The following is a 144,179-nucleotide window of genomic DNA, read 5'->3' as shown; positions in this document are numbered from 1 at the left end:
ATTTACACCTAGTGTCAGAGCATGTTCTATTTTATATTTAAAAAATAGACCTCAATGAAAAATATACTTCAGTGCAATAACAGTAGAAGGTTTCAATGCTTCATACTCATGGATAGATCATGACAGAAAAAAGTCAACAAAGAAATGTTGAAATTAAACTACTTGACACAGTTTTCCAGAACATTCAATCCATAAGCTGCACAGTATGTTCCTTTCATTTGCAAATGGAATTTTCTTTAGAGTAGACTACATGTTAGGCCACAAGCTACTCTTTACAATTCTAAAATTTGAAATCATATTATGAATCATTTTATGAACACATGGAAAGAAAGCTGAAAGAAACAGTAGAAGAAACATGGGAAACTGAATGAGAACACAGAAACTCAAGATGCTTGTGAATGAATAATGATCAGTGATGCCGTCAGAAGGAAAGTTTAAAAAATATGTGAAATATAACATATCAAAAAGCAAAGTATGTTTATATTAATGAGTGTCTACACCATAAAAAGTTTTGTTTTTTAATTTAATATTTATTGTCAAGGTGATGTACAGAAGGGTTACAGTTATATGTAAGGTAGAGAGTACATTTCTTGTCAAACTTGTTATAAAAATATTTAAAATAAGTAATGTTATGATGCACCTCAAAGCATTTGAAAAATAAAACAAATAATAACCAAAAATAGTAAAATGAAAAAATTATAGATCAAAGGAGAAATAAATTAGAGTCTCAAATAAAAATACATGAAATAAACAAGTTGTTCTTTGGAAAGATAAAATTAACAAACCCTTCAGGAAACTAATGCGACTGAGAGTGAATACAAGAAGAGTAGAGGGAGGAGGAAGACAAGGAGGAGGAAGAAGAGAAGGAGGAGTATATTGAAAGAAATTAAATTAAAGATGAAAAAGGAGACATTAACAATGACAGCAGAAATTCCAGTTGTTTTGGACAGCCATATAATAACAAATTAGAAATAAAATAGAAAATTTCTTGATATATGATCTACTAAAACTTCAGCAAGAGGGTATATACTTTTTAAACCCTGACTAGACCAATAGCAAGCAATAAGACTAAATCAGTTATAAAAAATGTTCCTAAGAAAGAAAAGTCTAGAACTGAATTGATTCACTGATAAACTTAAAAGAAGAATTAATACTAATGTTTCTCAAATGATTCCCTAGAAATGAATGTGAGAGAACCCTTTCAAGCACATTCTATAAGCCAGAAATACCTTGTTACCAAAACTAGATAAGAACACAATGATCAAAAGAAAACCATGGACCTGGCACAGGTGGTTCAGACCTGTAATCTTAGCTACTCAGGAGACAGAAATCTGAGGATTGCAGTTCAAAATCAATCTAGGTAAGGAAAAACGTCCTTGAGACTCTTACCTCCAATTAAGCACCAAGAAAAGAAAAGGCCAGAATTGGAGCTGTGACTCAAGTCGTAGAATACTAGCCTTGAGAGGGGAGGGAAGGATGCTCCGGGACTACACCTAAGCTCTAAGTTCAAGCCCTAGGATTCTTTCCCTCCCCTCTCCCCCTCCCTCCCTCTCTCTTCTCTTCTCTCCTCCTCTCCCCTCTCCTCCTCTCCACCTCTCCATTTCTCCTTCCCTCCTCCCTTCTTCCCCTCCTCTCTCTCTCTCTCTCTCTCTCTCTCTCACACACACACACACACACACACACACACACACACACAACTCCTATGGACCAATATCCCCTGATGAATTGAATATAGACGCAAAAATTCTTGCGAGTATTTTGTTGGTGGAAATGTTGATGATTATAGCCACTATGAAAAACTGTGTGTAGATTCCACAATAAATTAAAAATTAGATCTATAATATATCCAGAAATTCTACTCCTGTATATAAATACAAAGGAAATGAAATAAACTCTATAAGTGCTCTCTCCATACTCAGTTGTACTGCATCCCTAGTCACAATAATGCTGACATATGCAGTCAGCTATGGTGCCTACCAACAAATGAACAGATAAAGAAAACATTCTGTAAGTACATAATAACGTATCATACAGCTATGGAACAACATGATATTATGGGAATCTATACCTACAACTGATGTGGCAGGAGTGTGTTATGTAACCAACCTTGTTTTAGGGGCCAGTATCAACTTTGCCCACAATTTCCCCCTGCACAGGAAATATATGGACTATGCTGACATCTTTATGATTAGTTATTGATGGTCTGACTTCTTTAAAGCTACTGTTTTGTTTAGAAACAACCTACTTAAAGATTAAAATAATCTTTATTACAAAAAGTAATCAATACCCTAATGCAATACTAATACAATTATGTTACCAGAACTAGTTCTGTAACTAATATGCATAATCAACACACCAACTGTCAATTGAATCAGAATTAAGATTTGATTATTTCATGATATTAAGATTCAGATCCATTTTTGAAATCTAATTGTGGTGTTTTGTGTTTGCTTTAGAGCAAATGAGTATGGATTAAATAAATGGACTGTTTTGCATGGTCACTTTTAAACAAGATCATAAATTCTCATAAAAGCCGAGTAAGGAATTGATAATCATAGCTCTTGGTCGCCACCTAAAGGTTTCTTTTTTGTTTTATTATTACATGAGACCTACTGTGTATTCCTTGCACAACAAAATTTCTGTCTGTCTCATCACAGGTTTCTATGTAAGTATAGGATAAAGAGACTTGTAGGATAAAAAGTGTAGGATAAAAAGATTTGGTCTTTTGCTTTTATGAATTTGAGTGTGCAGAATATGTCTACTTTGAAAAGCACTTACTTTTTAATATATTCATTGTTAAAAAGCAATTTTAACTAGGACTTCTTTGTGGCTCTGGAATTCCCTATTCATTCAAGAAATAACTAGTGTCTCCTCATTTTGTACTATCTTACCCGTAGGCCAACTTTGAAAACCAAAATATATTTAAGTCAAGATATTTAACTGCAGGAAGCATGCACAAGTTACTGATATAAGAGAATAGCTCCCCCTCTGTCATGTTCTGCATTAAAATTACCATTAATTGGATGCTTCTGAGAAAATCTAGAAGCAGCTTAGCAAAGTACTTCTTATTTCCAATTTCCTAAGGTAAACTCATATTTATTCTGTTGTTGCTGAAAGTAATGTACTTGGTAAACTTCTCATATTCCATGTAGAGAATTTGATGTTTCTTTTGATTGTGATCACAAATACAAATGTCAAAATTATTTTCTATATTCTAATTTCATTCCTCTTATTCTCCTTCTAGGAACATGATTGATCAAATCAAGTATCTCAAACCTTCTTACACCATGAAAAAGTCATTATGATACTAAAATAAGCAGTCTTATGAATTCTGTACATTTTTATAATGGTTAGAACATCTAACTACCTTTATTCTTAGTATGCATGTAGGTGGGATATATTGCCACAATATACTTGCCAGTATCGGTTTTATATGTTTAGTCTTTTAATTATAGAACACCATATATAGGTACCTACCTTATGCCAATCATCCACCACTGTCAGTAATGAATAAAGCAGGGTAGTATTCACAAGAATATGCTTGTGAAGAAAACTGAAAACAAATAAGCAATCAATCGCTCTATGATATGGCTCAAAGGAACTGAATATTGCACTGTGATAAGAATTGTGAGGTGAGAAGACCTACATTAGATAAAGAAGTCAAGAACATCTCTTGAAGAAGATAATATTTAACCTGAGACCTGAAGAATAAGAAATTTTCTTTTTTTTTTTTTTTGGCCAGTCCTGGGCCTTGGACTCAGGGCCTGAGCACTGTCCCTGGCTTCCTTTTTTTTTTTTTTTTTTTTTTTTTGCTCAAGGCTAGCACTCTGCCACTTGAGCCACAGCGCCACTTCTGGCCGTTTTCTGTATATGTGGTGCTGGGGAATCGAACCCAGGGCGTCATGTATATGAGGCAAGCTCTCTCACCACTAGGCCATATCCCCAGCCCAGAATAAGAAATTTTCTATCCACTGCCGAGACAGAGAGACAGAGAGAGAGAGCTTGTTAGCATTTGTTGATGTCACCATCACTTTGAAATGGTGATGTATTTTTCCACACTCAATTTAGTTTTCTACATTAGACTTTATGTCACACATAAAACTCTTAATTTAGTTGAAGGCTTTGCGGCATTGTGGAGAAATGTCTTAATTGAATGAAAATTTTCATATCAAGAAACAGAAATATCTTCTACAAATGAAACGCCTACAAAAATAATTTTGCAGACAATGGAAGATTATTTTCTGGGTTTGTATATACATATGTATATGTGTATATATATGTGTATAGATTATATATGTGTATACACACATATATCTTTAAGTAGGTGTACAAAGGAGTTACCATTCTACAAAGCAGTTTATGAATACAATGCAACCTGATTGATGTTTGGTTTGGACTTCACTTTTTCATTTTCATCAGCCACTGTTAACTGTAAAAGTCGATTTCATTTTGACATACAAGCCACTGTCCCTCATTCTCCCTTCCCCCTTTCCAAACCAATCTCCACAAGATTTCTTGTTCCATTTATCACACATGAATGTAAAGTATTTTGGTTGTATTCACGCATCCTCCTTAACCCTCCCATTGGAGATACCAAGGTTTATTTTATTTTACATATTCAAATAATTTTTCTAAAAATTTTCAACATATCCCTAATCTCTTCAATAGAATATTTTTATTTTATTTTCTTCTATTATCCTTAAGTAGTTGTACACTAGGTTTTCAATTGAATGTATCAATTTATGAGTGCAATGCATCTTGATCAATATCATCTCTTAGTTCGTCTTTTTAAAAATTCAGATTTATCATGCTACTAATACAGATAACAAACTGCTCTAACATACTGCTTTGAAGTAATGTAGCTTCCCTTCTTTAGCCATAATGGTTGTAAATTCTCATTGTGCCTAGCAGTCACCATGGACTGACCCACTCAACATGCTGTGTTTCCTTTGCTAGAAGCTGAGAACTTAATTGTCATATGTTCATGCAAGCTAGTAGTAATGAGGTTCCAAGTGAAGAGTATGAATTTTTGCTTCCTATTTTGATTGTTTTTTTTCAAATTTTTATTATCAAACTGATGTACAGAGAGGTTACAGTTTCATACGTTAGGCATTGGATACATTTCTTGTACTGTTTGTTACCTTGCCCCTCATACCCCTATCCCTCCTCCCCTTTTCCCTTTCGCCCCCTGAGGTGTTCAGTTCACTTACACCAAACAGTTTTGCAAGTATTGCTTTTGTATTTGTTTGTCTTTTTTTTTTACCCTGTGTCTCTCAATTTTGGTATTCCCTTTCAATTTCCTAGTTCCAATACCAGTATTCACAGTTTCCAATATACTCAGATAAGATTTCAGAGATAGTGTAGGTACCACCACAGGAAGGTGATACAAGAACATCGTCAATAATAGAAGCTACAGATACACATGGGACGTTGAAAGTAGTTACAACTGTGATATAACAATTGTTTCCATAACATGGAGTTCATTTCACTTAGCATCATCTTATGTGATCATAAGGGTATAGCTATTGGGCCTTGTGAGGCTCTGCTATGACTTGCCTAAACCTGTACTAATAATTCCCAATAAGGGAGACCATAGAGTCCATGTTTCTTTGGGTCTGGCTCACTTCACTTAGTATAATTTTTTCCAAGTCCTTCCATTTCCTTACAAATGGGGCAGTGTCATTCTTTCTGATAGAGGCATAAAATTTCATTGTGTATATGTACCACATTTTCCTGATCCATTCGTCTACTGAGGGGCATCTGGGTTGGTTCCAGATTCTCGCTATGACAAATTGTGCTGCAGTGAACATTGTTGTGCTGGTGGCATTACTGTGATTTTGTTTGTGGTCTTTTGGATAGATACCCAAAAGTGGGGCTGCTTTTTTGATTGTTCAAAGGCCTTTTTTTGTTACTCCTGCTGATTTATCAAGTATTTTTGTTCATTGGAATTTCTTGGTCAGCCACATTCATGTCAAAGAAATGGGTTTTAGTAGTATTTTATTTCCTACATCTTCATAACACTTTTTGGAAAGGGAATTCACATTGCCATGTATATTATCATTTCAAATTTCTATAAAGGCTCCTTTTTATCTTTCTATTATTTTATTTATTTTTTTCAAACTTTTATTATCAAACTGATGTGCAGAGAGGTTACAGTTTCATACGTTAGGCATTGGATACATTTCTTGTACTGTTTGTTACCTCGTCTCTCATTCCCCCCACCCTCCTCCCCCTTTCCCTTTCCCCCCATGAGGTGTTCAGTTCACTTACACCAAACAGTTTTGCAAGTATTTCTTTTGTAGTTGTTTGTCTTGTTTTACCCTGTGTCTCTCGATTTTGGTATTCCCTTTCAATTTCTAAAGGCTCCTTCTTTATGACACATTTTAACATGATTGTGAACAATGCTTTTAATTAGATGCCTAAAATATAATTTTCAAATATAAAAAAATGTAAAATTTGACATAAATATAGATTCAAAAGATAATTCCAAATATCATGACTGGGATTATAATGTCATCTCTTGCTTCTCTTTCTTCATTTAAAAATTTTTTTTTGATATGGCACAAAAATTCAATCAACTCAAATGTCCATGAAACTTCAATCTGCAACACAATTTTCAAAGTTTCTTTTGACAACTAACATGTATTTTAAAACAAAAGAAAGAAGTGACTCTTCAAAATAGCTACATTCAGTTGGGTAACAATGGCCCAACTGTGTTAATTCTCCCTACTCATGAGGCTGAAATCTGAGGATTGATGTTCAAAGCCAGCCAAGGCAGAAAAATCCAAGAGACTCTTATTGTCAATTAGCTAACAAAAAGTCAGACGTAGCGATGTGGCTCAAGTGGTAGAGCACCAGACTTGAGTGAAAAAGCTAAGCAAGAGCATGAGGCCTGAATTCACTCCCCAGTAACAACACAAAAACTTTACAAAGCTACAATCCTTAAAGCTGTCTCCATATCACTAACACTACCTTGTCTTGTGAAAGAAAAATAGTAAATATATCATTGAAATGTGTAAATGATTGAAACATTAGTATAAACAAAGAACATTCTTAACACACATAAACATTATTTGGGAAATCTACTGAAAAACCAGTTCCCAGGTGCTTGTGGCTGATCTTAACTGTGCCAAATAAAAATCTATGAGGTTTACAAATATAAGCTTTTGAAACAGGCATGCCAAAGCTAACTGTTCTAAGTGTTTCTTAAAACAATCTATAGATAGCACTGTGAAGACGTTGGGTAAGAAATCTACAGTGATTTGGTTTTGTAACATTGTCTATTTTCCAAAGGTAGCTGTACCAGTATATAACAAGCCATCCTAAAATGGATGCCTCTCAATGAAATGGTGTAATTTATATTAGCTCTGCTTTAATCTAGGCAGACTTTGGACTGGAGTAAAAATGATGCTATGTGACTTTGTAGACCAATTATGCAATCAAACTCCAGCATGCTGCTCTTGGGATCCTGGCTGCAGGAGTTTAGTCACCATATTGTGACTGAAGAAAGCCATGTGACTTTCTGCCATAGTTCCTCCTGAAATTTTCATCAACAACCAATCATCAACCACCAGGCATGTGAATGAGTCAGCCGATGTCCATTCCACAGTTTTAGGTCACTTGCCAGTACATTGCAGATACGTTCTCTCACCTAGCCCTGGTCAAATTCCAGGTTTGTAAATAAAACTAATGTTGCCACTGAACTAAGCTAAAGTTTTATGGTGGCTTGGTATTCAGCAATTGAGAAACCAGAACAACTTTAAACACATCAGCAACTTCTTTAGATAAAATGTTAAGGCCTGGATAAATCTTTAAGCATTCCAGTTTACTTTTTTAAGGATTTTTTTCTATCTAAACCTGTAGATCCAATGTCAGCCAAGATTAAATCCCTGGATGTTGCTTTAAGAAATTTCCTAGATCCATAATTCTCATCCAGAAATGATTGAGTTCCCCCACAAGCTATCTGGGAATTCCTAAGGACATTCAAAGATACTCATAGGTGTCAATTGTGACAGAATTAAAAAGATGCAGAGTGTCAGTGTTGGGAAACTCTAACCTGGATGTGGTCTATAACTATGGGCAACTCTGCTCTTATCCAAGACTTTCTTCCCCATCATGTATGTCTGGTCTCAAACCAGGAATTAAAGGAATTATCAGTACATATTTGGGATGGAGGAGGATTACCCATGAGGATTTTTAACTTGTAAAGCACTACTTTCTAAAGGTCTGTGACCTTTCAAAATGCCTGTGTTGAAACCTCATCCCCACTGTGATGGTATTGAGAGCTGAGACCTTAGGGAAATGATATGATTATGAAGGTGCTCATGAATGAGTTCTCTCTAGGAGGTCATGTATTAAGTTACCATTCTCACTGTGGTCGAAATACCTTATGTAAACAACTTGAAGATTGGTTCATTTTGGTTCACAGGTTTATGGTCAGTTCACGGTCACTTGACATCATATGCTTGGGCAGGATGGCTTGGCTGGTGGGAGCATGTGGTTCTGGAGGCTATTTCCCTCTTGGTGATGGGAAGCAGAGAGATAGGACAAAGCCTGGGGCATAACACTTGACCAGGACTCACCTTTTGTGACTCATTGCCTTCAGTTAGGTTTCTACCCAGAACCTCCCAAAACTGCACCACCATCTGGGGATTGAGCCCCCACACATGAGCCTGTGGAGGCCAGTTCATCTTCAAACCATTACAGGCTGCTCAACATGAAACTGGTTGATTTGTTTTATCTTATCCTTCCAAGACTCCAGAACTGTTAGCAGTGAATTCATGCTCTTTCTGAATTACTCAGTGTAAAGATTTTTTTTTTAAGCAGGAATAGACTAAATCAAAGAAGTACATGATGCTCAACCATGGTTACAAACAAGGATAACCTTTTCTAATTATAAATGCTCAGCTCCTAATTTTCAAGATTCTAACCTTGAAATCAGTAGCTGTTATTCTTTGAATGCATCTTATAGTACTCTAATAAGTACCTAAGCATGGGAACTACAAGGCTTGCTTCCTTTGCCTCCAGATTATGTCTCCTAAATTAGAAAGGAGTATTGGAGAAGCCTAGAAGGCAAAACTATAGAATCCCAGTGGAAACTTCTAAACCTTCTCTCATTCCTTTACTCAGGGCCTTTGATCCCACATGTTCCTCTATGCTTGTCATCTTCTGGCCAAACTTGTCCTTTGGGGGAGGGATTGTTTGTTTTTTCTTTTTTCTGAGCTTACTTCAGATGGAAGCAGTTTTGTGTTAGTTAATTCTTGATAAACCTACAGACAGCACCATTTAGTAAATGCTGAACAGCTAATTCTAGTACAATGTGTTCCATCAGCTATGTACCTTTCATCCATGAATGCTATTATTTGTGGTAAACTGTCTATTAATTTCCTAAGAAATATGTAAGAATAACTGTTTTCTGTATACCATGCTTCAATTATATTCATGGTAAAAATAAGTTACTATAATTTTAATTTTAGTTGAAAGCTAAATCCAATCATTTACATGACTTACATTCCCCAGGATAATGACAGAAGTCACTGGTAAAATACTCCACTACCAGCAAGAAGGCTGGAGGCTCAGTTCATCTCTTTCTAAAAGGACATACCATGTTTCTCCCAGAATAAATGAATTGCCATCTGCCTCAGATGCAAAGCAGATAAAACTCAGCTCATTCACAAAATAAATATGGTGTGTATAATTATTACCACAGCAAAATATGTTATTTTTATCTCAACAATGGACTTTTCTAGTATATTGCTATATTATACTTGTAGTAATAAAACCCAACTATGTTTTTCTTTTTCAAAAATGTATTAGTCAAAGGAAAACAACACTTTAGTAGATTTCTCAACGATTATTAGGTTGTAACTTCTGTTTTTTCTTCTCCATTGAAGCCAAAATTGGAATCTCTCATGTCAGGTTTATGCTCACTGAATATCTGGAATAACTGAGTACTTTAGCTGTGCAGTATGCCTGTCATATCTTAGTCATGATCAGTGAGGATTAAGGGTTTTTATGTGAAGATAATGCTTACATTTAAATCCTAACTTCACATTTATGAGGTGATTTGGAGCAGTTATTTTATCTCTTGTGACTCAGTTTCCTCTTCTGAAAACAGTGGTAATAGGCCTGACGAAATGAATGGTGTCTGTTAACATAGTTGCTGGCACATAAGATATATTTAATGAATGAAATTATTTCCATTCCCTGATCTGTAAAATCTTTTTATACTTCACCTTTAAACTTCAGAATTGTGTTTCCAATTGCTTCTATTTCTCTATCTGTATTTCCTTAGACGCTACTGAGTTATCATCCCTCATTCGCAGATCTGTTTTCCTCCTATCACCCTTAACTTATGCCATTTTACTAAGATAGAGTAAGGTGTTTAGAATTGTTTTCATGCTAGACAATCCCAAGGAAGGTCATGGTAATTACACTTTGAGTTGTTAGTTTTCTCTCTTCTCTAGAAAACTGGATTTGAAATCTGGAGGACCAAATTTTGGATCCAGCCAAGGCAGAAATGTTTGCTGGCTCCATCTTTAAAATAACAAGCAGATTGCTGGGCTGGAGACATAGCTCAAGTGGTAGGATACCAGCTTAGAAACAGTAGCCCAGAATTCAAACCTTGGTATAGGTTAAAAAAAAAATCAGAAAAACCTGACCTACAGATATTAGAATACCAGCTTGATTTTTTTCTTTCTGTTTCCTGCTTGCAGCTTAGCTGAAAACGCCACTTCAAAGTATAAAATATTTTCCCAGGTTTGGAATCTTATGAGGGCAAAACTTCCCATAAAACCCTAAGTTCTTTCTGTGGGTCATTTGGTGTCCTAGTCTTCTGATTTTAAACCTGCAAGTCCCCTCCTAACCAAAACATCCCTATATACTTTCTCATTAATTATCAGACATTTTGTTCTTCACAAGCTTGGGGCTTAGGATATAAGGCCACAGGGGCTTTTGTGCTTTCCTGAATGAAGGATGAATTTGTTAGAAACTGTGGGAAAACATAAAGCTTTTTGGTATTAAATATTGGGGGCTTTGAGAAAGTTCCTAATCTTTGACTTGGTTGTATAACCTTCAAAAGTGTTCCAAAGTAAAGATTTGTAAATATGCAGAGATTTGAATATAGATATTTGCAAAGATGTTGTGTTTGCACTAGTTATTATTAACACAGCCAAAATCTATAAAGAAGCATATGAATTCCATCACATGAGAAAGCCAGGTGACTTCTGTTTGCCCTGCTGGCTTCCATCACCAATTACTGTTTGCCCTGGAAAGCCAGCCTTCTTCATACTCAGGCTTTGAGTCTACTACCCCATCTGGCTTTAGGATAAACTTTACCAATGATGAATTTTAATAGGAAATTTGAGAAGGGCAAAAGAACAAAGTGGGGGTAGTTATTCTCCCTCTCTCATCCCTCCCTGCAGATGACCTCAAGTTCTCGTGACTCAGGAACTAAATTGAAACAGTTTATCAGGTCACCAGCTCCACAATCTAGTCTGTATAAAATGCAGCACGAATATATTATCTATTATGCACTAATTCATAGCATAAGAAGATATTTATTAGAAATATAACAAAAACAACAAATTCAGTATGAACACAGTTGCATAAAAATAAAACAAAAGTTACGAAGAAAATGCAATCATACTTCCAAATTTCCTATAATTAAAAGAAATTACGTGTGTGTGTGTGTGTGTGTGTGTGTGTGTGTGTGTGTGTGTGTGTGTGTGTGTGTTCTTCTCCTGGGTCTTAAACTCGGGGCCTGAACAGTGTCCCTGAGCTGTTCTGCCTAATGCTGGCACTGTATCACTTGAGCCACAGCTCCATTCACTTCTGGCTTTTGGGGGGTTAATTGAAGTTAAGAGTCTCATGGACTTTGCTGGCAGGCAGGTTTCAAACCATTATCATCAGATCTCAGCTTTCTGAGTAGCTAGGCTTACAGGTATGAGCCACTGACACCCAGCTAAAAACTAAAAATGCATCACTTTTTTAATGAAAACAATAATGACTCAAAAGTTGAAGAACATTATAAGATCAGAATTTAGAAAGACTTTGTGGCATTAGAAATAATTCTTGGCAAAAATTATACTAAGTGAAGTGAGCCAGACCCAAAGAAACATGGACTCTATGGTCTGCCTTATTGGGAATAATTAGCACAGGTTTAGGCAAGTCACAGCAGAGGATCACAAGAGCCCAGTAGCTATACCCTTATGATCACATAAGATGATGCTAAGTGAAATGAACTCCATGTTATGGAAACAATTGTTATATCACAGTTGTAACTACTTTCAACGTCCCATGTGTATCTGTAGCTTCTATTATTGATGATGTTCTTGTATCACCTTCCTGTGGTTGTATCTACACTATGTCTGTAATCTTATCTGAGTATATTGGAAACCGTCTATACAAGTATTAGAACTAGGAAATTGAAAGGGAATACCAAAATTGAGAGACACAGGGTAAAACAAGACAAACAACTACAAAAGTAATACTTGCAAAACTGTTTTGTGTAAGTGAACTGAACACCTCATTGGGGGAAAGGGAAAGGGGGAGGAGGGAGGAGGGAATGAGGGACGAGGTAACAAACTGTGCAAGAAATGTATCCAGTGCCTAATGTATGAAACTGTAACCTCTCTGTACATCAGTTTGATAATAAAAATTTGAAAAAAAATAATTCTTGGCTAGGCTGTGCACTAAAATGCAGTATAAAAGTGTTCCCTTAATATGATTAAGGGTTTGGGTTTGATCCACTGTACTGCAAAAGTAAATGCAAATGTAAGTATGAATCAATAATTCATGATGATCAAGCAGGACAGCAAAGAAAAAAGGAGGGGAGCCTATCTGGTTGAGAATGAAGCCTAGAAAAGGCAAGTGAAAGTGTTAGCAGAAAGCCAGAATTCCAGTCTACATAGCCTTGAGTAGGTATTGGTAAGTAGGGGAATTTCAGAGAAAAGGGCACTGGGAATGTGATTTGGGGCCAGAATGTCCAGGGTTTCAGTGTTGCCTCTGAAATGTCCCTTTCCTGGCCTGGAGAGAGTTTGGGTGATAGCAAGAAGTGAACAGCAGAAAGGTTTTGAAAAAGGGTAACAATTTGGATTTACATTTCATAAGGAAAACTCTTCAAGCACTGTGGGAAAAGGATGGAGTAAAGTTTCAATGGTAAGTAATAAAGCCCATACTAAGAAGTAAGTACCTTAAAACAATTGCAGGCCAGGTGCTAGTGGCTCACACCTGCAATCCTAGCTGCTCAGGAGGCTGAGATCTGAGGATCAAGGTTCAGTGCCAGCCCAGGAAGGAAAATCCATGAAGCTATTATCTCCAATTGACCACAGAAAACCAGAAGTAGATCTGTGATACAAAGTGGTAGATCACTAATCTTGAGAGAAAAAGCTCAGAGGCAGTGCCCACGCCCTGAGTTCAAGCTCCACAACCACCACTACTACCGCCACCACCACCACCAACAAAAACAACTCACAATTGTAGATATCTCCCTAAAACAGGATCTTGTTGGTGGTGATAGTGGTTTTATATATATATATATATATATATATATATATATATATATATATATATATATCTTTAAATAGTTAAAAAAAAAAAAGGTTTTCAATTTAACATGTCAGTGAATAAATACAATGTGTAATGGCGTCTGAGGGAGGGGGTGATTCCCCCATCCCTCCAAGAGTCGACCACTCAGAGACAGTCTCAAGTAAGAAGATCCGGGTGGGGGCTGGGGATATGGCCTAGTGGCAAGAGAGCTTGCCTCGTATACCTGAGGCCCTGGGTTCAATTCCCCAGCACCACATATACAGAAAACGGCCAGAAGCGGCGCTGTGGCTCAAGTGGCAGAGTGCTAGCCTTGAGCAAAAAGAAGCCAGGGACAGTGCTCAGGCCCTGAGTCCAAGGCCCAGGACTGGCCAAAAAAAAAAAAAAAAAAAAAAAAAAAAAAAAAAAAAAAAGATCCGGGTGGACCGGTACCAGGTTTCAGAAAAACATAGAACAGAACAGGACAGCGGCACAGAGACTTCCGGAGGATTTCCAAGTATCAACAAACCAATTCAGCTCCAATGCTGAATTGGGATGCCATGGAATGACAGGCACAAAACTCGAACATGTGGCATGGGGTAATGTCACCTGAGCTGGCCTGCCCCTAAATAGGGTCAGGTCAGGGGGCAGGGTCACAGGAAGCTCCCAGTTCCAAGCACTTAACAGACAGGTTCAGTAACCTATAGGCCATATGCCCACCCCTGTCTCTAGGGGTTCAGGCACTCCCATTACCTGGGGATGGGGCTTCCCTTCCTGTAGGAATCCAGGCACACCCACAAAAAATTGGTGTGCAGATTCGGGGGGTCATGAGGCACTATTGTTTACAGGAAGATGGAATCTTCCAGGGCCTCTGAGCAGAGGGGGCTGAGGAGATAATGGAGATAGAGTCAGCTTCTGCCCTCTTTCCCTAGCCAGATCTGACCTCCATATTACACAATGCATCTGGACCAATGTCACCCCTTCCTTCCTTCTCTCCCATCTCTCCCAACCCCGTCCATCTCCTTCAATCATCTAGTTCCATTTTCACAGATATATATTGAATATTATGACAGTATTCACTCACCGTTTCACCAAATAGGATATGTATAATCTGCAACCTAGTAATCTCAAAAGCACTGAAAACAAATGAACACTTGAGAAAAAAAACAACCCACAAAAACAAAAATAAACCCATGGCATACTTCTGATATGCCACAGTGGTCTAGAAGGAGGAGAAACACAATCTAAAGAAAGTTGATCCAAGATTCCCAATTTCTCTGTGCATTATAGAGACAGTTATAGATCTCAAACTGCTTTGTCTCTCTGAAGGGTCCAGCTGCTTCCTCTCCTCTCTGCTGAAGTCCAAGGTCATGTCCTCAAATGACATCTTCTCTGTAACAAAATAGCTGGGCTTGCTGAAATGACTCATCATTGCTGAAGTGGAAACACATATAGGAATGTGTTTTTAATGATTTTTTTTTCACCAGGATGTCTCATTAAGCTTCCCATCAAATACCTTTATAATTGAGGGAATAAAATCACATGAATCTCCTGCTATCCATCAGATACGACATTCGTTCATTCGTTTTTTCAAATTTTTCTTTCATAAAAGGTCCGAAATGGATTCTCAACCAAGAACAATGAGCATGACATTTTTAAAGCAAGTATATGCAAGATTCGAGTTGTCATGGGTTCTGGAGACTTAGCACAGAATTAAATAACCTTCTATGCTTGTAGCAACTCAGAGAACGGAAAGGAAAAAAGTTATTCTTAACTATGCACTTAAAAGGGAAACAAGAAGTAAAGAGTAAGTGGTAGAACATGAGTCTTGAACAGAAAAAGCCAACAGAGAGTTTGAGGCCGTGAGTTCAAGCAGAATAGGCAGACAGACAGACAGACAGACAGACACACACACACACACACACACACACAGAAACATGGCAGAAATATACACAGAACACACTGTTGGAAAGGACAATTTAAGAACAGGTAAATAGAGAGAGAGTGGCGGCTATGCTACTTAACGTTGATGGTGTCTATATTAGAAATGAAAATTTGCTTGCAAGATGTGGAGAAAATCTTTTCTCCATATCAATGTGAATAACAGGGAAATGATAGGAAAATTCATGAATTCAAGGAGCAGCATGACCCAAGTTACAAGGAGATGGGGACTCTTTGAGGAATTTTTACTGTGACCAGTGGATTGTCATTTATATTCTAATGCAGGGGAAAAGATGTCATGCTTACAGTTTAAAAAGATGATCATCTCTTTAAGAACCAATATTAAATCAATTTAAGAGTTGACAATAGAAAGATCTTCAAAATCTTGGAGTATCCAACACCTACAAACATGATATTTTTCTCATGGCCCTGATAAAGGTAACTTTGCCATTCCTTAAGAATAACTTCATACATCAGCTTCAGAGGAATCTTGAGGATGCCTCAAATTGGTGTGTTAGCCATGAGTATGTGATGACTGCTATTTCATCTCCTCCAGTCTCTCACTGGGAATGCCTTTATGGTTAAATACACATATTTCTTTGACTAATTGTCTCTATTCTCATAATAGGAACATTTTTGCTTCGAAATTTAATTTGAAATAGGTCAGATATTAGAAGTTAAAAAAGAAAACAAAAACTTGGGATACACTTGAAAACTATATATTTTGGCTACTTTAACTTAAAAAATTCTCTTTATTTGGTGTGTGTGTGTGTGTGTGTGTGTGTGTGTGTGTGTGTGTGCATGCCAGTTCTGGGCTTGAACTCACAGTCTATGTGCTGTTCCTGAGATTTTCTGCTCAAGGCTAGCATTCTACTAATTGAGCCACAGCGCCACTTCCAGCATTTTTGTGATTAATTGAAAATGAAAGTATCACAGACTTTCCTGCTGGCTTTGAACCAGAATCCTTAGATCTTAGCCTCCTGAGTAACTGTGATTACAAATATGAGCCACCAGTGCCCAGTGAAAAATACTTTAATAACAACAATATTGGTTCCATATTTTGTTGCAATTTTATGTCACATTGAAATGCACTTTCTTTGGTGTTAAATTTCTTATATTACTTAATTATTTGAAGATTGACTTTTCAGACTTGAGATTCATGTTTCAAATGTTTTAAAGCTTTTATTATATCTCCCCACCAGATTGCAGTAATGTTAGTGATTATACCAACAATTAATTCTCACTTCAATCACCTATTGTTAGTGTTACATACTGTCATTTTGAAAGTCTGAACGTTTGCTGCATACAAATGGCACTAGTGACTCATGCCTGCAATCCTAGCTACTTGAGAGATTGAGATCAGAGGATTATGGTTCGAAGCCAGCTTTAATAAAGAAGGCCAAGACTTTGAAATAACCAGAAGAACACTAGCTGGAGCCTGAAATGGTAGAGTGCCAGCCAAGTGAACATATGCAAGTCTCTTTCTGCCTTGAGAGCTGGCCACAGAACTCTTTCTTATTCCCTTTTTCTTTCTCTCCTTCCACCTCTCTCTTCCCTTTCTTCATATATATATACAGACCTGTATACAGTGTGCCAGTCTACTTGTATGAATGTAATATATGTTTTCATTTCACCCTTTTCTCTAATATTTGTAAACACATAGCTTACAAAACATAAAATTTGTTCATTTGTTTTTAAATTGAATAAATTCTATTTGAGTTTTATTACCTGTAGCAGTAAAGTAATCTATATGGTCTCATCACTTTATATAGTCATTTAATCCATCATAAATGTATTTTGGTATAAGGAAAAATTCTAGATTATCTGTCTAAGGTATATTTTACATTATATTAAAGAATTGCTGATATTACAGCCTATTCCTGAGCAACCTTATTTACCAGTTTAGCAACTGAGTCATCTTTTTTCCAAGTTAAATTCTAACATCTTAGAGGAAAAGGATTAGATTTCATTGATGCTTTTATTATCCATAAGGACTATCACTTTACACATAGTAAATGTTCAATAAATATTTATATGTTTATTATGTGAATGCTTAAATTGAATATTCCGTGCCTAATTTATAAAGTATTTCCTTGCTATGTCAAGAGGTCACATTCTTCAAGGTGAAACATGAAGTAATGTTGAAATTAGAGAAAGGGGCTGAGAATGGCACTGTTCCAAGTATAAAAATTCCATGTGAATTTGATTACAATAATTTAAATTTCGTGGTGACTTCACTCTCCAGAGGCCATGTGATCATGAGAAAACGCTGAGGAGAGATTTAGTCACAGGCTCACTGAGTCATTGAGTTTCAGAACGGCCATTAGCTACGGAATGATGTACAAAATCAGCCTACATACCACTGTGTCTCCACAGATCAAGCATGTCAAAGGTGAGGTGTCTTTAGAAAGCCTGCAGAAACTTCTCTATGGGAGAATCAGGTGTAAGTCCCTCAAGCTATCATACATTTAAAGTGATAACATTTAATATTTATTACATATCTGTTTTCATTCTTAACTATGTGTAAGTTTAAACATCTTAAATTGTAATCAAAGCAATATTTACCTAATCCCTGTTATGATCATATGTGAAGCTATCCAATATTTGTATATCACACTATTACAAAATGACTTCAGATTGAAAAGATTGCACAATAATTTTGCTTGACTACGAAACTTCAAAATCTGATTGTTATTAAGGATCCTAGAGGTGAAGGGTTCTATATAAAGACATGTTACTATATCTACAAATGTGACATCTAAAGGATTATATCATTGCCAGAAAAGAAAAGGTATGTTCTCAATAATCCTATGAAGAGCTAGGAGTTTTTTTGCTTTTAATGATTATGTAAGACTGGAAATAAGTGTTATATGTGTTGTGAAATGAAATAACCCTAGTCATCATAGTAAAAAAATTCTTGGGAATATATAGTAAATCTTGACATGTTTTGTCAATAATCTTTCTTGATTTTCACAATAGTCTTACTGAGAAGGGTGTGTGTGTATGTGTGTGTGTGTGGGTGTGTGTGCATGCATGTGTGCACACTGGTCCAGGGACTTGGACTCAGGGCCTGGGCTCTGTCTAGAGAGCTTCTTTTGCTCAAGACTAACACTCTACCATTTGAACCACAGCTCTATTTTTGACTTTTTTTTAGTAGTTTTTTTCGAAACTGTATATCCATTAAACTTCTCACAGACTTTCCTGCCAAGGCTGGCTTCAAAAATCCTCAAATCTCTGCCTTCTGAGCTAGGACTATAGACATGAGCCATTGATGCTGGGCTGTAGACTGTTTTGAGAGCAGCCTTAGGTTCACACAAAATCAAGGAGAATGCAGAATTCCTAAGTAACTACTCCTATGTGTGTAGATCTTCCCCTGCTGTCAACAACTAGCACGGCAGTGCTATGGTTGTAGTGGGTGAAGCTGTCTACTGTATCATTAAGCACAGTTGATACCAGGACTCACTCTCGCTGTTGTACATTCTGTGGGTATAGACAACCATATAATGGCAAGTAGTATTGTACAGGTTATTTTTCCTGCACTAACACTACTATCTCTTCTGCCTGTTTATATCTGCAGCTTGCTTAACAGCTACAAATCACTAATCTTTCTATGGTCTCCATAGTTTTGCCTTGTCGTCTTTGCCTTTACCAACTTAGTTGGTCTCATACAGTATGTATTTCATTCACATTCCCTGCTTCCACTTAATTATATACATTTAAGCTTCCTTGCTGTCTTCATATGGTTCATTTCTTTTTAGTTCTGGGGCACTCTCCATTGTTTGAAAACTAGTTTCTGTATTAAATGATTTTAAAAACCAACTTTATATGATATTCATTAATAGCACAAGAGGGTTTCATTGTGGTAATTCCATAGGTATGTATGTTCATTCTACTGTCAACAAGTTCACTTTATCTATTATATACCTAATCTCCTTCCAATTTCTTCCTTTTTCAAATAGTATTTGGTGAGACTTATGTTATCTTCATACATGTAATGAAAACATTGTCCTTGTAATATCTGTGTAAGTGTAACACATTCCAGGTGCTTCCACTTTTAGGCAATCATGATTTAACCTGGTATTAAGTATCCATGTACAAATTGTGTGTGGATATAGTTTTCAATAGCTTTTGAATAAATTCTAAACAGTGTGATTGCTGAAGCATTCAGTTGTTTAGCATAATTTTATTGGTATTATTAAGGTGTTACACAAAGGGGTGACGATTTCATAAGTTGGGTAATGAGTATGTTTCGTTTTTGGACAATGCCACCCTTTCCCAGAGTTGACCCTTCAAAACACTGAGTTATTTTAGGACACTACTAAAGAGTCCTCCACAGAGGCCCTCAACTTTATTGACATTCTCACTAGTCCCTGTCTATGTTTTGCCCATTCTAAAAATATAACAGTTTCTCATCTGAATACTCAATTTTTCTATATAGCATCAGTGATCATTTTATAAGTGAATAAACTGAGGCCTAGAGAAATTACACAACTTGACCGACAAATCTGTAGTTGGTAGGGAGAAGATTCAAACTTAGATCACACACACACACACACACACACACACACACACACACACACACACACACTCCAAAGGCCCTATACTACCTGAGAGCTAGACAAAGTAAAATTTAAATTTGCATATGCAGGACACCAGTTACTTCCTAGTCTCACTTGTTACTTGCCCTAGTTTTTGGTTCCTCCAGAAGACCCACAGACAAGGAAATACCAGGGAGCAGGGAAAAATGGAGAAGAGAAAGGCAGCCAACAAGATACATTAGGAACTAGTTATTATATGCAACTAGAACTTGTTCCTATAGGGGAATTTGAGGGAAAGGGTTCAATTTTGTTCAAAATATTTGAAACAGGATCATTTCTTCTACTGTTTAAGATTGGTCCAGGAAGAGAATTCTTTGTGGCTCAGGAGGAAAGTGTAAAGTCTGAAAGTATAGCAACCTGACATTTTGGATACTTTCACCTTTTTTCTGTTATTTTTAATAGAGCAGTCTATGATGTAAGGTTCAAAGTTAATTCCATACAAGAAGCAAAGAAAATGGGTCATTCTACCCCCTTCCCCTCCAATTGAGCATCATTTCAGAAAAAATAAAATTATTTTTCTGCCATCAAGGAACTTTAGTTCTGTAGCATTTCAAGCTAGTGCAATAATATGAACTGAGTAAAACAGGAGAAGACCTTTTAATCATATCTGCTAGAGACTGGAGTAAAAAAATATTCACAAAGCTGAGAAATGATTTCAATATCATTGTATCTTTACAATTACTGTCAAGACTACTACAGAAAGTCTGCCTTCATCCCGGATTTATTACAGATAGTTTTGTCCAAATGAAGTAAAAAAGTACATAAGTAAATAACAAAACAAACATCGAATCTCTATGCCCAAATTATGCAGTGCAGTTGATGCAGAGTAGCTCTTAGTCAGTTCTATAATTGCTGCATTTTCAAATCATTGTGTGACTGGCTAAGTGTTTCTGTAGCCTTAATTTCCTGAAAGTATACGCTCTAAAAAAGCAAATGGTGTCAAAAAAAAGCAAGGTAAAATATAATGTGAATAACTTAAGTGACAAAGTGAAATTTTTTGATCTGTTGAAAAGAGACATGTCTTTAGTGAGAGTCAAGCAGCATATTGAGAAAAATGCATCAAGTGTTTTCAAACAATAGTAATGTAATACAATTCATCCTAAGCATTGGTGGGGTTTCTCAATGGCAATTCCCTGGAGCAATATACCTGTGGATACCAAATATCTACTACAGCATGGTACATACTATCAAAGGATAAGAGAAAGCTAAGCTTAGATTATGAATACATAAATATTTCACGCAGAAATATACCCATGCTTTTTTTCAGTAGAAATTGAGGACAAGAGCTCCTCCTCCCTTTCCTCTACCTCCAATGAACTAGGACACTAACAAGGAACCAAGGTTCTGAACATTAGATTTTTTTAACCGGGATTCTGAATCTTAAGCAAGTAGTTCAAAGATCAAGGAATGACTGGAACTCTTGTGAGTTAGATACTTCCTGCTGGGGTTTATGCCTACTTTCTTTTCAGTCCTTATTCAATCCTGAGCTCCCAGCCTCTTGCTGGCACTTTTGGGTCCTGGTGACTTTCTTTTTACATACAACAGCTACATTATGACTTTATTATTTGAAACCTAAAGTTATGCCTGATATATGTGGTGGGAGAAAAGCTCTGATTCATGCTGCTTAGGAATTCTCCTGAAGAAGTAAAACTATTTTCTCTGTCAATCTGCATCTCAGTTTCCCATTTGTAAAATGGGACTATCTCGGCATTGCGATTCATACAAAATGAAGTCAGAGAGATGTTGCATGAGCAATATCTAATGTATGGTGGCCTGCTTGAGTTTCTGGAAATTTCTCCAGGAAAGAATTTTATTTAGCTTTAACGCATAATCACCCAAGCCTCAAAAAACATTAACATCTACACTCATTCATCCGTAGACGTTCTTGGCAAGAGTAATAGCTCGAGCAGTTCATTTTTCTTAATGCACCTGATACTGAACTTTGTCAGAAAACTCATGAAGATTTTGTTTTAACCCAGATATGGTAGAGGGTTTCTTATTCTTTTGTGTATATAAGAAGTATTCAAGGAGATTGCTGTAATGCAGGTTGCTGAGCTCTGTACAAGGCCTGCTAATTCAGACTCTCATTGAATAAAGATGAGTCACTAGAGCTCAGAATCCACGGCAGGTGTTTACATTGTAGACAGACATCAGTCCACAGAATGAAGAGAAACAAACTCATCTGTGTTGAAGTATGATTCCATGGTGTTAGTTTTTTTATAAATACAAGAAGCTTAAATACACATACATAATTGCACCGGTCAGACATTCATTGTCTCTCATGAGCTCTAGTATGAAGTAATTAGGCAAGCTCAGAGATAACATGTGATGATCCACTGTGAAGCTGCCAGGTAGCTCTGATATAAACTTCAGAAGATATAATGTTAGAATAAGAATATGGCTGTGGGTGTAACTATGAGGTTGATAATTTGAGCAAAATCAGGTTAAATTTGCATTCTTGATAAAAGAAATAGTGTCTCATGAGTCACTTCAGCTACCCACCAGGGACCTGCTTATTCATTCTCCTCCTATCTGAATTAATGAAAACTCAAGATTAAAGGAGTAGAGAAGGAACAAGTCATGTAATTTTATGACTGATTAACAACCCATGAAAAATCTGATAACAGAAAGGCTGGAATGAATAGCTAAACTGTTATTTTTAAACATACGGTGTTAATTTCATTTTCTTTCATTACCACAAATCATAAAACATTAGCTGTCAGAAACTTCAAAGGAAGATACCAAAACAATAGAAAAACAGAAATTAGTCAAGTCATCATCTTCTTGAAGATATTTTTCCCCCTCTGGCAAATTCTTTGGGTCATATCATGAACATAATACTGTCATTCATCACAACATTCTTTGCACTTTTTACAGAAAAAACTATGGGTTTTGATGATGAGTGACATTTATTAGAAGCAAGCAGAATTCTGTTTTTATTTTATTTTATTTTTTTTCTTTGTTTCTTTTTTTTTTTCTCAAATTTTTATTATCAAAGTGATGTACAGAGAGGTTACAGTTTCATATGTTGGGCATTGGGTACATTTCTTGTACTGTTTGTTACCTTGTCCCTCATGCCCCCCTCCCTCCCCCCCCTTTCCCTCCCCCCCCCAGGTGTTCAGATCACTTACACCACACAGTTTTGCAAGTATTGCTTTTGTAGTTATTTCTCTTTCTTTAGGTCACTAGTTACATTTATTGTAAGGCAATCACAAATACTTTGCAGGATTTCAGAATTTACCTTTATATTTATAGACTCAACTGTACCAATAACCTTTTATAAGTAAGTTATAGGATCAAAGCCAAATATATGAGACATTGTGTCATACTTCTTTTTGATGACTCGCGTTACAACCTATATACTAGCTTGCTCACATTTTACTATTTCACTATCATTTTGCATGTGGCTTTTGGTCTTTCTGAAGGGCTTCAAATATTCCTGAAGTAAATGTGTGCACTTCAATTTATTGTTCTCCCAATGCAGTTACCTTGTTATTTAGAATATATTAATATCTAACAATATAGAATGATAAAAGTTAATACAGGCCTCACTGATGACTTGGTTGCATACATTTATATTTCTACAAGCCTATGCTTTGTTTAATATTTAAATTGCCATTTACAATCAGGTTCAAGAGTTAGATTTTAAAAATATGTCATGAAATTTTTATGTGATGGTCATTTTATAATGTAGGGTACACAGTGATGCATATTCTTAGGGGAATAAGAGATCTGATTTCCTTTTCTCTTCCTTCCTTTTTTCTTTCCTTCCTTCCTTCCTTTTCTCCTTCTTTCATTCTTGTTTTTGTGTCAGTCTTGGGGCTTGAACTCAGGGCCTGGGATCTGTCCTTTACCTTTTTCACCGAAGGATGATTTCCTATCACTTGAGCCACACCTCTACTTCCAGCTTTTTGGTGGTTAAATGCAGACATGACCCACCATAGCCCGGCTTTGATTTCTTTTCTTAATTGAAACACTGCAGTCTCAACAAGGGTAGCTGCTCTCCTTAGGCCTGAGTGACTTATTTTCTGGGGGAAAAAAATGACAAACTGCTCAAATGAAGCATCACTAATCATATCTCGAACTGGAGGACAATTTGGATCTTCAAATTCTTATCCCAGCTAGTTTCCAAGCCCTCCCTTTTAAACTTCCTAAAACCAAGCTTGTAGATGTTGAAACTTTAACCAAGGACAGAAAATGAGAAGGAGTTGGATGTAGTGGCTATTTATTTAGAGTGCGATACTTATGGTAGAAATATTTTCCAAGAATCAGTCTTTAAGGTATGAAGCATGCCTTTCACTTCTCAAATGTACCATGTTTGTTGGACATCTAGTGGTGTCTCACACCTATAATTCAACTACTCAGGAAGCTGAGATCTGATTATCAATATCAGTGAGACTCCTGTCTCCATTTAGCCATCAAAAGGCTGGCAGTGGAGGTGTGGTTCAAGTGATAGAACACTATTCTTCAGTGAAAAAGCTACAGGATAGAGCCTAGGCCCTGCATTCAAGCCCTAGTACACACACACGTACATACACATTACTTTATAGACCCCTTATTCCTGACTTGTTTACCTCATTCTATGCACCCCAGTGTGTGTGTGTGTGTGTGTGTGTGTGTGTGTGTGTGTGTGTGTGTTCTACACCTGAAATGGGGGAGTTTTCCATGTTGTGATTTATTAACCAGGTACTTTCCATTCACTTGGTTAACAATTAGAAAACAGAAAGAAGGGGAAAAGAGTCTACCACTTGCTTTTGTTTCTTAAACTCAGTGAGAAGACTGAAACCATTAAATAGGGAGGGAAAGTCCTGCCTATTTCACCTTGACCTGGTCTGATACCAGCAAGAGGCCAGTGCTCTGTAACAGACATCGCTAGGTACAAGTGGAAAAATAAGAAGTCTGACTTCACGACTGGGAAAACACCCAGCCCTGAGTGCAAAAGGGAACCATCATCACCCTGTCTCAAATTGGAAAGGATCCTTTGGTTCCAATCTTGGGACCTGGATTTCCTCTCTCCAGTAGTAGCAGAAGCGCTGCGCCCTCTCGCCCCACAAACCACCACCCCACGCCTGCACCTAAATGTCTCAGCTTCAAAGCAGGCTAAAATGTTCTTCCTTCCACCTTGGCTTCTCTCGCTCCCTCCTTTGCTGCGGTCTGTAACTTCTTGGTTCGGTTTACTGGGATGGTCTGACATATAAGGTCAAAAGACTGCAATCAGCAAAAGCCCAGAACCACGAACAGACCCTGGGAAAAAGCAAGATTGTCCGGCTCAAGGGCTGAAAGCTCTAGGAGGAGCAGCCAGTAGCTTCAGGAACAGCCCCTAAGGACACATCCAACTCTCCAAGGGCTGGGGAGTCCCGGACAGCCTTGGGCTGTAATGAGAGGATGAACTCCCAACACTGTAGGCAAAGTGTGCAAGGCACCTCTTGTCCTTCAGGAGAGAGTGTTGGGGGGAAAGGAGGGCGAGGAGGTGGGAAGGGAGGCCCCTGAACTCCTCTTTCCATGCAACAGCTGCTGGTCAATGAGTACCCTGAACAAAGGAGCACAAAGCACCGGGGTTGCCGAGGTCGGAGTAGCTCGCAGCTGCCGCCGGTGCTGCGTGACTCTCACCACACCCCCCTGGGCCAGCCTTGGGGGTGCAGGATTTCGGGAGGAAAGGGAATGCATGGTGAGATTCCCGTTGCGCAGTTACGAATCGGGAATTCTCGTGGACGCTGGAAATGGGCAACATCAGATCCAAAGGAGAGTAAAGGAGCTGGAGGGAGCAAAACAAAGAGCGAGTGTGGGCCGCGGTGACTTCATGCCTTACCAATGTCCCGCCCACGCTGCTCCCAGCTCCGACTGCAGCCCCGGCAGCCACCAAGCCGGCAGGCGACCGGGGCGAGGCGCACTCTAGCTATAGCGTGGGGAGGTTTCCTAGCAACGAGAGGCCCCGGAGTGCGCCCTGCTTACCAGCAGGTTCGGAGCCCTTTTTGGAGGCTGGGGGGGGGGGGGGGGGGCGGGAAAGTGCGGGGGACAGGGCAGAACAACCCCACCCCCACCTATAACTACCCTCGCCTCCCTCGCACCCTCACCGGGTACAAACCAGAGTGCGCCAGCTGCTAGGGCTCTAGGCGGCGGGACGCTTGAGCTTGAGTAGCTCATTGGGAACCCAAAGGACCAGGGCACGAAGCTCCTGCTCCAAGGCCGAGCTCCCGCACCCCGCGCCAAGCCTCCTCTCCCTCAGCTCCCAGTGGAGCTGCCGTGCGCTCCACTCCCAGTCCGGCAGAAAGTGGCGATGTCTCCTTCGATGCCTGCGGACCGCTAAGGAGCTCCGGGAGCCTCCTCCCCAGCTGCCGGCACCCCTGAGCCTCCTTCCTCGCCAGTCGGGACGCTGCTGCCTGGCCCTTGCCCCGCTGCTCCGTGACAGGGCTGCCAAGCGGTATCTAAGTGGAGTTGGCCTTCCTGCCCACCTGTGGAAGAACTCGCGCCGACGGATGCGCCATCGACTTTACTCTTCTTTCTCCCACGGCCTGCTAAGCGTCCCCTCCCACAAAAGCAACATCACCCAGTGAATTACATTAGGGTGGCTCCCCCCCCCCCCCCCAGCTTTGGGCTTTGTTTGGGTTTGATTGTGTTTGGCTCTTCGCTAAGCTGATTTATGCAGCAGCGGAGCCCCATCGGCTGGGGAGAAAACAAAAGCTCTTTTCTTTGTCCGAGGGAGTGCGGACTGTGGAGCCGCTGCTGCTGGCCCTCGGCTGTCTTAGGAGGTGTTTTCCTTTTCCTTTTTTTCTTTTTTCTTTTTCCTCTCTCCTTCCAAGATCGCGGGTCTCGACTTGCAGAGCTGGGAGGGCCGCTAGGGCCCTGAAATGCAGAGCGGTGCCCGGGCCCACGCATCTGCAACTCTTGATCACCACCGTGGGGTCCGCTTGCCGGGCCTGCGGCAAAGGTCCTAGCGACCCTCGGCCCGCGGGCCCGCGAGGTGCGCCCCGGAGGCGCGAGCGCGCCACAGGAAAGCCGCCAGGCAGCGGGCGCGGGGCGGGCGCTTTGCATGATGTGCCGCTCGGCCCTAGCTTTTTTGACTGCTGCAATTGTCTGTCTGCAAAACTGCCAGAGAGGTCCTTCCTCGTTTCTCCGGGCGGCGTGGGTGTTCTCACTTGTTCTTGGACTGAGCCAAAGTGGTAAGTTCCTTTGATTTGTTTTCTTGTCTTCGCCCCCCCTACCCCCCACCCCCCAAAAAAACTTTGGCTACAGGAAGAACGGGGATGCTCCATTCAGGTAAGTAGCAGATGTCAATCTCAGCGAGTCCTAAGACCAGGAGGTCAGGTGTGGGGCAGCTTCCTCCAATGCAGGTGGCCTCAAGAAAGGTCAGGAGTTAAGCATGCTTCCCTGGCAGTGACAGCAATGGCTAACTATATTAGGACACATTGTAAGTGGCTCCAGGGTGCTGGACAAGCAGTACTTGAGATGAGTTTGGAAAGGAGGGGTTGAATTTATATTAGCCAATTTAGGGGTTCCAAAGCATCCTTGAGGGCATGTCCTGTACTCGTGCTGGTCATCTCTCCAGTATTTGGATCCACAAGCTACTCACTTGAATTTGACTCAAGGTTGTGGAGGAACTGGTTTATAATGGGAATGCATCTTCTATTATTTTAGTCCATGAAAGAAGAAACTGCACCATACACGTTTCTTCTATCATTAGAGTTCATTCTGAGTGAATTAAATGCTTTGGGGTTCTAAGTTACCACCACTGTTTCTTGTAGGTTTTTTATTTTTCCTTAAAAAAATCTGTATTGAGTTCATTCTGGGAAACAAACAACATTGACAGCTCTCAGTCCTTTTTACAAGCTTTCTAGTCTTCATCCGTGGGCAAAGTGGGGCTGACACCTGTGGTCCCTCAGTCTCAAAAGAAAGTTCATGTCCAAGAGTTGAGAAGTGCTTAAAGTATCTTTGATTGGTGGATACAAAGTCAAATGTATGGTGTTAACATTTTATTAGCAAGCCATAAAACAAAACAAATCATAGTAATAACAATCAATTTAGGATGTCCTTTTCATAGAGATCAAATATTTCTTTGTGCAACTACAAGGCTCAAGGGGAGTTTAATTAATAATTTGATTTAATTAAACTTGCAAAAGTAAGTTCAATGGTTGTGATTCTTTTATGGACTAAAACTTACTTCTGTGCTTTGAATTGATGTGTCAACTCTCTACCTGCAACTACCAATTAAAACAGTCAAGTCATAGGCTTACAAACAGGGTTTTGTAATAAAAACCTACAACTAACTTTAGTTGTTACAGAAATAGTGGTCTAATAGTTATTTTAGGGAGTTTTGCCTAGTTATCTGAAACTGGGTTAATTAGAGTGAATTATCTTAAGGTTTACTTTCTGACTTACATATTGATTTCAAAATAAGTGAAACATAATACCAAGGAAAAAAGTAACCATCATTATTAATTCTCTCTTAAATGAGACATATATTTGTTGCAACAGATTTTTCTGCCAAGCCTAATTCCATCCTATTCCAGTAAGTAATAAAGTGTTTTTCTAGATTTAGCAAACATACATTAGTCAACAGAGCATACTTTGTCCCTAATACCCAAAGGAAAAAGTCCCACTTGCCTTTAGAATTTTCTAGCAACAATCATTTTATTAAAAACCTGTATTGTGCTTGTAAAGATGAATTGAGTTCTTGTGTAGTAGTGCTGTATTCCATCTGTAACTCTAACTGACTTGAAGCAAGGTTTATGAATGGGCTGCCTTGCACCTGCAGACCTGAAAAAGAATGTTTACTGAAATCAGAACAAGGCATCCTTTTCCCAGTCTCTGTCAATATACAAAGGTTTCTGATGCATACTGATTTGTATGGCAGTTTAAACATGCAAAAATTTTAATTATAGCCAATAGAACTCAGAAAATTAGAGATCAGGGCAAACTGTTGTACTTTCATTATATAGCTACAAGTCTTAAATTATATGTCTTCACAGTACAAATTAGATGCTTAAGACAGAAGAGACATTTAGGTATCAATTACAAAGAAAATCTTGTTGCCCTGCACCGTAGTTTACACCAAGAAAATGTTGAGAAGTAAAGCCCTACAAAAGAGATCATAAGTTTCCCAAGAAAAATATAATAGAGGATTTGATTTTTAAAATAGAATTTATAGGTCTCAAATGCATAGACATTTAGTATAGTTAATGGCAAAAATGTAAAAAATTCTCATGTACAAAAAAAAAAAGAGAAAATTGCAGGTTGTTTTGTAACTTTTCCTGGTAGAAAGGGTCAACAATTAGATACAATTAGTGTTACTGAAAAAATGTTATAAAATGGTTAATGGGTAACTGGAAAACAAAGAATACTTAGGGTTAATTGAAAAGTTAATGGAACAGTGCTATTATTCTACATTTGTTTATTTTTAACCATAAGGAAGAACTTCTATTATCTAAATTTCCATAGACTGATATTTCAATTAAAAAATCACAACTAAGCCTATCCTAAAGCAATAAAGACACTTTAGAATCAGTGAAAAAAAAAGTCTTTTATGCCTGCCCTGATTATGGAAACAAGTAGCTGATATGATTTGAAAAGTGTCAGAAGAGTTTCTATGTCCCCAAATGTTCCTTTATCCTATAACAAATTATCTGAAATATTATCACTCAATGGATTCTTTCAGGTTAAACATAGTATTGATCCTATGTGTTTCTTCATTTTTTTTTTTTTTTTTTGGCCAGTCCTAGGCCGTGAACTCAGGGCCTGAGCACTGTCCCTGGCTTCTTTTTGCTCAAGGCTAGCACTCTGCCACTTGAGCCACAGCGCCACTTCTGGCCATTTTCTGTATATGTGGTGCTGAGGAATCGAACCCAGGGCCTCATGTATACGAGGCAAGCACTCTTGCCACTAGGCCATATCCCCAGCCCCATGTTTCTTCATTTTTAATACTACATAATGGATATTTTGAACACCAACAGAAGCAGAGAGAATGGTAAAATGGGTAGAGTACACACAGCACCTTGCTTCCTTCCTTATCAACTCTCAAGACCAATTTCTTCCCTCCTGTTCTCATCTCTACTCAGCTCATGCCCTTCCTGGAATTAAGGTCTTTTCAAGCAAATCTCTCATGTCATTTTATCAAGAAACATTTCAGTGTCTCCTAGAAGCACCCCTGAAAGGTGAAACACACTGTCATTAGTCTTAAAGCATGAATTTTTAAGTGAAATTGAAGACCACAAGAATGTTTACAATCTTCAGGAGAAGGAACTGTAGCAGAGATTAGGGAAAGATTTTTCTTTTCTTAAAAATATGCATGTGTTACATAAAGCCCTGGGCTCAATTTCTCAGTACCACATAAACAGCAAAGGCCAGAAGTGGCACTGTGGCTCAAGTGGTAGAGTGCTAGCCCTGAGCAAAACGAAGCCAGGGGCAGTGCTCAGGCCCTGAGTCCATGCTCCAGGACTGGCAAAAAAAAGGAAAAATGTATATGTAACAGCTTCCTCTGGTATGTGTGTTTAATGAAGAAGAAAAGCAATTACATAAATAAATCTACTTCCCAAAAGAAGCATTAATTGTTTTATTCCCCTAGAATCATAACAGGTATACGTGTTAAAGTTTCAGTTAGAAAGATTCATACATGCCACAGAATCTACTTCTCCTTATCCCTTTCACGTAAGTCCCGAACAGAGCTGGTCACATTCATCTCCAGTTCTTCTCATCATCTTTGAAACTTTGCAGTCAGAATTTCTGTACCATCTTCACAGTTTCATTCTGTCCTGGTTTGATAACTTCACTTTTGGCAAATCTAATGCCCAATTCTTCATCTTTACCCTGTTTGGCCTATCTTCAGTGAGTTGACAATGTGGACCATGCCCTCCTCAGAAACACTTCTTAAACAATCTCTTCATTTATATCTGTCTTCATCTCTGAGGTTGCTTTCCTCTTCATTTCATGACCTCCAAAGAAGAGGAATGGCCCAGGACTTCAGTCCTTTCAATTTCTCTTTACTATACTGAGTTCTCAAGTAAATTGATCCAGTCTTTATATTAAATTCCATTTAGATGCTGAAACCTGCCTGACCTCTTGTCTGATCTCCAGAGGACATTGCAAACTACCATTTCAACATCAGTGTGTCTAAAGACAAAAATGATCCACATGTATTCAAGACTAAAGTTCAATTTTCTCCTAGGCTTGCTACAGACCCACTCTTATCAACCTCTTGGTAGTTTACTGAAACTTCAATGGCTTTGTTCGTCCTTGTGTCTCTGTACATTTCACAGCCCTTTCTCTCCAAATCTTGAAAGCCTACTAGATGGCTTCTCTGAGCTAGAGTAGCCAGTTTTCAGCTATGTATCCCATCTGTCCTGCTGATATTCAATTTAGCTCTCTACATAGCTTTTTGGCTGTCTCAAATTGAGGCTCTCCTTCAATAGCCTTCCGGATCCCATATAAGTTATTCCTTGCAGACTCTCAGGCCTTATTTTCTTTCTTTCTTTTGTTGAGCCAGGGGCTTGAACTGAGGGTCTGGGTGCTGTCCCTGAGCTCTTTTGCTCAAGACTAGCATTCTACCACATTGAGCCACAGCAACAATTCCTGGCCTTATTTTCTTATCTTCCTCCTTTTCTTTCCTTTCTCCTTATGTTCTAGTAACTCTGATCCAAGATCTTTCTAGATCTTGGATTCAAAAGATATAATCTTACTTTATATGAACATATATTTATGCATGTATATGTATGTTTACATGTATTTATACCTACGTATATATGGGTATATGTATACATATAAACACATCTATGAAGTACTGGGATTGAACCCAGGGCCTCATGCTTGCTAAACTGCCACTTTACCACATAAACCAAGTTTTCAGTTCTTTTCTGCTTTGATTATTTTTCAGGTAGATTCTTGCATTTTTGCTTTGGGCCAGCCTTACACAGTGATCCTCAAATCCATGCCTGTTTTGTTAAAGTATACACTGTGCTTACTTGATGAGGTGTAGTCTCACTAGTATCTTGAATGGGCTGGACTTACAGTGTGAGTCTCCTGATTTGGGATTATAGGAATGCACCACTATAACTGATGCTCTACTCACAGTCCTGTATATGCTGCTCCCTGTTCCAGGAATGTTCTTTTCTGAGGTTTATTGCTGACTTCACCTATATTTCCTCCTAGCACCTGTTCATATATTGCCTTATGAGAGATTTTCCCTATCTTCCTGTCAGTCCTTCGCATCTTTGTATATTATACACTGATTCTCTTTCTGTTTCAGAATGATTCTCTGTTTATTTTAAGATAGGTATCTCTTTATAAGAGATAAGGGCACTGTCTCTAAGCTTCTTTTGCTTAAGGCTAGCACTCTACCACTTGAGCCACAACACCACTTCTGGCTTTTTCTGTTTACATGGTACTGACAAATTGAAACCAGGGCTTCATGCATGCTAGGCAAGCACTCTACCACTAAGCCACATTCCCAGCCTATGTTATATTTAAATGGAAAATAATGGAATTTTCTTCCAGAAAAATATAATTAAAAATATTTATACATCAGTATAAACATTCATTTTTAAAAATGAGTTATCTAACAATGTCAAGCTTTAACAATTAGGGCCTGACCCTATGGAAACATCATCCACTTTTCTTAAAGATACAGTAAACCATTTGCCTTTGATGCAGTCTTTCTTGTGTTTGGATTTGTTAAGAAAAGATGCTCTCAGATCACCTTGAATGTGCAAGTGACATGGCATCCTCTGCCACTGAGTATTGACAAAGCTCATGAATGAGTGATTATTATAAAATCTGCAGTTTGTGTACATTAATTAGAATACCTGACAGCTATATATTTGATATTATTTGTATTGCTCAATCTTTGTTGGCCTCAGAACTCTAGTCCCTGTTGCTCTACCAACTCTGCATATTATATCAAGTGTTGTTACCAAAAAACTATGGGCTGTTTGTAAGTTCCATAGCTACATGTGAAATACATTGTATAAACTAATACATACTATCTATGACAAAAAAATCCATAGAGAAATAACATTTCTGTTAATTTGTGGTGGGTTGTATTCAAAAACTGAATGATTAAAAACTAAACTTCTCAAGTAAGTGATCTGATTTTAAATCTTCAAAACTTTAACATTCTCAAGTAAATTTTATGATTTGTAACCTGAAGATGTACATAGTGCTTCTTATTTCTCCTTCTATACCCCACAATGACTAAAATAATTACACATATTCATTTAATCTTCACAATAACTCTGTGATAAAATAGGAATTCAAATCGCTGTTTTAGAAGCAAGGAAACTGAAGTCCAGTGGAGATATAATGTCTTACCTACCCACACATAGCTTGTGAATGACAAGAGGCAATATTTGCACTCATTCCATTGCCTTGCAATTTTTTTTGAGAATCTGCTGCATGTCACATAGTCAGCATGACCTGTCAGATGACACTTGGACTTGCCACACTGGCCTCACCTGATTATTCCTTGGGCTCCCCACAGTAATTGTAGGAACTTCGTTTACCCCCTAGAGAAACCAGAGGAGAAGACTGATTTCTGAGTCATAGGCTTGATCACCATATACCTCCCATGGAAGCTCCCAAATACTCTCAACTCACATGAGTGAAAAAGGAATAGAAAACATGTGGCTTTATGGGGAACACAGGGGGTAGAACTTGGTCTCCCTGCAGCACACTGGATTTCTTATGTGTCATCAATGTATATGACTTCTGAATCTGAGAGGAAAGAAATGAGAGAAAGAGACTGTGCTATGAAGTAGCCAGTTACCAGTTTGGTCAAAAGTATTGAGAAGGACAGATTCATGTTCTGATCAGGCCAGCAACCATGCAGGACTTATCATGATCCTAAGTGCTAGAGACAATGCATCATACACATGCCCCAAACAATTTTTTTTTACTTAATTAGGTATTCTTTGGGCTGTTAAAAGTTTGCAGTGATTAGCCACATCTAGCAAAAGACCTCACATGGAGCCTTGGCATTTCCAGTATATCCTAAGCTAAAGACATGACACTATTTCAGGCAGCCAGGTGATGCTAAGAAATCCAATGCTCAGTTCTAAGCACAGAGACCACAGCAGAAGCCAAGACAGAATACTCTTCTCATGATACTTACATTCTAATCAAGTAGGCCACATACATGTATACAAGTTTATGCGTACATGTATGTGTGTGTGTATGTGTGTGTAATGGAATTGACCAAGGGCAGACTGCCATTATGTGTTCCAATAAGATGACTGTAAAGTTATTTTACTCTGTCTCCATGTTCCTCATATTGTATTTCACAATCTTTCCCACAGTTTAACTTTTTCTGAGAAAGCAAAGACACAAATATATGTTCAGGTTTTCAAGCTAACTGCATTGGGATAGCTTTCTCATTTGCTATTGAAAATAATCAAATTCTCATGTAGGGCTAGGTAGAAAAGAGTTATAACTCAGCAAGTGGGTGATAATACAGTAAATAAGGGGCAGATATTAGATTAAAAGTGAAACTGTTCACATATCTCTTAATAGCAATGTATTTTCCCACAATGGTTGATCAGATATGCTCCTGTCTTTTAAAACAAAACCATGAGTTGGAGAAAGCTTGAAATCTCCCTTATTATATAGGTTTCTTATGCAAGTCTCTTTATTTTAAACCTTTTGCCACACTTGCTTCTCAGAATCTTCCCAAGGCTCCCATTACCTGCAGAGGTCTCTTCATATGGCATACAGCTCCCTCCCAAAGCACTGGGTGCCTAACTCTCTGAGCTTTGTTCATGCCCCGCCTCCAACCTCACAGTGACCTGCCTGTGGGGAGACACTGGGTCTGTTGTTTGCATTGTTTTCAATGTCTGGCACACAGTAGGTCCTCATAAATCATTTGGAGTAAATGATCCTTGAATGATGTGAAGCCCATAGAGCACAGCTTAAAATTGGGGAGCTACAAATAAGCCTGATCAGCTCTAATCCTTACCAGAATATGAACTCAGGAAAATAAAGTTTTCTTTTAAAAGTCGAGTGCACCAGGAAAGACTGTTGTTGTTGCTTTTTTTTGTTTTGTTTTGTGGCTTTTGTTTTTTGTTTTTTGTTTTTGTTTTCTCAGTCCACTCAGTAAAGCAGTCCTTTAACATTTCCAGGCAAATCTTTGGCCCTTGAAACCTCATACATGTGTGATCAGTAGTCCTTTCCACTTAACACTGATAAATATTGAAATACCAGTGGATAGGTGTATTGCCCCCTACTGAGGACTACAATCATAAGATTGTAGCTGGATCCCACAAGGCAAGGGTAGAAAGTCCAGTCTCCTATCCATGGTGATGATTTGAATGCTGAGTCAAACCCAAACAATTATGAATTCTGGGTCCATTACTTAATAGCTAAAAAGGCTTGGAGAAGTTATGCCTAGAGTTAGTTTCTCTATAATATGGTACTATGAGTACATAGCTCAGAGGGTTGTATCCTTGTATCTTGTGAAGTTTGCTTCACTTCAAATATTTCTGTAATATTTCCATTGTTGGTAAATAAGTATGAGAAATAATCCTGATCAGGTAACCTCAGTATTGATTTTAAATTTATTTCTATTTAACTTTCACAAGCAGTAATTTGTAGTCATTTTAAACAAATGCAAGATGGGGGGTAACAAAAAGAAAAATGAAGAAGGAAAGAAAAAGAAAAGCTTCTTATTCAGTTAGTCACTATTAGCTCAGGCTTAAGGCATCCACAGTTTTATGACAACACTATACTAGAGTTGAAAGAATAACAATAGCGAAAATATTGTGTCCCTTAGTGTTCTAGCCCTCTCAGCTATGCACAATCGCTGCCATGTTATAGGTAAGCTAATTATAAAAAGGTTGAAAGCCTTCATGTTCTCTTAGCTAATAAGTAGTGGACTCCAAATTCATAACTGTGTGGGTTTGACTCAGTATTGTTCATGAACATTATGGACAGGTGACTGGAGTTTCTATCCTGGCTTTGAGGTGTCTTGCTATAGCCCTTCACCAACAATGGTCTCAAGCAGGGGTCAGGAGTCAGAGAAATAGATATCCACAGATAATTCAAGATATGTCAATGTTAAGTTGAATCACAGTGAAACAGCTGATGCACACATGTATGAAGTTCCAAGATCTTCTTGGAAATAGAACCACAAGTATTTTCCTAGATACAAGCATGTCTCCTGAATTCAGGGAGGATGATATATTCAGTATATTTCTTTAGATATTGTTCTGTGTCCTAAGTTGAGAAAGGATCTGGGTAGAAAACTTTATTCTTTATGGAATTCATTCTTTATGGAATGAAAAGTAACCACTGTGTTGTGAAGAGGTTTCAGAGATTTCAGAGGTCAAATTTCCTTTATGAGAACTGAGTTGACAGAATGTACCTTAAAAAGTGCCAAATTAGGGGGTGTTTTTCGTACTTGCCTGCAAGGGAAGCTAAAAGGCCAGCTATGTCTAATCATGTAAGGTATTCACTGTCTGCTGTAAAACAAAGAAGGCAGGAAAATTGTGGGGTGGCCAGGACCTGCTGTAGAACTGGATGTTCTAGTTGGAAACAAAGAACTCATTGTAGCAGACTTGTATTGTTGGCAGAAAAATGATGGAGCTGGTCTCTTAGTCCAAGTTACAAGGCACATCTCCCAAGGTACTGCTCCATTGTCATCCTATGCCTTTGGATTGAATTTTTAGAGAACTGAATACCAGGGGATCATAATTTGCAAAAGAGAGCTCTCAACAAATCATGGATGGAACTCAAGGTCTGGAACCATCTGGAAGGTGGTAATATTGAGGATAAACAAATCAACAAACTATTCAAGAAGGAAGCCACAGTTTCAGGCATCCTACATGTTGGTTTAGAAGGTCCCTTTGAATCCATGTTTTTATTGCAAACTGCTGTAATAAGAGACCTGAAACAAAGACCAATGTATAAATTGCAGAGCTGGACTTTTGTGATTGATAATAGAAATAGGAGGACTAAATATTATTAGCATCAGCTTTACTTTAGAGGATGTAGAGAATCTTAAACCACATGATACTTGGTGGCATCTGCTGGAACTTATGTTATGGAAGAAAGAAGATGAAGATGGGGGGCAAGGTTTTCAGAAGGTAGCATTCCTAGGGCTAAAGGATGCTGCCCCACAAGCCATACTAGATTACATAGGAATGGTGATGTAAATATCCAGGAACCGAACTTGAATATTTGGAGGTCAGTGCAGTGCCCAGCTCTCATTGCTCCCTGAAGATAGATTATCTGGTGACAAGCTGTTGAGGTCAAAATTGACTTAGGACCATTAATGAAAAGTCAGACATCAGGGCTTCGGAGAGACCTTCTGCCTCCCAAAGATGTGTTTGATTTTGAAGACAGAAGCTAAGATGTGTTACTTCTGACTGAATGCTGGGTAGTATAGAAATGTGTGGTCACTCAGAGATATCACTGTTTTCCTCCTCATTTGATGCATAAAATTCCAAGGACTTTGTTCTCTTGTACGTTAGATAATTATAATTCCTTTTTTTGTTGTAGGTGCTGGTTCTAGGGCTTGAATTCGGTCCCTGGGCATTTTTGCTCAAGGTTTTCTCTCTAATACTTGAGCCACAGTTTCATGTTCAGGCGTGTGTGTGTGTGTGTGTGTGTGTGTGTGTGGGTGGGTGGGTGTGTTTAGTTGGAGATGAGTCTCACAGACTTTTCTGCTCACTGGCTTCAAACCACAATCCTCAGATCTTAGTCTCCTGAGTAGCCAGGATTACAGGTGTGAGCCAACAGTGCTTGGCATTGTCCCCCCAACCCCCACCAATTAAAAAGAAATACCACATGAAGAATGTAAATGTCCCTGATCCTTTGTACAAACTATATACTTCTAACACTGTGTTAAGGAATATTCAGCCACATAAGCCTCCAGAATTGGATCTTCAATTTCTGTAATGCTGCTGTGGTGACAGAGGACCTGCTAACTAGTCATCACACTTGAACATCTTCATTAAGGGAGCTGACTGGCAAGCAAGGAAATGAATACTATGAAAAAATTTCCAAGGAATATTAAATTTCTTCAACTTTTGTAAGCTTGCTTTTCTACCATAGTATTCCCCTTAGATTTGACTTTTCTAGGAGTACTTTGTGTTCCCAAGAATTTTGCCATCAGCCATGCTAACTCATCTCTCCAGAGGATGAGGGTACTATACAACCAGTGGTCCAGGGTGGTCCAAATGAGTTAGTCATAGGAATCCAGGTTATTGGATTATGCCTAAATATGTTGTCATCTCCTCCATCCAAAAGATCACAGGAGATGTGGCCTGAACACTGGAAGACTGGCGGAAAATTCCAGAATCTGAGAACATTGCCAATTATACACATTCTCCTGGCATATATGATATCTTTTTTTGTCAGTGATGGGGCTTGAACTTGGGATTAGGGCTCTGTCCCTGGACAATTTTTCCTCAAGGCTAGTGCTCTACCACTTTGAACCACAGACCACTTATGGTTTTTGAGTGATTAATTGGAGATAAGAATCACCTGTGGCTGTACCCTCACTACCACTGTACTACATCCGAGTACCCTGGATATTGTCCCACATGGGTAATAGAACTGGGGAAGGGAGAGAGAATACCAAAATTGAGAGACAATGAGCAAAAAGACAAACCATTCAGAAAGCAACACTTAGAAACCATTTGGTGTAAACAAATTGCACAACTCTTGAGGGGAGTGGGGGAAGGGGAAGGAGGAGTGGGAAATGAGGGAGGAGGTAACAAGTAGAAGGAGAAATGTACTCACTGCCTTTCATATGAATCTGTAACCCCTCTGTATCACACTTTTGACAATAAATGGGGAAAAAAAGAAAAAAAAAGAATCTCATGGGAACTAAGACCCTCAGATCTCACCATCTTTTTTTTTTTTTTTTGGCCAGTCCTGGGCCTTGGACTCAGGGCCTGAGCACTGTCCCTGGCTTCTTCCCGCTCAAGGCTAGCACTCTGCCACGTGAGCCACAGTGCCGCTTCTGGCCGTTTTCTGTATATGTGGTGCTGGGGAATCTAACCTAGGGCCTCATGTATCCGAGGCAGGCACTCTTGCCACTAGGCTATATCCCCAGCCCCAGATCTCACCATCTTAAATAGCTAGGATTACAGTGGTGAGCCCCTGGTGTCCACCTTGATAAAAGATCTCTTATCCATATATTTTCTAAATTGTTAACCTGCAAAAGGGATGCATGGTGGAGATCTGGGGGCTTTAGGATTGTCTAGAAGGCAAGGAATCAATGGCCAAAGGCAATTACATGGTGAGTGTAAAAGCACAGAAACCTAGAAATACTCCACTTAGGGTTGGGGTGTCATTTATTTGAGAATAAAAGGGAACCTCCAAAACCCAGAAGGGGTAGATAAATGCATCTATATCTGCAACCCCAGTCTGAGAAAGAGAAGGAGACAGTGTAGATGCTCAGTCATGGGGAGAGAGTAGCTCCTGCATTACAGATTCTAAGATGATTTGCTTACATAGTTTTAAGAGCCAACTTGGAGTCTTAAGCAGAAGCATTAAAGCTGCATCTAAAAGGGGACCTTATCTGTTGGAAAAGAAAAGATCTGAGAGTAAGGGGGCTGAATAAAATGAGCTCAGGCAGCAAAGCTTAAACCTATGTGGTTGGATGCAGGAAGGATTTTGTGTTTCTGAATAGATTGCTGCTATCTGTCAATTACTGATTCAACTGGACAGACTGATCCTCCACAGCTTCCTAACAGTATGGTGTGGATTTTCACAGATAGCTTTTATTTGGAAGCCAGACAGAGGAAGGATGCAATCATGTAATAAAAGGATCCCAGAAATTCCTCAAGGAAGTCTTCTCTGACCCTCTTTATCTCTCCTTGAGATGACATTCTCCTGTTATTTGAGTGCCCCACATGTTCCTTTCATGGGTACACCTTTTGAGGTTTTGTCTTGTATTAGGTTGCACTATTCCCCTATAAGCTTTATACAAACGGATACTGTGTCCTTGAAATCCTACACAATGCTATAATTTAATGGCAAGTAATTAAATAATTGCCAGGACATGTATGGATGGAGAAATGTCATCAATATCCTCACACTGCAAGGTTTCTAAAGAAGTGGAAATCCTGCTCTCTACCCTCAAATGATGATGTTATTCCTCTTTTGACTAAACCCTTTCCCACTTCTTCCTTCTAATCAAGCAGTAATACTAACAGTGATACTAACAGAGGTGCCCTTGAGAAGGAGGACAGATATAAGTAGAATTCTGGTTACCTAGAGTACATATGAATGTTAGCATTTAAATTACATTCTGTGGCCATTTGTGTTCTCTTTTCAGATGTATATTTATTCTTTTTCTATCTTTCATTTGGTATTTAAAGACATTCCATGGTTATCATTGGATGAGAATTGTGAAGCCTCAAAGATGTGTGAATCAATGTTGGGAAACATTTAAGCATATCTTCAGTGCATGTGGTGCCAGGTTAGTTGATATGGAATCAGAGAAGGTTCTGTGTAGCAGGATAGTTACCCATGAGAGTCTATGTGAACACCAAGTAGTGACAGGAGTCTGGGAGGCCTTGTTGTATCTTAGAGGTGCAGTACCTTAGCCTCTTGAAACAGACAGGAGATAGATCAATGTGTTCTGATGCAATATAAAACCTCAGAGTCTTATCCTTGCTAATCCTTAGCTTTCGTTCTCCTCTTCTTTCACAAAATACTAGGTAGAGTACAGCACATAGTTAATGAAAAATTCTTAGTACTTCAGTTTTACAATGCATATGGCTATTTCTTTTAGTTATAGTATGTTCCTAGTGAATTCTATAAAATGCATAAAGATAAACTCAAAGCCATGTTATAGTCACATCTTAAGTGGGAAGACTTGATGAAAATTCTTGAGGCTTTAAGTGGAAAAATAGAATAATAAATGTGACAATAATGTGATATGAATTCAACCAGAGATAAATACAACTAAGTTGTAGGAGCTAGGCAAAGTGAAATTTGGACAAGACTCAAGTGTTTTCGTAAATACAGATTTGCAAAGCAGCTTCAGACACTAAGATTCAGCCTGTTGCTTAGGACTCACTATTTTGTGTTTGAGTTGTATGTCTCAGTCACCTTCTTCACCATCCTCTGCCTCCTCTTGAATATGTCACTTACTCTGATTCTCTTCACTTTTTCAAGTCTGAGAACTTGGCATGATTCCCTTACCTTCAGCCCTTGCAACCTGTGAGAATTTCACTGTATCTGCTGTGCTCAGGGATTGTCCATGGTAGAGGCAAAAAGGCCTGGGGATGATGATGAAGGCAGAAAAACCTCAAGATGATGATACATTATAAAATTTAGAAAAGCACCTACAGTTGATAACAAACATGAGAGAAAGGCCTATCAATCCTAGCTATAAATTTGGAAAGAATTTAGAAGAATGGGGCTGGGGATATGGCCTAGTGGCAAGAGTGCTTGTCTCGTATACATGAAGCCCTGGGTTCGATTCCTCAGCACCACATATACAGAAAATGGCCAGAAGTGGCGCTGTGGCTCAAGTGGCAGAGTGCTAACCTTGAGCAAAAAGAGGCCAGGGACAGTGCTCAGGACTGAGTCCAAGCCCCAGGAATGGCAAAAAAAAAAAAAAAAAAAAAAAAAAAAAAAAAAAAAAAATTTAGAAGAATGTTGATGGGAAGTGGGATTGGGGGCATAGTGATAGAGCCAGTGAGAACAAGGAGAACAAAAGAACCCCATTTGACACTGTTTTTTCCAAAATCAAGAATCTCTGAGTATAGCTGAGTTGTGATAAAGGGAAAACGGTAGTTCCACTACTTGGGAATTATATGGGAAATCTGGAAATAGAGTACTGAAAATATACTATCAATGTTAAATCACCAAAACATATCAACTCTGCTGTTTTACACACACACACACACACACACACACACACACACACACACACACACACCTTTTCAAGTACCAGCCAATCAAATAATATCGGACAAATAATAACTGACAAAGTTCAACTGCTGGAGGCATGGCTCAGGTGGTAGAGCACTTACCTAGCAAGTGGAAGACCTGGAATTCACAGCCCACTATACCAACAACAAATTCAAACCCCACTGTGAAAGAAGGAAAGAAAGGAAGGAAGAGAGGAAGGAAGGAAGGAAGAAAGGAAGGAAGGAAGGAGAGAGAAAGAGAAAAAGAAAAAGGAAGGAAGGAAGGAGAAAGAAGGAAAGATTACAATATTAGAAAATTAGATATATATTGTGTGAAATACATTTGGGTTAATATCTTTCAATACCAATTCAGAATTTCCTTTTGCCTGAGAATATAAATAATATAAATTTTAGACAAAGATAAATATTTAGACTCAGGCTTGAGGATACATGAGAATTTTAGAGAACAAAATATAAAATGTTTGCTAATAAATAAAAAACACTAGCAAGTGTTAAAAGTTATACCTGCACTTAAAAATAAAAACAATGTAGTAAGCAAATAAATGAAATGAAAATAAGATAATACAAGTTTTTTTTAAGCCAGACTAGTATTAATAGTGATAATAATAATTCTAATTGCTAAAATAACTCACATTAGAATTACTACCAATGGTTCAATTTCTCAAGCTGCTGAGAGTCTGAAAGAAATTCCAAGTCAATTATAAATTTTTTTTTTAATTTAAAGAGTTGTAATTTTTTAATCATCTTACTGAGATCAGTCCAAAAGAAGGGGCATCTGAATACTTTACCTCTTAATCTGAATGAAAAAAGTTAACCAGATATTGAGAAGAAATAAACAACTTTAATTAACCACTAAGTGATCTCTAAGCCAAAAGACTTACATAATGTGTGTCTTGCTTTTGAAAACTATGTAATTGGATTTAGTGCTTTTTCTGTTTACCTTCAGGAGGAATTTTTTTTCACTAGTACACTGAGTATTTGACAAGTAGTGCTCCATCTAAGTTAATTTCCAATATTGATCATAAGCAAATTGTATTGGTATAATTTAATCAATCAACCATCTGTTTTAAGAATCAGTGCAAAGGTTTTGACAAACATACACATCTGCGAAATTATTGCTGCAGTACCAGAGATCCTCTCCCACCCTCCCCATAATTTGTTTGACCTCTTTGTTAACATTATAAATGTAAAACTGAATAATCATTCTATATCATACACAAATATTACAGCTAAAGCCCATGGATTTTGATGGCATTTTAAATTAAATCTAGCCTATTATCAATTAAAATAGTCCCATAAGTGGACAGAATTGTGTACCCTATAAATCAAATGTTGTTTGCCAATCAGGTCATTTTAACACACATTCTGCTTTCTGAAAGATAATCACAGCTCAGTGAATGAGCACAGGCCCAATGAGCCAGCACAGTTTCTCTACCTCATCTGCCAGGAAGCAGAGCCTGCCCAGAACTCCATGACCAAGCCAAGGTCAAAGCCAAGGTTAGTGAACTAAGCAGGGTTAGGACAAGAACAAGTTACCTTCCAGACCTGGCTTCCAAGGCATGACTGGAAAGTCACAAATAGAAACATCAACTTGGGACACCATTTTAGGTGCCCCTTCTTAATTAGCATGCAGCTCAATGCTGTCCTCTAGGTTCCTTGGCAAGACATTGGAGAAGCACAGTTGTGAAAGGAGCTGCTCCCCCTCAACCCCCCATCCCCCTTGCTGACCAATTGCCAGCTAATCCCCTTCATGTGCTCTGTGAAAGGCTCAGGCTAGGACTTATATGCTAAAACTCCATTTCCTTGTGCATAGAAATGAAATGAATTTGGAAAGGGATGTTGAGATATTTAAACAGAGAGGGTACAAAATAATCCTACTGGGGAGAAAAATAAAGCCAGGACTTCCTTGCTTTTACAGTGGGAAAATGAGATTAGCTGGATGATAGTGGAGGTAATGACAGACTACTTTTATTAAAGAATTCTCTTCCTGGAGTCATAGTTCAATCAGTATGGCACTTGTTACCATGTATGATAACCTGGGTTCAATCTCTAGTACCACACACACACTCACACACATACACATACCTCTCTCTCTCTCTCTCTCTCTCTCTCTCTCTCTCTCTCTCTCTCTCTCTTTCTCATACGCAAATGCCTTGAGGGACATGGAATTATTATTGAGTCATCACATAGGGATGAATATGAAGATCAAAATAGTAACACCAAGGAGTTTTTAATCATACTTTGCAACAATTGTCTCAATGTAATTATGAATACAAGTTCTGTATTCAGAATAGGCTCAAACTTAATCCCTGGATTTACTAGCAATACACATTGGGGGTGAAATTTAGACTTTCTGAACTTTGACGTTCCTGTTAGATGGGCTTTCTGTAAGACAGTGCTTTCTTCTTTGTGTTCTTTATGAATCTCAATGAGATAATACATATAAAGTGCTTGGTAAGGTACCCAACCCAGAGTGATCATGTGGCAAATATGTTAGTTTTAAATTTTATTCTATTGTATATATGCATTTGATTTTTTCAAGTGTAGTTTTCAGTATTTTTAGCATTTTGAACCTCAAAATGTAATAGGAGGAAAGTCAAATTCTAAGTGAGCTAAAATTTACTTTGGCTATTATTTGTATATTTATTTTACTGAAAGCTATATTTCTTGCCATTTATTTTATCATTAATCAAGTGCATACCTGCAGTGTAACTTCAGATTTAAAAGATACCAAGTAATAAAAAAATTTCAGCTTATTCTAGGGCATTTTTTAAATCAACATACTTACAATTTTGGCATGAAAAAGACTGTACCCTTTTAAAAATTGTTTTTATTCAAATAGGAGAAAAGAAATTCATATCTGTCCAGAAGTAGAGGGGAAAGAAGGAAGAGCCCCTTAGAAGTCTGTAACTAGTGTGTTCAATTGAAAACATTATTTAGAGGAACAGAGTGAGAAACTGGTGAATATTTTGGCCTTTATAGAAAGGGAGTGTGCCTCATAAACAGGACAGTTGGAATGTATGGAAAGGTTCCAGTCAAAACAAGAAACAAAGCACATGCCTAATATTGCTTTTCCAAGTTAGACAAATGTAGCTTTAACCAGCATTTACTTCAGAGGGGCCTCAGGAGCCCTCCGTAAGCCTTGAGATATTGATGCTTCTTGAAGTCCTAAGTATGAAGTCAGACAGCTAGGGGGAGAGATGCTATGGTCTTCAACCTCACCTAGCTTCCTGAATGCCTCTCACTTCTTCACACGTTTCCACCAGAGGAGTGTCAGAAGACAAAACTGATGTGCGCAGGTGAGCAAAGTAGAACTGTATCCCTTCAGCAACTATTCATGCTGTCCATTGAGTGACACTTAGCCCACCCAAGAAATTTCATAGCCTAGAAAAATGTTCATTTTTTGCATATGTGTGCCGTTACTGGGGTTTGGACTCATGGCATGGGCATTGTCCTTGAGCTTTTTCACTCTAGACTAGCTCTATACTTCCACCTTCATTTTTTTTTCTTTTTTGGATGGTTAATTGGAGAGAATAGTCTTATGGACTTTTCTACTCAGGCTGGCTTCAAACCCTATTCTTCAAATCTCAGCCTCTTGAGTATCAGCTAGCTAGTCTTACAGGCATGAGCCATTGGTGCCTAGTGAACAAATATTTTTTATACTCTTTTATCTGCTTGATATTCAAATGGCATTTATCAAGATATACAAGGGATGTGAATTTAAAATAACAATTTGCAATTCTATTTTTATATTTAATTCTCTTTCAAACCAAATCTGGGACAACCTGCATATGGAGAGATGTCTTTAACAGTAACACATGGGGTTCTTTCTCTTTTCAGATTTTTTTCTAACCACAGCAAAAATTGCCTTATTGTTTAACACCACTTATTAAACACCACCCAAACTGTCTACAGTTAGGGCAACCTTAGCCTTCAGCCTGCCAGAACAATGAGTACTTCCCCTTTCAAGGCACAACATGACCCAGAGTCAAGCATAAATTATATAGGCATCCAATGCATGTTACAACCAGAGATTTTTTAATGGAAAACTGAATAAGTGAATTACAATGAAAAATTCTGATATGATCCCATCTGACTTTCTTGTGGTGACCAATTTCAACACAAACGAATGTCATCTGTGGCTGCCCAGTGGTTCTTCTTGTAAATCCCATCATGAAATAAAGTTCTGATTTATGCCATTCCAGCCCATTTAAACTCTGACTCATGCTGGAATTGCCCCAAAGAGGGCAGGACAGACCAGGGGAATGTGTAAGCATTGCCCAGACACCTCCTAACCTGCCCAAAGTAGAAAGGTATTCTTTTTCCCCTTGGCTCTCCAAAAAATTTTATGCCAGTAAAGCCCTATTATAATTACATGAGTTATTTGCTACATAACAGAGAAGGTTGAAATTTGTCTATGGAACCCTAAAGGTTACTAATAATAAAAGCTTGGGGGAAAAACTAGCTTAAATAAGCAAAAAATATTAGTGTTATTTCCTAACACTGGCACTATAAGGAAGTTCTACTCAGTAAGGAATTACTCAGATTTAGATGCAAAGGAACATGTGCTGAATTGAAAATTGGTTTAGGTAAGAGCAAGAGAATGTAAATGGATACAGTGATTATGAATCTGAGGAGAGTTGTTTATTTTGGCTGGATGCCTATGGTTCACACCTGGAATCTTCCTCAAGAAGCTTCAATCAAAGGATTGCCAGTGTGAAGCCAGCCTGAGCAGAAAAGTCCTTCAGACTCCAGCAAAAAGCTGTGCTGAAACCATGGCTCAGGCTGTACAGCACCAGACATGAGCAGGAATGTTCAGGGCATGAGGCCTTGAATTTAATCCCCAGCACCCCTTTCCCCAAAAGAGTATTACTGTAACTCTGTATCATTTTATCATATATTCAGAGTTTTCAAGAAAGAAAGCTGATTTCATTTCATATCAATCAGCAGAACTATGCAATATCAGAAGACCAGATTCAAAAAATATAATGTCACTGTGGCTATGTTTGTTTTCACAAATTTGAAACAGCAAGAGTCATATAGAAATGTCTCATTAAGCAAACATTATTATATTACTTTTCAAAATAAATAGATTTTGGGCATGGAGATTATTTAAAAGTATAAGCAGTTAATGTTTATAAGAGCCTCAGTAATTAAATTCCCAAACAATCTTCAACTTAGATGCTGAGGTATATCAAGTACTAAACTCATGAAATATATTTAAGGATTTGTTCTCTCAGAAATTGGCAGTCTAGTGATTCTTACTTTTCCAGTAGAAAGGAAACCAAGAGAGATGAAAAACCTCATCTTTTCTTTCTGAATGCTATGCTTCTTAAAGGCAGCTATTCTACCACTTGAGCCCTATCGGAACTTCTGACATTTTTTTTCCTGGTTAATTTGAGTCAAGAGTCTCATGGACTTTTCTGCCCAGGTTGATTTTTGAACCTTTATCCTCAGATCTCAGCCTTCCGTGTAGCTATGATCACAGACATGAGCCACCAGCACCTGGCTGGTGATTTTCTCCTTGTTCATCTTCCAAAACTCGGATGAAATTTAGTTTATAGTTAGTTTATAATTGTGTAGTCTTCTAGTAAGTAGGGATTTTAAAAACAAATTGAAGAAGATGCGGGGGGGCGTGGTGGGCATAGTTTCTTGTCATCCTTAGGTGCTGTTCTGAGGGTCATCCTTTATAGGCACACCCAGGTACTGTGAAAGGTTTGGGTCCTTTTATCCCTGCATCTTTACTATTGGCTTCTATGAGACAAGTTTCTTCAGGTCCAAATATAGATGCTGTGGGTTAATATATCACTTCCATGTTTCAGGCTGGAAGAAACAAAGGAATTAAAGGGCAAATAACTCATATTTCGAGAAGCTGTAACAGAAGCCTCATTAAGCAACTTTGGCTTTATCTTAGTCATCAGAATTAGTCATAAACTACCAGCATTACAAGGCAGACTGAAATGTGTGGCATTCCAAATCTTTTCCATGCTACCTTTCACAAATCTAAGATACGAACAGTAAAAAAAAAAAAAAGGTAGGCAAATAGCAATCTCTGCCACACCACTCTGTTTGTCCTGGGTAGCTTTTGTAGTCTCTGGATTGTCCCCCACTCAGACTTATTTTACAGGGCCAGAGCCCCCATCTCCTGCTGTTCTAAATTCTGGCTGTTTATAGTCAACAGTTGCTGCCATCTTCTCAGAAGAATGGTTCTCCAACAAAGGAGTCACATGAGTCAGAAATGTCTGCCAGGCCAACCCATTCCAACCCACTCCACATCCATTGGGTTACCTGCAGCCAATGCCTATCTGTACAAGGCCAATACACAGATATATTATTATTATTATTTTAACACTTCTTTATACTTCTTTGTCTAGTTCAACATTGAAGTCACATTTCCTCTATTGGATTAAAACAGCAAATGAGAAATGCTAGTAAGTAATGTGATTTCTATCATTTTTAGTTATGAATTTCGATGTAGACCTAAGGACAAAAAGAAATGGAAATAGTTGTACAATTTTCTTGCTCACCTTATTTTGATTTATCATTCTTAAACACTAACTAGCTAGTAATATACAGTTCATTCTTCCAAGCTTCCCTACTCAGATCCCTTTATCCAAAGAAAGAGGTTTTGTTGTTTGTTTAGTTTTGTTTTTGTATGAGTACTGTGGCTTGAACTGAGGGTCTTATACACTTGTTTTTTCTGCTCAAGGCTAGTGTTCTACCACTTGAGCCACACCTCCACTTCTGGCTTTTTGTTATTTAGTTGGAGATAAGAGTCTTATGGGGTCTGGGGATATAGCCTAGTGGCAAGAGTGCCTGCCTCGGATACACGAGGCCCTAGGTTCGATTCCCCAGCACCACATATACAGAAAACAGCCAGAAGCGGCGCTGTGGCTCAAGTGGCAGAGTGCTAGCCTTGAGCTGGAAGAAGCCAGGGACAGTGCTCAGGCCCTGAGTCCAAGGCCCAGGACTGGCCAAAAAAAAAAAAAAAAAAGAGTCTTATGGACTTCTAGATCTCAGATCTCAGCCTACTAGCATAGCAAAGACTACAAGCAGAAGCCACCTATACCTGACCTCCTCCTTTTATTTCTGTAGACACCTTTAGCAAATTTCAAATAATACCTTGGTATAACTAGCTAATTATAAGTGATTAGAACACCTTGTTTCACTTTTCTTAAGTTTTATATCAAGTTGTACTGTGTACTAAATTTCTGTGTAATAGAAAGCTTCAGTAGTCAGGTTCTGAATTTTGAAGATAGCAGTAGAATTGATAAGATATTCACTTTATATAAAGCAATTCCCAAATTATATTCTAAAATTATGTATACTCAATAAGTCTCGCTTTTGACAAATAAATTATCACACTAGACTATGTATTTGTTATAACAGGGTTGACTTTGCTTTTTTCTGAAAGGAAGTAGCTTTCTGCAATTATTCAAGTTTAATTTAATTTGTATAGTAAATTCAACTAGGAAAGACATACTGCCTGGATAAAAAAAATATATCTCACAAATCATTCTGCTAAGAGTCATAGGAAAATCTAGAATATGAATATGAGAGCCTATAGTATTTATTGATCTTATTTGTCCCTTCTTCCAAATAAGTACTATATGATTAATTAAGTTATATTGGAGGTTTGTTGTGAAAACTTTTGTAGCACTTGGTCACTTGACTTATCAGAAGATCCCTATCAGAACACAGAAACTTCTGCTGTCTTGTTTTAGTTTTGGAGGGACATTTTGATGTTGTTGTTGTTCTTCTTCTCTTTTCTTTTGACATTTTTGTACATTTAATTCTCCTCACTATTATTGACTAAATATATTCAAAATGATCTGAATCAATGGTAACATCTGAAACAAAATTAGGGAAGTGTGTGTCCTGATTGTGAAATTTCCTGGCAGTTGTACGCTCTTTCCTGCTGCTGATGGTTTTTTACTATCTTTTTATGATAAGCAGCTATACAGGTCTACTTCTGACAACTAATTCTGGGAAATAATTCAAAATTATTCAGCTTCAGTCAATGTTTACATCACAAAATGTGAAGTAAATGAAGTATTCTAAGAGATATGTTTATTAAACCGATTTACTTTTCAGAATTACTTTCAACTAATAAAGAAGCTTTTTAATTAATACTATTTTGTGTATCAACTATATTTAATTTTTTTTCCTATGACCCCAGTGACTTTCATATGAAGGGCAATAAATCACATTTTCTACAACTTTAAAGACACATAATGTCTTCTGATTTTTTAACCTAGAACTAAGTCCGCATGCACACATATATAGGTATACACATGTACATGCATATCTACATGTAATTTATTATAATTACTATAGAATCATTATAAAGCTCTCTGTGCCCTGGGCACTGTGTTTGCATACTTTGACTTTATCCTCATCCACTCAATTCAGTATGTATTAGGGTGATGGAAATTAAATCTTAGTGATTTTGTGTGTATGTTCAGGCCCTGGGCTGAAATCTGGATCTGGGTACTGTCCCATAACTTTTTGCTCTAAAGCAGTATTTCAGCACTTGAGCCACAGCCCCACTTCTGGCCTTTTGCTGGTTAGTTGGAGATGAGTCTCACGAATTTTTCTTCCTGATTTGGCTTTGAATGGTGGTCTTTAGATCTCAGCCTCCTGAGTAGCTAGGATTATAGATGTGAGCCATCTGTGCCCAGATGTTTCCTTCTGTTTCTAGTTGTTGTTTTTTAAGAACTTTCACTAGGGTCAATAAAAATTATAGCATGCAGTGCTAGCATGAAAAGAACAGGGTGCTTAGTGCAAGGTCTCTGGATAAATGGCTGGACAAGCAGCAATTATAATCACAGAATAGAAAGAAGAACTGCTCAGGGCTACAGTCAACGAGGTGTCAGGGCAAGGCTAAGTGCTGCTAGGAAACCATCCCAAGAAAAAGGCTTCCCTGCTCAGGGATGGGAAGCAAATGCACTGAGCAGCCCCAGAGGCTGGTGACAAATGCCAGTGTCTCTAAACAACAGTGGTGCCTTGACAGTGGTCAGGTTAGAGATTTCTACTCTCATAGAAGGATACATGGTATATGTCTGTGTGTGTGTGTGTGTGTGTGTGTGTGTGTTTGTGTGTGTGTGTTTGTGTGTGTGTGAAAGAGAGTGAGAGAGGAGGGAGAGAGAATTCTCAACATTTTTAATCATTTGTCTATACAATAAAAAGAATTGCTATCATAATTACATGTTGGATTTTTCACTCTCTTGTATATTTTAAAAATCAAAAAGAAACTCCTTAAAATCCTGCATGTCAAAGTGTATCTGGCATGCCTTCTGTGAAATGTAACCGTGACACTCTCCAGAAATAATGGCTGACACTGCTACCCTAGAGTTCAATTTATGGCCTTCCTGAAGTTCTGTGGAACAGTACAGCTGCCTCCTCCACATCCATTTATAGGACCTTTAGTCTTGTAGTGTCAAATGAGAAATGCCAACCCTGAAATGTGGTATATATTGGAAAGAACCAAACCTCTATCTCTCTCAGTTATCATCCTTCAGTGTTGGAAGTTTGAGAATAAATGCTAACACTGGAACTTTGTAAAGTAAAGATAATATACAAGAAAGAGAGTAGTATTTTTGAACTTGCTATATAGATCATGTCTCTGGGATAACTTAAAACAGAATCCAATAATCATTGAAAGCAAAGACCAGAGTTCTAGGTTCTATAGCTTTCCTTCCACAATTGCACAATCTTAACTGGCAATGAAAACATCCTGTCTATTGAATGAGAGGATTGTTCAAGTTCTGAACTGAAATAGAATTTACTCCATATTCTGGTGGAGTCAAAGTTAGTAGATGGTAAAGATCAAGTTAGGTTCCACCATGTTGTTGCAACAAATTATCTGACTCTAGGTAACTTGTGTATTTAAAGAAATATATTTCTTACAATGCTGGAGGATGGTAAATACAAGATAAAGGGGCTGGCACTCAGTATTTTCTGAGGACCTTCTACCTTCAATTGGCATATGAGCATAAGATCAAAAGGGGCCAATCACTGTGTGATTGCCTCTTTTCTAAAAGCTCAATCCCATTCACAAAGGAGGAGCCTCTGACCCAACCACTTCCTTGAAGGTCATGTCTTTTAATACTATTATTGCATTGGAGGCTAGTTTTCAGCAAATGTTTTCAGGGAATCGTTCATTCCATAGCATTTTTCCAGCCAGCTTGATTTCTAGACCTATATTGGTTTCCTTTCTGGGAACAAAATTGCAAAGGTCACTCATTCTTCTGAATATTTTAGGAATAAGCAGTTTTTATGTTTTTGAAGACTAAGCCAGATGGAAGATTTTTTTTTTTTTAGGCTAGAGATTCTTCAGATTTAGATGGCCAAGCTGGTAATAAAGAAAGCCCATAATATAAGTTATTTTTAGCCATTGGAATTCTAGGCCAGATCTGGAAACATCAGTGAGGAACTTTTGGAAAAATGTATATGAGCATTGTTATAAAGCCAAGGGCAAAAAGATAGAAAGGGATACAGAGTAAATAATAGATCATCAGATGGGCTAAGGAAAAATGTGTTCCAATTAATCTGAACCACACCTGGGGAAATGCAGTGAATGGTATTTACTACCCTGCCTCTCTTGTGGTGTTTAGCACCATTTTCTGTGGTTCTATCCTCCTACACCCTCTGCCAACATTCATGGTTGGACACATCCAAGTCAGAGTTGTTTTTATCCTGGGTTCCAGAATGTTTGGGAAAATTGAAAGAGAGAGAAGAAAAAGAGAAACCAAGGAATGAGAGTTTCATAATCCCTATCCCTTTAAATTGCCGTGTCCATGTGTGGTTGTGTACACAGATGCACACACTTTTACTTGATTGCTACATTGTTAAAGAGATAAACACACATCTAAAGACCCAAAATGAAATGATGAAGAGAGTCACCAGATGTCACTGCCTGTAGGGAACAGTCTTCAGAGATACCCTCCTCCCTCAACGTTGCACCTCCTCTGCACTGCTCGAAAGCAGAGTGCCAAGCAACTTTGGCCACGTTCCAATGGCAACTTCATAAAGTCGCCCTTGTGTTCCTCACAGCTTTCTCACCTTACCTGACCTGTGAGTGACTACAGCCTGCATGTCTGCCTTATATACTGTGAATCTGAGTGATGGAATCAGCCTGGGATTGCCAGTGTCCTTAATATACCTATTGTTAAGTGATAAACTCTAGCAAATATGAGTTGATCCACTAAAACCTGATGTGAAATGATATGTGACTCTTTCTACATTGTAGTTTGTGTGTATAAATCCATACTCAACTTTGTTTTGATTGTTTAATTAGTTAGTAGATTAAAAAGGCAAATAATTTCCAGGTATAACTATGTTATGAAAAAATAGTCTAGCTGGGCACCAGTGGCTCATGTCTGTAATCCGAGCTTCACAGGAGGCTGAGATCTGAGGATCACGGTTCAAAGTCAACCAGGGCAGGAAAGTCTGTGAGACTCTTAATCTCTAATTAACTACCAGAAAACTGGAAGTGTGCTGTGGCTCAAAGTGGTAGAGTACTAGCCTTGAACAAAATAACTCAGGGACGGTGCTCAGTCCTTGAGTTCAAGCCCCACAACCAACAAAAATAAAAACAGAGAAACAGATAGTCTAGCACAGGATTCCATTGGAAAAGTGAATTTTTATTCATGACCTTCATGTGATCCAATTGGAGAAAATAAATTGGGTTAACTCATTCAGTTTCGTTTAACTACTCTACTTCTAAAACAATCATGCCATTATGTCTGGTTCTGTTATTCAATCAAAATAACCAACATTAATGTAACCACTTCTACCTTAACTACTGAAAATGTCCATCAAAACTACTCAGAAGCTTTGTTTGCTATGACTCAACATAGTGAATTGCTCATTTTTATAAGGAAAACCTTAGAACCAGAAAAACACTGACATGGCTCAGAATATGAAATACAACAAGACTTCAGTGCACTAAAGAATGTGGAATATCCTTTACTATTGCAGCAAAAATAAGTCAACCCCCCAGATCTGACTAAAATCACATTTTTAAATCATTCTCCTGACTTCACAAATAATTATCTAGGTATCTATTAAGTGCAGATTGGCTGTTTCCTTAAAAAGTATATATTATGTGACAGCAGGTACTGAAACAAAAGGGTATATTATTTTACTTTATAAAATTTGGCTAAGAATTGCATATTTTCAAAATAAACTATAATGTTTCCCTTTATCCTTTGTTTCAGAAGACAATAGATGTGTATCTTCAAACGCAGGATCATGTGCAAGGTGCCTTGCGATGGGACCCGAATGTGGATGGTGTGTTCAAAAGGTGTGCCTTTTCTTTCTTTCTCATTTCCTTACATGTGACTTTCTCTCTAGCATGATTTCACTGCACTAGTATTCCATGCCTTAAAGGTGCATCAGGAAAAGGAGAGATAATCCTGAGCATCAGGAAATCATTTGGTTTGATGCTTGCAAGCAGCATATCTGGCTGGATACATAATCAAGAATAACTTTTTTTATAAGGAAAACTTTTTAAATACACTACAAGGCAGTTTATGTTTTCTTTCCAGCTATATAGAAAATTGGCAAGCACAGGTAGTAACTTTTCATAGTTCAATAGACTTTGCTGTAAAATTCTTGCTGCAGCCTGAGGCAGAGTTGGGTTATGCCCCTATACTTGTTTATTATAGAAAAACAAGATAGTTCATTGGTGCATTTTATAAACTTTTATTTAAAACACTTGAAGTTAAATGATCTCCATTTCTTAACATCCTGCATCAACTTGACCTGATCTTCACCATAAGAAAGTATACAATTACATTCTCTGAAATGGAAACTATTTCAGAAAGTGTTTATGACTCCAGATTTGTGTTTTTGAAGAGAAGCAAACTCTAATGACAAAATTCTTAGTAAAACATTCTTGGCTTTTCATTTATTTTTTGAGTTCTTAAAGAAAAGATCTTCAATCGGAGATACCTGTATTTGATACGTTTTACCAAAGAACCTTCTTCAAACTGTAGTTTCTTCTTTTATGATATTTCCTAGGTACTTTTATAGTTAGTTACGTAGCTCCTGCAAATTGGATCAGAGAGGTTTTTAAAGGCCCTTTGCTTGACATGGACATAAATCTCTAGGTTTTGTCTTTTCTGATTTAGCTCAATGATTGCACTCACCATCATATTTACACCCTCCCTTGTTCCTGCTTGTCTAATGCCTACTCAGGGAATAGAAAGAAACCTGAAAAGTAGCCAAGGAAAGGAGGCATTACTATTTTTAGGGAGCAAGTCAAGATAAAAACAAGGGAGAAATTCACCAAACAGGAGCTGTGACTAAAAGTCAATCTGAATAATAGAGTCTGAAATGCTCTGGCTGCACCAATGAGATCAGACGTCAGCCCTCATGACCAGTCAGCATCACAGAGAAGATCACAGTTTCTGGATCCAATTCCGTCAGGTCCTTAGAGCCAAAGACAAGACTTAACTCCATTCTTTGAGCATCTTTTAATTACAAATCTTGAATTTGGGGTTGGATTGTAGGTTTTACTATGAAAGAAATGTTTCATGACTTGCTATTTCTAGAACCTAAACCACTGTTCCATTGTTGCTTTAATGGGTCACTTGGTCCTGAGGTTTGTGCCAACCCAACCTTGGCTGCTGTATGCCTTAATGAAGGAAGTTTAGAAGAACTTTGAAAAGAGGCCACAGAAGCACATTAAGCAATCAACTGTTACGTCAGGATCCAGAGAGACCCCTTCTCTGTCTTTGTAATCCATACAAACTGTCAGAAAATTCATAGGCCTGAGAATAAGAGTCAGTCCTGCCACAAAAGGAGTGATTTGGGGTATTTAGAGGGATAGGTTACCGAGCAGAAGGGAGGGGTGGGGATGGTAGCTGCTGGGGAGTAGATATTTACCCATAGGTAAACCATTAACATATCAATGGTTGGCCATTTTCTTCACAGTGGACCTCAGGGAAATCCCTGAAAAACTCACTAAGCTATTCTTGTCTCAAAGTGCTACCGTTACTGTACACACTTCAATGTAGTATGTTTGAGGGTTTGAAAAATCAGGCTCTAAAGAGAAACAAAATGGGATTCAAGTCCTAATTCCATCAATTATCAACTTGGTAACTCTGGACATAATTCTTGATTCCTGTTTTTGTTTAGAGGAAAATATTAATGACACTTGCCTCACACTGTTGGGGAGATACAATGTGGGAAGTTCGTGCTACACAGGCATTGCTTAAAATATGAGAGTTTTAAGTGTGAAGTATTTAGGTAACAAGATGAAAGCCTGTCTTAATAACACAACCTCAGAGGACACACACAGTGCTTGGTATTGGTAGTGACCACATTGCTAACCAGAGGAGATGTCCATTCTCTCCCTGTGGCTGACCAGACACCACTGGGAGGCAAGCTGTATCCAGAAATATTGGAAAATCACCCATTATTCATTCAAAGATGTGACTAATGTCTCTGGTTTCTCAGGCAGCAAGGTTGGAGGGAAAAGGATGAGAACAATGTTTTCATCCTCATACTGAGAAAAAAAAGCCACGAATTAAGCTTGTTTGTATAAATTTGAAAGTTGATCAGAAATAAAAAATCAATTAAAATTTTTGTAGTTTCAAAGGGAGTCTCAGAACACAGCTATCTTAAAACATAACATGAAGGATATTCATTGTCTAAAGGAATGTGATAGAATTCTTCCACTTTCATACAAGTTGCCATTATAAAAGGAAAAAACCTCAGGCAGTAAGGCAGTGACTCAAGCCTGCAATCCTAACAATTCAGGAGGCTAAGACCTGAAGACCAAGGTTCAAAGCCTGGGCAGACAAATCTTTAAGACTCTTATTACCAATTAACTAGCTGAAACCCTGAAGTAGAAATGTTGCTCAAGTGGTAGAATGCAGCCCTCAGTGTTAAAAACAAAACAAAACAAAACAAAAGACAAAACACATGAGCAAGAACAAGAGGCCAAACCCCAGTACTAACACACACACACTCACACACAGACACACACACACAGACACACACACACACCTCAGACATAAGAGACTAAGTAGGGGGAACAAAAAAACAAAACAACAACACAGAAACACTTTGTTATATTTTTATACCCAGAGTATTATCTTAGAAGGATGAAAATAACAAGCCTGATGAAAGCCTGGCAGAGTAACTTCAGACCAGGGTTTTCATTTTCAATTGGTTTTAGATGCACAAAGTTGGCGTGTAAATTTGCTGGTGTTTTCCTTGTAGAAAAAAGTAAACCATAAGGATTAGAAGAAATTAAAATGACACAAAATACCCCAAATTAAAAGGGTGCGGTTTCAAATTGCTTTCTTTTATATGAAGTGGAAAGTAGGCCACAATAGGCACAGACAACATTCCATTCTTGATTTTGATGCCTTGCTCTTTTCTTCCCTTTTCAAATCTAATTGGCCAATTGGCAGTGTTTTCTTGCCCTTGTTTCACAGTGGGGTAAAAACAGCCACACTGATTCAGAAATTACAAAATAATTGAGAATATTTTGCCGATTTCAGCAAAACAATTTGACATTTAAAGGTCACGTGGCATTCATAGCTTGATGTACACTTACAGTAAAATTAACCACCATTCCTTTTTCTTCGTTTGTTACACAAATAACCGACTGGGAAAAAAATAGGGAGTTATTTGCCCCTTATTTTCTTTCTATGATTCAAAAATCTTGTTTTTTTTAACATCTGTAAAAATGTATATGGCCTTTTATGACATGTAATATTAGACAAGAATTGGCAAACAAGAACAGACATGAATTATGTACTGGCGGACACTTTCAGTGGCACTCAGACTTGGAAAAAGCAGGGTTTTTCACCTAGCCTAGGGTGCTCTGGGAATATGTGACACACATTATAGCCTAACATCATAAGCCACTTTTCCCTGGGGACCTATATACAATGTACCTCACCTTCAATATCTCCTAGTCTTACCATGGTCTTACATGGTTATGTAAGCAATTATGTTTCTGTCTCCATAATGCTCCAATGATAACCTGGAGATTTTGATTGGGAAGAAGGGCACATTCACTTTCACCTTTTAAGTATGCTTATAATTAAGTATTCAAGCAGAGCTATAGTAGAAATTCTGGAACCATGTCCAGTTTGCCCACTATTTGAGGCATTTCTACCATGAAGTCCTATTTATTGTAGCCATATCCAACTGATGGGTATTGGAAAGCTAAAAAGCTTCTAAATTTACCTAGTAACGTCTGAAATGATGTAGTAAAGTACTATTTGTTGTATCCTTAAATTCATATAATATGACCTGAACTCTCACTTTGAGATGGACACAAAGAAGAGTACACTTTCAGTCTTTATGGCCACATATTGTCTGGATGGTACATTTTTCTTTATACATCTTTTAAGATATTGGAGCATTTTGTTGGTGCTCAAATCATATAAAAACAGGCTTAGGACTCCATTTGTTTGATTTGACCTAGATTGCAAAGCCCTGTTCTAAACTGAGGAAAGAAGAAATTTTTTGTATGAATTTTTATGTCACCCATCATTATCTCATCTAATGACTCATCAGTGCCTGGGATATCCTAATGTACAATTAATTAGTGACCTCATCTTTAGCTTTCATGTCCAGTTAAACTCGATAATCTCCTATCACATAACCCAAAGACAATATGTCCTTCTCCTAAGTTTAAGTCCCATGATAATTATATTTGCTTGCTTACTGGGCGAATTCCTTAATGGTTTGTTGAGGTTCTGTTAAGGATACTAGTAAACCAATTCCACTTCATATCCCCAGCATCTATTGTCCCTGAGTAAATATTCAATCAATATTCTTTAGCTGAATGATTAATTAATTGGAATCCAATTCTCTGAATCACTTGAACAAAAGGAGGAATTGTTAAATGCTGGATCAAAACTGCCACTGTCAGGAAAATCATTGAGAAAATATTCAGTGCTTGTGTAAGTAAATATTCCATATTCTTTAGACCAGCATCACATATGATGACACATTACCATACTTTTCAATGACTTTTCACATCCACTTCTGGCATTTCACTAGGAAATTGCAGGTACAAGCCCCATTGATGGGTCAGACAGAACTGGCTTCGAGACTCTATCCATATCTATAAGCTTCTTGAGTAGGTAGGATTGCAGGCATGAGCCTCCAGTACCTTGTTACTTTTCAATAGTTTTCTATCCTTAGGAAAAAGCTTGAATAGTTAAATGAAAACCAGAAGTATTATTTTATTCTCAGCCAAAGTAATTTGAAATGTTAAGCTTATTCCATTAATTCCAAGCTAAATGATATTGAAATTTTAGATTGAGTTCAAAGTCAGTAGAATTTGAGCTGTAGCCTTCATATCTCCACCTCATAACACACACACACACACACACACACACACACACACACACACACACACTCAAATACTTCTTTGTTTTATCAAATTATTGACAGGCAATTTAGCATCTGAGAAATTAGGTGCTTTTGTGTTCTAAGAAATTTGATATCCAGTTTACAATTTCATGAATTTTCAGTTTTTAATTAAGCATGAAATTTCCAAGGATTCCTTCTCATATTACAAACAAAATAGTATATAATAAATATACCAGGGAAGTCCTTTGAGACATGAGGCTCACATTTGGAGCCAATGAATGGTCTACTTTGGCAAAAATTTCTTTTGGCTCTGTCATTCTAAAGTCAAATAGAAAGAATTACATTGGTGTAATTTTACAGTGATCAGTTAAGAGCATTTAAAGTTCTTGGTTTGAATTTCCTCTTTAATAATTCATTTTCTTCTTTTTAAATGAGATTTTGAAATTAAAGTTTTATTTATGACAAATTTAGGAACGTGTAGCTATTTTAAACAGTTTAGTGGTTTCTTCTGCACTGTAAATGGCTGCTTTGCAATATTTACTTTGAATGGCTTTCCTTTGGTGTTATCAGATAATATACACTAAAAACATGAGTGATTTTCCTTCTTTTAAACAGGATTTCATTTCAAGTGGATCAAGAAGTGAACGTTGTGATACAGTTTCCAATTTAATAAGCAAAGGCTGCTCAGCTGATTCTATAGAGAACCCATCTGTGCGTGTAATAGTAGAAAGTAAAAATGAAATAAACACTCAAGTGACTCCAGGAGAAGTGTCCATCCACCTGCGACCAGGTTTGGAGACTTGCAAATGAATTTGTGATGATTCTTACTTTGAAAGCACAGCTCCTATTAATTCTTTTGGATTTAATGTGATGTGACAGAAAGTATTGTAGTAGAAATCAGAGTGAGCACAGAATCAAGAAATCAGAATTCTTGTTTTTATAATGCTCATAGCTGGCTGTGTGACTTCACACATACTTCACACATGGCATTACAATTAAGTGTTCTGATCACAAAGCTGATCATACTCTTATGTCACTGTTTCCTGCTCTACTGCATTCCTGGGAGAAAGAGATCATGTTTTATTACACTTCCTCCATTGCCCAAGGGGCACTTATAGAGAACTCCTTTGGATGGTTTGTTGATATGAATTAAGCTACTTAGAGACACTGTAAAGAATTTTTAATCACAAAATTGTAATTCATGATTATCATAAGCATTTTCGGCAGGTTTTTTTGTTCTTGAGATCAATACTTACCTTTCCTCTAATACTTTTATGATATCCCCTTTTGTGTCATAGTGTGTCTCACAGCTTGAAACATGATAACATTTATTTGGAAAGCATGTATTTCCTCCAGGTCTAGAGAATTCCATTCTATAAACTAAATAAAACCATGTAAGTAAAGAATACACACATATATACCACTTCAGTTTAGGTGGGTTGGTTTAAAGCAGTATGATATTCTTGATAAGTTTCCTTTACATCATTGTGGGTGGTCTTGATTTGTCATTAGTTGTTGATTTTTTATTTTTTAAATAACCATTCTCCTCTTTTTATTCCAAGTGCTGGACTATTTCTCCCAGATTCTTTGATTACTAGAAAAACAAAATCCACTTTTTTCTTGGCCCTAGATATATTCTCAGCTTTGAATTAAAACTGTGCTTTTCACCAAATGAAATAATGTCCCAATCTGATATAGATAGGCATGACTAACAGTTGGAAAAGGAGACACAAAAATCAAAGTCATTAAGTTGATAAGATTGTAGATCTTGCCATTTTCTTTGCAAAACATTTAAAAATAAGATTAAAAATTAAAGATCAAAATAAAATTTCACTTCATTGAATTGTTTTTTTAAAGAGAGAGACAAATTGTAAGTTTAAAATCTGTCTATAAATTGGTACATGGATTGCATTTGAATTTACAGCCTTCTAATGTTATGGCTGTCCATCATATTAAATTATTCTTTATCTCTTTCTGATATTTTTCCTTGTGAATGTATGCTGGTACTGGAGCTCTAACTCAGAGCCTGGGCACTATCCCTGAGCTTTTTCATTGAAGGCCAAAGGCCAGTGCTCTACCACTTGAACTACATCTCGACTCTGTGTGTGTGTGTGTGTGTGTGTGTGTGTGTGTGTGTGTGTGTGTGTGTGTGTGTGTGTGTGTGTGTTTGAGGATAAGAGTCTCACGGACTTTCCTATCTGGGCCAGCTTCTAACTGAAATTCTCAGATCTCAGCATCCTGAGTAGCTAGATTAGGTGTGAGCCATTTGTGCTTAGCTCTATTATTCAAATTGGTGAATTATTCCAGTTTTCCAGCCTTCTTGAATCTTCCTGGGTTTTCTCCTAGACTATGCCTAAAATTCTTCACGTTTGAAATACATTTCCATGTTACCTGCACCACTTTAGTTTCTTGTCTACTGTTTTTCCACAAGAATCTTTGGGTCTCAATTAGGACCAGCACCCCCTTAAAGTATAAACATGGAACAGTAACATACATGCAACTCAGTTATACTTGGACTTCAGAGTTCAGTGTGTGCTCGGGCTCATGCAGTGCAACTTGAGGGCAGGTTGTTAATAGCATCGTCAATAAATGCCTCTTGCAGTCTTGCAGATAGGGATCTAGAGTTTAGAGGAACATCAGAGGCCTTTCGACTCTTCATTTTTCTTCCAACAGATTCTTCATATTAGGACTTTAAAAACACAGCTCTTAATTTGCAGAGGAAACAAATAGGAACTAAATAATAGAGCCATTAGACATAAGTGATACACTTAATGTTTGTTTCTTTTTTTCTGCTTGGCTGTCATAACCACATATCATATACTGGGTGCACAAACAATGGAAAAGTATTTATTCCCTCACTGTTCTAGAAAGTTTGTTGTAGCCATTCAAGTCTAAAAGGCTGGAGAATCCAAAATTAAGATGATGAGCAAATTTGGCTCCTGGTGTAGGCTCTTCTGTATTACAGATGGCCATCTGTGTTTTTGTTTTTGTTGTTGGGGCTTGGACTCAGCTCTTAGACATGTCCCTGAGCTTCTTTTGCAAAAGGCTAGCATTCTACCCTTGAGCCACAATTCCATTTCTGGGTTTTTGGTGGTTAATAGGAGAGATGAGTTTCACAAACTTTTCTGGTTGGGCTGGCTTCAAGATCCTGGCTGAGATCCTCAGGTCTCAGATCTTCACCTCCTAAATAGCTAGGATTACAGGCATAAGCCACCAGTAGCCAGCTTGCCCAAGGTTTTAATGTATCCTCACATGGGAGACAGAGACGAGAGAACCTTCAGTGTTGGTTCTAAGCAGACTACAAATTCCATACTGAGGACCTCACCCTCACAAAGTCATCTAAACTAATTGTCTCCCAAAGGCCTGATCTCCAAACACTGTCATGTTAGGGACAAGGCTTCAGCCCACAAAGGGGAGACAAATAATCCCTAGCACTTGATATATGAAGGATATATGTATATATATCAAAGTCCATGAAATATTTCGAGAAGTTAATCATAATTTAGACAATAAAATCCTGTTCCAAATAATGGAAATAGTTTTATAGGCAAACATCTTTGAGCACAGTGTAGTGATATTTAAAAATCAATATAATTAATAAATAAAAATATCAAATGAATGCAAAATTAACAAGTTTCCCCTGAATAATATTATTTTAATTTTTAAAATACACAGTTACAGTCATTAAGTAATAGTACTACTTTCAGAAGACATCAAAATATATAGGATATGATTGAAGGTGTTCTCACAAAAATTCAAAACCTCACGTTAATTTTTAAAATTGAATGGCTAAAGATGAACTAACATCCAAGCCAATATAAAGGAACATCAAAACAAAATAATTATCAAGTGGCTGGGAATATGGCCTAGTGGTAAAGTGCTTGCCTCGTATACATGAAGCCCTGGGTTCGATTCCTCAGCACCACATATACAGAAAAAAGCCGGAAGTGGCACTGTGGCTCAAGAGGTAGAGAGCTAGCCTTCAGCAAAAAGAAGCCAGGGCAGTCCTCAGGCCCTGAGTCCATGCCCCAGGACTGGCAACAAAAACAAAAACAAATAAACAAAATAATTATTAAGAAAACAAGGGGAAGCAGTTTGTAATATTTTAAGGACAACATCCTTATTGAAATACAAAATGAGAATACAAAATGGATGTATAAACCCAAGATTTATCTTTCACTATGAAAAGCTGGTTCTCCATAAAGCTCAGGAAAATAAATAGTTAGCAAATCTAATTAAAAGAAGGCACAAACAAAGCCTAGTTATGTAAACTGTAATCATAGAAACAAATCATGAAAAAAGGAACATCAAGAAACTATTAAGCCTAAAATACTATTATAAAAGGTTTAAATCTTGATTATCTTAGATAATTTTCTGTAAAAAATCTGCAAGTCTAAAATTGAGTGAAGAAAAGGAAGCATCTGAGGAAACCTAAAAATATATAAGAATCTAAAATATTATAAATGTTTATTATAGTAAAATTATAAACTCTCTTACAAAATAAAAGGTACTTCTTAAAGACATTAACCCTAAATGCTTTCATGGAATGAAACACTTCTTGCTCAAGTAGTCAAGGAACAAATTTTCCTCATGTTATGAATACTCTTTCAGAAGTTTAGGGGAGTCCTTGAAACTGTAATTGTTACAAGGCTGGTATAATTCTACTACAAAATCCTTAATTAAATTTTAAAAAATCAAATTAAACTTCCCATGCTAAGAACAGCATTACCAATGAAATGAGTTTAAGCGAGTATACCAAAGGTAATTGATTTGGAGGAATTGATTAATGTGTTTTAAATTATCTATTAACCAAAAATAGAAAAAGCACATTAGGAGCTTGATAGACACTGAAAATCACTCAATAAAATTTAATGCTCTTTACTGGAACTAACATTAAAGAATACTTCCTTACTTTATTTATTAAAATCCTAAATAAAAATGACTATGTACCAAAATCAAATAACTTACAACATTATGAAAAGATCAAGCAGTATTATCATTCTTCACCTACCTGAAAAATCCAAGGAAAGTAAAAATTATCTATTAATATTCTTTTGCCATGGCATTATTATTTTTACAATAGTCAAAAATCAGTGAATTTCAGCATGAAATACATGAGAATTAAGAGAATCATGTAAGGAATAGTTAAGGATAAAATACGTTTAGCCCTTAGTATTAACTTTGGTTTATTTGTAGATTATCACTTCATTCTTCTTTGATAAAAATCCATGACTATTAACACAGTATCCAGGAAGCACTGTTAATTTTTCATGGAATATTTTTATATGTTGGCAAGATTTGTTAAAGAATATTTGCAAGACTATGTTGGAAATTTTCTTCAACTGTTCAAGTCTTAAATTTAACCCTTTATAAAAGTAGTTATCAATCTCCTGAAAAGAATCATACTGATCCTACTTGATATTCTCTAAGAATAATCAAATTAAAATTGAAGGAAAATAGAAAATATTTCTCTAATTTTGACTCCAAATATCATGTACCACATAAAGATTAGAATAGTCTATACTTGACTACTTTAAGAAAATATCACATACTTGATTCATTTTAATCTTTCAAGGGAAAATTCCTTTAATATAGTATAATTGAATTTAAATCCCTTTCAACTATGCCTTATTTTTCCTTAATTTTTAATTGAAAAATGGAAACTTGAATTCCCTCCAATGTATGGCAGACTGCCATTCTACGTTCTCCAAATTTCAGAAATATAATGGATCTGTACTTTCCACCAATCACATGGCAAAGGGCTGGGAGCTATCCTGATCAAATATAAGGAATATAAATTGGCTTCTATTCCTTAATGCATGCAGAACATTTTTTTCAATTTTCTTAGTGTCCTGACATGTTTGTTGTAGCCAGAACATCAAAGATAACATTATTAACTTTCCTCCAATATCTTTTTCCTCATTCTGTGTCACAGGCTCATTTCTTTTCTTTGAAGTTAATTGAAGGAAATAAGAACTTGACCCTTTATAATCACAAAAGACATGAAAAGACAGCTTTTCTAGAGTTAACAACACAAGTGGCATCTTGAACATTTTAGGGCCCGATGATGCTCTTTCCTGACCCCTCCATTGAACTCAAAGCCACAACTAGTGCTCTGCCACTTGAACTACACCCCCAGTCTCTTCAAGAGCCTCTAAATTCTCCCTACACTGTGAGGAAGTTGTATTTTCTGGGCCTTTTGAAATGCTGACTCAAAATGTATCTAAAGTATTTGTGAATGACTGCACATGGGCTCAACACAGAGGCTTCAGAGGCAAAAACACAGCTCTTTACACTAATGTTGCTTCGCAATCTACCAGTAGTGATGGGAATAATTACTAATACATTAGATATTTACTGTGTACCAAATACAGTGCTAAATTTTCCACAATTTCCAATTTTGGCAGCTTTCAGCTACAAAAAGCAGATATAGATGCCCTATCTGGAATCTTATAATTACAGGGTAAGCATTATAATGGTGGTATGATCTAGTTGCCATGGCAACACAAAGGAGGCTACTCAGCCTGGTCCAGGGAGGAGCAGATTACTGAGCAGTGTCTTGAAGTAGTAATTACACCAAGAAAGGGAGGTTAAGATACCACAGGAAGTGAGAAGAACATAAGCAAGGCATAGCAGTATGTATTTGTGGAGTATATGTGGGGAATTACAAGCAGTGTGTTTTGCTAGAGCTTAGACAGAGTCAAGATGATGAGTCACTTGTATCTGCTATGTGTAGCCACCTGTGCTCAACTTGAGCATTAGCCACCTGACAGAGAGCTGCTTTCTCTGAAGCAGAGAAAGACATCAATTTTGAATTTTAGCAGGATGTACTCAGTGGTGTCGTGATTGCAGGGAAGTAAGATTATAGTTCAAAACAGATTGAGAGACTATGGAAATGATCCAGGCAAAAGCCAAAGAAGGCTGGAACCAGAAGAGACACGTGTCCGTTGTGTGGCATAACTGGGAAGGTGCATTTGAAATTTTTTAACTTAATCAGACATAAGAAATTGAGTAGTACAGCCTGTAATCCTGGCTACTCTGGAGTCTGAGGAACATCTGTAGTTTAGTTTTAGTTTATCTCCAATAAATTACATAGAAAAAGTGGCCCTGTTACTCAAGTGGTAGAGTGCTAGCCTTGAGCACAAAGAGACTTAGGGATAGGGCCCAGGCACTAAGTTCATGTTCCAAGACCCACAAGAGAAAAAGAAAGAAAAATAAATACATTGGGTAAAAATTTAATCTGTAATATTATCAACTCTTAAACTTTTAATGTGTCAAAGTAGTGCTATAAGATTAAACCTATATTGATTCTGCCTTCTGTTCAGAAATTCTACATCCGTCTGGGTATTGCAGTTGCAGTATATGGTTGCAATCCTAGCTCTCAGATGGCCTGAAAGAAGGAAAGGAGGGAGGAAGAGGGAGAGGGAAGGAAGAAAGGAGGGAGGGGGAAAGCAAGATGTTTAAAGAAAAACATAGCAAGGAGGAAATGTTATGGTCAGCCTCAAATTATAGTGAATTGTAACTATTTTCCTCACAGTCTACACTAGTCATCAGTTGTGTTTCATGGTAGGAATGGTCTGTTGCATGTGGGGAAGCAAAAGATGTAAAGTTGCTAAGAAAATGAAATTTAAATCCCATGAGAAAAGGAAAACCAGGTGTTCTTGCATTCAGGAGAACCTGACAATGTTTTAAATATATTCACACAAACAAACCCAAATAGATTCTTCACATTTACCTGAATGCTATTAAAAAAAAAAGATGTATTTTCATCATGGTAATCAAGGATACAAAAAATAAAACAAATGAGTGTTCTCTAAAAAAAATTAAACCACATCATTCTTATTCTATAAAATAACTTGTGATTTTCAGAGATTAGTAAAAAAGACAGCAGAAAGGAAACAGATGCTAGCTGCTCATGCCTGTAATGCCTGGACGCTGAGATCTAAGGGTTATGGTTCAAAGACAGCCTGGGCAGGAAAGGCCATGAGACTCTTACCTTTAGAAAACCAGCAAAAAGCTGGAAGTGGTTCTAGTAGTAGAGCAGGAGCCTTGAGCAAAAAGGCAAAGTGACAGTGCCCAGGCCCCTAGTTTATCTTAATTTAAGCCTATTCCTAGCACAAAAAGAAAAAAGAAGAAAAAATAACAAGATACCAGATATGTAACTAAAGAAATCATTTCCCTTTACCTCCAAACTCCTAAAGTACTCATCACAGGTTTATAACTAAAAGAAGTGGGATAGGATACACAGGCCAAGTTTATCTTTACTTACAGAGAAAATACAATTGAATATAACTTTAATCATGGCTGATACTTTGAAAAGTACAGATAGCTTTAAAGTAATCAAAATGCACTGGTCATAGGTTTAGTAGTCCAATAAAATAAGCTCACAGTTCTTCTGAAGAAAGAGCCCAGCTTCATATCTACAATGAAAAGTAACATAATGATAGGTAATATAATTTATTAGATAAAATTGCCTTATAAATAAATCAACTTATCACTGAAAAGGAAAAATATGTAGAAGAAAGGTTATACTTGTACAAAGGATGATCAAGAATAGAGAATACTCATTCCCTGTCCTTCTGCAATGTTTTCAGTCTTTTTGTTCTAAATTCCTGGATATATTCCTGAAAGCAGGCAGAGTTCAGCAGTCTCTTGGGACAGCTCTGCTCTCATTTTCAAGTGGCCACATGCCCACTCTAGTTTCTACTGCAACAATCATGGAACCACTGATGGAAAACAAAGACCTCAGAAGGGATCATAACACGTCTTTAATTAAATAATGTCCAATATATGAGTCCATGTTCACAATCGTTCCAAATCATGTCTCTGCGCCTTGTCCAGTATAGTTAATAAGTGGTTCTATAATGTGTTTATATAAGAACTTAAGGTATTCGAATAAAAACAAAACTCTAAAATATCCCTGATTATAGCAAGGAAACCTCACAGCATTATAACACTACTGAAAACTGGAGCTCAGAAACTAAATTTGTTCCTTAAGTCAGAATGCAAACATATCCAACACCCAGAACTTTATTATTATTACCTTTTAGTCATTGTACAAAGGAGTTCCCATTTAACAAGAGTTATGAAAGTGCATTTTGATCAGTGTCAGCCATTTCAACATTCTCCTCCATTCCTCCTCTACCTGCCCAGCTTTCAGTCTTCTAATTCTGTAGCATATGCACCAGATTCTTGTCTAGCCTCAAATTATCAACTTCGGATCTACTTTATCTTAGCGGGACTCTCAGTGTAAGGGTGGAACTGAGATCTTTTGGAACTTAAACTCAGGGGCTGACACTTCCACTTGTTTTTTTCCAGTCCTGGCTGGTGTTCCACCACTTAAACTATACCTCCGCTCCCAGCTTTCTGCTAGTTATTTTGAGATAGAGTCTAGTGGAGTTATCTGCCTGGGATTATGCTCTGAATCTTGATGCTCAAATCTCAGCCCCCTGAGTAGCTAGAATTATAGATATGAACCATCAGGACAGTGAAGCTGGGCTTTTCTTCATCTAAATTTCATGCTTTGTTTGATTGGACTAGTAGAGTTCCCTCAAGATTCTGACAGTTTTCAATTTCATAGCAAGGCTGAATGTATGTTATTTTTTAAAGATCTTTGCAGTAATAGAATATATAATGTGATCATAATACTGGCTCCATAGCAACTCCAATTTTAAAATCGAACCAATTCTAAACCTAGTAAGGGCCCTAAAACAAATTATGTCCCAACAACTGAGGATATTCTCCAATGCAAAAACAATTTCCAAACGTTCACAGAGTATGGATGATATTTTAGAAGAATATTGTTTTTTTACAACTAATTTATTCCAGATTTGTAAAATCTATGGTTACAACCAAACTTTTCCTTCTTTTTCTGTTTTTAGCATCCAAGACATTGTTTGTATCACTAATTGCCTGACAATGGTCATTACTTGGTCATTAATGCCCCATAATGGTTATTAAGGAATCCAGTGTAATGAAATCCTCTTTAATATCACCCAGCCTTTAGCTCTATATTGATTGCACACCCAATATGAAGTAAGTAGAGGTATTATGTAGGGAAAATTTATCCATTATGCCATGAGAAAGTATTTCTACTATCTCTCACCGTGGAAGACTGTCTACAAAATTTGTCTTTAAGACTTTTCTCTCATATATAATTATCCACTGTAAAGTCAATTTGCCCCCACATTGTGGATTATGTCTATAGCTTACATGGGCAAGGCCTAGTAATCCGCATTCGAACCCTTCTGTTTCTTCCTTTAAAAACAAAAGCAGGAAAATGAAGGAGAAGATAACAAGTTGGATGAGAAATGTACTTCCCTTACATATGAAACTGTAACCCCTCTGTACATCACTTTGACAATAAAGAAGAAAAAAAAAAGAAAATACTCATTAAAATATAAATAAAATAAAAAAACAAAGCAGGTGTTATCCAAGAAGCAGTCTGTCTCTGTCTACCTGTCCTTGAACTGACTACTTAAAGCTAGAACTACATGGGAAGTTAGGGCCTTTACAGTTTAAGTCTAGCACTTATTCTTCTCTCCAGCAAGGACTAAAAGGCCAGTATATGGAAAAGCTCATTATCTCCCTTTGACAGCTTGTCTTCCTGATGTCCCAGCTCATGCTGAGAACATCAACTTCCCAAATGCCAGTGCTAAAGCCAGCACCTAGGAAAATCCAAAGCCAAACTGCAGCATCATAGAACTCCTCATCCCTGACCTTTTCACAAAGCTTCCTCACAGCCTCCTCTTTGCTGATGCCAATGACACTAGAAAATGCTGGCTTGGCTGTGAAGAACAGGTAATGTCTGCTGACATTTCCTGTGTGACCAACATTTGGTTAGAGCGCCCTGAATAACTTAGGCCTCTAAGGACTGCACCTTTGCTGATGATGCATAGACTGTGCCTTTTTGCTGAACTCACCAATCCATACTTTGGCTGAGATTTCAGCACTGAGGTGTGCATGTAGCAAGGCCTCTATAAAAACATATAACCTCTTGTCTTTACACAGAGTCATACAATACACAGCAATAATTAACCAAGATAAAAATGTGTGGTTGGTGCATAAGGCACTGAGTTCACAGTTCATATGCATATTATATTTCTGATATAACATTTTATATATTGTACAAATACATAAAATATCTATTTATTTTTAAATTGTTGACCTATACATTGAAATTTAAGCCTCTTCAAGTAAACTACACTTCCCAACTGTGGTGTGTGTCTATTTCTCAGACAATGTGTCAATTTCTAACATTCTTACAAATTTAGTTTCCCTTCTTAAGTTGCAAAGCACTTCCAAGGGAACTGAACTTTTAACAGTGGCCCCAAACTGAGCAGAATTCATAGTTTTGAAAGCGGAATGGAGAGAAAAAAAATAGGCTGTGTTGGGCCTTACATGCTGAATTTCACTGTCCAAATTCTTGAGCTACAAACCAATGAGCATTACCTGATAGGATATAATTTTTCTGATGATATCCCTCTGGTTTCCTTCAAACCATTCCACAGCCCCTTATGCCTTCTGGAGACAACAGATGCCTTACACTCTGCTTTTCTAGCTACTGAGCTATGGGCAATGCAGGGACATGTGATGACACTTTGTTACATTTGTATGGAGCTTGTGCTTTTATTATTAAGTCTAGCTAGCCTGCAGGACTGTGGGAAATCCTTGTAGAACTGATTTTGAAAAATGTATGATTAGTTATTTCAGAATACTCCAAGACACATAATGTGTACATTTCTCTAGATGCTACAATTTGACTTATTGACAGTTCATGCTGAGATACATAAAATAAAAACTGATACTTTTCTTTCTTTGAACCAGGAGCTGAAGCTAATTTTATTATGAAAATTCATCCTTTGAAGAAATATCCTGTGGATCTTTATTATCTGGTTGATGTGTCAGCATCAATGCATAATAATATAGAAAAATTGAATTCTGTTGGAAATGACTTATCTAGGAAAATGGCGTTTTTCTCCCATGACTTCCGTCTTGGATTTGGTTCATATGTTGATAAAACTGTTTCACCATATATTAGCATCCACCCAGAAAGGATTCATAATCAATGCAGGTATTGGAATTATTGTGGGTACTAATAGATTGTTTTCTTATTCAATCTCATTTTTTATTCTATGAAGAATTTACCAGAGTATAGAATTCTGTTTTATAAATCAGAATCCAAAACATATGAGCAAGAGGGTTGTTTCTATCTGAAAACTTTTCTTTGCAGCCTGGGTTTTATATATTCTATTTCTTCAAATATTATTTCTTCACTTTACATCTAAATAATACTGACATAAATAATACTAACATATAAGTAATACTGACATAAACTCTAGATAACCTTCTAATGATAATGCTACTATGTTTGCAAATACCTTTTGTGGAAATGCTTAATTTCTTCTTTTGCTTTGCTTCAAAATTGTTGAGTTCAAGACTGATAAAATTTCAAGTGTTTATCAAGTTGATTATCTACCTGTCCATCTCTGTCACAATTATGTGTTTTTTTTTTAATGATGTGACCATGAAAAAAGCACAGCTATCTCATAAAGTGGGTCAAAAGATGAGAAATTGATGGTTTAGAAAGAGCCCATTTTCTTATCATTTTGCCATTCTGATTCTAAATAGTACTTGTCCCACAATGAAAAGAGAACAAATCTTAGGTATGCAAGTTCCCTCATGTTATCACATTTAGCATATTCAATTTTCAGAGAAATAAATCTGTATAATTATTGTTACCACAAATTGCTCAAATCATCTTCTATTACACATTACAATTTGCCCAAACTACTGTTATCCATCTATCATATCAGAATAGACCTGATTAATCCCCTAGTGGCATTTCATCAGCTTCCTCCGACCTTTTTTTTATGTATTTTTCTTTTGGACACCAGGTCTCACTGTGTATCCAAGACTGACCTTGAACTGTGATCTCCTGCTGCAGGCTCCCAACTGCTGGGATTACAAACCTATGTCATCATGCCCAGCTTGAACCTTCTCTTGAAGGTGATTTTACTTCATTCAAGAAGGATGACTTTTGCTTTCTGAGTTATCAGGAAATTATCAAATCAGTTTTCATGAATTTTAATAGCTCATTGTAATTCTTCCCCTAACATCATTAAAAACAAACAAAGAAACAGTGAGAGTTAGGTTCTGATGACTCATGCCAGTAGTCCTAGCTACTCTGGAGGCTGAAATCTGAGAATCACAGTTCTTTTTTGCTTTTGTTTTTGTTTTACAGTTACATACATAAGGTAGTGAGTACATTTCTTGTCAAACTTGTTACCTCCTCCCCCTTCCTCATTTTTCTCCCGCCTTTCCTCCTTGCCAATCCTCCTCCCCATCCCAGAGTTGTACAGTTAATTTCCAACATATCCTTTCTTTTTTTTTTTTAAATCTTCCCTATGGTTCTTGTCTTCAATTAATGACAGAAAAAGCATGAAGGGGCACTATGGCTCAAGTGGTAGAGGGCTAGCCTTTAGCAAAAGTGAGCTCAGGGATAGTACCCAGGCCCAGAGATTGAACCCCAGGACTGGAAAACTAAAACACACACACACACACACACACACACACACACACACACACACACACACACACAACAGTGAGAAACAATAATGTAGCTCAGCTAATTCTCACAAATATTTCCCAAAATGTGATTCTCTGTTATATTTTTGGCCAACTGTAATAGGAAATTACTCCAAATTCTTATATTCCTCTTTACTATCACTTTGAATAGTTCTAGTTATCTCATATTAATGAATATATTTAATTTCTTCATTTTTAGAACATCAAACATAGCTTTATTTCCAACTCCAAGGAATGTTCATCAATATTAAATTTATCTCTAATTTTACAGATTTTTGTGTTATTAAATTTCCCTACTCCCTTCCTTCCAAAATCTACTTCTTTCTCATTCTAACTGGATAATTTTAGCTATATTCTGAAACTTTCAAGGTCACATAGAAAGACACGGTCTGCATTTCTTTTCCAATTCAGTGACTACAATTTAGACTGCATGCCTCCCCATGGCTACATCCACGTCCTGTCCTTGACAGAAAACATTACTGAATTTGAAAAGGCAGTTCATAGACAAAAGATCTCTGGAAACATAGATACCCCTGAAGGAGGGTTTGATGCCATGCTTCAGGCCGCTGTGTGTGAGGTAAGATGTGTGAGGTCATTAAGGATTAGAGTGCTCTGCTTGGGTGCAATGCTCTGAAAGAATGGAGGGATCTTCTTTTCTCCCTGACCTATGAGGTGAAACCTAGTTTGGAAGAACGTGTACTACTCTGACAGTGTACTCATCACAGATATAACTAACTTTGTACAGAGTTGGGACAGAGGAGCAAAACTGGGTGAGGAATAAAACTGTGAAAGGATTATAAACAAACAAATGTCAAGAGCAGCTTGAGCAAGTGGATGTATCTTCCAAAGGGGTTGTTCATCCCATGGGAGAACCATGTTGTCCACATACATCATGTGTTGTCCTGCTTAAAACCTAGCTTACACTTCCTCTGGTGCAACACTGCAGTTGGTGACCCAATGACTGTGGTGAAATAGAGGATGTACAGATAAGTGTGGGTCCTGTTAAGGAAGCAGCTTTGAACTTTTCCACGTCTTTCAAGCCTAGCTTCATGTTTGTCAGTTCAAATGTGTCATTTTCTTAAAGCGAAGACCACAGGACAGACCCCTGTGATTAGACAAGGTCTAATTATACATTTTCATTTCAAGAGTCACATTGGATGGCGAAAAGAAGCTAAAAGATTGCTGCTGGTGATGACAGACCAGACATCTCATCTTGCTCTTGATAGCAAATTGGCAGGCATAGTGGTGCCCAATGATGGAAATTGCCACCTGAAAAACAATGTCTACGTGAAGTCAACAACCATGGTAATGTAGCAAAAATTCCATTCTTGGGGCTGGGGATATAGCCTAGTGGCAAGAGTGCCTGCCTTGGATACACAAAGCCCTAGGTTCGATTCCCCAGCACCACATATATAGAAAACGGCCAGAAGCGGCGCTGTGGCTCAAGTGGCAGAGTGCTAGCCTTGAGTGGGAAGAAGCCAGGGACAGTGCTCAGGCTCTGAGTCCAAGGCCCAGGACTGGCCAAAAAAAAAAAAAAAATTCCATTCTTAGTGATGACTCTTTGGGTGAAATCACAAGCTTGAATTTGCAATCCAGTTGTTCTTGCCCAGGAAATTATAGATAAGAGACAGACACAGTGACAAGATAAATCATAGAAGGAAATGTATGGAGCAATACAGCCTGTAAATGATACTCAAGAAAACTGGTGGCTAAAATCTTTGGTAGCATTTAATAGATGACTCTTTTTTTCTTCTGTGCTGGCACTAGGACTTGATCTTTGGGCCTCATGTTCTCACTTAGCAGTTTCCTCAAGAACGGTACTCTACAACTTAAGCCACATCTCCACTTCTGAGTTTTAGCTAGTTGATTATAGATAGTCTCATGAACTTTACCTGCCTTGGTTGGCTTTGTATCAAGATCCTTAGATCTCAGCTTCCTTAGTGGCTAGGATTACAGGTGTGAGTCACCAATGTCTGGCTAAATTACTCTTGGATGACCTACAAGACACTGTACAATTTTTAAACTAAAAATAGCTTACTTTTTGTCATTCATGCATCTAGAAAGGAAACAAGAGAATGCCTTCACTTTGTACGAATAGACTAGTTCTACAGGGTTGATATCTACAACCATATTAAAGAGAGATTGAAAAATAGCAATTGGTCTGGAAATCTTTCCAGTCTAGTAGATAAAACCTAAATGGGGAAGGAAAGGAAACCAAAACAAGGGATGTTGTCTATTGGGTTCTCTTTTCCTGCTCTGGAGCTTACTTTTGTAGGGGGTGGGGGCTAGGGAGGTTCTCTTTTAGCTGAGGAATAAATGAATTGCTGCCTGAAGGTTAGCAAAAGCTCTGGCTCATATTTTTAAATATAATCTTTTAGAAACATATCTTCCCAAGCATTAGCTCATTCTAGATATGAAAATGAACAACAAAATTTCATTTGTTTCTGAACTTGGCACCTATTTATACATTCTCCAAATGTTAGAACAGAAATCATCAGACTTTCTCAGTTCATGGGTCCTGCTAGTCTAAGAAGTTCTTTTCAAGGTGCCACTGGGGAAAAGGAAATGCCTAAACATTGCAAAGTCCAAGTAACTTACTTGATTTTGTGTTAGCAACTTTGTAACCAGTTAAGAAATAATAGAAGTGGATATATAGATATGCCTTCATGTCACTTTTAGTAAATTACTCTTTAACACAAACTTATCACATCTTATATTCATTTTTCCTCTTCACATTGCCTTTTCACACTGACCTGTATGGCAAAGTTACAATTTCATTTAGAGGAATAGAGCCAAATGTGATCTTAAATATGCAAGCTACGTCTAACTGGTCATTTCTAGTTACCTGGCAAATACTTGTGTTGTTTCTCTTCAAAATTTAAACTATTTCTTCTGGATACTGGTGGCTCAAGCCTTTAGCTACTCAGGAGGTTGAAATCTGAAGTTTGGGCTTCCTGCTGTGAGACTCATATCTCCAATTAACCAGCAAAAAGTCAGAAGTGTAGCTGGGTCTCAGCCTTGAGCAAAAAAGCCAAAGGACAGCACCCAAGCTCCAAGTTCAAGCTCCATACTGGTACAAAAAGAAACCACTTGAACTATTCTGTGCCACCTTTGAGCATGTATGTGGTTCCCAAAGCTATCTTGCCCATGGTTTGGAAATTAGAGTATATTAGAAGCATATGTGTTATGCTGAAGTTGCTGTGGTTTCCATGTGTAAAATTCAAATAGATCACCAACTTATCTAACAGACTCCATCATAATTTCATAGTTGAGGCAGGCAATTGATTTACCACATAAAGCAAGTTCAATCATGGTTACCATATTTATAAACTAGAATTTGGGTTTATGTGAATGATATTTCACCTCCTATTAATTCTCTCCCATAGTCTCACTTTGTGCTAGCAGATCCGCCTACTTCTACTTAGTCATTTCTTATCTGTTCTGCTTCCTAGCTAACCTCTTTTTTTTTAAAAAAAAATCTGAGATAGAATTCTAATTCATTCAATGGAAGTGAGAGGAGGAGACAGGAGGAATTACTCTTTGGGAAGACAAAGGGAAAGATTTTTTTCCTTAAGAAAAATAACAATGGCATGCATGCCTTATAATTTACATTATTCTTTTTAAGTTTCTCCAAGGTCATCATCCTTCCACAAGTGCATTTGAAAAGTGCATTTAAAAACTGTTGCTCATTTAGAGGTGATTCCTTGAGGAAAAAAAAAAAGACATTTATTTCCTAACAGAACTCTTTCATGTCATAGAACCTTGAACATAAATGATGATTTTGGAACAATTTTAGACAGTGTTTGACTCCTTGTGATATCAGAAAATTAAACAATTTATCATCTGCTTCTTTTAAATTCTTAGTCATTATCCCAAATATTTAAAGGAATGATCTACCCACATGCCACTGGAGTATAGATTAAATAAACTAAAGAGAAATGTGCCTGTCATAGCTTAGATGATGACTTTTATTTCTACTATCTCAGGACTGTGTTTTAAAATACAAGAATTCCCAGTCCTCTTAAAAATAAAAGAAACTAAAGCATTTTTACTAATCACTTAATTATGTACTTACATAGAAAAGATGCACTATTATCCTAAAGTCTCCTGTATCTGAGAAGACCTTGACCCTGACTCTTGTCAGGCATATAGATATAGTTCTTGACAGGTGTGCATCTTAAAGTGACCCCTCCTCCTCATCTTTTCTGCTTAGGCTAATAGAAAGGATTCTAAAATTTCTACAAATTAGAGAACTAATCGATCACTCTACTTTCTAGTTTTATCTCCAGCAGCCAAAATTCACATGTCAGGAAGCTTCTCATTTGAGAATTTAGTTCTTTTTTTTTTTTTTTTTTGTCCAGTCCTGGGCCTTGGACTCAGGGCCTGAGCACTGTCCATGGCTTCCTTTTGTTCAAGGCTAGCACTCTGCCACTTGAGCCACAGTGCCACTTCTGGCCGTTTTCTGTATATGTGGTGCTGGGGAATCGAACCCAGGCCTCATGTATACGAGGCAAGCTCTCTTGCCACTAGGCCATATCCCTAGCCCCGAGAGAATTTAGTTCTTTCCATCATGTAATTGATGTAATTATTTTTAAACTATTATATTTCTGAATTACAGGGACCCTAGTTCTATTTGTATGCATAGTTACTGAAGGTCAATGTGAACTCTAGACAAATATCAACTACCTTTCATCATGTAAATTGACTGAAAGTACTGTGGCAACCTGGTATACAGCATCAAATTTATGTATACAATAAAAATTGAAGGTAAAAAAAAGCTAAGCAAAATTTGCCTGAGGATAGACAACTAAAAAGTTGATCAATTGTATGTGTGAGGTCATATCATCTCATTCTTATATTAAATTCTCTATTCTTGACCAAAATGTCACAGAAGCTCCCAACTTAAAAGTAGAAAAAAGTAGGTCAACAATGTCTTGAGGTCATTTGTGTTCTAACATTCTAATTATAGTCTTAACCTACAAAGTATAAACCAGATGTTCTGGTTAATATCAATTACAAAATAAGATATAATTTAAGAGAATACGTTTTTAGGTATTGTTAGCATTTGTTCATGAGTGTTGTATGGCTGAATAAATTCCATTTTACACTGTTTTTCTTTTCCAGGTTCAGTGCCAGAATATAAAACCTGAGTAGTAATGCAGCTTAATAATTGTACCAATAGTAATTAAAGTATAACATCCCTTCTCAGGTGATAGTCCATACAAAATTGTTCATGATGTAGAAAATAGGTTATTAATATTGAGAGCCTGGACTTCCATCCTGTCTCCCCACCAGCTCCTTCAGGGCTATTCTGAACCTTTGTCAGAGGCCTCCCAGAAGCCATTCATTCATCTCCCCTTGGCAGAAGCCAAGAATAGCACAAAGGTCTTTGGTTACAATGAAGAGGGGAGACCAAGGATCCAGTATGTGGTAGTCACCCAGTGAACCTGATCAATGAGATATTTTCAGATGCTGCTGATTTTCAGGCTGAACAGAGAGATTCAAATAGTCAAGAGCCAACCGAACTCACACTGTGTGCAGGAATGCATGTGACATATTTACTAGTATTCTCTAGTTTAAGCAGCTTGATAATTGCTTTTCCACATCACTTTTTATGTGTCCCAAAGTAATATGGTCCATTTGTCTTCAAGATTTCTCTCATATACCTCCTTCAAAGTTTCCATGGTCCACCTCCTTGGTAATTCCTTTCCGTGCAACCTCAGCAGGATAGGCTGGTTGCCCAAGGGATCAGTATCCTAGCTGATCAGCATGAAAGCACTGAGGTAGCATTGCCAAAGGGACTTACTCAAGACTTAGCTTCCATGGCTAAAAATAGTCCTCATTGCTTGTGTCTCTTCTCATGAAACTGACTTTGCTGACTACTCAGCTCTTCACAGGCTGTTTAGGAAGCCTTCCTTTCTATTACATAAATGGTTTAACTTTTCCAGAAACACAAAGAAAGAAAGAAAGATTAGAAACCTACTAATTCAATCCACAACTTTGTGACTTTGTTGTAAGATAATGGTAATCTTTTTTGTATGTGGTTGTAGTACTGAGATTTGGAATCCAGGGCCTCACTTGCTTGGCTCATTTATGCAACCAGCACTCTACCACTTGAGCCACACCTGGCTTTTTTGCTGGCTATTTTGGATATACAATCTCATAGACTTTTGTTCTTAGGCTGGATTTGAACCTCAATCCTCCAGATCCCACCCTTTTAACTAGCTGCAATTACAGTTATAAGCCACTGGCACCTAGCAATAAGTATAATCTTTTATTAAAGAAATTTCTCTGATAGGTTTGTTGCACTGTAACTTAGAAACAGTTTTTCAGCTTCAAAAAGAATGAACCCGTTTTTTCTGTTTCTTAGTTTTTTTGTCTTAAAGACATAGTAATAAAAATAACTAACTCATTGAGCACCTTTATATGCCAGGCAATTAATTTAACTAGAAAGTTAAAAAGTCAGTGCGCATGTTGTTGAGAAATATCATTGATATCTCTTGGGGCTTTAAATGGCTAGCAAAATGCCTGCCTCAGCTTCCTGCTTACTGAACTATCTACTTTAAATTGTAAACACTAGTCATTTTATGAGATGCAATTTGAATGCTTCTCATGTTCTCAGAAAAGTAGCCAGGAAATGATTTCTCTGAACAATATCTAACTGAATTTAATTTTAATTGAAAGCAAACGTTGCATGCAAAAAATCACCTATCACAGCCTTGCAGGAAGCTGGCTCTGCCTCCATAATACCTCTGGAGTGAGACGGAATGGAGGTTAGACAAGCAAGCACAGTCAAATTCAAGTTTGATGTCAATGCTTATGCAATGCAATGTTCTAATTAAATCACATGTTTTGGTTAAGTTGTATTTAAGTAGATTTTTTCATATTTTTTATCATAAAGCTTACAACCTGGCATCAGTGGCTTACATTTGTAGTCCTAACTATTCAGGAGGCCAAGATCTAGAGGATCTAAGGATCAAAGCCAGCCTGGATAAAACAGTTTACTAGAATCCAACTCCAAAAGTAACCAGAAAAAAGAAAGTCATTTTAGAAACATGGCTCAAGTGTTAGAGTGCCAACCTAGCAAACATGAGATCTTAAGTTCAAATTCTGCAGCCACAAAAATACAACTTTAGACTTTGTTAGTGCTTGCCTTCTTTCAGTAAGTAGTTTGATGACCACAATTCATATAGTCTGAGCAGAGGCCAAAAACTCAAACTCTTGAGGGGTCAGTTACAGTGTTAATAAGTGACAAAGTTCAATTAAAGCCTCAGTACCTTGCTCCAGGAATACTTCTTTCCAGAGCAGGGCCTGCAGTACACACCAAGCAGTGTGACATCATAACATGGGCCTGTATTCATCATTAATCTGGCCTTAATCTGTCCACCAGAATGACAGAATGATGGTGGACAACTTTTACACAACAGTGTGTTATTAAGTGTGAAGGGGTCAATGTTCGTGTTCATGGTTGTTTTATAGCTATGGTGACTGGATCACAGAAAAGTTAAGACCACTGCCCAGTAATGTAATGTGTTAGTCATCATTCCACCCTTATTTAAAAACATACCTGAGACAACCAAGTTGTAAAGAGGAAAAGGTTACTATGATTTACATCTTTGGACATTCTAATCTGTGACTGGGTACCACCATGGCTTTGAGCTTCTGGCATCTCATCATGATAGAAGCCCAGAATGAAGAATGCCGTTCATCTAGTGGCAAGGGAGAAAAAAAAAAAAAAGAGAAAAGAGACCAGGGTTCCATCATCTCCTCAAAAGGCACACCCCCAAATACCTAAACTCCTTCCTTTAGGCTTCACCTCTATGAGGTTCCATACCTCCAGTAACTCCACAGGTTGAGGACCAAGCCTCAAACACATAGGCCATTGGGGAAATTTTAAGATTCAAATGGCAGTACATAGCTAACTATTGCAGAGCCCAGTTCTGTTTCCAGTGTGATTCTTAGCTGGAGGTATTTTACCTTCCAGAGGACAGAGTATCATGACTAAGGGCACTTTGGCTGTCACAGTTTAGGAAAGGAGCTGTACCCTCTAATGCGTAGAGTCCAGGGACACCGCTAACCACCACACAGGACATTCCTTAGAATATCCAGCACAAAATGTCCACGATTCAGGAGCCCTGGTCTGCAGAAACCATTGTATTGCCATGTACTCAGAAAATAGGCTGTTTGGATGTGTACAGATGGACAGCATATATATATACCTTATGATTTTCACCTCTCAATGAAACTCTCCTGCCAATTCAAGTTGCTGCTCCTTCTTAAATACTTTGTTGTTCAACACTAAATGTTCTAAATTATCTTATCAAATGATATCACTAATTTTACTGGAGATGAAGAGAATCTTGAGCACTTCCCTTCAGTCACCTAGAAAGACGTTAATATTCTTACATTAAATTCTACCATTTCTCTCTTTGCAGTTATCTCTTCAACTGAAGTTGCTCCCAATGAATCTTTCTACCTCCTCCTCATTCCGACATTTATAAGTTACTTCCCACAGCCTTAATTACTCCGCAGCTGTCCTGACATGGTGCTTTTCCTTCTCCCTTTTGCCCCTGAAATGTGTGCTATCTCTAATAATGATTTTTAGAATCTAGAGGAGCAATGTGTAATGGAGTAGATGGGAGGGGAGGTGTATTGAGGGATAGTGAAATCATAAGCCCAGGACAGCTGCCTGAGAGGGAAAGTGTTCTGCTAGCAGAATAAAAGGCATGAAAGATAAAATGCTTAGAAGATGACATGGTTCATGGAGGAAAGGGGAAGGGGCTTCTGAAAGAGCTATTAATCCATAAGCTTCTTGTCAACAGTGGTATGCTCAACATCTGTTGTACATTTATAATTTTTAAAAAATTAGCCTCAAGGTATTGGAATTTTCTTTGAAAACAGATTTCTCTCTGGGGTTCAAAAATGTGTGCTTTCAAGTCTAACATTCTTGATTCTACTTTTTAATGCACTTTCTGAACAAATTAGAGCATTCTAGATTCGAATTGCATATACTTTTGGTCAATACGATTTCCTATTTTCAAAAGGAAAAACAAATTAAGGAAAAAGACTCCCATTTGCAATGTTTGCCTTTACATATGAAACATTGGTTTTGGAATGTTTGCTTGATATGTCTAAGTGTACAATTATTTTGGATACATAGGCTAGCCAGGCACCAATAGTTCATGCCTATAATAGTAGCTACTCAGATTGGAGGTCAGTCCAGACAGGAAAGTCTGTGAGACTTTTACCTCTAATTAGCCAAGAAAGCAGAAAATGGAGTTGTGGCTCAAGTGAAGGAGCTCGAGTTACAAGCAAAAAAGCTCTGGGACAGGTCCTAGCCCCTGAGTTCGAATCGAGTATCAATGCTCCCATCCTTCCCAGAAAAAAGCCCATGGGAATAATGTTCTTGAAATATAAATGGCTTTAAAAATTAAGAAGATTAAGTCCTTGGCAAACTGTAATTATTTGTGGTCAAAGCAAAATATTTGAAAATCAGTTTTTGACATTAAGACAATGTTCCCAGAATTGCTAGATTCACATTGTCTCTATTCTCTTTAATTTACTAGGATTGCACAAGTTGTCATAAGCCTATTTCAAGATTATGTGAGGTTTTCACCTTGGGGTTTTTGTTTTGTTGATGCCTATACTGGAGCTTGAAATAAGGTCACCTCACACTTGTTTGGCTTTTTCCCTCAAAGCTGGTAATCTACCACATAAGCCACACCTCCATTTCCAGATTTTTGCTAACTAGAAATGAAAGTTTCCCAGATTTGTCTACCTGTGCTGGCTTCAAACTTTGATCCTCAGATCACAGGGTCCCAAGTGGCTAGGATTTAAGGGCATAAGCCACCAGCACTTGGCCAGATTGTATATTTTAGCAGAAATAGGAAATTTTCTTTTATTACTTTATTCTTCTCCTCTAGCATAGATTTATTTTAGTAAAACAGAATGAAATATAGAGCAGTAGGAAAGGAAGAAGAAACATACCCTGCCCTCCATCTGCAGGAAATGAAAATGAATAAGACACTTTCTATTACTTTTAACTTAGACTCTTTAGAATTGCTTTAGGCAGAATATTTCTTTTGCATCCATGTGAAAATGGTTTCCAAACTTTTTCATAAGTTGAGTTTCACATCACACTTACATGCAACTGAAGAAAGTTTGTTGTTCTACAATAACAAATACAGATATTATCTATATCATTTTATTTCTAAGTAAAAGAATATGGGCTATGTTTTGCCTGGGATTGGAACCCAGAGCCTTATGCATGCTAAGCACATGTTCTTCCCTGAGCCTCACCCTCAGCTCTGGCAGTATTTTTTTTCAATAGAACACTGTCTATGTTGGGTCTGTATATATAAGTGTAAAATGTGGGCCACGGAACTTTGGCTGTAGTAAAACCAATTAACTTAGATGCTTCCCTTAGTTGCCACAATACTGGGATGTTAACCAACTTACCACAATTTTATTTATTTTCTTATAGCCCACTTTAATTTGAGGCCAAACTACTATATAACAAAAGACCCCAGAATTTGGAAATTTGCAGATTCCCAACCATAAGCAAATGGCATGTAACTTTAAAAACAAAGTTCCTTACATCTTTCCATCACAGACTTTAGGAATAGGTGCTGATAAATTCAGTAAAGAGATAAAATTATCATTGGTACTTTAAATGGAAGCAATTAGTCAGTTAGTAGGACTGGTCCTTATTCTGGAAAAATGAAATAATAATTTGTCAGTTGACTGAAATATATATTACGTAGTATGTGTGTGTGTGTGTGTGTGTGTGTGTGTGTGTGTGTGTGTGTGTCCAGTCCTGGGGCTTTAACTCAGGGCCTGAGCACTTTCCCTGGCTTTTTTTTGCCCAAGGCTGGCATTTTACCTCTTGAGCCACAGTGCCACTTCTGGCCTTTGCTGTTTATGTGGTATTGGGGAATCGAACCCAGGGCTTCCTGCATGCTAGGCAAGCACTCTACTGCTAAGCCACATTCCCAGTCCAGTTGACTGAAATAAATTCCTGTATTATCAGTGTGCTAAATTACCTTTTGATTTTGTTATTTTGAATCCAATAATAATCTAGAAGAAATCCCAATGTCTTGTGCACTGTGGTGAATCTAGCCGGCTGCATCTTTCTAAGTTGTAGATTTTTTGCAAAGATTTGATTGATTTGATTTTCATACTGCAGAAGAATTTAAGTCTCTAGTAAAATGCCAACCCTTCCAAATTAAGTACATTTTTTATGTAATTCATGTGATTTTCTTCATAAATGTTTGGATATACATTTAATTCCCTTCTTTATTTCATTATATATCGCAGGAACATCCCTCACTGGGTCAACTTTCAGCAAAACTAATAGACAACAACATTAATGTCATTTTTGCAGTTCAAGGAAAGCAGTTCCATTGGTATAAGGTATGTTCACTTCAAAAGCTAAAAATTTGGTAGGCATTCTGGAAGTATTGCACATTATATAATCAAAGCTTATTGCTATATTACTGTAAGTGTACTTTACAGTAACTTAAGTTACCATGTAGACATAAATCCTATGTAGGGGGGCTGGGAATATGGCCTAGTGGCAAGAATGCTTGCCTCATATACAAGAAGCCCTGGGTTCAATTCCCCAGCACCACATATATAGAAAACGGCCAGAAGAGGCGCTGTGGCTCAAATAGCAGAGTGCTAGCCTTGAGCAAAAAGAAGCCAGGGACAGTGCTCAGGCCCTGAGTCCAAGCCCCAGGACTGGCCAAAAAAAATAAAAAATAAAATAACTAAAAATAAATCCTATGTAGGTTTGTAACACAGAGGACCAGGGCAAATGGTAAATACCAAATGCTATTTGAGAATTATAGTCAATACACACATGAGCACAGTTTTATATGGTGCTACTCAATGTGGCAATGGTAGGCAAGCCTTTTATTAAGTCAAAGGCATTTCACATTCCACATTCCATCACTGTGTTTTTTGTTTTGTTTTGTTTTCAATACAAGAGTTTGACTTCAGAGCCCCATGCTAAATAAATGCTCAAACACTTAACACATCGGTTTTTGCTTTAGTTATTTTTCAGATAGAGATTTGTGTTTTTGCCCAAAACTAGCCTCAGACCACAATCCTACTGCTATGCCCCCTATGTAGCTGGTATTACAGATGCATACTTACCACCGAGCCTGGTTAATTGTTTGAGATAGGGTCTTGGTAACTTTTAACCTGAACTGCAGAACTCCTGATCTCTGCTTCCCAAATAACTGACATTACAGGCATTAGCTGCCTCCACACCCAAATTGTATCTTCACCTTTAGTGTCTATAAGCTACTTTTACTGGGGTCTTTGGGGCTGTACTAGTAAGTTAAAGCTGGAGAGTGCAATACTATTTGCACATCTAGCTTTGGTCTAGGCTGTCCAAAGCCTTTATGCATATGAATAATCTCAGCAGGGTGCAGAATCCTTTGTGGCAGGTGAGACTCAGCACAGTAGACAGGTGCTGCAGTGGCACTGTGGCATGCCATCAAATCCAGAACCGAGGATGGTTCCTCCATGTCTTTGCTGTTGTTTCTTTCCATGGTATTTTAGAATCTCCCATGAAATTCCATTTTCTTAGTTTCCATGGCAATGTGATGCCCTCACTTTTATTATGCATCACTGTGAACTTGGAGGCTTTATCTCCTTTGCTATCTTTGCTTCTTCCGTATACATCCCTCTCAGTAGCCAGGCTCCAGTACTGTTTATTTTTATTATACGTACTTATTTGCTTTCAGTACTGGGATTTGAACTCATGGCCTGACATTGAACTCAGCTTTTTAGGCTGGTGCTATATTACTTAACTCAGAGCTCTAGTCCTGCTTTTTGATGGGCTTTTTGGAGATGAGCTCTAACAGTTTTATTTATTCATTTATTTATTTTTGTTTATTTATTGCACAAAGCTGCTGTGCCCTTTACCAGTTTAACCTCATAATTAACCTTCTATTTACCATCCCAGAGCACTATTTTAGTTATATCATTTCTTCTTTTGAAAGTGTATAATGAAACTATAATAACCTGCTCTTTGAAATGGATATGCTATGGAAGCATTTTCCAGTGTAAAAACAAAACACATTTTAATTTAACAACAAATCAACATCTACTTGGTCCAAACTAAATGGCCCAAACCACCTTAATAATAGCAGGAATTGCTAGCTTCCATTTACTGAGTAATTAGCTTTTGCCAGGTACTGAGTTTAGAAGCATTAATTATTCTACTCTCTTAGTTACTTATAACAATGAGGGCTGTGTATTTATTATGCCCATTTTAACATGAAGAAATATGAAGGGGGATTAATTGCTTGCCCAAACCCTGCTCTCTTAACCTCTAAACTGCATGGTTGACTTTCAAACACGATGAGGCTTTTAAAAACTTTGCTTCCTCTTTCTCTGTGACTTTCTCTGTGCCTTTTTTTTATAATGTTAATAGCTCTAACTGGTTCTCTTCAATCCTTTGTAAATTTCATAAACTATAAACCGGATTTATTATTAACTGAACTGTGCACCAAATCAGTATGTTCCAAGCCTGACCATCCACTGAGAGTCCTGTTTTGCAGTCAGCAAGACTACTGCCCAATAATTCTACTTTGCCAGTCTTGGGGCTTGAACTCAGAGACTAGGCTCTGTCCCTGAGCTTCTTTTGCTTAAGGCTAGCACTCTACCACTTGAGCTATGGTTCCCCACTTCTTGCTTTTTCTGTTTATCTGGTACTGAGGAATCAAACCCAGGGTTTCATGCCTGCTAAGCAAGCACTCTGCCACTAAACCACCTTCCCAGCCCTATGTTTATTTTTTTTAATTTTTATTATTAAACTGATGTACAGAGAGGTTACAGTTTCATACATTAGGCATTAGATACATTTCTTGTACTGTTTTTTACCTTGTCCCTCATTCCCCCCTTCCCCTCCCCCCTTTCCCTTTCCCCCCATGTATTGTTCAATTCATTTACACCAAACAGTTTTGCAAGTATTGCTTTTGTAGTTGTTTGTCTTTTTTTACCCTGTGTCTCTTGATTTTGGTATTCCCTTTCAATTTCCTCATTCTAATACCAATATACACAGTTTCCAATATACTCAGATAAGATACAGAGATAGTGTAGATACAACCACAGGAAGGGGGGTACAAGAAGATCATCAATAATAGCACAATTTGTCATAGCTAGAATCTGGAACCAACCCAGATGCCCCTCAGTAGACGAATGGATCAGGAAAATGTGGTACATACACACAATGGAATTTTATGCCTCTATCAGAAAGAATGACATTGCCCCATTTTTAAGGAAATGGAAGGACTTGGAAAAAATTATACTAAGTGAAGTGAGCCAGACCCAAAGAAACATGGACTCTATGGTCTCCCTCATAGGGAATAATTAGCACAGGTTTAGGCTAGTCACAGCAGAGGATCACAAGAGCCCAATAGCTATACCCTTATGAACACATAAGATGATGCTAAGTGAAATGAACTCCATGTTATGGAAACGATTGTTGTATCACTGTTGTAACTACTTTCAACGTGCTATGTGTAACTGTAGCTCCTATGTTTATTTTTTAATCACTCATCTTTCCCCTGAATTTTAACAGTATTATAATGCTTCCCTTATTCCATTCTCTACCTGACTACTAGGATGAACCATTGAGATCACAAGTATATCCATAGTCTTCCCTAAAGCAAAATGTGCCAAGGGCTAACTCTGAATGAGAGGACCAAATCTCTCATGTGGGAATATAAGACCAAGTGTCTTTGACTTGTCACTCTGGCTGCATTCCCTGAATCTTCTCTGCCAGCATTTGTCCTGCTCTGACCATCCTGTGTATGAGTGTTCACCAGGCATTCTATTCCTTTCCTGCTTCCTTTATTCTTGATACTCTCTTTCCTCCTCATACCTGGTAGCCATTTTTCTCTTATTTCACAAGCTCTTACTCACTTGTTAAGGCAGAGCTCATAGTGACGGCCCCCAGGAAACAGTGTACCACAGCCTTCCCAGCTCTGAAATGCTTGCTGGACATCCCTCCTAACAGACCTGGCACATCTCTACTGAGTCATATGAATGCTTTATGAAATAGACATTACAATACCTGTGGGATTGTAAAGATGGGAACTACTTGGTTTTGCAGTTTATCATCTCCAAAGTCAAATATAATAAGTATCAAAGTTCAAGTAAGTACAGACTCCTCACTCTCACCACAGTCAGATCAGTTTCCTCTCAGCTAGATGTTTAACCCTCTGCTCACTCCCATGATTTCCTAGAAATACCAAGAGTCCTCGTTACTACTGAGCTCTCTCCATTGTGAGTACCTGCCACACAGTGCTCTCTTCTCTCACTGTCACTTTTCCTCCTGTCTGGCTCCAAATGTACCAAACGTCATTCCACAGAACAGCATTTCTATAAAATACTTGTCTAAATTAAATGGTGGGGGGGGAAGCTTGGTAAACTTCCAAATTGCTGGCTTATCTTGAACATTTTAATTGGTAAATATACATTTTGGACCTCTAAGTGGAAGAAACAATTTGCAAAACTTCACCAATGTTTTTGCTTTCTGAAGCCTTTTCAAAAAGTTTAACAGGCTTTGAGGAGTACTGAGTTAAGGTCAATCACATTTGTAGATCATTGTGTAAATCTGGGTGCACATTCATTCACACACATGCATGCATGTGTCCACACACCACCACATCTGATGTATACCAGTTGGCTGCCCTGCTTGGTTACTTATATTTTCCAATCATAGTTTTTATTCATTTAATGGCTCATCTTCCATGATAACTGCCTGCCAAGTGTTGAATCTTTGATGATTATCAAACCCTTGCCTACTATTGTCACTCTGTAAACATTACTCATATGTATTCTAGGACCTTCTACCCCTTTTGCCTGGCACCATTGCTGGTGAAATAGAGTCAAAGGCTACAAATCTCAATAATTTGGTAGTCGAAGCCTACAAGGTATGTATATATCATATGTGATTATTTTTCTCCAAATAATCTTTTAAACCTCACTTCTGGAGGAAAGCACAAACTAGTGATGTATTATTTTGCTAGGAGTAGTAGAAAGATCAAAAGACCCGAAACTTGGAACTAAGCAGTAAGCCCTGCCTTTGCCACGAACTAATACAGTGTTGGGGAGAATCATTTCAGCTTTCTCTGTACCTGGCTTTTGCCATTGACCATGAATTTTTCAGATCAGAGGCATTGCAAATCTAATGCTCAATGAGTCACCAAGTCATAACTGCAGGAAGCTCTTTATTACCACAAAGTAGCAGAGTTTCCTATGTCATAAAGTAAGATATGCACAGGTTTGTTCATTTAATAGCTGCAATCTGTCAGGGAAAATACACTGCCTTTGGATATGAAAATTACTGGCAGGGCTCTGTGAAGGACACTATTTTCCATCATGTGATTGTTCTAGCAATTATTGTTGTTGGTCATGGGGCTTGAACTCTGGGCCTGGGCTCTGTTTCTGAGCTCTTTACCTCAAGGCTAGCACCCTACCACTTGAGCCACAGTGCCACTTCTGGTTTTCTGGTGGTTAATTGGACATAAGTGTCTCACGGACTTTGTTCTGCCTGGGTTGGCTTTGAACTTTGATCTCAGATCTCAGCCCCCTGAGTATATAGGATTACAGGTGTAATCATCTAACAATTTTGTCAAAATTCTTTGGCTGAAAGAATCACCTTACTAGATTCTGTATTTTATTAAATTGATGGCCATATGTTGTTATCATGGTTGTTTTGAAGAGTGGCTGACAGGAAGCAAAGAATAAAAAGAAATAATCATTCTCTCAGAACTGGGTATGCCTGAATATAATAAATGCTGTTATAATGTGACTATTCTTTCATGCTAACAGCCAGTCACTTTCCATCCATGCCTTCATTTAACCCTCACAGATGACCATAAGGCAGGTGTTACTACTCCCATTGAGTATTTGTGTGAACACAAAAGTGAAGCAAATTACACCGTAGTCACACAGTTCACAAGAATAAGGTGTTCTTTCTTTGTCCAAGCGCTCCTGCTGTGTGATATCACTTTTTTCTTTTCTTCTTATTTAACATGGTTTAAAAAATATGCCTTATTCTTCCTTGATTGATGGGGCCAGTTATAGTAAAGTCTCACTTCCCCAATTCTCTGACTCCCTTTCCCACATGCATAATTCAGTAAAATAAAAGAGTAGTGAAAGCATTGAGAAAAGCTCCAGCTCTCTTCTCTAATCGTCTTCTATATGAATCTGGTTAGATTTGAGTTCTTTGGACATTCTTTTTCTGTGTATGAAAACTATGTGTTTAGAAATAAGAATTAAATTACATGTCTTTTTCATTGTTATAAAGAATGTTAGTATGCAGATTTTTTTTAATCAAGAAAAACCCAACATCCCACCCACTGCTGGTTTCTAAGAAATAAGAAAGGAATTGACAATTTAAGAATCATGTTGAGTTTTTATAGAATGAATCCATGTATTACCTGAAAGAATGTAGACAGATAGATTTTTATCTGTGTGTAAGACTATACTGATGGAAAACAGAGAACAGAATTCCTTACATGTGTGAAGGACAAGTTTGGGGTGTCTTAGCCCACTGTACTACTGATTATTGTTACAGTGAACAAATACTACAAGTAAATTCGACAAAACTCCATCTTCTCACTATGAATTTCCATTATTTTTGTGGATCTGTTTCAAAATTCTTCTGAAATTTCATTTTGTTTTCACAGTTCAACAGAAACAATTCACCATTCATTGAAGAATTGCACATCAGGAAAAAATTAGTCCATCTAAAGACTTTTAAGCTTAACTTTATACCCGAAGTTTCATTTCTAAATCCCCAAACTAAAAATCTTAAGAGGTTTGTCTTCCCACACTGCTTGTAAACATTGGTCTAACTGGCTTATAGTCTTACCAGGAATAAGATTTCAAAAGGACGAGCTGAAAATATTCATTGTATTAAGTATTTCCTTCTGATTAGAGGAATTATTTCATAACAACACCTGTGTACCATTGGAAGTTTCTATTAGTTTGCCACAATGATCCAATAACCTAGATGATGTGATACATGGATGAGATGGTGTTGCCTAATACAAATGCTGTTAATGAATATTCAGTTCTAAGGACATATCCTCAGAATTTCATGATTGATTATTAATCAGTAAGTGCATATCTAATGATTGCTGTTACTAAAATCACCTAAGTAGAAAATTAAAAGTAACTGGAAACTTTACTTCTTACATTGCCACATTCTTTTTCTTTCAGGGTTGAGGAATCTTTTCTCTGTCAAGTTTCATTTGGATAGTTAGAACATTATTCCAGAGCAAAACAAAATTATCAGTATAGGCAGATTGCCACCAGAAGCTGATGAGAAGCATACATGTCTGTTTTGTCACATGCCAAATTTTTCCATGGATTCTAATTCCCACCCCAACGCCCTTTCTTTTGTTTACAAGTTAAGGATTTGGGGGACAAAATTGCACATAAAATGGAAGCATTTATTTAAGTAACTTGATCCTTTGAAACTTGGAGATTGTGATGGAAGAAATGAACATATGCCTGATACCTGAAAGGCATTAAATAAATGTTGGCTGAGTGAATAATCGAGTGATTGGTTTCATCACAGTAGGAGGCCTAATTTTTCATTTAAAGCTTGGAACAAATAATTGATAGAAGCAAGCAGTAGGGATATAAGACATTCTTGGAGGGCTGGGGATATGGCCTACTGGTAAGAGAGCTTGCCTCGTATACATGAGGCCCTGGGTTCGCTTCCCCAGCACCACATATACAGAAAAAGGCCAGAAGTGGCGCTGTGGCTCAAGTGGCAGAGTGCTAGCCTTGAGAAAAAGGAAGCCAGGGACAGTGCTCAGGCCCTGAGTCCAAGGCCCAGGACTGGCCAAAAAAAAAAAAGACATTCTTGCAGAATCTTATGAATCAATGTCTGTCAGGCAATTCTTGTGCCAACAGTGTAGATGTCCCTTCTCAAAAATGTAGCTTTCAACTTTGAATCCATAAACATTCTGCCTTAAGTCATGAGTGTTTGAAGTTAAAATGTTCCTTTAGTAACTGTATATGTTAGAAGCATGTTCCTTTTATGCATGGTATTACCACATAGACTAGATTGCCATACTTTAAAACCTTAAACACAAGCCTTGAACTCCAGGCATTGTGTACAGAGGAATACTCTACCACCTCAGTCATACCTGCTCTGTTTTCTTGCCTATTTCTGAGATGACATCTTGCTTTTTTCCCAAGCCATCCTGGACCAATTACTCCCTACCAGAGCTAACTGGAGTTACAGATGCCAGTCACAGTATTCAGTTTCATCTATTGAGATGGAGTCATAAGAACCTAATTGTCAGGCTGGATTGGAAATATAATCATCTCAATCTCAACCTCCCAAGTAGCTAGGATTACAATAGCCTACATTTTAGCTGTCAAAATGTACTCTTTGTGATAAAGGATATTCCCAATGTTTTATTTAGATATCATCGTAACATATACATAGTACTGGATTTTAAAGGAATATTTTCACAGAGCAGGCTGAGAATTATTTTTGAAGTAATTAAATGGAGTTATAGTACATATGCAACAAAATAAAACCATTTAAATGGAGGTAATCTAATCATTTAGCAATTTTTACATATTCAAATATAATTGGGTTGTTGTGTGAAATGCTGTTTTTATTAATCCTTTTGTAGAGACAGACTTTGATTTAGTTAAAAAGTAAACCTGAAGTGATTTAATAAGCTTGGTTTTGCTTTGTGGTTTACACTTGAAACTACTTGGATCTGTAATTTAAAAATGATGTCTCGGCAGAAACTCATCTCAGAGGTAAAAGTTCAGGTGGAAAACCAGGCACATGGCATTCTTTTCAACGTTACTGCCATCTGTCCAAATGGGACCAGAAAGCCAGGAACTGTTGGCTGTGGAAACGTGACAAGCAATGATGAAGTATGTGGCTCTGTGTTTTTCTCATTTAAAATAAATTAAGTTGTGAAGAATGAATGCTTTCTTCCAGAAAAAAAAAATCAACCATTCTGAAAAGCTTTCTTACTACTGATTGCAAGAAACTTATTCACACTTCAAAGTAACTTTCATTGCCTCTCCCAAAAGTTTCTTTGTGTTTTAACTCAATTGACTGTTCTCTCCTAACTTTCAAGTTAAAAATAGATGTGTGTTTTACTAAGTTTTTAGGTTTTAATTTAAAACTTAGGTGGAACAACTTGTGTAGATGAAAGAATCACATCTCTTCAGGAAAGTAGTATCCATAATTATAATGATAAGTCTATCTAGTTCCAGCCTACTAATTCTCAGAGTAACTGTGAAATGGTACAAAATAAACCACCAACCTGTAGCAGCTGAGAAATGCTAAGAATTCCAAAATCCACTTTGTGATAGCCTCGGTACATGGATAAGGAGATAGGGAAATTTGTTAAGAACAATCAGAAAGGAGAAGTAGCATCACTTAGCTAGGAAGGGACGAGATACAGAGAAGAGAGGTCTGGGTTAGAGCAATATCTGGAATAGTCCAGTGCAACAGGGATTCACTAAAACTGATCCAATAGGGAGGAGCACATAGAAAATGCTTTTACAGAGAGTCCTTGTAGGTTGAGCTGTCATTGCCTGTTGTGTGTGGTGTGGGAGAGCATGCATGCCTGTTACTGGAGCTTAATCTCAGGGCCTCACTCTCCGTTAGCTGTTTTGGCTCAAAGCTCAAACCTTACCACGTGCATCATACCTTAACTTACAGCTTTTTGCTGGTTCATTTTTGGTAAAAGTCTCAGGACTTTCCTGTCTGTGCTGACATTGAACTGCAATTTCCTCAGCTCTCAGACTCCTGAATAGCTAGAATTTATAGACCTAAACCATCAAAGCCTGACTCAGTTACCTGATTTTTAAGTAGATGGCTTGAACTAGATTTCTAGTCTCTATTCCAACTCTGAGGTTACATATGTTAGTAATTATTTTAATGCCATGCTGTTGGGGGGGAAAAGAACAGAGATTGAAAGAAATAGAATGTCCTAAAATTCTAAGATTGAATAAAAGAGAATTTTCCTTTCATTTTAGTTAGAAATTATTTTCCCTTCTTGGGAATTTTAGAATCTGTAGGCAGTGTGATTTTGCCCACCAGCTGTACATTTTAAATTAATTATTTCAAGTATTTAATTCTGTAGTTTCTCCTTAGATTTTGTTGAAAAGACATATTATATCAGTTTATAACATGTTTGTTCAATTTCCATTAAATTGCAAAAAAGGAATTCTAATAAATGAAAAATTATGTAGTTATTTCTTTCAAAAAACCTTACTTAGAACAGTTTTCTTTACTTCTCACATTTTTTCTTTCTTTATGTATGCTTCTTTTTTCCCCTATACTTTCAAACAAGTCATCTAAACAGTTTGGCTCACAGAAAAAGGCATCTGGCACCTGCTCATGTGCTAATCTTTAACCTTCTTAGAAACAAAAACGTTTCTAGTACAACTTCAATACCAATTGTATTTTATATAAAAACATTAACTTTCCTAGTATATATGAAAGTCTAAATGTAAGTAATTTATGTTATGTATAAGATGATATAGTACAACATAATTCTAAACAGAATGCATAGCTAGCAGGAATTATTTTCAAATTACAATGAAATTTGTCTCAGTGTGAACAAAGTTATATATGCTTCTTGTTTGCCAAAACACACAAAGATAGTAAAGTGAATCAATGAATAGACATATTAAATCAATCATTTTCTGCAAAACTAAAAAAGTTGAAAAAGGAAATATTGGCAGGAGAAAGAAACTCCATATTGTCATGAAGAAAACCAAGCCCAGGAAATCCTTATTTCTGACTGACCTTCTCCATCTGAAATATCTTAAGGTCTGTAACTTGAGGTCCTAAGAGCTAAGGAATGGAAAGCTGAGCCTCTTTCTCTTGAGTAATATCACATAAAGCCTCTGATTTGTTCCATTTATGGCCTTTGTCAACTAAAATTTTAATTTGACTATGAAATCTACTCATATGCCTAGAAAATGTGAAGAATAAACAGAACACTTCCAGATGCTAAACCAGTAGATCAGGTGCCTATTACTTTGGTTTACCTGCCTCTTGTGCCCAATACTCAATAAGCTCACATTTTAAGGATGAATCCAGAAGGTAATATATTCTTTCCAAATTGTCCTAAGACAGTAGCCAACAAAGATGCTATAAATAGGTATATAAGATCTATTTAATGCTAGGATAGGGTTAAATTGCAATCATTATTTTTTAATTCTTGAATTTATTAATTAGAAAATTAATTACATGAAAAAGAAGATATTTCATCTACACAAGGAAAAGATTATATATATATATATATATATATGTTTTATAATTGTTGTTTTCTCCAAAATGGTATATTACTGATTCAAATATTAAACAATACCAGGTGCTGATGGCTCCTTCCTATAATTCTAGCCACTCAGCATGCTGAGATCTAAGGATAGAGATTCAATGCAGCTTGGGCAGTAAAGTACATGAGATTCTTATCACCAATTAAACCCCCAAAACCAGAAGTGAAACTGTGGCTCAAGTGGTAAAGTGCCAGCCTTTAAGCTAAAGAAGAAAGAAAGGGAGGGAGGGAGGGAGGGAGGGAGAAAGGAAGGAAGCAAGCCAGTGACAGTGCCCAGGCCTTGAGTTCAAGCCCCAATACTCTCTCTCTCTCTCTCTCTCTCTCTCTCTCTCTCTCTCTCTCTCTCTCTCTCTCTCTCTCTCTCTCTCTCTCTCTCTCTCCCTCTTTCTCCCTCTCTCTCTATCTCCCTATCTCTGTCTGTCTCTCTTTCTTAAATAGATAAAAGTATTAGAAATATAAAAACATGTAAATATATTTCCTTTCCCTCCTAAATACAGGTTCTTTTCAATGTAACAGTCACAATGAAAAATTGCGAGGTCATGGGAGGAAAAAGCTTTGCAATTCTAAAACCTATTGGTTTCAATGAAACCACTAAACTTCATATACACAGAAGCTGCCACTGCCAGTGTGAGGAGCACAGAGGGCCTGAGAGGCAGTGTATGGATGAGGCCTTCCTGGATCCCAAGTGCTTGCACTGTGATGAGAGTAAATGTCACTTGAGTGAAGACCGATTTCCATCCGAGAGTTGCCAGTCACACAAGGACCAACCCATTTGCAGCGGTCGAGGAGTTTGCATATGTGGGAAGTGTCTATGTCACAAAACAAAGCTTGGGAAAGTATATGGACAGTTCTGTGAGAAGGATGACTTTTCTTGTCCATATCACCATGGCAGTCTCTGCGCCGGTGAGTACTATACACAGACAGTTTTTCACTAATCACTGTTCTGCTTGCCTATGTATTAGTGTGTCTTTAGGTCCCATGTTATAAATTGCCATCACTCAATCTGAATGAAAGGCTCAGGGTTTCAGAGGATGTTCAGTGAAGTTGCAACTGATCTATAGCACACGATTTTATAGTTTGAGTGTATAGAATATAATTCTATATCAAAACCTGAAGTAATCTATGATCTTCATGGATCCCTTGACTGTGGAAATTTTTATACCAGAAAAGGAAATTAGTGATGATGGTTGACATGTATTTTAGAAGAATAAGGGTATTCTTCTACAAGCATCTGATTCATTCTGTCCAGTAGCCCCTCCTTCCTGCTTTCTCAGAGGACTTTATTTCTGTCAGGATGAAGGGAAGTGAGCTACATAAATATCCTTTCCATTCACTAGAAAATTCTAAATGCATCATTATAGATAGTATTGTGAGTGTGCTGTCATTTAAACCTCTCCAGTTTATTTTTAGGCCACCATCAACAACAGAATTGCCAAAGGACAGAATTCAAGAAAATATTGAGGAATCTAGTAATCTAGAAGACCAGTCCTCCTGGCCACACACAGATCAAGTTTTTAAATGACATAAAAAAAAAAGAAAAAAATCAAGATAATGTTTATTATTGTTTGCCTAATTGAGCTTACCGCCACCTACAGGCGAGTGTCCAGAAAATATGGACAATTTTTGAAGATTAAAAATAAACTACCTGTCATTTATGTTCTTTCGTGGTTATTTCCATGACAATGTGGTAAATTTCACTTATAGTAAAAACATATTTAAGTACTAGGACTTAAAATATTTGTCAAACTGTTAATGGATGGAAATATTTCACTGTCATAAATAGAGGCTATGTTAACACACCTGTAAAAATACATTTTCTACTCTTGTGTAAGCTAAACTTGGTCTGTAGTACCTAAATTTACAATGGCAAGTTGTCTTTCCATTTTATTATATAGACAGAATATTTTCTACTCCAAACACTTATGCAGCTGTGACTGGAATTTGGGTATATGATTTTAAAATGAACCAGAAATTATCTCCTTATAGTTCCTTTTAGGGGGACTTTAACTTGATGCCTCACTCTTGCTTGCTTGTATTTTGTTGTTGTTGTTGTTGTTTTGGTTTGGTTTGGTTTGGTTTTGCTAGAGCCAGTGTTTTACCACTTGAGCCATACTTCCACTTACTGTCTATTTATTTTAAAAAGAAAGGAAATATTATTATGCAGGGAAGAGACAGAATTGTTTGTGATCATTCTGCACAGCTCTCAATCTGTGAAAATTACAGATTCATTGAGAATCTCAGTCCTTACAGGGAAATAGAAAAACTGAATGTGATGAACTATCTGTGTGACTACAGTACTATTGACACACAGGTTGCTAAGAATCAGCTTTGAGGTGTTTTATATTGTTATATATGAGTGTAAGCTTTGGGACTGACATGCTTGTTTCCCACTACTCCTTTTTGGGAATAAAAAAATATGTTCACAAGTCAGCTAGCTGGAATTTATAATGGAGGCTGCCCAGGGGAGCAAAATTTGGCAGACACTCATTTGGCCTGGACTTGCAAGCTTTACACTTAGCAAATTGAGCCATCCCATCACAGTCTATGGGACAGCGAATCTGTATGATGCTTAGAAACAAGAGAGATAGGGTGACGAAAAGAAGTGAGAGAAGACAGGAAGGAGAGAGGAATAAGGAAAATTATTTTACCTCTAGTCAACTAAGCTTGGGAAAAACTATGTAACCTTACAAAAGGTACCTCTTGTAAATTTTTTTCTCACATTGGCATATGAAATTTTGGGCACTTCTTAAAGTGTAAAATTCATTTAATTATGCATAAACAATATGTCCACAGTGAATTTGCTTACATAAATGCCCTTCCCTACCCTTTTGCCCATCCATCCTTACCTCCCACATGTCATCTTTCTCTTTTTCAATTACTACCTATCTCATATCACTTCCTGAGGATATGAAAGGATTTTTCAGCTTCTCATAAGACCATATTTTTATACACGCTACTAACAACACTGAAGATTTGTTCTATCCTCTCCAAAACTTGTCCTGGGACATTAGCAATAGAAAGACTAATAGAACAGACTACACAAGTCATTCATTGCATTGGTGGCTCATTCTTGTAATCCTAGCTACTCAGGTAACTGAGATCTGAGGATCACGATTGTAAGACAGCCCACACAGAAAATCTGTGAGACTTTTATCTCCAATTAACCAGCAATAAGCCAGAAGTAGCAGAGTGGCTCAAATGAGAATAGCACCTAGCATTAAGTCCAAAAGCCTAGAGTAGGATTGTGAGGCCCTGAGTTCAAGCCCCGGTACCAGCATACACACATATTCACACACACAAAAGTCATCAATTTAAAACATCAATTTACACATTACTTAAGTCTCTTCATAATGTTTTCTCTTATTTAAAATCAAGTGCATAATGGCATACAAGTATTCCCTTCATACTTATTGGCCCAATATTATTAGTATGGATAAATTACCTACACTAACACAGCTTTAAAAATAGATACACTAGACTCATAGGCTAGACTCATAGAAAGTGATGTCTTTATTCACTCAACTGAGAGTGGTGCCAGAGAGATAGACTTGGAATATGGTTTGGAGACTGCTGGCAAAATCAGTGGTGATGGTAACCTGAGTACTGAGGTGACTTCCTTGCAGGGCATGGAGAGTGTGAAACAGGAAGATGCCGGTGCTTCGGAGGCTGGGAAGGGGATCGGTGCCAGTGCCCATCAGCATCAGCCCAGCAGTGTGTCAACTCCCAAGGCCAAGTGTGCAGCGGGCGAGGCACCTGCGTGTGTGGCAGGTGTGAATGCACAGATCCCAGGAGCATCGGGCGCTTCTGTGAACACTGCCCCACCTGTTCCACAGCCTGCAGTGACAACTGGTATGACTGATGCAAGCACAGGCAAAGCAGTGCTTTAGGACAGCTGCCTCCTGTTCTTCCTTATTCTGTCTTCCTTAATCTCAATAGTTGAAAATTATTAATAATAATAACAGCAACACAACAATGGATCTAGGCCCCAGTGCTTCATGCCTCTAATCCTAGCTACTCAGGAGGATAAGATCTGAGGATTTCAATTGGAAGCCAGCCTGGGCAGAAAAGTCTGTAAGACTCCTATCTACAGTTAAGCACCAAAAGTACCAGAAACAGAGTTGTGGCTCTAGTGGTAGAGTGCCAGTCCTGAGTAAAATAAATAAATAAATCACAGGGATAGCACCCTGGCCCTGAGTTCAAGCCCCAAGATTGTTACAAAATGGAATAGGAGAATTTAAGAGCTAGAAACTTAGATCATAATCTTTGGTCTATTAGGTGGCTATAAAAGATTCAGAATAAATCTGCACATTCACTCCCATAGGTTGTTTTCAAAGATAATTTCTTATAAGTACTGCACGCTAACCAATTGCGCCACTGAAGCTCCTTCAAAGATAATTTCTAAAGATAGGAGCCACTTACTAGTTACTTGTTTGATGTACCACAGTTTGTCAAACTGAGCCCTAGTTTGAAAGCAATAATAATCATAATACCTTGCAAGAGTTCTGTGAAACAATTAAATAATTTATATATAACAAAATGTATTTGGTGCATAGTAATTATAGAATAACGTTAGCTACTACTACTATTGTATTTTAATTTTAATATTTTAATGAGAATAAAATGGCTATGAAGTACCATATAAATTAATGTTATATAAAAGGAAGATTATGTTAAATAAAAGTGACATTAATATTTTAATATAATTAATTTTCCTTTGAAATTCAAGACCTGCTCTAAGACTACCAATCTAAATGTTATTGCATTTTCCAATTTGACTTATTCCAATTTTTTAAAATATTTACTTTTATCAGATCATTAATTCAAGTAGATTTTTTAATTATACATAATAATTTTTTAAATCATTTGGAAAAGCAGTGTTTCAACATCTTAATAGTATTTTTTTTCCTGATGGGCCTCATTAAAATTTCCATTATCTCCTCACTATTTTGTTATTTTATTTGTTCTAGAAAATACTACCTTCTACCACTGTATTAGAGAAATAACTGTTTTCAACCCCCCTCACAGGAACTGTATGCAATGCCTTCACACTCACAATCTGTCTCAAGCTCTACTTGACCAGTGTAAAACCTCATGTGCTCTTGCGGAACAGCAGATCTATGTGGACCAGATACCAGGTAAACAGCAGCTCATCCTCAAATCACTTATCCAAGCAATAGAAAGGATCTATGGAAAAAAATTAAACATTAAAAAAAAATGAAAGGAAGGGGCTGGGAATATGGCCTAGTGGCAAGAGTGCTTGCCTTGTATACATGAAGCCCTGGGTTCAATTCCTCAGCACCACATATATAGGAAACGGCCAGAAGTGGCACTGTGGCTCCAGTGGCAGAGTGCTAGCCTTGAGCAAAAAAAAGCTAGAGAGAGTGTTCAGGTCCTGAGTTCAAGGCCCAGGACTGGTAAAAGAAAAAAGAAAGAAAAGCTGGGAGTTAGTGGCTCACACCTATGATCTAGATACTCAGGAGACTGAGATCGGAGGATCATGGTTTTAAGCCAGCCTGGGAAAGAAAGACTATGAAACTCTTATATTCAGTTAACTACCCCCTCCCAATAAAAGCCAGATGTAGTGTTGTGGCTAAAATGGTAGAGTACTAGCTTTGAGCCAAAGAAGCTCAAGGATAGTGCCCAAATCCCCCAAATTCAAGCTCCAGGACCACACACGCACAAAGATCAGTGAGTTCACTTTTGAGTTCATTACAAAGCATAGCTTTCTTTTTTATGAAAAGTTTTCTGAGGTATCATAGATATACATAAAACACAGGTAATGTACATGATTTAACAAGTTTGTAACTTGTACTTTGCATCACTCTTTTTTATGTGTCTGTGTGTGCACTCAAGAGAGAGAGAGGGGAGGGGAGGGAGAGAGAGGGGAGGGGAGGGAGAGAGAGAGTCCTGGGTCATGAACTCAGGACCTAGGCACAGTCCCTAAATTTTTTGCTCAAGACTTGTGCTCTACCATAGTTCCTGATCTGTGAACTGGTGATGGTAATACCATTCTTGATGCTATGATGTTAAATAAACCATTGAAGATGAAAGAAGTGCAGAAAGTAACCCATGTATGCATGCCCATACATACATAGGGAAAGAAAACGAAGAAGAGTACTTTTAAGTTGATAAGAAATACTACACTTAATCTTAGCCAAAAGGTAGGCTAAGACTATTCTGAAACAAAATTTTATTAGCACTCATTGGGTGCCGGTGTCTAATGCCAGTACTCCTAGGTACTCAGGAGGCTGCAATCTGAAGATTCAGGTTTGAAACTGACCCAGGCAGGAAAGTCTGTGAGACTCTTAGCTTGAATTAACCACCTCCAGAAGTGTAGGTGTGGCTCAATTGGCAGAAGGCTAGCTTTGGGTAGAAACCTAAGGGACAGTACCCAGGCTCTGAATTCAAACCCCAGTACCAATACATATACAAAATTACTGGATCTCAAATGTCATAATTCCACTTTGGACAGAGGGAAGAAATAGAAGAAATTAGAAATTAACTCTGAAATGAGGCCTTCACTGAAACTTCTCCTACTGTCTTCATTGAAGTGGTTTATACTGTTGCAAGTTTCTCCTCCATACTGGAAGAAAAATCCCAGCTCTTCTTAATGAGATTTGAGAGCAGAATAAACTTTGTCTTGAGCTTTGTTTCCTTTCACTTGCATCCACCCTCATCTTAACCCATAATGAATTTGGTTCTGAAACAGCCCCATATGCAGCCAGCTGGGACTATATTATTGCTGTAGAAAGCCAACTATCTTTCTAATAAGTAGGGCCCTTACTGTCAACATGTCATTTATTACATGAAGTAAACACTACACTTGCTTAAGTGTTGTTACAAACAGCATTTCCTTAAAGCTCCTTAGGAAAAGCCCTGGCCTGTCCTAAACTAAGAAAAGCATAGGCCAGGGCTAAATCTTTGACCATCCACAGCATTTCAAAGCACATGCAAATTTGAACCCCCAATAATGTCCTCTGTATTAACCTGCTAGAAATATCTCTGAAATGTATTTAGTAGCTAGAGGGCTCTCCTCCCCTTGACAGCTATTGTGCAAAAAGAGGGAAAGGGCATTGGTTAGGCACCTCTATTATCTATCCACTCAATCACACTTAAAGGGCCTTCCTTCAGTCTCTCTGGCTAAGCTTCTACCAGGCAAAAAGCCAGGAAATGGGATCAAGGCACGTGCCCCTTCTGCAGATCTACATTAGCTGCCTGAGTGGCCTAAATCAACCAAGGGACCTGACAATCCATCACGACAATAAGCAAGAAGACCATTAACCTGAAGGTGGCTTTGGGATTTCAAAGGGCCTCACCCTTCGAACACTACAGTTCACATTCCACTGCCATTCAATCTATAAACATTCAATCTATAAACATGGAAATCTTACACCTGGGGTCCTGGCTTTTGTACTCCAGTGAATAACTCTGGGGTCTGCCTTTGACATTCTCCTCAAGTTCCCTTTGAACTAACTAAGAGAAATTGATCTCTATTCATCCTTCACCCATGGAGAGGATCTTCTGCTTTTGTCATTGGGCTTTCACCTTAGTGAAGAGCATAGTTGGTTATCACTCAAAATTTGGACCCAAGTCACCCAGGTTTGGATGATATGGTATTCTCAAGCTCCCTAGAGTGAAGGATGACTTCACCTTTGAGATGAGGATTCCGAAGTCTGCAGCAGGGGTAGAGGAACCTATACCTATTTAGGCCAGGAAGTCATTTATGAATCTGGGGCAGCTGATGACTCTTGTGGAATACCCAGTATTTTGCAACCTTGTTCCTCTAAGATTAGGGTAATACCTCTGGCAACAGCAGAGCTGCAGATTTTCCAATGAAAATGTTGCCAAAGGTCTGTTGCTGAAAGAGAGAGGTCCAGCATGCTGCTCTTTTTGCCATGGCGTTGCTATTGCTTTCTCTAGTACTTATTTTGTGGTCAGAAAAGAAACACATAATGAACTTTTGGAAGCAAGCAGAGTAGACTAGTAAAAATTCAATTAATAAAAGGTGAAGCAAGAGCTTTGTGTATTTTCCTAAATTGGACACTCCTATTTCTTGGAGAAGTCATGTGTAACAATAGTGAAATCTTACACTGCAATTTCAGAGGAAATATTTATTCTTCTATTAGAGGGGCACTGAATTTAGCTTCTACAGATGTTTACTGTAGTTTCCATTACTGATATTCACCAAACAAATAAAAAGAATAGCAAGAGAAACATATGCTAAGGCCTGAACTGTGAAATAGCTTTTTAAAATCCTATTTTTCACATAATGCCCAACAACACATACCACAAAAAGAAAGGGGAAAAAAACTTCCCTTCTCACTGCCATAGATAAAATTACATTTGGGGAAAGGACTTGGGTACCTCCCAGCTAATGCAATTGTGGAGTCAAGTTCCAACGAAATAATTCAATAATTTAGTTGTGATTATTCTCCAAAGGAAGGTTTTCTGTTGAAAACATCTTAATAAAAAAAAGAAAGAAAACATCTTAATAACAAATATGCAATAAAAATTAGAGTTGACTATTTTGAATCAACATTAATTTCAGTCCCTAATTTTTCAGAAAGGCAGATTTGCAAATATCCCTGATTATATTCATTGAGGTGTAAATGCATGGATTAGATAGAAATGTTTGATGTATTTACTTGAATGTGTTTGAAAACTATTTGTTTGTTTGCTGTTTTGCAGAATGCTTATCTACTCCAAGCTACTTGAGAATATTTTTCATCATATTCATAGTTACATTCTTGATTGGATTGCTTAAAGTCCTTATTGTTAGACAGGTGATACTACAATGGAATAGTAATAAAATCAAGTCTTCATCAGATTACAGAGTGTCCACCTCAAAAAAGGTTAGTAGATTTTGTTAGAAAACAGTTACCAGGGACTGGGAATGTAGCTCAGCGGTACAGTGCTTGCCTAGTATGCACAAAACCCTAGGTTCGAGTCCTCAGCGCCACATAAACAGAAAAAGCTGGAAGTGGCGCTGTGGCTCAAGAGGTAGAGTGCTGGCCTTGAGCTAAAAGAAGCCCTGAGACCAAGCCCCAGGATGGAATATATATATATGTATGGTTATCAGTAAGTTATTGTCTAGTTACAATGTTTAGGCCCTTAATTGCTAATTAATTAATAATGCTATTTCTTCTTCATCAAGGATAAATTGCTTCTGCAAAGCGTTTGCACAAGAGCAGTAACATACCGACGTGAGAAACCTGAAGAAATCAAACTGGACATCAGCAAACTCAATGCTCATGAGACTTTCAGGTGCAACTTCTAAATAAAGATAAAATAGTATTCTATGGGAAACTGGATTTTTAAAATAATTGCTCCTAAAAAAACAAAAGTCACAGGAGGAAACATGTTGCTGGAGATTGTGCCCCTTCCTGGTTGAGTGCTGGCAAGCATCATCGTCATGTGACTCGCCTAGCTGCTGAATTTTTCAGAGAAAAAAGTGTGTCTAACTACTGTTTAAAGACTAAGACTAGTGTCATTGTAGCACTTTACTGTAATATATAACTTATTTAGATCAGCATAGAATGTAGGTCATCTGAAGAGCACTGATTACACTTTACAGGTACCTGCCCTTCTTCTGCTTCCTCGAGAGACACAATGCTGACAGGCAAGTTAGCACTGTGTCTTTTCAAGGATGCAGTGAGCCCTGCACAGAGCATGCAGGTGGGAAATATCTAACCTGGCAGTTCCATTCTGAAGTGGCTGCACACTTCAACAATTGGCAGAGGCTTGACAAGAACAGCCAGATGAATAAAGGGTTAGTTTCACCCTTTCAAGAGGTGGACAGATAGATCCAATTGTAATGGGTTTTGCTTTTTGAAACTGTATAGTTTGATGCATGTGTATTTATGTTTGCCACTTTTCGAAAATGGATGCTGATTCCAACATTCTCTTCTTTTGCCATTTATGTTTAGTTTTTCTTCCTTCCGGGACGTTTATGTCACAGATGACTGGATTTAATAAGTGCTAAGTTACTACTGCCATAAAAACCTGTAATACAATGTCACTTTATTAGAATACTAGTTTTAAATGCTGAATGTTAATAATGGACACTGTAAAGTATCTTCTAAATCTGAATAGCTTCGTTGTTTGAATATGTGGAGTTTGGTATCTTCTTACCTGGTAAACTGGATGATTTCACCATATCATTTATCTATCAGTGAATTGAAATTGGTAAACTGAAATCTACAATGTATTTAGAAACTCTGCTTCTAGTCAAGTACCATTTTTTAAATGGGGTTTCTTAGGTCTTGATCTCAAGTAGGCATCAACATTTCTCAAATGCAAAACTATATTATTTTTTGCTCTTCCATGCACCAAAACACCTTGCCTTGAGTCACCAGAACCCTTCTTGCCAGAGTTCATAAAAGTATGAAACTGGAGGAGAGTAGGTAATAAGGAACTGAGGTTTAGAAAATATAAATGATTTCTCAAAAGAAAAGAAAGAAAACAAACAACAATGACAAAAAACCCAATCAGTATAAAGTGACCACATTAGAAATTAGCTATCTTCTCGTTACAGGGCCAGTGTTCATTGCACAATATCATGCTACCTCTTGAAGTTTTAAACATTCAATTGATGAATATTTTTAAACATGATTTAAAAGTATATGAGAAAATTTCACAGCACAGTCAATGAAACTGAATGATCCATAATGGGCTTCCAGGTTTCCCTGCCCACCCTCTCCTGATAAGAGACTGAAACATGGCCTAACAGCAGGAGAATCCTTTCTTCACATCCTAGGCTGTGTGGCTCCCTGCTAGCCTCCAGTGCTCCTGGGAGCTGTACACGACTCATCTTGAAGCCTTGATACAGAGACCTGTGAGTTCTAACTTCCATCTGTCCTGTGTATAGCTCAGAGTTACACCTTCAAGGAAAGAATTCCCTTAAAAATATGACCTTATACTTAACCCCAGACATTTGCTGTCTTCCAGAACTTCTGTGAAGTTCTAGGTCTTTGCATTATAATGAAGACTTACTTCCATCCTAGATTTTCCTCTAAAGAGAACTGAAAAACACAGAAATTGTTCTAGATGTAGCAAACCCAGACTCCTGCAGCAAAACAATCAGGATGTTAAATTGAATTCTGTTGCTTTCCCTAAGAGAAAGATTGGGGGCATTCTCATAGTTCAACACTGTGGTTCACTTGTGCAAGAAAAAAATCCTTGGTCTCTAACACATAGGTCACCAATGGCTATAATCATAGTTACTCAGGGAGTTGAGACATGGAGGACCTCAATTTGAAGCCAACCCCAGGGCAGAAAGTCTCCAGTTGTCTAGTAAAGAGTTAGACTGGAGGTTCTGTCCATGCAGTAGAACACCAGTCATGACAAAACATCTCCAGAATTGCAAGTACCTGAGTTCAAGCCCTAGTAATAGCCAAAACAAAGAAACAAAGCATAGTGAATACTTTGGTCACTGAAGATAAAATAAAATTGTATTTTATTCTCAGTCACCTATAGTAGTATCCTTTTATAAACACAAATGGATACTTGAAAAGTCCCTAGGAAGAAAAAATAGAAGATAAAATGATTGTTTTAAAATGAATATTACAATGTTTATGAAAAGTAATCTTACTTCCATGTTAAAGAGCAAAGAAGCATAATAAAATGAAATCATAAAAAATGAAAGATTTATATTTTCCAAACCATCACTTGTTTGCACTAACTTAAAATGGACCAAGACAAGGAAGTCATTTCAGTGCTAGGTGATGAAACATAGTTAAACTTGGGATTTCTTGTGCTTCCTCTTTTCCTTTCTTACTTAAAGAGCTAGTTCTTAGTGAGTGTAGGGCTTATATTTTACTTGAATAATTATGTAGTGCATTGTGAGGAAAGAATTACTATTTGACTAAGAATTAATTAGAAGGTGATACAGGGTATCCTTAAATTTAATAACTTATGTAAATAGAGCTTACTTTCAACTACTATGACCACAGGAGCCTTTTGAGATTTACTTATATTAAACATGACTAATTGGATCTTAAATTGTTAGCAAAAAATTAAGAACTTGAACAACACTTTTGGTATAGGAGCATGTTTTATGTCTTAAAGTAGGTAAGAATAAAAAAAAGTGCCATCTTATACATACACAAATATACACACACACAAAAATAAAGCTATGTGAAACTTCTTCCTCTGAGACATCTTTACACTGCAGTGCATAAATGTTTATAGAAATTTGCTATATGTTTGGAATTTTCTACTATTTATAAAGCCCTATAGATTGTTTGGCTGACTCAGGAATTTGCTAAAATTCTATCCCAAATGTTCAATTTAGCTTTTGTTTACAAAATTTTTTTTAACCATAAGTGTATCTGGAGACCAATTTTTTTTTTTAAATCAAAGATAGTGGATACATCGATGCAATACATCACCAAAGAATACATCACAAGTACTTGTAATATCTACTGAATCTCTTTTGAAAAAAAAAATTTGTGAATAGCAACAGGCATCCAGGAGACACTGAAATATTTTATGACAAACCATGAAAATTATAGAATCACATTGCTCCTGGTCTCTGGTAGAGCCAATTAGGCTTTTGTGGCTTTTCCTTTCATGACTCCTCTTTTCTTTGATTGCTTTGCCCAATGAATTCCTCAAATGATTCAAGCTCACTAACACTAATTATGAAACAAATGAACATCATTTAATGGTATAAATATGTCCTTCATTTCCAAAGCAATTTAGTGATTTTAACATACATTTGAATCTGCTCTTGAACAAAGTGAGACCCATTAAAAGCTAAAAATTTTAAGTTTGCATAGTTCTTTCCATTTCCAAGGATTTGAGACCTACAGGTTTACATTAAAGAAGCAAATGAAATGCAATTACACAGTCCAATCATTGTGCATATTCTATTTTGCTTACTCTTGATATTTTAATTTATGACTATCCTCACGAATATTGGCCTAAAGTGCTCCATCTCATGCAATGCAAACCTCTTCAAAGGAATATAGAACTAGCATTTTCACAAATTATTTCCTTTTCATTTCTTTCACAATTCCTCCATAGCAAATTTCTTATGTGCAGCTGGATATATGTATGTATGTATGTATGTATGTGTGTGTATGTATATGTACATACACATACATACACACATATATGTACATACATATGTGTGTACATATATCCCTACATATGTCTCATTAATTCTAGGGCCACTCTATTTTAAATTTAACATCTCTATAGTTGTGATATCTCTTGAACCACTTGGGTATAGTGTATGTGCTTGTGTAATGTTACACTAATTCAATTTTAACTAATCAGTCATGGATGTAAGGGTATTCTTTTTCTTATCAATGTTTGTGAATTCATCTATGGTAATATGTGAAACTGATTTTCAGTGTAACTTAATCACATGCATTTGGAGCCTAAATGAATATGAGCTAAAATCCTGTGTATCTGGAAGTTACAAAGGCTTCAAATTTTCTGTTTTTGTTTTATAATAGTGCCTGTCATTTTAGCAAACATAATTGACAAGAATAGGTAGTTTTCACACAATTTTGCTAACAAAATTTTGTTCCTTCTATTCCTTTCTAAGGGATTCTTTTGTAAAAATCATCTCCATTTTCTTTCAAAATTGACTGGAAAAATATTACATGAAAACCATCACAATAGATTTTACAGCATTTTGTATGTCTTATGTCAATGACAGGGGGAAAATATGATGCAGCTCTCAATCTTGTGGAAAAAACTCTCCTGCTTTTTTTATTTGTCTTGATCTTTTCTGTTTGTTTGAGGTATTCCTCAGCTCAGATAAATTTTTCCCCAAGCCCATGTAATGATGATTGTAAAACTGCATATTTAAGTTATTTTAATTATGTGAAACAATTGTTCCACTCTCCAGGCAGCTTTTAGTGAAATACCTGAGAGTAACAACACTACTCCTATACCTACCTGACATACCTTTTTGTATAAAATTTACCTTTGTAAGCTAACTCTTTCAATGGTGTTTTTAGCCTCTACTACTCACTTCAGTTAAAATTGTCTAACAGGACAGATTAATAAAACCACTGTGACCATCAGGGTGGAAACATGACTTGCCTAAGGAATGTTTACTAAATTTACACTGTCCCACAGACAAATGTGACTGTGAGACAAGTATGGTACAGAGATGTTATTAAAAATATGGAGTATAAGATATTTTAATGCTAAATTATAAGAAAGTACAAATTTGCACATATTAATATAGAAATTCATTTTGTGTATATTTAACAAACTTTTTAAACTATTTTACATTTGCCAGCTACTTTATTAAGGTTTATATAAACTTCTGCAAAACTAATTAGAGATGTTCTTAAATTATCAGTGACATAACCTTATTTTGTTTCATTTAACATGTACTGCCTTTGTAAAAAGAAATTTAATATAGAATCTATTTTTAAATTAAAATGTTCGAATACACAATAGCTATAAGGAGGAAGAAAATTCTTACTGGATATGTTTTATATTATTTCTGGCTTTCGACTACACATAGTTAAATTGCCTTAAATGATACTAGAGATTGAGAATATGATAATTTCACACAGTATACTATGAACCTGTTCACATAACTTGGATTGACTACTAACTTCTGGTTTATGTATTTATTTAAGAGCTGACACTGTAGATTGTTGTGAGATGTTTATTTTTCTAACAGAGCTTAAAATAGTTATGACAAGGCATTTAATTAATGTACCATTTGTTTAATAGTAGATGTTAATCCACGTGAAATTTTGTTTCAAAATAAAAATGCAAAGATCCATGAATACACAGAATGCTCTCTATTTATCATGTGTTTCACGACCTTCAAAACTGTCATACAAACATCACAGTGTCACATGAGAAAATGTGGTAACCCTCATGCACTATCACTGGCAGAGTGCATTGCACTGGACTATTGCAGAGCCAATCATAAGGAGGAAGGAGTGGGGCTAATTGTCCTTTTCTTCTTTGCTAACAACACAATTCTGAAAACACAGAGAATATCCTAATGGTAAAGATCTAAGTATATACATACACATAAATATATATGCATATATATGTATGTTTATACATACACCTACAAGGGACTTCTACTATCAAATGTACAGTATAAATGTTGGTACAAAAATCTAACATATTTATTAGCTTCAATTGTAATTTCTAGAGAGTCATATTTAAACAATTGAATGTGTTAAAGATCTCTATATTGTGAGTTTTGCTTTATTTCACCTAAGCAAAAGAATAAGAGAAAGATTGTGCTAGAGAGATCAGAAAGAAACTATGAGAAAATCAGTCTCATAGGCCTTTATTGGTTGAGGATACATCTAGCTGAGTTTGGACGGCAGTCTTTCATGGTTTGTAGTCCTGATTTTGTTGGGACTATTATTTGGCCCTATTCCTTCCTTCACTCTTCAGGAGATTCTTCCTCCTGAATCTCAGCAAAGTACAAGATTGAGAATAAAATTCCAAGATTCTGAGATGCAGCTAAATATAGGTACTGCCAATCTGTATCTAAAAATAGGTACCTAAGCATGAGTATAGTGCCACCACCTGTGGCTCTCTCTTCCTCTTTTCTTCTATCTGGGCCAACCATAGTAAAGGAAGTCTTGTACTGAAGCCTTCAGAGCTTCCCCTTCACCTCTGATGTTCATGTCAGGACTAATCCTTGGAAGGTTATCCATCTTCACTAAACACTGCATTTGACATTCTTGCAGAAAAGCTGCACACTTATTAGTGAAAACCTCTTTGTATCTATATAGTTGTCTCACTAAATCCTCAGCAACACAGATACATTGGTCCTTGAGTTTCTGAGGAGATGTAGAGAAATTAGAATCTCACATAAATATATTCAAGAGGCCAAGTAAGTGGCCCTGGCAGAATTCATTTAGTTTTCCATAAATGTCTGACCATGCATTAGGTGCATAGATTTTGCTAATTACTGTAGGTTGACAGTTGTCCTTATGCCACCAAAAGCGCATGTGATAATAAAGTGGAGCTAATATATGAGCCTAAATACTACAAAGGAAGAAGTGAAGTAAGCAAACCTGAAAAATGAAATTGTACATGGAAGAGCTGGGTGCTGGTGGCTCACATCTCCAATCTTAGCTACTCAAGAGGCTAAAATCTGAGGACCACAGTTCAAAGTCAGCCTGGGTAGGAAAATCCATGAGACACATCTCAATTAACCACCAGAAAACCAGAAGTGGAGCTGATGCTCAAAGTGGTAGAGACCTAGCTTTGAGTGAAAGAGCTCAGGGTAATACCCAGGCCCTGAGTTCAAGTCCCATGACAAAAAAAAAAAGGAAAACAGAAAAAAATCCATGGAAGATAATTTTGTAGTGTTGACTTTACAAGAAAGATCAGAAGCATGGACTTGCAGAAATTATAAAGCATGTCCAAAGGCAGCAGAGTCTGGACTTCATCTGTCAATGTTAAAATCTTGTTCAGATACAATGAGGGACAATGAAAGGCAGTAACTCAATGGTCCTAGATTATACAGACCTTTATTTCCACGCTAAGAATATCAAGCTTCCATGCTTAGGAAAGAAAATGTTTTAAAGATTTTGTACAGCAAAGAAATATTATTAAAATTTAATGTGGTCAATATGTACTTTTTATGTAAACTATAATTAATTTTTAAACATTGCATTGATTGCATGCTCTCTAACGCCTTTGGTAGATTATATATGGTACTATAAAGTACTTAATACTATTAAATTATTTTAATATGAAGTTAAATGCCATTTAAGATTAGTGTAGAAAATACTGAAAATAACATTTTCTTAGTGGCAAACATTTTTGTGGGGGGGCATATTTCTGTCTTGTTTTCTATGTACTTTATGATTGGTTTTATTCAGGATGCAAGCTTATTTTAAAATAAAATAAAAAATACTTAGACCTTAAAATTCAACATTAGTCTAACCATGCAGTTCATTAGATTGTTCAGCTTCTACCTAGTAAGAAGATCATTTTCTTTGAAATAGAAAAAAGTATCAATTATTTTTGCATGCCAAGATATAAAACTTGTGATAGGTGGATGGTGTTCTATCCCTGTACACAACTGAGAAAAAAATAAACAAGATATGATGCCAAGTACTATTGGTAACAATCTCAATATTCAAAAAAGGAAAGTTGGTTAGATAGTCTTTGAATGGAATAGACTTGAACAAGTACAGAGAGATGAATGTTGTTGCTGGGAAAGTTTGAATACATAAAAGATACCATAGGGAATGGGACATTTCAAAGTATAACAGGCCAGAGTCAGTGACATGAGCAGCAGAGCTTTCCATGAGCAAGTTAAGATCTGCAAGTAGGAAGGGAGGGGCTGCAAGCTGATGCTGGAAGAGGACTTGAGAGTCTCAGGAACTGGCTCAACAAAGATTATGAACAAAGGAGCTAGTCAAAGAGAATTCTAATGCCAACTCCAAAAGTCACTACAGGCTTCTCTCCAAACTGGATAAAACTCCTGTCTGGTCTTGCAGACCATATTGTTCCTGCCAATCCTTGATTTTTAGACTAAATTCTCACTTTATCAAAATATTTGGCCAGACAAAACTAAAGCTGAGACTTTTAAAATCATGTCAATGATCATGCTTTTGAATATTGTTAAAATAAACTTAATTGAAAGATAAGTGATATCACTTCTAATGTAATTTCTTATATATGATTGTTGTGGAAATAACTAGAAGCAAATGAATTGTCTAAGAAAAGTAAATGGCACCTATGTCTCAACAATGTTAATCTTTCAACACTGGCTTCGGCTGGTGCATTATTATTATTATTATTATTATTATTATTATATTTTTTTGCCAGTCCTGGGCCTTGGACTCAGGGCCTGAGCACTGTCCCTGGCTTCTTTTTGCTCAAGGCTAGCACTCTGCCACTTGAGCCACAGTGCCACTTCCTACCATTTTCTATATATGTGGCTGGGGAATCGAACCCAGGGCTTCATGTATACAAGGCAAGTACTCTTGCCACTAGGCCATATTCCCAGCCCCCTGGTGCATTATTTAGAACTGAGGGAGCGGGCGCAGCATTGTTCAGACGTCCAGAGAACTGCATTCTGATCTAACAAAAACAATATTCAGACCTGATTTGTGATAGACATAATCTTGCTTTGGTGGGATATTGGCATGCTCATTACTTCTTTCAAAAAATTGTTCTGCTTCCAAAACTCACGTTAGCCATTATTAAATCATAAGAAATAATCTACATAAGGACATCTTGACTTATTTTTCTACATTTTGTCCTACTTAAGAACAGGATATTTTATGATTCCATTGTTTGTAAAGGGTAACCTTTCAGCCTACAGTATCAACATCACCTGAAAACTTGTTAGAAATATCGTTATTTGGTCCCCAGCCTGGACTTTCTGAATTAGAAACTCTGGGGATGGGACCCAGAAATGTGCTTTAATTTAACAAGTTCTCTAAGTGGTTCGAATGCCCATCAAAGTTTGAAAAACATTTCCTAAAGCATGAGCATTGTACCCAGAATATATAGGTAAAGACAAGTTGAGAGAACTTGCTCTACAAAGGACATAAAGAAAGGAATTAGTCTAAGGACATACTAAAGCCAATTCCGAAAGTCATGGATGCCTAGGGGAAAATCACTGATCTATGGGAATGCATTCAATTTTTTCTTTATTCTACTTTTCTCTTATTGTGATAGTATTTCTGCTGTAATGTAGCTTGATAAGGGGGTAAGATTCTAATGGTATCAACTAATGAAAAGGGGAAATAATGTATATACTGTACATGTTTATGTGGAGGGATTAAGCCCTCCAAATAAATGAACCACTAGGAAAACAACAACAACAACACTATAATGTGTTTCTCATCATTGGATAAATGAAACCAGGGCAGACGCCAGGGGTCATAAGATAAAACAAGTTGGGAGAAGAAGAAATAGAGGGTATTTAGGTGGATGCAAAATGTAAATCTACATAGTATGAATTTGTGCAATTTAATTTTCCATGAACATCAGCTGGAAGATAAATATATATTGCCAGCTGTGATATTTCGTGTATTTTATTTTTCTAATAGAATTCATTCTAAATAGAAATGGGCCAGAGAATAATTCAGGATATTCATTGTTTTTGTGAGAGTCCATCTTCTCTTACAAATGTTGACGAGCTAGCTAGGAGGACTGGCTCTCATTTTGGATGGAAATCTAGGTTAGTCTTTTAGGAAGAGCAACTACAATGGAAGATCTAGACCATCACCTTAAAGAATATTACTGAGGAATGAATTGCAGACTGGGAGTAGCATTCTCAACTTTGTTAACAGCCATTGATGATTAATTGCAATAACTGTTCTCTATTCCTTTTGAAGATTATTAAAAAGGCAGATTCATGTAAGTGGGAAATTAAAGTTCTTCCTTTATTGTCTTTTGTAGTACATTGTTCATTTATTTGGCTTAAATAAATATTAGTTACCAAAGAACAAAAATTCTGTCCAAATTTTCTCACAAAGGTCTTTTGTTTGAGATTATATAATTTCATATATTTTATGACATGTTTAAAGGGTAGAAAATTGCTACAAAATTCACTTCAAACATCTGAGTCAGAACTAGGCAGACAAATACAAATGGGTTCAGGATTTCAGAGGCGTCTTCCTACATCAGTCTAGACAGAGCACCTGTGAGTAACAGTTATCAGAATGCCAAAGTAAGTATGAGGCCTCCACCCAACAGTTTTAGATTTTCAAAAAGAAATAGCACTAAGAACTTGTTCTGAGACTCTGGGACCCTCAGCCTATGAAGAAAGTACAGACAATGATGAGGTGAGAGGAAAATGAGAAAAAAGAACAATTGTTAACCATTTTTGAGAGATCTCTGCTGTGAAACTCTTCTACATCTCTTTGAGAATAGAATAAGTGATATGTCCAGCCTTCAAGTTGGTATGGCTTTTGAAATGGATACCCTGAGTTTAGAATTTTGATTCATGTCTGTGGTAGATTGGTACTTATAACACAGGCCAATGCCCTGAGTTCTGCTACCTCCCGGAGAAACTCAAGAGAAAAAAATGGCTTCTACAAGTCTGGGAATATATTTCCCAAACAATTGTCTATTGTCACTCTACAGGTTAGTGTATTATTGAAAAAAAGTAAAAATCATTTTCTTTCCATTCAACTATGAGAATAATATCACTCTCTTTTAGAAATGATTTATAAGAGTTTGGATATAACTGGCAACACTTTATTCTTGACCAAAGAATCTGGAAGGAAAATAAAAACATGAAGCATTTGTTGAAAAATTTTCAGTATATATAATTACTATTTTCTAAAATTCACTGGAATTTGTATTTTGGTATACTTCAATTAAATGAGATCTTGCCTTAGTCTGAGATTGAAAATTCAAATATTGAAACTTCTCCCAACTCCCTAGGTTCCTTGTGTTAGACTAAGCACTTTTACTTTTGAAATAGAAAATTTAAAATACTTGTCAGTAGGCGAAACAATGACCATACTATGATACATACTTGTCCTTGAATAAACTGTAAAAAAAGACCAATTTGTTTAGCTTACAGATTCCAGTGCCTTATCCTCTGATAACATGAACTCCATCTAGAGAAAATTATGTAGAACTCTGAATAAAATTAGATGACTGGTACAGTAACTATATATGCCATCTTTTCAATTTCCTCTATTACTAAGAAATACACATACAATTTTTCTTCCTACCTCCTGAGTCATTTAGTAAGAATAAGCATGCATCTTATCTCTCTATTCTGGTAAGGGGATATAATTGTCTAATTAGTCAGTAATCATGAAATCAAGAACAGAATAGAAGAAACCCACACACTTCTATAGAAGAGTAAGGCGGTCTTAAAAATGTCGATGAGTGAAGGTGGTAGCAAGTTTTCCTTATTGCTGTGGGTGGTTCAAAAATCAAAAAAAGACAAATGGAGGAAAATGTTAGGGCAGGATCATACACAGAGCCCTACACACATCCTAAACACATGCCCAGAGGACTTCATTTGCATATTTTAAATTTTATATAATTTATACACAACATAATAGACAGATACTAGTTTACAACTGGATGAGGGGTTTTCCTTGTTTATTTTGTTTTATTTGATATGTGGTTTTGGGGTTTGAATTCAGGACCTGGGCACTTGAGTCACATCTCCATTTCTTTTTATTCTTATTTTCATGTTCTTATTTTTTGTTGTTAATTGGAGATAAGAGCCTCATGGACTTTTCTGCCCAAACTGGCTTCAAATCATGATCTTCAGATCTCAGCCTCCTGAGTAGCTAGGGTTATAGGCATGAGCTATGGGTGCCAAGCCAGCCAGGCCATTTTATATTTTGATCTGCAATTTATTTATGCTCCACGTGCATGGCATCCTCTTTGGGCTTCATGGTGTTGCCTTTTAAGAATCTGCAAAGAAATGTGCATATTTAACAAAGCATTTCCCTAATGGCTACAGAGGCTGAAGGCTTTCCTTGAGCTTTCCTTTGATATGCCCTGCCCTGATCAGGAGATAGTGAGATCCACACCCCTGTGTGGTTCCCGCCTCACTTGTAGCTGACAGGGTACAATAGAACTGGCCAGTGTGCCAGCCAGGAGCCACTGCCCTTCCTTCTTAATCTCCCTTGCTTTGAAGAAAGGTAGCTGCCATGTTTTGAGGACATTCAAAAAGCCCACATAGACAGCCATGGGAGGTCCACAGGCCCCCTGACATTACTCAGCACCAACTTCCATCCCAGAGAGTGAGCAGCTTTGAAAACAGATCTTACAGCTCCTACGAAGGGGCTCAGAGACAGCAGTCCTTGGCAACACCTTCAACAGAATCCAAGACAACTCAGTTAAACCATTCCTGAATTCCGAGCTGCAAAATGATGATGAGATAATAGGTACTTATCAGTATGCTAGGTGCCAAGGTCCATGGTTAAATTGCTACGCAATAATAGATGACTAACACACCATTTACATATTCTTTGGGGGAAAAAGCCTGCACAAACCTCCCTCTGTTGATTTAAATGAAGTTATTCACCTTTTTGTTATTTAATTAAGAGCTCTTTATATGCTTTGGAGATAAGTCCTCTATAAGGTAGGTAGGTGCTCTGCAAATATTTTCTCAGAGTTTTCAATTTACATTCTATTTATTTATTTATTTATGTTATATTCTTCATGACATATTTTCCAATCCATTTTTAAGATTTTTTTTTTCTTTTTCAGTTCCTGCTTTTGGTGTTGTATCTGGAGGATCATTCTTCAAAAATAGCCCAGTAAAAAGCCCTGGAGACTCAGTCTCCAAAATAACCAAAAAAAAAAACCAAAAAGCCACAGTCCCACTTGAGGCATGGCACAAGTGGGGTGCTCAAGCAGTGATCAAGAAAGCTGAACTCAAAGCCCTAAATCTAAGTCCCAAAGCCGGCACTACATAAATAATAAATAATTGACTACAATGTATGATGGTCCTATTTTTATGTTCAGCCCATTGATCTACATTTCTGCTTCCTACAAATATTATGTTAGTTTGATTAATCTAGCTGCATAGTAAATTTCAAAATGAAATAATATAAATCTTTCAATTTTGTTTTTCCTTCACAAAACATTTTTCCTATTTCTGTTTATACTGCTTTTGCATGTGCATTTTAAAATATACTTTCAGATTCCATTTTAAAAGCTTGCTGAGCTTTGGAATGACATTCTATCCTGTTTGTAGACTGATATGAGGGGAATCAACAACTGAATATTGATTCTTCTGGTCCACAAATACATCATATGTCTTCATTTTATTTCTGTCAATTATTTAAGCATAGAGATGAACATGTATTGTGTTGTTATCTCTAAGGAGTTTATATTTGAGTGCTATTTTAATTTCAAGTTCTTATTGGTGGCTGAAAGAAATAACAATGAATGTTTGCATATTGACTTGTTAATCTTGTAATGGTACTAAATTCATTTACTGGTTTTAGTAGCTTTTTTGGTACAATTGTGGGCATTTTGTATCGTCTATCAGTCATGCCCTGTGTGGCCAAGATTCTCAAGACAGTGCTGAATAGGAATGATGCGAGTAGCATTGCCTTCAATCTTAAGATGAAAGCATTCAATCTTTCAACATTAATTAACTACCTGTAGGCTTTTTATAGTTTCCTTGTGTCATCGTGCAGAAATTCTTTGTTCTTAATTTGCCAAGAGTTCTTCAGGGCAGATGTTGAATTTTTTCTAGAATCTTTTTACGGCTTTCTTATGTTGTCGATAAGGTAATTCACATGCACAGATTTTGTTTTAATGTTGAACCACTCCACTTGGTTTCAATTTCTCTCTATAGGATAACTTCCATTTACATTTTCAACCATATTTTATAGGAGGAAGAGTCATAAACCCTAAATACTTTGGTTCTATACTCTTCTACCTGGCTAATGCTAATTCTCTGACCAGCAGATCTCTTCTCCCTTCTCCTCTCCAAATCACTGTCTCCCTTAAGGACCAGTATTCACTCTCAGAAAGTACATGAAATTTCTCTAATTACTTCAACGCTCATCACCTTCATAAGAAATCCTCATCTCTATCTCCATAAGTCAATCATTTATCTATGAACTATATGCTACTTCATTGTTTATTTGCAAGAAGGAAGAATGAGAATAAAGCCATGAGACTAGAGAGAGTGGACTGGGTAGGCTGGGTAAAATATCTGAGCATGACAACAGACATTTTTCCCTGGTACAGTACAGGGAATTACTTGCTTGAGTTATGGGGAGATTCCAGCTCTGTTCTTTCTGTTCATAGATAAGCTTCCTCCCACCCTTTCTGCCCCTGGAATCATTCTGGAAAACCATAATCATTCTTTTTCATTTTTCAAGGAACTACAGAAATAAAAAGAACCTCCTGTTCTATGTATTCTTGTTCTTCCTGTTAAATTTCTCCTCTGTGTAATCCCCCCAACACACTGCAGAGCATACTCAGCTTCCTTCTACTCATGGAAAAAATGCTATTCAAAATACAAATATTAAACTATATAACCACACTACATAGATTTAGCCTTATCTTAGTTTTACACAACCAGTTTCATTTTTAATCATGAAATAGAATCCTTAATTTAAAAAAAAGAAGTCAAATATTTTCTCATGATCTTTGAATAGGAAATACAGTTAAAATATAACAGACTGGTGTTCATTAAAAATGAAGATGGATAAGCACCATGGCTAAAAACTTGAAAGGGGGCAGTGTTTGGATTTCCTATGACAAACTGGCACTTCTCTCAGTGGAAACATTTTGTCATCTGTGTTATTGGACATCTTCAATCTTGGCCTTAAGGATGGTTTCCAGATGACTATTAAGTTACATTGGTAAGGAACTTCCAATTAATAACTACTTTTTTTTGGAAATGTGTTTGTCTTTGTGTGTAGAGCAAGTACAAAAACTGCCTGGGAATCCAGAGATTGCCAATTGTTGGGTTAGCACTGCTTCCACGCTCAGGAGAATCAAGAGACCACAGTGAAACTTTGGTGATTTCCATGATCCAAGAGGAAACACTAAGAAGGAAGTCTTACCCTGTAAGTAATATTGGGGATTTTTCTCCCTTCCACTAAAACTCAGATCACTAAAGTTCAGTTGGAATGTAGAGCACTGGATGGCCACAATAAATTATATAGCTAGAACAGAAAACATGAGTCAGCTACAATAAAAATTATGATGCAGAGGACATGATGAATCCTGGTTTTATGTGGCCCATGATCAGCTCTGCCTGTGTCCAAGCCTCAATTCTACCTTGAACAACTTAGGAGTTATCTGCCCTGAGCAAGGCTGTCGATTCCCCCTGTCTTCAGTCCTCTGAGTCTCAGACTTTGGGCACATTTTTCTACTTTAGCCCACTCAAACCTAACTAAATAACCTATTAGTCCTAGTGTAGAACTACAGTTTATAAGAAGAATGTGGTTAAAGCAGATAGCTTTGTGCAAAGCCTTTTTTGGTGCCTTGCTTAAATGGTCCATGAAAAACAGTAGGGAAGGTGCAGGGTATTAGAAGCAAGAGACAATGAAGGCAGAACATAGAGGAGAGAAGATGTCATTGCTTACTCACCCTTTGCCAGCTCCTACATAGCCATACCACACTGTCAAACTAGAACTAATGTCTTCGAACACCTGGAGGGGCTACCCTCTGAGCTTTTCATCATGGTTCGTATCCTCCTCCTTGCAAGGTGTGTTTGCTATATTATTTTTAAGGATTCAATTATCCCACTGAAAACAATGAAATACAGACACTAGACAGTGGTAGCTCATACCTGTAACCCTAGATACTCAGGAGGAGATCTGAGGATCCTGGCTTGAATTCAAGCCAGGCAGAAAAGTCTATGAGATCCTTATCTCCAATTAACTAGCAAAAAGCCAGAAGTAGAGCTGTGGTTCAAGTGGTAGAGCACGGACAGACAGAGTTGGGCTTCAGCTGCAGATTCCTCAGTAGCTTCATGAACTGCTATGGATTCTATTTGCATGTTTCAGGTAGCCTTAGCCAGAATGGTTGTCACTCATGAGTGAGGGCAATTTAATATCTCTGCTACAACACCTGAATTTATTGACTCTAGACACTTTCCATCTACTGAGTCTGTTGTTCACACTCAACTCTAGTCCTTATAGTCGTATGGACAGTGAAAATGGCTAAATGGTAAGACCTAGGACACGATATAGGAGAGAAAAGTTACATAGTATGGTCCTTCGAGTCCTCTACCCTCTCTGAAATGTGTTGTTGTCATCACATCTTCTCAACTGTAGTTTACAGTAATTCAATAAACCATCCACTTCAGCAATTTTGCTTTAGCTTCTGTGTCTTTCTGTTCTGTGACCTGTGGAATAACTTGCCTGGTTATAGACTTGGAGCTTCCACTGCATCAAAGTTATTTCCATATGACACCCTTTCCATGTCTCTATGTGACTTACTCTTGCCACCCTGGTTGGCACAAAACAGTGACCATTGTTCATGGATTTATAGGACAGTGTTGAGCTCTCTGTATGACCTCTCACTCTCGCTAAGCCTAAGCCATAAAGATGTGCCTTCCTATTATTAGTTGCATCTGAAATATCCACTAAAAGCTGGTGTGTTGAAGTCTTGGTCTCTAATGCAGCAGGGTTCAGAAATGGGTATCTTGGAGTTGAGCCAATTAATCTGCTGGATGCATGGTTTAGTAGGTGACTGGGTATTGTGGAAACTTTAGGAAGTGGGTTCTAGTTTGGAGGAAATAGCTTATTGTGGACCAGTCCTTGAGATGTATAGTTTGTCCCTAGCTTTTACTCTTTCTCACGTTGCTTCCTGGCCACCATGAAGTGAACATTCTTGCTCCATCATGGGCTATCTATCCATCCCTTCAGGCCCACATCCTCCGGGCCAGGCAAACCTCTGAAGCCATGAGCCAGAATAGCTCTTTATCTACTGCCTTTGATTTTCCTCAGATATTCTGTCACAGTAGTGGAAGCCAATATTTCTCCACACTGTTTGAGACTAATTTAATGATACTAATTTTCTTTGCATAGCCTCTCCCAGGCTTTGACCATCTTCCAGTTCATAGTTTTTCATTTTATCTTCTTATGCCTGCTTATTTATTTACTGATTTGGGTTTGTTTTATTATTGTAAAATGCAAACCATTAGTGGTGTTAACTAAGTTGTTAGCTTTGTGATAAGGAGTGTATCATTTTTCTTGCTCCATATTTTGGTGAGTGTAACCTGTTGGATACAAGTAGTTTGTTATGTACCCAGCCAGGGAAGCAATGAACGACATGTTGTCCTTGTGTAATTAACATTACTAAACACAATTCAACTGAGAAAATATTTCCTTCTATAAGAGAAAAATTACATTGCACCTATAGGTGGCTTTATAATTTTGTGTGCTGGAGCTGTATATTCCTCATGAACACTAGAATATGTAGAATGGTCTCCTGAACTACATAGTAAGACTCAACTTCAAAAAGCAATTTTACTTCTTGTTTAAATAAATTAAAAGGTGATTATTAACTTATGAAATAAACCTGCTAACTTCAAAGATGTGTTATCTACTGCCATTTTACTACTTTTACCATCAATAATTCTGCTTCTTGAGGTGATTAGTTTAAAAATGTTTTAAGTTCTTGAAAACCTCCCATTTGCGTTGTAGGCACCCTAGTCCTTTTCCCATAGGCACCAAATACTTAGTTTCTTGGGTATCATAACAAGTTAGATAAAAGTAGAATTCAATTCACTCAATTTTATTTTAATTTTTAAACTAATCCCACATCTGAAAAGCATGAGCAGAAATAATTTAATCAATTTGCATTAAACATATTTAATATTTTTATTATTATTAATAAATTAGTCATAAAAGTAGTTGACATCTTTTTTAAATTTTGCAGCATGGAAAGGCATTTTCAACTAAACATCTGGATACTCACTGAAACTCCTTGACAAGTAAATATTATAAAGCTCTGTGTGGTTATGGGTAAAGAAGAAAATACATTGAGATTCTGAATCAAGTCAACTGTTCATATCTCCAATATCCATAATGTTGATATTATGTTTTGTCTGTTTGATCAAAAACTTCATAAAGCAATTCTCTTCCATTAATCTTCCATTAATTTTAATGCAAATTATAGCAATATCTAACAATATTTGTTAGTTTTATCACATATTGCTTAGGGAGTTTTTTCTCAGTCTAAAATTAAATATTTTGCAACATTTTCTAATTACTTTAGAGGATCTCTTGTTTCCATTTAGGTCATTGATCAACTTGCTATTTATTTTCTTTTTTGAAGAAATAACTTGATAGATGCTTATTAAGTACTACTTATTTTACTTACATATGAATTCACTTCAAATAATCACACAGATTGAAGTTATGTGCTTTTTAGTTAGTTTTCTTGTTTTTGGTGCCAGTTCTAAGGCTTGAACTCAGGGCCTGGATGCTGCCCTTGAACTTTTTTGCTCAAGGCTGGTGTTCAACCACTTGACCCAGTGCTCTATTCCAGAATATGGATGATTAATTGGAGATAAGAAAATGATGAACTTTCTTGCACAGGTTGGCTTTAAACTGTGATCCTCCGATCTCAGCCTCCTGAATAGTTAGGATTATAGTTGTGCCTGGCTTAAAGTTGTATTTCTTGTTCATAAACATGAATTATGGGAATCTGAAAACTTATTCCACTATGACAATCTGGGTAAAACCTCACTTGTTGCTAAACACTATATACATGTTTGTACTCTGGTTTAAATACCTTCACTCTAACTTTAAAGCTCTTAAGAACATTGTTATTTCAACAAGGAACAAAGCTATCACTCATATGTTGAATACTCTTATGCATACCATGATAGTGGTGTATATAATAAAGAGCATCATAGGTTCTAGTGAGTGACAGCCCTGGTCTACCCATCCCAAGCCCTGAAACCAGCTAGTGTGTTCATCTGTTCATCTGAGGCCCAGGAATAGCTAACCCCACCAAAGATTCAGATGGAGGTGGTTTATTTGAAATGTGATGTCAGGAAACACTAGTAGATGAGCAGAAAATCAAAAGAGAAGACAGAAAACGACCACTTAAGGTTGCATTATTCCCTTTCATCACTATGGATTACTTGGATTTCTGCCTCCTAGAGCTCTGGAAGTCAGTGTGGACTCAGCTCTTCAGAACTGTCCACCAACTAACTGGTAAGGGACTTGGAGACTTTAAGCAACTCTCAACAAAGGAGGGCATCTCAGGGACGTGGGAGTGTGTGTGCAATACTAGGGCCCTAAGGTTGGGGTGGGGATTGATATGAATTTGAGAATAAGCTTGAAAGAGTTGCTGAATTGTGAGAAATCTTTACACATGAGTCCCTTATGACTACTGTGTGTGAAACATGAGTACTTGCTAGAATTATCTATCTCCTTTGTTCTATGCATCCTAGCCCTTTCAAGGTGACTGTTCTGGTCTAGAAATCTTACTTATTGGTATACTCTTGGAGAGCAGTGGACAAATCCTTTTCTTGTCGGTCATGGGGCCTGAACTCTGGGCCTAGGTGCTGTCCCTGACCTCTTCAGCTCAAGGCTCGAGTTCTACTACTTGAGCCAGCACCGCTTCCAATTTTGTGGTGGTTAGTTGGAGATAAGAGTTTCATGGACTTTTCTTCCCAGGCTGGTTTTGAGCCCAGATCCTCAGATCTTAGCCTCTTGAGTAGCCACCAGCACCTCCCGAGACAAATCCTTCTTAAGAAACCCTTTTCTGATGAATATTTTTTGGCTAGTCTCATTCTTCCTAATGAAATTTAAAATGTCTTTGATCAGATCTAATACCTACCTTTAAATAATTATAAGGGTAATTATTGTAGGATTTCCAAAATATAATTTGGGAAGAATTAACTCCTTTAAAGCAAAAGTGATTTTTCTTGCATAAATTTCTATTCTGTAACTTCCTATGTAGTATTACTTTTGTATCCCTCAGAACATGGTAACTTTATTCACAGGCCTGACACCTATTTTAGAAGATACTGCCTGAGCATGCAACAGCTAATTCCTGAGTATTGCTACTCAATGAAAAACATTCTCATCTCTTGTTATTATTACATCTTCTAGCCAAATAGAAATTGGATTGAAGAAAGTAATGTGTTTTAGAACAGATTTTTGTTGTTGTTATCTTTCAGCATTGAGGACTGAACTCGGGGCCTTCTACTTGCTAGGCAGGTGCTCTTTCACTGACCTAAATCCCTAACACCAGTAATGTATTTTAAAGTAAATTTCTCTTGTTACTTCTAATCTATGTTTCTAAACCTAATGTTTTTTTCTTCTTGTGAGCTGAACTGTTCTTCCTTGGCTAATTTTGAACTGTTATCATCAGATCTCAGCCTCACAAGTAGCTAGAAGTACAGGTGTGAGCCACCAGTTCCCAGTTTCAAATAACATCTTTAAAAACTGTAAATGAAAAAAATTGGAAGAATACCCAGTGTTTACAAACTCAAAATTATCTTTCATTGGCTGGGAATGTGGCTTAGTGGTAGTGTGCTTGCCTAGCATGCACAAAGCCCTGAGTTTGATTCCTCAGCACCATATAAACAGAAAAAGCTAAAAGTGACTAACTCAAGTGGTAAAGTGCTAGCCTTGAGCAAAAGGAAGCCAAGGATAATGCTCAGGCCCTGAGTTCAGACCCAGGATTGGCAAAAAAAAAATTGTCTTTGACCTAGTATCATCTGATAGAAAGTAGGCAAGCAAGAAAAGGATGATAAGAAAAGAAAGGAGAGCAAGAGGAAAGGAAGAAGGAAAGAAAGGGAGAAAGTAGAAAAAGAAGAAACACAGCTACTAATTTTAATAATATTTCTAATCATATCTAATTCTCACTTGTGTATTCTCCTTTTAATTTTCCTTAGCCATGATATCCTTCTGCAAACAATTTTCCAGAGGATCTTTGCAGAAATTGCTTTTATTTCCAGTTGAGAGAACACCTTTCTGAAAGCCAAGGGTGGCTGAGTAAATCACTAGAGAATTAAGTGAATTAAAATTCAAAATCTGCTTTTAGCCACCAGCACCATCTGGTTACTTAGCTGTCTCACCAAGAATAGCAGCTGCCTGGGATTTTTTTAGGATGTGGTGAGGTGGGCGCAAGAAAGGGGGGGCTTGGGAACAGGAAAAACTTCACCTGTCTTCTTGGACCCCAGGTTGCTACAGTCTTCGGGCTTACCTGTTGTCCACAGTCATATCCCAGCTTTCCAGCTTCAGGATGCACTGAGGCCATAAAGGACTTAGCATGCGCTGTGAGGTGCCTAGCACCTGGCACCTACAGAGGGATCCTGGTCCCAGCTGTGGGTGCTCATCTGGCTCCTGCCTCCTGCCACCTTACTTGGAGGCAAAACTTCCTTAAGCTGGTAGGGAATCCTGATACCCCTCAATCCCTAGCCTGGCTGGCTACTGGCCTGCATAAACTAAAGAGGGCACTGTGGAGTTCACAGGGAATCCCAGCCTGTCCTAGCAGTGCTGTTTCCAGCAACTGCTGAGCAGGCTTGTATATGGAGCAGGAGAACATGAGTCCACTGAGGCAGAAACTGAGCTGGAGGTAGGCCTAGAAGAAGCAGATGCAGTAGAGGGTATGCAGTGTGTGCACATGACAAGGAGTGTGCTTGGAGAGCTCCTGTGCCTGATGCTGGAGCAGATATTGAGGCTCTATCTAGCAGCTTTCTCTCCAGATGGAGCCCTGGGCCTTTCCTGGGGATACTGAAGAGGAGGAGTCAGCTTCACTTGTCACAGGCCTCAGGCAACAGAGTACCAGCCACAGAGCGGTTGAGGCACACAGAGAGGCAGTGGCAGTGGTAGCTTCACTTTCAAAGCTGTAGCTTCACAACACCCAGGCTGTGGAAGGTGCAGAGGAACCAACACCTTTCCACCCTTCCTGACATGTAAGGGCTTTTCCCACTTCAACAAGGCCAAAGTTCTGCTCAAATGGGTCTAATGGAGGACCCTTTGACACCCTGAGCTCCTATGCTTGCAGAGAGTCCAGAGAACTTTCTAGAAGGCCTCAAGCTAGCCTTGCCAGAAGACATTTGTGACTAAGAAGCCACAAGCAAACCCTTTCTGTCTGCAGAACTCTGGTGCCTCTGGGTAGAGGGCGTTTGCTATGAGGTGGTCTTCCCACTTTATGATCTTGCTGTTTCTCTACTTTTCCAGGTAAAACCTTTTGATATATTCATCCCAAGTGAGGACTGAATCTTCTCACTAAGTCTCCAGCTGCCTGGCAGAGGACTGCTTGTCCAAACTGCAGGAGTTCTAGAATTCCTCCTCCTTCCTAAAAATCCTCGGGCTTAGACAGTGTGGTGTGAATTAACTTGTTTGGCATGGTGATCTACCTGGGCCCCAGCGTGCTGCTGATATGCAGAATGCATCATGGTGGGATTGTCAGCTGGCTGGATCCCACCACAGCTTCCAGAATCATACATCCAGAGGTCGCTCTTCTGTGTAAGGTAACTGTGGGAGGATGAGGCTCACCTTCAGCCCACTGGGGAGTAGTGACTGATCTGGATTTCTGCTTTTGTCCTCACACTTGAATTGTCACCCCTGGAACAGGGACAGCTGCTGTCTTGACTGCCTCTATACTGAATTTTCCCCAAGGAGCAGAGCCCCAGAGGCTGCATGAAGAATAAGAAAGATCAGGGACAAAGAATGAATATCAAACTCATTTTCAAGGTCAGGTCTAAGATGCTCTGGCTCATATTAGCCTATACATACTAGAGCCAAAATAAGAGGAGAGGCCCACCCTAGCTGTAGACAAAGACTCAGCCACTGCTTCCCATTTGGGACAATGACGACTGCCCTACCTCCATCACCAACAACTTATGTCAGTAGACAGACAGTAAACTGGCAAAAAAAAAAAAAAAAAAAAAAAAAGGAAAAGAAAAGAAAAGGAAAGGAAAGGAAAAACGAATCTTTCTTTCAGAGACAGGGACTTTTCTTAGAGACTTTCTTAGTTGTCTTTTTGGTAGATAAAATTAATACTCCTAATGTTTGGGAAGTCTTGAGAAAGGAAATGAGAAATCCTAAAATATTAAACTACAAGTATATGTTTCTTTTTTAATTCAAAAGCCTGTTCTTTGGACCAAATGATGGAGCAAAAAAAAAAAGCAAAAATTTATATTATACATCTTTATTACCTTTTTATTTTCTAATTTTACTATTTTTCATGCTTTTTTATAATGCTGTCTGAGATTCTCTCTCTTTCTCTCTCTCTTGCTTTTCCCCCCGTCTAGTCTAGGCAAGGCTAAGCTGGCACATCAGACTCCTACCTCACCTGCCTCAGCCTTGCAGATGTGAGCCACATCTCCATCTGGGATTTTCTTATTCAGCACAGTTACCCTCTTAAAATTCCAGATACTGTACAGTATATTATTAGAGAATAACAAAAGACATTAGTTAACATTTCATAGTCATAGTTAATTATAAGGATTTCAATGCAAAACTCATCCAGGTATAGTTGCACAAACTGTATCTTAACAATTGGGAGACTGAGGCAAGAGAATTACAAGCTCAAGGGCAACTTGGCCTACAGAAACCTTGATTAAAAAATAAATAAACAGGTCATGGGAATGTGGCCTTATGGTAGAGTGTTTGTCTCGCAAACATGAAGCCCTGGGTTCCATTCCTTAGCACCATTTATATAGAAAAAGCTAGAAGTGGCACTGTGGCTCAAGTTGTAGAGTGCTAGCCTTGAGCATAAAGAAGCCAGGGACAGTGCTCAGGCCCTGAGTTCAAGCCCCAAGACTGGCAAAAAAATAAATAAACAAACAAACAAGCCTAGAGCTCTTGTGACTCCTGCCGATAATCTGAGTTACTCAAAAGACTGAAATCTGGAGGATTGAGGTTCAAGGCCAGTCTGAGCAGGAAAGTCTGCATGTAGAGACTACATCTCCAAAATAACCAGCACAAAGCAGAGCTGGAAGGGTGCCTGCCATGAGTGGCATGATACCAGACTATCCCTGAATTTTAAATTCTAATTCTGCAAATAAAAAGCACAAACAACGTTTACAAAAATCCACTGAATAAATATCACAGTTTTAATCATCGATTGAACAAATATGATTTTTGAGTGTCCTTCAATGAGTTATTGTAAAAGATATTATTTTTAAAAGATGTTCATTGAACACAAACAAGTTAGAATTATTTTCAAACTGATTTACTTTTAATCAAACTGATTTACACAATGAGGCAAAATCTGAATCAAAATGAAAGCTTTTTGGTTTTATTTAAAAAATCATCATAGTTTCTATTACAGAAAGTGATCTACCATCTTCCATATTTTATGTTGTCTTGGTAATTCAAGTGACCTTCTGTAGTGAAAATGGATGATGGATACTTAAAACTCTCAAAAATACAAATGTTCTTCAAAGTATATTTTGCTGCCAGTAAGAACAATAAAGGCTTAGCAATTTTTAACCTTGAATTTTTATTCATTTAATACAAACAGTATTGTGTTTCAGAATAATCTTTTAATTCTAATTTTAAAATAATTAAAGTTCAGACTCTGTGCTGAGCTTCCATACTCTTTTATTTATAAGTCACCTTTGTTATATTTTGCTGTCCTTTTATGTAATAAAGAATATGGCTAGGTTTAGGCCCTGGTTAGCAGACGGTATCATCTCAATTCTCAAAATTTTCAGAGTGATAGAATGTCTTTGTTATTATTACTGGACCCTTGGGATCAGACCTCTGATTATGCTAATGAGGTAGCTTTGGGTAAGTTTTTTGATACTTTAGAACAGTCTGGTCCAGCCAGGAAAAAATATCAACTACATTCGAGATTGTAGTTTGATCAGGATAACATCCAGTCTGAAGAAGACAGAGCAGCTGGTAGTTGAGCTCAGTAATATGGCCAGTAATTCATCTAATCACAATGATGTAATGAGGCCACAGCAAACCTCAAGGACAAAGGTGGCATGATCTCCTCTGGTTAGCACCATGGACCGTGCGTGGCACATTGATCTGCTGAAAATTAACACAGCCTGACTCCTGGGGTTAGGTAGGACATTTAAAGCTTGTGCTTGCCACCCTCCCAGATTTTGCCCTATCCATCTTTTACCGTGGGTTAGCTTTGATTTGTATTCTTTTCCTAGGATAACATTTTCTAAGCCTAAATCCAACACTTTCCTGAGTTCTGGTAGTTATTCCAATAAGCTTTCACACCTGAACAGTTTGTAGTGAAAATCTCTGAATTTATAGGCAGCTGGTCAGAAGTGAGAGTAACCTGGGGTCCCATAACTTTCAGCTCATGTTGAAATAAGAATAGTCTTACATCCAGATGCTGGTGTCTCACATCTGTAATCACAGCTACTCAGGAGGCTGATCAAAGTCAGTCCAGGAGGAAAAGTCTGGAAGAGTCTTTTCTCCAATTAACCACCTAAAACAAAGTGGAGCTGTGACTCACAGGGACAGCTGGTAGGCCATGAGTTCAAGCCCCACAACTAACCAAAAGAAAAAAAGACAAGATGGTCTTACAGAGGACTCTGCCTTTATCTGTGAGCTGGGTCTAATTATATCAAAATCCATCAATTTTTGTTAAGGTGAAAATCATAGGATAGACACTGCTGGCTTATATCCTGGCTACGATGAGAGTCTGCCATCTGAGCTTCAAAGCCAGTGCAGACAGGAAAGTCCTAGATATTCTTATCTCCAATTAAAAAGCAAAAAGTCAGAAATGGGTGCCTCAAATGGTAGAGTACTCTCCTTAAGCAGAAAAAAAAATTCTAAGAAACAGAGTCTAGGCCCTGAGTTCAAGTCCCAGTCCTAGCACAACACACACACACACACACACACACACACACACACACACACACACACACACACACACCACACACACACACACACACACACACACACAGAGTACGGAAAGTCATACATGTAGTAACAATATTCTTCTACATGTTTCCAAGTCTTTTTTTTTTTTTTTTGCTTTTCATTCTTTATCACTAAATATACTAAACATTCTGACATCAAATTGAAAGGTACAGATAGTGGGGGGGGAGGTTGTTTTTTTAAGATACCATTAAGAAGCTCAAAACATTTCTACTGTCATTTTAACTATTATCTCTTAAGGAACAGGCTGCTCTTGCATCACAATTTATTTCTGCAGGTCATGTTCCTGTATACCATGCCTACCTTTGCTAAGCAACTATCTTAATCTCCCAAGTTTGTTTAGAAAGAAATCATGTACTTCTGAAAGAAATACATTCCTTAGGATTATTATCATAATAAACTGATTCAAAAACTATATATATGTATATATATGTGATTAATTATATTTTAAGGACAAATGCTTTAGAGACATGTCTGTACATGCTGTGTGTGTGTTTGTGTGTGTGTGTGTGTGTGTGTGTAATGCTTGTGGTGTCTGATATGTGGTGTATGTGTGCATGTGTGTTGCAGACTGTTAACAAAGTGTATTTTCTGTGTTTAAAGAGATTTTAATTTATCTTCATAATATAGAGTAACAAATTAGTGAATATCCCAATGAGCCGCTAGTATTATTGCATCTGTTCTCTGCTAGGAGGCTCCAATATTAGTTAGGTAAATATGCTGGTTATAATCATCTGAAGTCTACTTTAGTATCATATAGCTGTTGGCTGCAAGAAATGGTTTTCTGTTGATACTGAAAGCACCAGATTAAGTACGCCTTCAGTCACATAAAGGGTACTCTTATCAAGGGATTTAGTGTTCTCAAGGAAAGCATGAAGTAAAAGGTTCTGACATTTCCCTTATCATTATCAAGGAAGCACATTTGCCTGGTTTCATTTTTGGATATGAAACTTCAAATAAGGAAATAATATCAAAAAATACAAGTGTCTTTGATATTGCATTAAGGAGCAGTTATCAGAAATGTTAGGAAAGCACATAATTCACCAAAGCACAATGTCAAAACTTTGTTTTCTGTGTGCCAAAATGATAAAGTCTACAAGATTCATGTCAATAAGCCGAATAACTGAAATATTTCATTATCAAATCTTCATGCTATTTTCGTGTCTGGTAACTTTGGTTGTAACAGGAGCTTGAAAAATGAGGAACTGAGAAGAAGAGTCATACTCACTTTAGAGGAGCAATTTTAGCACTACATGCTGCTTCATTTCTCTGGAGATGAATAACTTGCTATGGTAGAGAATCGAGCCGTCATGATGAAGGCGATTTACAGACAATGGTCTAACAAGGGAAAGATGTGGAAGACTGGCTAATCCATGGAACATCTGCCTCCTGAATTTCCCATTACACAACCATATTTACGTTTCTTCTAGCTGACTGCTTGGGAGCAAATTTAAAGGAAAAGGCAAGTGCATTCATGCCTTTTTTCTGTTTTGCATTTACTTCAAACTGTTATGCTTAATAACTATACTTCAGTGGAAGAAGACTAGATGAGGAGTAATTAAAAATGATCTATATTATGAAACATTTGTCAATTCTTAGAGCACAAAGAACTTTGACATACCATACGTAAATCTGAATCTCTGTGCTTAGTGGTTTAGATTGTCTACCACACAAACTATATTCCTGTTTATTTTGGTTTTGTTTGCTCATTATAGTCCAGACTTCTTTCAAAGAAGTTGAAATACAATAAAGTCAGAATATGACCCATATAATAATGGAAATGTGTTTCAGAAGGTGGGCAAAAGAGAGGGAGGAATACAGGAATGAAGAGAGGAAGAGTGAGTAAATGTGGTTATTATACTCTGTAAATGTGATAATACACTGTGTAAAAAATCAACTATGTAACTTGAGGGTAAGGACCAGAGAAGGAAAATGGGGAAGAACAAAAGAAAGGATAACAGTGACCAAGAAGCATTATACTCATAATCCGATTAAGGAAAGTTACCCCTTTGTACATCTAGTTAACAACATGAACAAAAATAAAATAAGTTTAAAAAAGTTTCTGGATAAAGCATGCAAATAATCAACCTAAACCATGTAATAATAGAATTATTACTCATGTGAACCATTCAAGCTTCTTTAGCTGAAGTTCTTAATTTACAGGTAAAGTAAAAAAAGATATTATCACTTAATTCTCACATTGGAAGAATAGGTGATTAAAAATTATATGCTGAAAGAAAGATTACAGGCAGAGATTCATTCTGCGAAGGTTTCCTACTGAAGGAGTTAGGACTGGCATTTGAGGTAGAAGATAGGCTATAAGGCCAGAAATCAACGGTATTCAGGGAAGGGGCCCGGTCAGGATCTAACCCATAAGACATGCCTCCAATGGCTATTTCCTCTAGCCCTGCCTCTACTCTGAAAGTGTTACCAGCAAGGACCAAGTGTTTAACTCAGATTCCTATGAATCCATGTGTTCAAACCTTAACATCATAGAACCTAACAATCTTCAGGTCAGTAGATTAGGACATAATCATCTTTGAGATCAGTCTACCACTGAGAGGAGAGAGGAACATGGCTATTTCAATTGCTATTGGTTCATAGCCAAAACAATGAACAGATATGGGACATATATAGGAACTAAAACCATCCATGAATGGATCATGAATGTTCTGGGAGTAAGATTTATGCAAGAAGTAATACAAAGTATTGAAATTCTTTCAGTCAATATTGTTTTGTGTTCATACACTTTCAAACCAGATAATGTTCTGATTTTTTTTTTTTTTGCCTGTCCTGGGGTTTGAACTCAGGGCTTGAGCACTGTACCTGGCTTCTTTTTGCTCAAGACTAGCACTCTACCACTTGAGCCACAGTACCACTTCTGGATTTTTCTATATATGTGGTGCTGAGGAATCAAACTCAGGGCTTCATGTATGCGAGGCAAGCACTCTACCACTAGGCCATATTCCCAGTGCCTGATTTTTGAGAATGAAGCTTTGAACACTTCATATTTCCAATATAGCTGTTTGAATCAAGTGAGTCTGTCTACAAGTGTTCTTTTTTTTCTTGTACAGTCAAGTAATGGGTGCTAGAGAGACAGCTCACTACTTCCAATGAAGACTTGGGCAAAGACTTTCCCTGGGTTCTACATAGGAAGGGCTTGAACTCAGAGTCTGAGAACTGTCTAGTTGCGTTTTCCACTGGATGCCAGCACTCTACCACTCAAGTCACATCTCCACTTCCAGTTTTTTGCTGGTTAATTAGAAATAAAGATGCTCAAATACTTTCCTGTCTAAGCTGTCTTTGAGCCAGAAACCTCAGGAACCTCAGCTTCCTGAATAGATATGATTACTGGTATTAACCACCAGCACTCAGTTTCATTCTGCTTTGAATATATGCTTAAACCTTTATGCTGAAACCAGAAATTACTAACTTACAAAATTTTTCTCAATCCCAGAAGAATCTTCATTTTCCTAAGAGATATGTTACTTGATATAAACTTTGATATACTTTTAAAATCTGAATATCACACAATAATGCAGGTTTTAATTGAAAAGAGTTTGCTTTATGATATTCTGACTAAGGAGTACCACCTTTGACCAAAGTTTTCAGTCTATGCTGGTATATTTGTACTTAATCTTTAAGACAAAATCTGATCGTGTGTGTGTGTGCAAGCGTGCACGTGTGCACATTCATGCACGCACACCAGTACTGGGGCTTGAACTCAGGGCATAGGCTCTGTCTCTTAGCTCTTTTCCTCATGACTAGTGCTCTACCACTTGAATTACAGCTCTACTTCAATATTTTTAGTTGTTACTTACAGATAAGAGTCTTATAGATTTTCCTTCCTGGGCTGCCTTCAAACTATGATCCTCACATCTCAGCCTTTGTAGTAGCTAGGATTACAGATCTGAGCCACAGGTATCCAGATTTTTTAATAAGACACATAAAAGCCCCCCTTCAATCCTATAAGTTCTGAGAGTAAGATAAATGACAATTATCTATGTCTAGAAAATAATAACCTGGCTTTGGAAGGTGAAATAATTCACCATGCTTTCTACAAAACAGAACAACCTCTAGCTAACTTAGTTGTACTTTATTATGCTATTGATAAAAGATTAGTTTCCTACATTCCTAAACCTTCTTTTAATCAAATCACCCTGTTACAAATTAAGAAATATGTTTAGCAAGCTGATGACAGGAGATTGCATAATTGCATTTATTCAATTTTTATAAATCAAAAATATCTGTATTGCGATTCAAGTTATATAGATTTTGGCTTCTCTCCTTTTTGTAAAATTTATATATCAGAGTCTCAAAACTAAAATCACCACCAAAAAGTAATAATATTTGAAGAAGTTTCATATAGATGCCAAAAGTTATGGTTAGACTCCCTAGAATGAAAACATACCAAATCATTAGCTGCTAATCAGTTACTTATGCCTTTTCCTGCCTGGGGTTTGTACTTCACTGGCAATATACTTCTAAGAATAAATTTTGTTAACAAAAAATGACATGAGTTAGCCTTAAATGTTCTTCACAATACCAACTGCAGCAAGTAGTTCTGAAGAAGAATATGAAATTTAGCCAAGTAATAGTGGCTCATGCCACTATTATAATCATCGATACTCAGGAGGATGAGATATAATGATTGTAATTTGAAACTAGCTCAGGCAAATAAGTCCATGTCTCTTCTCTTCAATTAACCAGCAATAAGCCTGAAGTGGAGCTGTGACTCAAGTAGTAAAATCCTAGCCTTCAGTATAAAAGCTCAGAGACAGTGCTGAGACACTGAGTTCAATCCCCCCAAAAAGTATATAAAATTTATTAATCAAGCTCTTTAAACATACGCACACATACATATGCACACACACACACACACACACACACACACTCACACACACGGCTTTTCACATCAGATGTTCTGCTCTGGCATTCAACACAAAATACTGTGGCAAACAGTTGCAAATATTTGTCTTCCTCAGAAGACCATCTGGTTTAATGACTCACTTTCCATTGCTCATTTCCATTTTCTGATGCTAATTACTGTATGATTTTCAATCAACTAGAAAAATTGTGGCCTTCATGACATTTTGACAGTATTCTTTTTCCAAAACCTTACAACTAATTGTCCGTGCTTAAGAATGGATGTGAATGTATGTATCAATTGTAATGCAAACTGTTCAGAAACACATGACTCACCTTAAAAATTGTCAGTGTGCCATCAAGTGTGGAAAGGCATAGGCAGAGTGTGAACATGGCACAAACAGACATTCATTCCTGTAAGAATGGCAGAAATTAATTTGGAGCAGAGCAAGGAGGGATTAAGGGAAGTTTCATGCACATTCAAGTTATATCAGCATTATCCACAACAGCAAAAATGCCAAAACAACTCATGTTCATTAATGGCTAGATAAATAAATAAAACATAGTTCATATACATAATTGAATATTGTTCAGCCTTAAAAAGGAGAACTGTGTCAGATGCTACTATATAAAGATTCCTTGCAAGCATTATGCTAAGTGAAATAAAGCATCATGGAAACAGAAATGCTGAATGATTTCAGTTATATAAAAGGTCTAAAGTAGTCAGGTTCACTGAAACAGAAAATATAACTGTACTAACAAAGGACTATGTGCAAGGAAAAAATGATGATTTGCTTAATGAGTTTCTATAGTACACGATATGACCAAGAGACTGGTTACACAGAAACAGAAATATGCTTAGCACTACTGAAATGAACACTAGAACTGGCTAAGCCAGTAAATTTTTAAGCTATGCATTTTTTCGCCACAACTTTTTATAAGACAGTTCCAGAAAGAAAATTCACTTAAAACAAAGAGTTATATGGATGGTTATAACACAGCATAGTACTTCAAATGTCCTTACATGCGGATGATGTATTGAGCTCTGTAAACAAAATTCTGAACCCAAGGAAGTTAGTGTTTAAGCAGCTTTATAACTGTGCACATGCAGTGCTTTATAGATACTGTTATCCCAAGGGAGATAGCATCTCTTCTCCCAAAGTTGTCACTAAAATTACAACCCAGAAAAATAAGCCTGGTGAAAAGTGATGAAGGTTGTATATACATTGTATATACTACAAAGTGAATAAGAATAAAAGAAACTTCTAACCGGTCATTGGAGGGGTTGGGTATGCTAACATATGCAAAGAACTAAGAAGAATAATCACTCTGTATGAGTGTCAATGGTGCTAATTACAGTCTTGGAGCAATAGTTGCTGGTTTCTTTAAATTGGTTCCTCTGTTATATATAAACATTAAAATATTGTATATATACCTTATAAGATGTATGTGCTCGCGTGTGTGTGCACGCACCTGTATGTTGGATATAATAAATATGTATAGCATGTATTAAAAGTTAGGGAAATGTAAATGAGATTAAAATAGCTATAAAAACATCAGTACTATCACCATCGATGTATTTTATATTACTTTGTTAATGCATATCGGTATTTTAATTGCATAACTTGACATCTAAGTCCATACATTATATTCACCCTGCTCTTCTGAAATTTTATTTCCTGCTGAGCATTTTCCAGTTAGTAAATAGTTACCTTTTAATGGCTGCATAATATTCCATTACATGTATGCAATACTCATTATTTATTCATTCTCTTCCTGTTGGATAATTTAGCTCTTTCTCATTTTCTGTGAGAGACTTAGCTTCTCTCCTAAAATTAGTTAAGACAAATTAAATATCAACTTAAAATGACCTTAAACTAATAATTACATAAATAGAATTCCTAGACTCAAAATCTTACTCTAATGGGTAATGACTTTGGCTTTTGGCCTTGAACTGCATGAAGCATGCCTCCTTTATGCCAAACTTCTAAGTCTGAGATACATCCTACTCCTCATTAAAAGTGTGCCACTGTGTCAGAGAGTTTCTCAAGGGCAGAGTTCTGAAGCCCACATTCATACTGAGGCTTAAAGGATGTGATAATCCAGCTCCAAAAATGTTATGATTTCAAATGGACATGTGTCTCCTACCTTTCACCCAATTACTAAATAATAAATAATGAAGCTAAACAGATACCCAAAGCTTTGTCAATAAGAACATGTACTCTACTCAAACAAGAGCTCTTAAGACTAACCTTCTAACTTTTATAATAGAACTAATTATAAACAGCTTTCTCAACAACTAACATGTATTGAGTTCACTTACTGTATCAGGTATATTTATAAGAAAAACACCCGTCTCATTTTAGGGTCTGCAAATTGCAAAAATTTTTCTCAACATTGGAGAAGGTTGTGTTAAATTTAGGCTACACATAGCAAGTGAAGCTTACATGTAGAAAGCTAAGGGGGAAGAAATCTATTAAAAATAGACCTGAGTCTTACTTAATACCTTCTTCATCAAAGCCCACCTAGTTTGTGGAAACCTTCAGGAATATCTGAAGAAAAAATTACCTTCACAAATATTCCCTCCAGCTACCAACAAAACTCTTTTTTGAAAAAAAATGTTCTCTCGGGTTATGCTAAATTAGCTTTCCACTAATGTCCTTAATGAAGCTTTCTATTTAGTTTTAAATGTATCTATGTGGAAGTAATGACTTTTTTGAGGTTAAATAACTGGAACATTTAGCCACCTGTCACCTGTCATTCCTTCATTTCAGCTGATAATGAATTTCCTCCTGTGGAATTTTTACCATAATGGAAGATAAGCTTTGGCTTAATTTTTTTAAAGCTAAAGGAAAGGTGAAATATCAACACTAAAATTATATTCTAGCCAGAAGATTCAGAAACAGAAAAAACAGTGTGCTATGCAATGTTAATATATATTCCCCTTGTTTATAAGCCAAATAGGATTGAACTAGCCTTCTAGAATTTTTGTAAAGGAAATCAAAGGAATAGGACAGTGTTTATCTGATTGGTGTCTTGTTCACCAGACTATCTCTTTTGTTCCTGGCCTGTCTGGTTTTGCTTTAGTGCTGCTATGCTATAATACTTCTGTTGAAATAAGTGCCCTGAAAATGTTGGGGTTTTTTTTTTAAAGAAAAAGCTAATTAATTCAACTCTATTACCATTCAGATGTGTCAAGACAAAGAAGCATAACCATCTTCGAGTTCTGTCAAACTTTTGTTTATCCAGTAAATCTACTAAGAAGCAATTAATTACAATTGAACTAGTTAGTAATGGAGATAAAAGCAGAAACGCAGCAATGAAGGGTAAAACAGGCAGCAAATAGCAGTGCAGAAGCTGAGGGAATGAGGAGAGCTTGGGAAGGTCCAAATTGCCAAGTCATCTTTGCTAAAGACTAATGACTATTGTGCACCAAGGTGGAAGACTGATGGGGACTGAGATGAATGGCAGATGCAGTCTGCATGAGTCTTGAAGGTAGGAAAGGGAAGGCAGGAAGAGGAGGGCATTGGCTGAGTTAGACGTGTATCCTTGAAGAACAGCCCCAGGATAACTGTCCCGTAGGCAATCCTGATAAGCTACAGAAAGGAAAGAAATAACTGCAGTGACAACTTAGAAATGGTCTTTAAAAGTCAGGTGGCAGTGGCTCACAGGAGCTATCTTAGCTACTCAGAAGGCTGAGATCTGAGGATCAAAGTTCAGAGCTAACCCAAGCATGAAACTCCAAGAGACTTCCAACTACAATTGACTAGCAAAATGTCAGAAGTGGGGGTGTGTGGCTCAAGTGCTAGAGCATCTTAAGTGGGGAAAAAAAAAAAAAAAGGACAGAACCCAGTCCCTGAGTTTAAGCCCTAGTAATCAGCACAAGGAAGCGAGGGAGGGAGGGAGGGAGGGAGGGAGGGAGGGAGGGAGGGAGGCAAAAGAGAAAGAGAGGAGAGAAGGATAAAAAGAAAGAAAGAAGAGAAGAAAAGAAAAGAAAAATGTCTCTAAAGACCCCATACATTCTAAACTCTAAACTTCTGGTGTATTAAAATGCTCCTGGTTTTTTAACTAAAGGAAAGTTTTCATCATATATAGTAATTTGGAAATGCAAAGAACAAATACCAAGTCATGCACTGGTTTTTGTTCCAATTAAAAAATAACCCTTTTCTGTGCAGTTACATCAGAGGGAAATGTCTCTAGATCTAATAACTAACAACTCACTCAACAGTAAAAATCCATTAGTAGCCTAATTGGCTTCTCTACAGACTATTTTAATGGTTAGCCAAGAAAAAAAACAAAGGTCCTGACAATACTTGGTTTGGTTTCAATGTATGAGTTTCAATATGATTTTTAAATATAATCACTCAATTTTATGATTACAGATGAAATCATGTACAAGTTATTAAAAAGAAAGAAAGAAACAGAATATGACCGAATCCCTATGTGTCAGGCACTTCGTATCAAGTATCTTACTTGTTTTTCAAAACAAAAATGAGTGAGCTATGCTTGTCCAAATTGGTACAAATTGTATGGGGAGAAACTAAGATCTGTTCCCAAAACGATCTGGCTTCATAGCCCGTGCTGACCTATTGAGTCGGCTATATCTTCTAGCACTTCAGTCTGCTAAAAGGTTAAGGATTGACCCTTTGGCTGGTAGAGACATAAACCACAACTTTTACACATGGCAGGGGATTCCCCGGTCACCACTTTTATTTCCCCCATCTCAGCACCAGGAAATACTTCATGACAGATGAGATGCCAAGACCTTCCCACTAGCCAGCATCCCAACACATTCCTCCACAATGTACATGGAAACTTGGGTCACATAAATGTGTGCCAAAGTTCAATAAATAGTAGGTGTCCAACTCTCAATATAAGAAACGATCACATCTTGAGAATTCCATTGATGCAATTGTCTTTGAAGAAGTAAATTAAATTTAACAAAATGAATGCCAAGAAACTGAAATATGTGTTATCTGGAGAAGAAAGGGAGTGGTCAAGGGGAAGGGGACAGAGAAACAGAGAAAGGAACAGTGGGTATAAGCAATCATAATATTCAATGTTCACGTGTGAAAAGGGAGCCAGCTAACTTGAGGAGAACGGTGGGGTTGGGGAAGATGGCAGAAAATGAGGAGAAAGGGACCCTACCTTAAGTTACCACTTCTCTCCATTTGTCTACCCTCTTCCCCTTGACCTCCTCCTATCTGACAAAAACATTTCAGCTTCCCTTTATGTATTTTGTTCAATATTAAGTTGGTTATTTCAAGGAATTATACCATTGAAATACTCCCCCATGTATACCATAACAATCCATTTCCTAATTTAAAAAACCTAAAGAAAAGTAGATTTGAAAGAATTAGTATAAAAGAATGTTCATGTGACATATCTATTGGAAAACTGTTCATAGAGAAATTTATTTTCCTCTTTATAATATTCTCTGTCTTCTTCACAATGGATAGAAAAGACACACAAGTTTTGAAATCACAATTAAATCAACAAAGAGGAAACCAAATTAACTCAAACCACTGACCATGTCTTTCTCATTCTCCACACACATGGTTCCATTATTGTCACACCATTTTGTTGACATTTATATGACCAAACTGTGCATATATCTGACAGCAATGAAATTTCCCCAGTGGCAGTGTGAAGTCTTCATGTGCTAATTTATTCTGCTTTGTGTTTTGCAACCTAATAACATCATGAAGCCACTTGCCACAGCTCTACGATGATGGGGTTTTCATAATATGCCTTTTGAATTTCCCAAACTCAAAGTCTTGTTTGCCAGTAGTTTCCCCAATATTTATACCAACTTTTCAACATGTCCTTGGTCCTTTGCAAGGGAAAGTGTATTTCTTCTTTGTACTGTTTCTGGATACTAGATATTTTACCTTTCACATTCAGTGTTTTAAATTGATCAACACATCTGATCTTATGTGGGTTTTTAATCATTTTCAGAAAGGAGCAGCAGTCTGATTCCGTTTAACTGGTTGTAGAGTATGTTGTGTGCTTGCCGTATGGAGAGGTCTGTGTGTGTGTGTTTGTGTGTGTATCAATACTTGGGCTTGAACTTAGAGTCTGAGTGCTTTCCTTAGCATTTTTGCTCAAGTTTGATACTGTACCACTTCAACACAACCCCACTTCTGGTTTTTTATGGTTATGAAGATAAAAGTCTCTTAGACTTTCCTGCCCAGGCAGGCTTTGACTGTTAATCCTCCAATCTCAACCACTTGAGTAGCTAGGATTACAGGTGTGAACTACCAGTGAGATCCCAGCTACTGAGAAATTTTCATTAGCAACTTAAGGCCGGCACTGGTGGCTCATGCTTGTAATCCTCACTACTCAGGAGGCTGAGATCTGAGGATTGCCATTTGAAGCCAGACGCAGAAGGAAAGTCTGTGAGACTCTTCTCTTCAATTAACCAAAAATCAAGAAATAAAACCTCTGGAAGTGTGTCTCAAGTGGTAGAGTGCTAAGCACTACATTTAAGCCCCAGCCCCAGCGCGCGCACATGCGCGCGCGCACACACACACACACACAACGGGGCGGGGGGGGGACAGAATCTTTTTATTAGCAACTTAACTTTATGCTTTAAATATCTCAATGAAAAAATAATGGAAAAGTAATGAAATTTAACTGATTCATAACACTTGCATGTACTCTAAAACATAAAACACATTCACACGATGCTTGTAAATACACAATACATTGAGTAACAATGATAACTTGTGCACAACATATTTGAGATGGAGATCATTGCTGGGACTGAGGGAGTAGAAAGGATTAGAGATGGAAGATCTTTAATATTGTGGATGCTCTTTCATTTTAAAAGAGCACAAAGTGAAAGAACTGGCAGATTGGAGTAGTAGAAAAAAATCATGTGTTACATTATCTTCTGTATCTTGAAATGTTTTGTAATTTAAATATTTTAATTAAAAAGTAAAAGTCATTTCAGTGCAGCTAGTATCATCACTGGGATGGCTAAGACCGAGCCATTCAAAGCTAATGAGGTGATTTTTGAAATAAGCCAGGACCAGAAAGGAATCAGATGCTCCACAGCCCAATTGTGCCAGGGTTATTTTTAGGCCAGGAATTCTATCCAAGGCATGTATACAAGAAGACTGCTATTTCTTAATATGTTGTCTTGGGCAAAAAAAAAAAAAAAATCAACCCTAGTTTTGGCAACAACTTGTTGCTTTTTAGGCTCTTCCTGGAGATTCAACAGGGGTCTGAATCCAGCCAGCTCTTCTGTATTTGGGCCTGGAGCCTGGGTGGAGGCGAGTCTAATTAGAATCCAGACAAATCCCATAGCCCTGACGTTTGTTCAACAAAAAGAAAATATCCAGGAGTGGAACATTTTCCTACAGTGGCCAGAGTTGACCTTTCCCAAAGATGGTAGAGAAATGCCAATTGCAAATTTGAAGAGCTTACAGTATAGTAAAGGAAGGAATAGGTAGTTTAGGTAGTTTATATATAATCCAAACTGGATTTTCAATGTTGGCTATGTGCAGGTTTGCCGGGTCTCCTGCGACTTACTTACTCCACTCTGGACCACTAAGTGGGAAGTCCAAAGTCTGAGAAGACAATCAAGGCCCAAAACTTGGGATTCTTTTTTTTTTTTTTTGGCCATTCCTGGGCCTTGGACTCAGGGCCTGAGCTCTGTCCCTGGCTTCTTTTTGCTCAAGGCTAGCACTCTACCACTTGAGCCACAGCGCCACTTCTGGCCGTTTTCTGTATATGTGGTGCTGGGGAATTGAACCCAGGGCCGCATGTATGCGAGGCAAGCACTCTTGCCACTAGGCCATATCCCCAGCCCCAGAACTTGGGAAAGCAACAGCAAGTTTATCTAAAGCATGTGCTAGAGTGGGACAGTAGTATTGTTATGGATCCCAAGGGAACATTGTTTCCCTGTGTCCTATAAAACAGCATGGATGGTTACTCCCCGCCCTCCCCCCACCTCCCTATGCTCAGGTTTTAGGATTCCCAATCACCTATCTTTCCAATCAACTAGTGTTTAACTCTGACAGATGATTAGAATTTTTATCACTTTTTTTCCAGTCATGGGGCTTGAACTCAGGACCTGGGCACTGTCCCTGGCTTCTTTTTGCTCAAAGCTAGCACCCTACCAGTTGAGCCATAGTGCCACTTCTGTCTTTTTCTGTAGATGTGGTGTTGAGGAATGGAACCCAGGGCTTCATACATGCAAGGCACTCTACCACTAGGCCACATTCCCAGCCCCTCCATCATTGTTTATAAATAACAGACTCTTTGCTCTCTTCACCCTATGCTTGCACCTTCTCTGGATATTTACCCAGGCAAGGATTTGTGTGTGTATTGATGTATGTTTGTATGTGCACATTATTTTCTGTTTGCATATGATGTTATGTGTATATCATATATGTGTGTTGTTATCTATGTCTGTGTATGCACTACATTGTATTTGTATGTGTGCTGCCATGTGCATATCATATATGTGTGCTGTTCTGTATGTTTTTGTATATATGATGACATGTTTGTATTAATGTCATGTGGATACTACACATGTTCTCTGTGTGTACATTGTATTGGGTGTGATATAAGTATATTATACATGTGTGTGCATATTATGTGTATTGGTTTAAACTCCCATGTGTTTCTAGTGCAGTCTGTCCTGTGATACTGATTCAAAAAATTGATACAACTGGAGGTTAATCCCACAAGTAGTCTTCACTAATAAGCTAATAAGGAACAATTTTCTATTTCTACAGATGGCAACTTGACCTGAACTGTGGGACTTGGAAATTGCTATTAGGGAGGTGTTAAGTAGTTTCTGCATTTTTGTGTAAAAATTGG

At 37.4% G+C, this 144,179-nt stretch overlaps 1 protein-coding gene and 1 long non-coding RNA gene across 4 annotated transcripts; one reads left to right on the top strand and one right to left on the bottom strand.

Annotated features, from left to right (window-relative positions):
- Positions 1–26,130: 26,130 nt before the first annotated feature.
- Positions 26,131–109,987, top strand: Itgb8 (integrin subunit beta 8). 3 transcript variants are annotated; one of them, XM_048339720.1, is made up of 14 exons: positions 26,131–27,223; positions 54,157–54,239; positions 59,897–60,071; positions 71,108–71,354; positions 73,280–73,445; positions 74,015–74,173; positions 84,185–84,280; positions 88,729–88,818; positions 92,669–92,803; positions 95,727–96,132; positions 98,853–99,078; positions 100,255–100,364; positions 103,918–104,081; positions 104,384–109,987. In XM_048339720.1, exons 1-14 carry the CDS (start codon positions 27,094–27,096, stop codon positions 104,504–104,506), a joined length of 2,310 nt encoding a protein of 769 aa, XP_048195677.1. In that variant the 5' UTR covers positions 26,131–27,093; the 3' UTR covers positions 104,507–109,987. The 3 variants fall into 3 exon arrangements, with proteins under 3 accessions (XP_048195677.1, XP_048195676.1, XP_048195678.1); XM_048339719.1 differs by having other exon boundaries at positions 26,132–27,223; positions 54,154–54,239; XM_048339721.1 differs by lacking the exons at positions 26,131–27,223; positions 54,157–54,239; positions 59,897–60,071 and adding an exon at positions 70,739–71,037 and having other exon boundaries at positions 71,079–71,354.
- Positions 61,817–62,303, bottom strand: LOC125346837. Its single transcript, XR_007210042.1, has 2 exons — positions 62,103–62,303; positions 61,817–62,070 (listed from the first exon to the last, which is right to left on the bottom strand). It is a non-coding gene; the product is annotated as an uncharacterized LOC125346837 (long non-coding RNA).
- Positions 109,988–144,179: the final 34,192 nt, after the last annotated feature.

Source organism: Perognathus longimembris, chromosome 2 (genome assembly GCF_023159225.1).
Source record: "Perognathus longimembris pacificus isolate PPM17 chromosome 2, ASM2315922v1, whole genome shotgun sequence".
NCBI classification, from domain to species: domain Eukaryota; kingdom Metazoa; phylum Chordata; class Mammalia; order Rodentia; family Heteromyidae; genus Perognathus; species Perognathus longimembris.
The sequence above is the reverse complement of the archived record's forward strand: the minus strand, read 5'-3'. Positions and strand labels throughout refer to the sequence as shown.

What these genes read in the sequence shown, in the direction of transcription:
- Itgb8 (XM_048339719.1), top strand. Translation starts at nt 27,094, where the DNA reads ATGATGTGCCGCTCGGCCCTAGCTTTTTTGACTGCTGCAATTGTCTGT. An exon ending in GTCCATCCACCTGCGACCAG is followed by an intron (nt 60,072 to 71,107) that starts GTTTGGAGACTT and finishes TCTTTGAACCAG; the next exon opens with GAGCTGAAGCTAATTTTATT. An exon ending in CCATGGCAGTCTCTGCGCCG is followed by an intron (nt 96,133 to 98,852) that starts GTGAGTACTATA and finishes ACTTCCTTGCAG; the next exon opens with GGCATGGAGAGTGTGAAACA.